Raw genomic sequence first — 137406 nt, 5'->3', positions numbered from 1 at the left:
AGCCCATTGACAAGTACTTGGCTCTGCTAATGGGCAGGCAGATGAGTTGCCCCTGCTGTGGGATGTGTTCACAGAGTGCCCTCCCTTCAGTGGCACAGGGACTTATTCCAAATTGTTTGCTCCCAAGACTTACATCTAGATGCACAGATAACTGAAGCTATGCCCTAGATATGCAATATGAAAAAGAGAGGGCAGAGAAAATGAGGAAAGGCAGAGGTTGGGGCCATCGAGTCTGGGTTGCCTCCAAGAATCCCAGCTAGATGGAAAGCTTAGGACCAAGAGCACCATGATACAGCCTCCCTTTGTCCTTCTCTCCCCAGTCCACACACAGGCACACACACACACTCTCTCTCTCACTCACTCTGCTGTAGCCCTGAGGTCAGCCAAAGGCACAGAAAAATGAGGTTCAAAGCAATTGTAATCTTCCTGTGATAATTACAGAACTGTGGTGCAGTGAAAGTCACAGTCTGGCTGCAGAAAGCAGTGGAGAGGCTGCAAGCTGGAAAACAGTTGTTTGTTTCTGTCACTAGGATGGTGCTTGGACTCACATCCCAGAAAGGAAGAGTGATGAAGATGAGCACTGCTGGAGTAACCAGGGCTGAGGGCAGCCCTGGGGAGGATTTGCAGTCTGGGATGGGAGGATCACCATGATGTGGCTGGGAAGGACCAGCAAAGCCCTCCTGTACCCCAGGGCATTGGTTCAGTGCCTACATCTAGGAGGTGCAGCATCAGCCCCAGCTCTGCTCACCTTTCATCATGCCCTGCTCCCTCTGACTCAAATCCTGCTCAGCCACCACCACTGTTAAATTAGCTGGCAATGTATGTGAATATGCAGTCCTGGCTTCCTTCATCCCGTGGCAGTCCCATTGCACTGAATTTAAAGTTACACTTCCCTTGTGCCATTTATTGTCCTGCTGTTGTGACTAGCAGGTTTCTGTGAGTATCTGACAGGGTTCTACAGCTTTTCCAGAGTGCAGCTGCAGGAATCTGAACCTGCCAAAGATGTGCTGTAAATGCATCATGTGGGGCTCCTATGCTCACTCAATTACCAGGATCCAAACTTTCCAAAAATATTTGTATTTCCAAACTGTGTACTTGTGTCTTTCCTACTACATTTCAAACAGTCCAGTATAGATATTTTTAGAATAGACTCAAACACAGTCCATCATGTCCCTTGAGCACATAATTAAGTAGTCACCAGTTTAGCTGTTGTACGCCTGCCTTTCCTTTTCCCAGGCATACCGTCCTCCTAACCCACCTTGGAATTGTCATTTTCCTGAAGTTAGCTCTGGCACACTCATGGAATGGCACCTCTTGGCTGTTTTCACCCCTTCAGAGTGTAAAGGCAATGAGATGCTCTTACTGGCCCAAAATCCTCCAGAGCCAAGGCTATGGCTGCAGCTTTTATGAATACACATTCTGAATCACATTTTCGCAGGCTTTTACAAGGATATGGCTTAGGGCCATGTTTGTTGTAACTTTGAGTTTTCTGGGAAATACTCCTGCTTTCTGTAGCTGCTGCATACCCATTGCCAGGGATGATTTTTCCTCTGCAGTGGGTGTTCCTCTGGGTGGGCAGAGAAGCCTTCTTGCCCAGCAGACTTGTTCTGTTGCAGCTCCTGGCTCTTGCACATATGCTGGTCTTTCCTGGTGTGCTATTGCCATATGCAGAATTTCACAGATCAGTCTGTGCTCAGAATTCTCGCAGATCCTCAGCTCCAAGGTTTTACTGCAGGTCTTTAATTCTGTCACATATTGATCGACTGTTTCTGCTTGCTCGAAAAGGATTGGAAATGTTAAAATGATTCATTGTTTGGTGGGATACACAGTCGCATTTTGTTATGTTTCTCTTACACGTTCCTTTCCTCCTCCCACCAGCAGCACAGAGACCAGGGCTTTCACGTTAGTGCTTCTTTCATCTGCACTAATTGCTAAGTGGATCTCAAACTGCCTGACAGTTTCCGTTCTCTACTGCATCCCAGCAGGGAAGGATTTAATGCTGGACCCTGTGATACGCTTGTTAGTTCTTCCAAGAGCTCCTGGAAACCACTAAAGTTCATATTTAAATTTTGTCAGAGCCACCTTGCAGAGAGAAGTGTATGTATGAGGAAAGATTGCCTTCATTGGGGCTGAACCAGCGCTGATAAAAGTGACTTAGCTCTGAAGAGCGAATCGCGGGGAGTTAAAAATAATTTCCCGGAGCATCTTCCTGTGGCCCCAGCTCTGAGAATGAGCAACGAGCCTGGCATTCTGAGAGCCCAGCCCAGAGCCCATGGGGGGCAGCACAGCCCTGGCTGTGGGAGGGACTCTGTGCCCAGCCCCTCTGTGGGTCAGGCAGAGCCATCCCTCCTTCTCCCCCTGCACTGGACACAGCACAGACAGCAGGCTGCTGCCCCAAGGCACCCCCAGCAGCTCCAGCAGGGCACATTGCCCCTTCCCTTCCTGTCAGGGCTGCCAGGACACAGCCTGGTTTGGCAGGGAACCCTCCTGGCACTGGGCTGGGGAGGCAGAGCATCCCTGGCACCCATGGGGATGCTGTGCTGGGGCTGGCAGCTGCCTCCTGGCACAGCAGCAGCCTGGAAGGGCAGCTGGGTGGAACTGGGCCCTTTGCTCCTCAGCTCCAGGCTGCCAGGAGCTGGATGGCCGTGCCCAAGCAGGGCAGAACATGGCTCCTTAGGGAATCCTTGGAATTGCCTTTGGAGAAACAGCAGCAGCCTGCACCGTGGCTCTGGGGCAGGCATGAGGAGCAGGCTCCACTTGCCATTTCCTTTTCTTAAACTTCAAATGTGCCATCAGACGTAAATTATTCACTTGTAATCCCTGGAGCTGGCAGCAGCTCAGAGAGGATCCAGCTCAGGTGATAAGAAGGAGGAAGGAAAAAAGAGGAACCCATTAAATTTAAAAACCTCTGAGAGCCACAAAATGTAAAAATATATTCAGGACAGGAGCCAGGCCAGGATAGGGAAGCTGAGGGTCTGGAACTCACAGCTCTCTGAGTAGTGGGGTGCCATGAATGACAGGGCATGGTGGTTTGAGTGCTCTGCTCTGTTACCTCATCTAACTCCTCATGATGCTCTGTCCTGTGTCTGTGGTGAAAATGGAAGGAGAAAAGAGCAGGAAATCCTGCTGGAGTGTCCAGCCCAGGCTGAGAGCAGAGTCCTGCTCTCCAAGGATGCATTTGGGGGATGCTCTCTCCCTCTCACAGCCAGACTCTGGCTCAGCCTCCTGAGAGAAGGTGTTGGGGATCCCCAAAGTCCAGGTGTGTCACAGCATCAGCATCACCCAGCAGCACTGTCCCCAGGGACACCACCACGATGCCCAGAGCTGCCTGGGCTCCTGCAGCATCCTTGGAAAGCTTGTTTACTTGGTCCTGATGCAGTTACCATGCTAACTGGAAACAGAGAGCAGCCCCTGGCAAGGCAGGGGCTGCAGAGAGCTGGAATGAAAAACATTTCAAATGTTTCGCTTCACCAGCCTGGCTGCCCCTTTGCCCACCAGCTTTGGTCTGCTCCTGCAGCAGGAGCTCCAGCACCTCTGAAACAAACTGCATCCATCAGGGAGGAACACTCCCACCTCCCAGGCCTGGAAAGGTGTCGTGGAACTGCTCCCCAGCAGCCAGCACCCCTCCCCATGTGCCAGGGACTGAGCAAGCTGCAGGCACTCAGGGATTGCTGCTCTCCTGAGCCCTGCAGGAGCCTCTGCAGGCAGGGGCAGGGCTGCAGCCCAGCCCAGCCCCCAGCACTGCCAGGCCCAGCCCCACAGCTCTGCAAGAGGGGCTGACAATGGGCTGGGGGACACCCACTTAGCCCTCCCCAGAAGATGGAGGGATAGCTTTGGAACCCAGCACATCCCTCTGGCTGTCCAGGAGGGCCAGGACCCCTGCCAGGGGGCTCAGAGACCCTGGCACAAAGCCCAAAATACCTCTGGGTTTGATTATGACCTGTGGAGCAAATTACCAACCTTGTATGAAGATCAGCAAGCCACAACAGTTTAGGTAGAATAATAGTGAAGTTTTCATGGGGTGAAAAAGTAGATTTTGAGCTTTCTAGAATGGGGGTCCAGGGGGCATGATGGAGGAATCTGGGCGTGTCCAGCCTTTCTCCTTCTTCTTCTTGGCCTCCATCTTCTGCTGTGATGGTGGCACTTTTAGATTGGTTTAGAGTAGAAGCTCACTGTCTAACACAGGTGATTGGTATTGGAAAGTAATTGTAAACATTGTACATGTAGTTTTTAGTATAAAGACATAACACTGCCCTGGGGGCAGGCAGAGTGCCTGGAACTGTCCTGCTGGATGGACCTCGGCAGGACAGGAGAAAATTTTTTATAGATAAACCAAATAAACAACCTTGAGACCAAGAACTGAAGAGCTCCGACTCATTCTTCAAGCACTCAGGCTGAGAAAAGAGACTTTTAACATTTCTTGGGGTCACAGTGACCAGCAAAAGATCCTGAGACTGGGAGACACAGGGGATGTGACAATGTCCTGGCCCAGCCTCAGTGGCTCTGCAGACACAGAGCTTGGCCCCACCATGGGAGGGTATTTACTCTGAGCTCCACCCAGGCTGGTGGGCAGCTCCCTGTGCTGCCAGTGGCACACTGACAGTGGCTGTGGGAGGACAAAGAGCATCAGTGCTGGCACAGCCCATGTCTGCCAGGAGATCCCTGGCAGAGCTCAGCAGGGCTGGGGTAGGACTCAGAGAGGACTGGCCCTCACAGCAGCTGAGAGAACTGGTGGTTTTAGAGTGTCCAGGATCTTGTGCATCCTTTGTCACTGCACACCAGCTCTCCATCCTCTGTGCTCTGCGCTCAGACCTGGACTCAGATCCAGACCCAGGCTGAGCTTTGTGTCTCCAGCCTTTTGCAGCACAGCTCAAGCTGCCTGAGCCACCCCAAATCTCAGGGCTCCCTGTCAGCTCCACCTCTGTAACTGAGGTGAGGAAAGGGGCTGGAGCTGCTGCAGGTACTGCACCAGCCTGGACTGGAGGAGCAGCCTGAGACCCTGCGAGCAGATCAGCTGCACCTCCTGCCTTGGCTGCCAGCACCTGCAGGGAGCCTGGATCCCTCCTCAGAAGAGCAGCCAGATGGGAAAGGTCTGTGTGAGTCTGATAACAGCGGCTGCTTGGCTTCCCTCCCTGGCAGGGCTGCACAGGACACACAAGTGCCTGTGTCTGGCACTGCAGGAACAGAGGGGCCAGGCTGGCATCTCTGCCCTTCAGAGCCCCCAGCACAGCTTCTCCTGCTGGAGCATGCCCAGGGAGTGCAGAGTGAATGCTCACCCCATGGTGAAGGGCAGGTGCATCCCTGGGTGTGCTCAGTCACTTGGCAGATGCTGAGCCAGGCTCCACAGCACAAGTTGATGGTTCAGAGTGCAAAGCCAGCAGCCCTTCCCCAGCAGGGCTCAAGGAATCCATCCCTGCCCCAAAACTCACTGAAGGACATGGAGCTGCTGGCTCTGGGCAGGACAGGAGCTAAAGGCCAGGCAGCTCTTTCTTGCACTTGGATGCCAGCAGGGAAGCTGTGGATGTGAGGGTAAAGCCAGGCAACAGAAAAGAACAAGGCAGCGCTTGTGGCAGGAGTGCTGAAATCCACTATTATTCTACGCTCTAAACTTATTTTTAAAATTCTCTTTCCTCTGCAGATGGTGCAAACAAAGTGCCAAGTGATCTGCCCCCACTTTTCTGCACAGCAAGCAAGAAGACATCACTGTATCCAACAGGTGGAGGGAGGTGGGCACCGCCACCAGCAGGCACCAGCCCCTGCTCATTTACCCTGCACCAAAAGCATCTCAGCAAGCCAAGCAGCTCCACCCTGCTTCACCCATGGGAAGAACAGAGCACCAGAGCAAGGCCAGGGTGCTGAGCAGGCTGGGGGAATGTGGGCGAGGATGGAGGATTTTTCTGTGGGTGGAAGGCAGAGGAAGGCTTGGGAAAAGTCTCCACATTCCCTGGGACTGTGGAAACCACTGGCAACAGGGCAAACATCAGGGTCACTTCTAGGTCAGCAAAACTAGAAGTTCAGTGTATGCTTCTGCATCACAGCTTGCTGGAAATTCTTGGAATTTAGGTGGAGGATGGATGTGATGGCGATGATAAAAACTGGGCTTTGCAACCCATTTTCACACTCGGGGCCTGTGAGGTGGGCTTGGCTTGTTAGGTAGGTGAAGAGATCACAGTGATGGTACCAGGAGAGGAGGCAGAAATCAAGGCAGAGAGTGATGTCTGTGATCAGTCACATGACAATCAAAACAGAAAATAAAGCCCAACACCCAGCACTTGGCTTTTGCTCCTGCAAATCTCTCTGCACCCTTGTAATCAGCAAATCCAGAATCAGCCTCCATCCCCTGCACGTGGGGAAGGTGACAGGGATCAGCAAGGCATTGTAAAATTGGTTCTATTTTTACATGCACAGAAGGAACAAGGACTGCCCATCACCTCTGTTTCCCCTGACAGCAGGACTATCACTGCCTGGGCCAGCAGTGCCCAAATCCTTGCTTTATACTGTCCTTGGCTGCAGGGGCAGCAGGGGCCTTTCCTTGGGCATCCTGGCACTTTGGGGCTGTGAATATCCCAGGGACATTCTGGAACTTGCTGGACCCTCCCCAGTGCTTCCTGGTTTTCCAGGATTTCTGGGCACAAGCCTGCAGCCCCTGGTCTGACCCCACAGCCCTTGCTGCGCTCAGCTCCTGCTCTGCAGCACCATGGAGAGCAGAGCATCGGTGCCCTCCCCGGGGCCGGGTGCAGGGTCACTCCTGCTGATGCTGATGCTGCTGCCCGGGGCTGGTGCTGCAGCAGAGCCCAGCAGAGCTGTGCAGAGCAGCTCCCCACAGACTCTGCACCCCACTCCCGCCAGCTCTGTGTGCCTGGGGCTACACGGGGCCCAGCACCCCAATGCTGCCCTGGTGCCAGGAACAAAGCCCTCTCCTGAGCAGGCTGGGCTGCCTTGCCTGCACCTAAATATTCACATGCACTGTGCTCCAGCCCTTTGATCAGCAATTTATCTCTCCATGCCACAAGTTTCCTGGAGCCTGGCGTTTCCGCCCCGTGCTCAGCCCGGGTCCCAGGAGCCCCAGAGACAGGTGTGAGGAATTAGCTACAGGGGCTAATGCTCTGACAGGAACCAGCTCCAAAAGCAGGGGACAGAGTGTAATGTTTATTACATTTGAAGCAAAGCAAACATGTGGCCTACTTATGTATCTAGAAAGAATTAATTGGGGAGCTCCACAAAGCAGCAGATTATAAATTAGAATAATTTTCACCAACTTCAGCCCATTCATCTTGTTTCACGGCAGGCCTGTCAGCTGGGGCTGACGTGGCCCAGTGCAGCCCCAGGCCCAGCTGCTGTGTGCTGGCACAGAGGGCTCTCACGGCCAAACCCATGGGCACAGCCTGCCAGAACCCACGGCAGCCCCTGGCCTTCAGCCAAGGCACTCAGCTTTAATGGAAACAAGCTCGGAGCCTTAAGAATGGCTCCAGAGCTGCTGAGGGCCAGCAGCTGCCATCTGCAGGGGTGTGCAGAGTGCTCTGCCCCAGGCACAGCAGAGATGCTGGGCACTCACCTTGTGCTCCACCTGCAGGAGCTGAGGGTCTGGCAGGGCTGTGTACACCCTCCTTACACACCCCACCTGGTTACAATTCCACAATCAGGCTCTCCTGATGGGGCATAATGGACAACCTCAGGCCAAGGTCATGTGGAGAACCCTTTGCACAGCTCAGAGCTCACCCCCAGGACATCACCCACCATGTGCAGGTCCCTGCCTGAGCTGCTGGGAATGTAATGCTCTGCATGCCCAAGGCACTGGGGGCCTTGGACTGACACCTTGAGAAGGGATAAAACCCCTTTGCAGTCAGATTCTGGTGCAAGGAGCAGCAGGAATCACAAACTGGAAAAGCAGCTCATGCCTGAGGTCCAGCCCCCCCAAAAACCAGGCCCCAGGAAGGGCTCCAAAAACCAAATCAAGAAATGACCCTGAAGTGTTTCAGGGATTCTGTCCTGGAGAAAAAAAAAAAACCACCCAGAGCAGTGACTGTATCCCAGATGGTGAAATCTCACTGGCTCCTCTGAAAGCAGAGGATGAGATAACACTGATTTGGCCTCCACTTACAGATCCCAAGGGGACAGCATGCAAAATACCATATGGATGCTGGGATCATTTTGCTCCAAAAGGTCACCTGCTGCCTTGCTGGATGAAGTGTTAAAAGAGCCAGAGGAGGTGCCTGGGCAACGCCTGTAAAGGAGGATCCATCCCTGGAGATGCAGTTCAGGTCACAGCACTGCCACCATGATCCCAACTCTCCAGCCCTTCACAGTGATCAGGGCTGGACAGAGGCAGAGGTGGGAGCAGAGCCTCAGCACCCACCTGCGCCAATGGGAGCGCTCCCAGGGCTGCAGGCTCCAAGGCACACACAGTCAGGATGGTTTCCACAGGGAGGAGCAAAATCTGCCCCAGGAGTTCTCCCAGAGTGGCCAGGAGCAACTGCCTGGAGCACATTGGTGTGATGCTCCTCCCAACACCCTTCCAGACAGTTTTCAATTCAAAGAGACACGTGCCAATTTGTACTTGGTCTTTTTGACAAAACTATCCAGAAGCAGGAGCTAGCATGCTGCCAAGGCCTTCAGAGATGTATATAACAGTCTTGTCTCAGCTGACAGGACTCGAAAAGCTTCATCCCGTGGCAGGCACTCTCATCAATCTGGTTTTAGCTGCTGAAACAACCTGCTCTGACACAGGAGCTGTCAGGCTCAGCAAGCCCGCCCTGGCAAGGGTGTGAGATCAGGATGGGCAGAGCCCTGCAGGCACCAGCCCAGGGCTTCCAGACAGGTGCCAGGTGAGGTGCACGTGCCCCAGGCAGGTCCCACTGCAGAGCGGCACCCACCCTTTCCCACTGCTCTGTCTCAGCTGCAACCCTCACTGCACACCCGGCCAGCTGATAATTTGTGTTAGCTTGTTCAAATGTCATTATTAATTAGTATAAAAACACTATTAGCAATGTTAATGTATTCCAAACAGTTCTGAGCATTGGCACTGTGTGAAAGCAGAACTGGGGCAAACACAAAGGCAGCAAAGCCAGGCCTGGGCAGGGGCTGAGCTGAGCAGTGAACCAGGATTGTCCCTCCCTCAGCTCTGCTCTCCCTGGTATGGCAGTCAGGAAAAGTTGGACTGAGACAGATTTGTGTTTGTGTGTGCTTGGGAATCATGGCCACAGAAACGACCCAGCAAGGGAATTTTAGGATTAAGAGAAAGGAGCTGAGGCAGGGGCATGGGGGTAGCAACAAAACCAAATGTAAAAGTGGATGAATTATTTACTGCAATAAACAATTGTGAAGTCACTTACCCTGGCTCTATGCATTCTAAATGGGGGCTGCAATGTTTCTCACATCTCCCTAGTGTGCTGAGTGATTTTTTTGCAATTGGATGCATGAGGCTGGGGTAATCTTATAAGAGACTCCAGAAGATCAGTTTAGTATTGATCATGTGCTGAATTTAAAGGCTTTCCACATCCATCTGCTGCTGTTCCTCAGGTGACAGCCCAGCAAAGATCTGGGTGCTCACTGGGCCCCTGCACCCCAGAGCTGCCTCATTTGGCTGTGGCTGGGCTGATGTTCAGCAGGACCTGGGGCCAGGGCATCCCACCAGAGCTCTGTTCTGGAGCTGCTCCCACCCAGCCTCTGGATCAGGTCCCCCAGAGGATCGGGCTCTGGTCAGCTGGTTGTGGACTGCAGTGTGTCACAGCTCAATCTCAAAGGGACCCGCCACAGGGTGGCTGTGGAGCAGGAGCTTGGAGGAACATCAGTCCCGGGGACACAGGGTGACAGGAACAGGCACAGAGAGAGAGAGCACAGGGAGGAGTACACGTGGAGCAGGACCTGTGTCTCCTGCTCTCTGCAGGTTTGCCAGGCACATGACTGCAAAGGGTGAGCCCAGGCTCCAGAGACAACAGCCTGGCAGCAGGACAGCTGCTGTGACATGCACACAAATGTGACAGGAAGAGGGAGTTTGGGATTATGGGACTCTTGGATATATTGTGTCATGATGAGGTTTTAGTTTTTCTTTCACTAATATGCATATTGCAACGTGCAATGGAGCCATGAAAGCTGTGAGCCACGTTTTCCAAATGACAACCTGCTCTAGGATGTTAAATATAAAGTGGTTTTTTTTGTAAAACAACAAGAGTTATATATATGAGAAATGTACTGATTTACTGAAATAGGAGATGTGCAGGGTAGGAAAACAATGACACCTCCAGGTCCATATTTACTTAACAAAGGACCTGTATTCAAGTAACCCTCACTGGTGTACTCACAGAGGTTGAGTGGCTGAAAATAAGGATACAACATGAAGAAGCCCTCTCTATCAGCAGAGAGAGCACATCAGGTGCTCCTTCAACATTCCCAGGCAAAAATAAGAGTCTAAAAATCCATTTTGCACAGCTGTCAGCTGGGGTGAATGGGGGCTGTTGTCACCTATGGGCAGCTCTGCAGAGTGCTGAGAGGCAGCACTCCAAACACAGAGCAGGACCTCAGTGCACTGTACCTGGTAGGTGCTGAGATGCAGATCTTAATTCCAGACATTGATAAGGCTTCCAGTTCCACTGCTGCTGTTGTTGTTGCTGCTGTTGCTTTGTTTTCAATAGCTGCAGTTGAACATTTAACCTTTACATTGATGGAATGACCCAAACATGTTTTTCCAGGCTGGCCAGCAACAGGGCTGCCTCACAGTGAGCAGAGGGATGATTTTCCTTTCAGCCTGGCAAAGCAGTGTGCTGGGTGCCTGGCAGACCTGCAGGTGTCCCCTGCTCAGAACACATGGAAGGGCCTCAAAGGTAAGGAACAAGCATTTCTCCACACTGCCAGCTCTAACAAAGAGGTGGCACAAGCCTCTGTCCTCTTGGCAAGCACAAGAATAGCAGCTCACAATTTGGACACCATGCAGCTGTTCCAGCTAGGAGGCTGGCTCTGGCTGGTGCTGTCCCATGCCTGTGCCTCTGCCAGCAGCTGAGGCACCTATCCGTCATCCTGGCATTTTGGATGGCACAGAAAGAGTTACAGGAAGGAGCAGCAGAGTAATGGTGAGTTAATATGGTCCCATGTTTTTTACTACTCTCAGAATATTAAATTGATGGCCCGGTACCAAAGGCCAGAAGTGTCACCTCTCAACAAGATGAAATCTATGTAGCCTGTGGATAGGGGAAAGCCACAAGATTTATAAAGGCATCCATAAAATTAACATTTGAATGAGGATGTGGGAGAAGAGACCATGAGCTGCAGCAGCAGGTCTGCAAGGTCTCCCTGCCACGCCTGCATTCAGAGCCCAGCAGGCACTGCTGACTGCACCCCCCTGTCCCAGTGCCCGACCCAGAGGTGCCCCATTGCCAGAAAGGGATTGCCAGGAAGCTTTTGGAGGTGGCAGCATGTTGGTAGTGCCATGGGGAGTAAGTGGCAAAGGGCAGGAGCCAGCCACATCCAAGATCTCCTTGGGGAGACTCTCCCTGGCACTCACAGAGGCTCAGGCCTCTCTCCCCTCAGCTTGCATGGGCACAAGCACCCTGCCAAGGCTCCATCCCACTGCCCAGGTGTCCCTTGGCACAGCAGACACAGACACCCAGCATCCCAGCAGCTTTTGGGGTGGACAGCTGCTGGCACAGGGGCTCAGTCAATATTTCTGCTACACTGCCTGTAAAGCCAGGGGCTGGGCACCTCTCTCTGGCTTCCTCTGCACAGCAAGGAAAATATCCAGTCCTGCCACAAAACTGAAGTCAGGGAGATGCTGGAGCACTCTGCTCTGGAAACAGCCTGAGAGCTGAGGTTGTTCAGCATGGACAAGAGAAGTTCCTGAGGAAGCCTTCGAGCCCCTTCCAGTGCCTAAAGGGGCTCTAAGAGAGATGAAAGCTTTGTACAAGGGTAGGAAGTGATGGAATAAAGGGCAATGGCTTCCCAGGGACAGAGGGCAGGGTTGGATAGGATATTAGGAAGAAATGTTTCCCTGTGAGGGTGGTGAGGCTCTGGCACAGGCTGTCCAGAGAAGCTGTGACTGCCCCATCCCTGGGAGTGCTCAAAGCCAGGGTGGACAGGGCTTGGAGCACCCTGGGACAGTGGAAGGTCTCCCTGCCCATGACAGGGTGTTGAAACAAGATCATCTTTAAGATCCCTTCCAACCCAAGCCATTTTAGGATTCTGTGATTCTACGACCCCATAGAGCTGCTATCATCCCATAAGACAGTGCTTGGGGCCACACACTCACTCAGACTGGCCCATCCCACATTGCACAGCTCAAATTCCTGCCCGGGGGCCCCTCGGTGTGTGTCACAGGGTGGCAGTGTCCCAGGGGTGGCAATGCCCAGGGATGGCAGTGTCACACATGTCCCAGCTGTCCCTCGGTGTGTGTCCCAGGAGTGGCAGTGTCCCAGGGATGGCAGTGTCACACGTGTCCCAGCTGTCCCTCAGTGTGTGTCACAGGTCCCAGGGGTGGCAGTGTCACAGGGGTGGCAGTGTCACACGTGTCCCAACTGTCCCTCAGTGTGTGTCACAGCTCCCAGGGGTGGCAGTGTCACACGTGTCCCAACTGTCCCTCGGTGTGTGTCACAGCTCCCAGGGGTGGCAGTGTCCCATGTGTACCAACTGTCCCTCGGTGTGTGTCACAGGTCCCAGGGTGGCAGTGTCACACGTGTCCTGGCTGTGGGCTCACACCTGGCGCTCTGCTGCTGCCGGCGGCATCACTGCCGTGCAATTAAAGGAATGAAATGTTTATACAGGAATAAATCTGTGCTAATGAGTGCATCCTGCCCTGACAGCCTCTGAAACACAGCAAGCAGCACGGGAGAAGGTTCCAGTGTGCTCTGCTCCCAGGCAGCAGCCAGGCCTGGGGATGGAGGTGGGCAGGGAAAGGGAAGCAAAGCCAGGCAGGTGCTGGTGGGGCACAGCAGCCACTGGTGCTTTGATTTCCATTTCTGACAAGGAGTCAGCAGGAATGACCAATCCCATGTGGGGCTGGCTCAGGCTCAGGAGGTATTTGTGCTGTTTCCTGCTCTGGGAAGGGAACTGCACCTTGCTCAAAGGTTTAGGAAGGACAGAAGAGATTTGGATGGTAGGGACACACTGCTTTGGGCCCTGCCACCCAGATGGTCTGTTCAAAACCTTTGCTGCAGGAGGAAATCCCCACACAGGTCATCCTTGCTCCCCTCCATCCCTCAGAAACACTGCACTAATCCCAGTCCTGCCTACATGGGAAGGCACGGAGACAGAATCCAATTAGCCCGAAATCCTGCTCTGGCTCCTGCACAGCATCTCCCTCTCTCTCTCAGAGCTGTGGAGCTGCAGAGATAAACAGTGCATTAGGATTCCAGAGGGGTCTGGCAGCAAGGATGGCTCTGGAAGTGCAGCACCAGTGAGAGACCCCTGCGCCCCTCCCAAACCCCTCCCTCCTCCTGTGCCTCCTCATCCTCACTCTGCCTGCAGCACCCGAGCAAGGTGGGAGCTGAGGGCTCAGGCCAGAGCTGGCAGTGCTCAGGCTGCTGTACCCACCCCAGGGGCTCCATCTTTGCTGTGGGAGGATGAGAGGCCTCCAGAGCCTCCTGGGGGTGGCCAGGGTGGCACCAAGGCCAGTGCAGGGGCCCCTCTCCTTCCCAGGGCATTTCTGTGCCCAGAGAGCCCTTCAGAGCCAGCAGGACACTTGTCACCCTCAGCTCCAGCAGAGAGTGGCCCTGCATGCCTGGCTCTCCAGAATGATCCAGGGGGCAAAGCAGGTCCCAGTCCCACAGAGACAGTGGGAAAAGGGACTGAAAGAGCAAATCCTCCCCTGGGGAAGCCAAGCTCAGCCTTTAGCCACCAAGCAGAGTGCAGGGGGTACCTGTCACTTACTCTGTGCCAGGCCCTGCAGGACCTGAGGCAAGGAGCCCTCTGGGCTTGGTGCTCCCACTGCTGTGCTCACACTCCTGCTAGCACCCCCTGTAAATTACCTGCTTTGCATTTTGCAGCAGCAACTTAACAGTATTAATTCATTGTGTTCTGTCTTTAACAAACACCATTATCATATCACCAGCCAGGATTATGCAAATCCTGCAAAAGGAATTATTTCTCTCCCCAAAGTCACCTTGATTTATCAGTTTTAACCCAAAATGAAATAGTAAGTTGCTTTGGACAAACTGTTAAAAACATGGCCATTCATGACACATGACCAGGAGTCTGTGATGGCCCCACAGGGCACTGTGCCCAGCTGGTGACCCTTCACATGGGCAGGTGACACAGCTCTGGGCTGGCCCACACTGAGTGGAGGTGTGTGGTGGTGGTCACAGGGGTCTGAGGATGAGGGAAGAGATGAGGATCTGACTCAGAAGGCTTGATTTATTATTTTATGATATATATTATATTAAAACTATACTAAAAGAATAGAAGAAAGGATTTAATCAGAAGGCTGGCTAATAATAGAAAAGGAAAGAATGATAACAAAGGCTTGTGACTGACCAGAGAGTCTGAGCCAGCTGACTGTGATTGGCCATTAATTACAACCATCCAACATGGGCCAATCACAGATGCCCCTGTTGCATTCCACAGCAGCAGATAACCATTGTTTACATTTTGTTCCTGAGACCTCGCAGCTTCTCAGGAGGAAAAATCCTAAGGAAAGGATTTTCCATAAAAGATGTCTGTGACAGAGGTGGATCAAGAGCTGGGGAAACAACCCCCTTGCAAAATACACCTGGGATAACTCCCTGGGTCCATTGCCCAGGGACAGGACCTGGGGCAGCATTGAGGCTCTGAAGAAGTGTCGAATCATGAAATCACTAAGGTTGGGGAAAACTTACAACATCAAGTCCAACCTTTGGCCAAAAGCCACCACATCAACTAAACCATACCCACATTGAGTCAGTTCCTGAGTGCTTCCAGGGATGGAGACTCCATCACTTCCCTGGGCAGCCCCTTCCAGTGCATGTGGGGCTGGCAGCAAGCAAACCTTGCTAAATTGCAGTAAGGGCTGTCCTGTGGCTGCCACTGCTCTGTCCCCATCCCTGTCCCTCCTTTGCAGGCCACCACTGCAGGCTGGGCCTGTGTCACACTAACAAACCAGGGTGTTCTCCCACACAGGGGTGGGTGCAGCTGGGGACCAGCAAGCAAAGCTGCATTCCCCTCCAGGAATGGGCTCTGGAACAGGGCCTCAAACTGCTTAAAGCCTTTGGCCATGATTTCCTTGCTGCAGGGATGAAGGCTCCTCACCCCTCTCATGGTGCTGGACCTGACCCCAGCTGTCCCTGTGTAGCTGCTCTGAGAAGGCCCCGACGTGGGAGGAATGATGAGGAGAACTCCATGGATATCAGAAGGCTAATTAATTACTTTATTATACTATATTATTCTATAAATCTGAAACTGAACCTGCCAAGCACTGAACTCTGCACACAACTCTCACACTGCCCAGAATCTGTGACTGTCACCCAACAGTCCTGACCCACACACACACCTGGCCCTGACAGCCCAAGGAAACAAAACATCCTAACTTTGGGTAAACAATCTCCATGTTGCATTCTGCTTTGGCACAAACACAGGCACAGCAAATGAAATAAGAATATTCTTGGGAAGAACTGTGCCTTGCTTTTCTCTGTGAAGAGAAATATGGGGCTACATCCCTCAGCACAAAGGAGGCACCTGTATGATTAAAGGTAATCTTTTTGCCATTATTTGTCAGCAGTTTGAGCCAGTCCTTCAGCAGAGGGTGAGAACAGCACCTTAGCAAGAAGAGAGGACTTCTTCTCTTTCTGAGGGCAGACAGCAAGGCTCTGCAAGCTGAGCACAGCCTTTTCTTCCAAAAGGAGCCAGGCCTGTGGTGAGTGCTTTGCCCTGACAGCCAGCACTGCTTTATGTGTTCCAGCTCAGTGCAGAGGGGCTGTTCTGAGACAGAGATCTGCTGCAGATTCCATTAACTGTGGATGGTAGCTGTGTTAGAGTATAAAAAAATTCCCCAATTAGTTCTAAATAATTTTTACTTTCAAACTCAATGTGTTCTGGCAGACAAAGCATCAAGGGCACCAACTGTGTGTTGGAGCAGCATGATTGCAGGCTGGTGAATTGAAAAGCCATAGACAGGTGGACACTCAGCAGCTCTTGTGCCTGTGGCTCACATTTAATTCTAACAGAGGATGGGAAATTCCTCAAAAAAACCCAAACATACTATGACAGAGACAAGGATGAAATTAGGCACTGCAACCTATGGTAAAATACAGCTCAGTAAGAGATAATTATTCCCAAACTAAATACTGGAAAAAGACCTTTTAATGACTCCCTGCACTGTGCTTGGAATCCCCCCTGGCACACCTGGGCACACCTGGGCTGGGGCCTGCAGTTTGCACCATGAGAAAAGGTTTGATCAGCTTTCAGCCTCAGCCATGATGGGCCAGAGGAGCACTGAGCCCCCAAAGTTTTGTGGGGACAGAGCTGGGGACAGGCTGGCTGGTGGCTGTGGTGTGCAGAGACTGTGAGGAGGAGCTGGAAGAGCCTCCTTGGCCATCCCAGAACAGAGCCTGAGTGCTGGTGGCAGAGATGCCTCCTCCTGGCATGGCACAGACCAGGGCTCAGTGCCGCAGACATCTTTTCATTAAAAATCCTTTCTTAGGATTTTTCTTCCTGAGAAGCTGAGAGGCTTCAGGAACAAAATGTAAACATTGATTATCTGCTGCTGTGGAATGCAACAGGTGCATCTGTGATTGGCCCATGTTGGATGGTTGTAATTAACGGCCAATTCCAGCCCAGTTAGCTTGGACTCTCTGTCCAAGACACAAACCTTTTTTTATTCATTCCTTTCTATTCTTAGCTTAGCTAGCCTGAGATGAAACTTTTCCTTCTATTCTTTTTAGTATAGTTTTAATGTAATGTATATCATAAAATAATAAATCAAGCCTTCTGAACATGGAGCCAACATTCTCGTCCCCTCCTTCACCGTAAGACCCCTGTGAACACCATCACAGCTCAGGCTGCCCACAGTCATAAAATCACACTCATTCCTGCTCTGATGTGCTCCACATGGTCCCTCCGGGATTTCTTACAGCTCCCTCATCTTCTCTGCCTCTCATCCATCCTGGACCCAGCTCCTCAGCACCAGCTCTTATTTCCAGCAGAGCCTGATGTCCTCTGATCATTTCACACCAAACCATGCTCAGCCAGGCCACCACTGCCCTTGCATGGTGAGAGAGAAGCTTGGAAAGAGGGACTATACTTCATCCTCCTGGCCTTGAGAATCCAAAGGGTGACTCTTCACAGTCCTGCCCGCCTTGCAGCTGGGACATCCCTCTCCACAGCCACAGAGCCCCTCAGGGCAGCCCCTGCTCTGCTGGGCATGGGGACAAGGCAGGCCAGAAGCTGGGAAGGTGGGTGCAAAGCTGGAGCACAGGAGGGATGCAATGGCACAGACCAAAACAGGAGAGGCAATTCAATTTTCAGAGGCTGTCCCACCAATTCAGCTCAGAGAGATGATAAGAAACCCATTTCCAGTGATAGGCACCCTAATCCCCAGCCATCCTGCATTTCCATTTTTGAGAGGCGCTGTTTCCAACAGGGAGGCATTTTCACATCTAGGTTTGCTAGAAGGGACAGCAATGGATTAAATACCAATTTTTCCAGCACTGATTAACTCCTTCTGTGCCTTCTCCTGCCACTTATGCAAGTGCTGGATCACAGGGCAGGGGAATGACTGCTGTGCTGTAGCCCTGGAGCAGTCGCACAGAGCTGGAGGCCTCTCCTGGGCTCTTCCCAGTGGCCTGCAGCCTGAAGAGACAGGGAAGAGGAGAAGAACATGACATGCATCAGCAGTGCAGGCAGAGCAGCTCAGATCAGGGATTTGTTATTGCTTAAGGCAGGACTCAGACTCAACTGAGGCACGAGTCATGCAGCTAACTTTACATCCAGTGTCAAAACCATTAGACAGGTCCAAAGTGCTGCAAGACTGATTTAAAGTCACATTTGGAGGAGAAGAGCCACTTAGAGAAAAAGGGAAGCAAACTATGCAGTGGTGGCCATGCCCCTCACGTGCCATTTTCACAGTGCCATTTTCATTGTGGCCCAGGTGCAGACTCCAGGTCACTGGAGAGGAGAAAGACAACAGTAGCACAGATGCTGACTTCCAGCATCAAGCAGAACCTCTTCTGTCACTGGGAAGCCACTAAGCCACAGCATTCCTGGAACGCCAGCACAGCCTTTCTCCACATGCCTGTAGCCAGACCTGCATCTGTACCAGCCATCCCAGTCCTCCTCCTTGTCCCACTGCCCTCACACTGTGCCAGGTTTCTCCATTTATCCCCATTTCCTGAGATCAGGCTCCTGCCCACTCTCTGACGTGTCCTTCAGGGAGCTGATGTCCCCAGGCTCCCAGTCCTGCTTCTACAGCACAATTTTTTACCCTGGCATCCTGCCCAGCCATGATAAAACTACCAGCACAGGGTGGGAACAAAGCCTGAATGGTCTGATTTAGCCTCTCCAAACCCCTCCCTTGGCCCCAGTGATGAACTGAGCAGCTTTGCTGGAATACCCAGACAGGCATTGCCTCATAACCCATGAGCTTTCCTGTACCGAGGCTGCAGGAGGGAGCCCTGGCTGTAGGCAGAGCTCTCCCATCACTCCCCATGGCTCCAGCACCAGCCACAGCTGTCCATTCATCAAGCACTGCACAAATGGAAATTTAAGGGCTCATGGCTCTATAACACAGAAAACAATTCCCTGTGCGTTTTCACGGCACTGTAATTTATTGGATCAGAAATGATGAATGGCAGCAGGAGGGGGCAGGGCCAGCACACAGGGGAGTGCTGATGCACTGGAAAGCAGAGACAGAGAGGAGCAGCTGAGGGCAGGGAATGGGAAAGCCCCCAGGATTGCTGCTGCATGGGGCTGGGGGAACGCCACCACCCACAAACACTGATTTCCTCCCCACCATTCAGGGCAGGATGTGCAGCAGAGGTTTCTGTAAGAAACACCCACACGAGGAAGAAGAGAGCTGGGCCCTGTGCTCCTGAGAGGAGGCACAGCCTCACTCTGCCCAGGCTGTCTTTGCAGATTCAAGGCACAAGCAAGAAACGGAAAAAAGCTCCATCCCTGGGGAAAGAGGAGCACCTGGTGGAAAAACAGAGTGTAAACGTGAGCAGGACAGCTCCTCCCCCCTGTAATCTCCCAGCTCTGGAGTTTGAGCTGCATTCAGCAGTAATTGAAACCAGGCTCTTTAACACAGGTGCCAATTACTGCCTGTTAAAGCAAGGAGCACTGATAGATACAGCAATTACACAGCTCTGCAAGGCTGGAGAGCACAAAATGAGATGGAAGGGGCTCCTTATGCCGCTGTAGGTGCTGTAGGACAGCTCTCTGCCCCAGCAAACCTCTTGCAGTGTTAGACTGCACAGGTTCTTGCACACCTGCATCTTCACCTGCGTGAAGAGCCTGCCCTTGTCACAAAGAAGGGAACAAAATCCTGGGGTGTCCCAGGTAAAGAATTGTCAAGGGAGCTGATTCCTGCCTTAGGCAGCACTGCTGAGGCCACACCTGCAGTGCTGTGCCCAGAGCTGGGCTCATCACCACAAGACACACAGACACACTGCAGAGAGACAAGCAACGGGCTATGAAGATTATGAAGGGCCTGGGAGCCCCTCACATCTGGGGAAAGGCTGACAGAGCTGGCACTGCTGAGCCTGGAGAAGGCTCAGGGGAAATCTGTCAATGTCAATAAATATCTGATGGGAGGGTGGAAAGTGGATGAAACCAGGCCCTTTTCAGTGGTGCCCAGAGACAGACACAAACTGAAACAGGAGGTTCCCCCTGGACACCAGGAACCAGTTTTTTCCCCGAGGGTGGCTGAACACTGGCACAGGGTGCTCAGAAAGGTTGTGGAGTCTCCATCCTTGGAGATATCAAAGCCATCAGGACACATTCCTGGGCAGCAGCTCTGGCTGGCTCTGCTTGAGGCAAGGGCTCAGGCAAGATGACCTCCAATGTCCCTTCCAACCTGAACCATGCTGTGATGGTGATCTCCAACCATTCATATTCTTTGTCTTCTGCCATTTCTACACTTCTGTTGCCCAGCTGCCCCACCTCTCTGCTCTTCTTTGCCTTCCTGGGGCTGATGTGGCAGTAAGGAAGGAGGCTGATGCAGATGTACTGTGCCAACGGTAGCAAGAGGACAATGGAAAGTGGAATTCCCAGAAAAATCCTGCAGAGATCCAAGGCTGTGAACATCAAAATCTGCATACCCCAGCAAGGAGGAAAACCAAGAGAGCCTCAGTGCAGCAGCAGGGGTACCAGAGTCAGAGGCAGTTATTTACCACTGCAGAGACTGCAGAAGAATGTGAGCCCTTTAAAGCCCCAGGCTGGCAGTAACCAGCATTCCTCCCATCTACACCCTGAGCTCCCCCTTCCCCACCTCACAAGGCACCAAGCACAAACCATGTAATTAATCCTACAGAGATGTTCAGCTGCAATGAGAAACGAAGCACATCCTGAGGCATCCCTACTGCTGGCACCAGGCCCCACGTTGCTGCTCTGCCTTGCCACTCCTGTGTGTTCTGGAGACAGACTTGCCTCCCCACAGCAAGCCCACTGGTGCTACAGACCCTGTTTGCTGGGCACAGGAGCAGAGGAGTGCAGGGGGCTCTGCAGGGACACTTTCTCCTCGCCCTCAGGATGTTTACGGCACTGAAATTTTAGCAGGAAGCCAAGCATCTGTTCTTCAAATAAAGAGGTCTCCCAGGGGGATGTGTGGGGAGGCAGAATCATCACACATGTAAACACCTGGTCTTGCAGGCAGGAACAGAGTTTGAGGAAGGAGTGCAGCACTTCTGAGACTCATTCAGCCTTGCTTCCGCTGCTTAATGAGTTCAAACACCATCAATATTCAGTGGCAGCCCTCCCTTGCCAGGCTGGCTGTGCTGGTGAGGGGCTGGCACAGACAGGGCAGCACAAACCCCACAGCAGGGCTCATCCTCCTGCGCTGCTGCAGCACACGTGGCCCTGGCACTGCCCTGCTCCAGAGCTCTTCCAGGACATTCAGCCTTCACACACTTCCTCTGAGGAAAGGGGCAGAGCCAAACTGTGCCACACAATGTTTGTCTGTGCTGAAAGCTGCTTCCCCTGTCCCCTAAAGTGGCCCCTGACTTGGGGGTTGTCAGAAAATGGTCTGCACAAGCAGTGAGCTGCACCACTCCTCTCAGGCAGCCACTGTGGCACCAGGAGACCTCCTAAAGGCAGGAGACAAAGCTCTGTGCCTGCACACACGGCTGGGGGCTCCCAGGTTTCCCACCCCGAGCCCACTGCCTCAATCCAAGCCTCAAACAGCTTCAGCAGCACAAAGAGGCCTTGGCTACCTCTGGCCAAGGCACTGCAAAGCCACCCAGGGCTATTTCCAGAGGCAAAGAGGATTTACTGGCACTCCCAGCTTCCAATACCATCCTGTCCATACCTCCTCCTCAGTAGACCCCAGTCTTTTCCATGCCTACAGTCTGTACTTAACACTCACTACAGGATTGTGCATTCTCATTTATTTTGTGCCATTGCTGCAGCACTCCTGGCTCCCTCCTCCAAGTCCTTCATCTTTGTATCTTTTTCCATTTCCAGCATTTTCGATGCACCGTAAGATTTTTTCCTTATATGAGAGGGTGGGCAAAGATTCTTTCTCCTTTCATTAATTATTAGTGCCCATTCAAGCAAGATGGACAGTGTTCAGCAGAGCTGTGGTGCTGTTCTAACACTGCTGCACGGCCCTACAGCAGCACAGTCCCACTCCACCCCTCCCAAGCCGGCCCACAACTCTGCCATGTTCCAGGAGCTCCCAGACAGAGCTGGAGTTCAGGGGCATCACCTCTGTCTTAAAAAGGAAACAAGGCTGGAAGCAACAGACTACATGGTCCTACAGGTCACAAGCACAATTGGATTTCATCTTCAAGCACCATATCTGGTGCAAATCCCAGCCTGAAAATGCAATTTCCTTTACCTTGGATTTACAGGGACATGAAATCTCAGTCTGGGAGTTACACAGCAGAAGGAGTCCCAAGGTTCAGCTGTAGGAGAGTGGAAAGTGAAATGAAGGAGCAGCTGTGACACTGTTGAAGCCAGTTCATGTGCAGGAAGTGCCACTGCCCCACATCAAGCACAGAGTGTCTGGGGCTATTGGCAGGGCAAACAGGGTGAATCCTGCTGGAAGCATTGGATTTTCCAGTTATTGGAAAGTACAGCTAGGGCCAGAGCAAGTCATTCTCAGCTCCAGACATTCTCCTTGATGCACAGAACCCCTTGGTCTGCCAGCCTGTGCGGACGTGCTGGTTCAGCAGCTTTACATGAGGAAGCTGCACCACCTGCTGTCTGCTGTGAAGCCAGTTACCAGAACGTGATCAAAGATGATCACTAATAACCAAAGTTTTCTTTAGAACCTGTTTTTTACAGGACATGCTCTTGATTAAAGTCATCAAGAAAGACTTAATATCTGAGAACTAAGAAGTAAGATCAACAAAAGGACTGTTTAGTCAAAATGGCTCAGGCTCTCAAACAGAATGAGAGAAGTTCACTTTAATACCCAGCTCCTGCCAGGAGAAAGACTGTACTGTTATCCCTTTGGGAAACTCTGTCAAGGTATTTCTACTCTAAAAACTACAAAAGCTACCACTGAACAAAACTTTGAAAGATGTGGAAATTCTGCCATGCAAAAAACCAGCACCTGCCCAACACCACTTGAGGCTTAGCAGCAAGGAAAATGACATCTTAAATGCTGCTATTCCCCCTTCCTGGACTGCAGCACTCCCTGATCCAATCAAATGGGGCAAAGAGAGAAGAGTCTTACAAAAAGCCACACTGCTAAAAGTTCTCTTAGGATATGGTGCATCAAGGCAGAACAGTCAGTAAGTTCTCTTGGCTGGCATAAATATGAGTGGCTGCAGAACATCTCCCTAATTCTAGAGATCAGTGATAGCTGGGCAAGTGTTTTGTGTGCCAGGCCTTATGGACATGCAGTAGCAAGGTCAGTGGAGGACTAAAAGCAAAGGAGCTGAGAAGACAAATGACCTCTGCTTGATGAAGCATAGGTACAGAATGTACAGACAAAAGCAAATGAGAAAAAGAGTTTATTTAAAAAACAAAAAATCCCCCTCTCAAAACCCCACACACTTTCTGATAAGCTTATTGCTCAAGTTAGATCTCATGTGACACTGCTCATTCTCCTCTTGGCCTGTAGCACCAGAAGTACTCCTGCATCCCTGTCTTCACTCCAACCTACATCATCTGGAAATGTTCATAATTTTCAACTGGTCCCAAATACCAGCATTCAATTCTCTCCTTACTGTGCACACAGAACATAGAGGTCCCCAGGCACAAAAGGTCCTTGCTGGGACAACTCTAGGGATTTATTCAGTGATCCCACCAGGATGGGAGTTCCTAATTTGCAGAAACATTAAAAAAAGAAAATGGAAGGTGTAGCTACCTTCTCCTTTGAAGTCAAAACCTAAACAGCAGTAAAGTCATCCCTGAATCACTCAGCCTGCAGTCCAGACATGTCCATGTTCATTCTACAGCTCATGGTCTGCATTGTCAGTAAACAGCTTTCAGGATCTCCTAATGGACTTTTCATAGCTTTTCCCTGTCTCCCCTCACCATTCTACACCCACTGAACCAGGGCTTGTCTTCCAAGTTCCTGTGAAAGGGATGTTGCCTTTTCTTGTGCAGCATCTACAGATCCACACTGCAGCAGAACAGCAGAATTCTCTCAGCGGGCCCTGGCTCTGCTCTGGGTGGTCACCGAGACTTTTGGACCTTCCTCCTGGATAGCTGTCAGGCAGGTTAGGTAAGAACAGAGCAGGTGGCTTTGTGCTTCATGTTCAGTCAGTGCTGCTGTGGGGTTTCAACAACCTCCTCCTCTTCCTCAGCCTGCTCGGGGTGGCGCAGCAGCAGCTGCAGGTCAGGGTTAGAGCTGCCCTCTTTGTGTGGCTCCAGTGCTTTGTCACCTGCATGCACACAGCCCATTCAGGGACAAACCTGCTGGATTCCCACCAAACCTAGTGCTGTCAAGCAGCTGGAACCAGACACAGCTCCTAGTGAAGCAATGAGAAAGCCTACAGAGAAAGAGAAAGGGATTTAAAACAATCACCTTTGGAATTCATGGCTTTCAGAACAACGTGGAGGGAGATTCCCAACAGGCAGACAGCAAAGCCCAGCCAGTTCAAGAGACTGAGGCGGTCTCCCAGTAAATGTGTGGCCAGGAATAAAATGCAGATTTCCTGTGGAAATAAAAAAAACATGACAAGTGGCAGGGCAGGACCTGAGGAGATATGCATGGTACATTTTCAGCTGAAGCCTAGATCAAGATGTCAGGCTGCTAAATTTCTATCAGCACATTCTTTCATGCACGCGGAGTTCTAAAAACAGTTTCTAGAAACAAACAACCTGTCAAACCAGGATGTGGGATTTTAAGTCATCTGACTGCATAGCTCAGTTACAGAGGAATCCTTCAAATTCTGGATCAAAGATATTGCATATACCACAGTTCAGCTCAAAAGTATGTGTGCTGCACTCCTCTGGGGAGGATGTGCCAAACTAGGCTACAGAGACAGCTCAAAGCAGTGGTTTGGTCATATGCAGGTCTGATGCAAGAGCTTGCCCTCCTCTCTTCCACACCATCTGCTGTTCATGAGGGCAATGTGTTTTAGTCTATCCCACATTCCAACAAACTTTGATCATTCATGGTATTTTTTATAGAACAGCCACTAGTCTCTGGCCCTTTGCTGTCAGGGACCAAGAGACTTCACTGCAGAGACTGCAAGGCAAAGCATCCAGCTCCTGTGCAAGGAGAACAAAAAGAACAAGCAAAAGTTTCTAAGGATCTAAGCAAGCTCCCAGCACATAAAGCCCAATAGGGATGACTCAGTACTTGCCTTCTAGTATTAGCACAGGAACCATGCCTTACCTTAAAAATGCCAGCAATGGAAAGGGTGAGGCTAGATGTTCTGGAAACCAAGAGGAACTCAGAAAAGCCTAGACCAAAGGCAAGAATTCCACCCAAGAACAGCTTCCCTACCAGAGAGAACAGCATTCCTGCTTCATGGAAACGGGAGAGCTTCTCTGATATGGACAAAGGAAGGCCTAGGAAGAAGACAATGAGTAGCAGAATACCATTCCCAGCTCCCAGGATTCCCCTTAGTAAGACTGAGTGGGTGGGCTGCTCACATTCCAGTATGAGGAGGATGTGGAGCCAGTTCTTCACAGCCCTTACTTCCACAAGTGTGGCAGGCTACTACTTCTATGCACTCTTAAATGTTCTGCCAGCACAAGATAAATCCTGGTCTCTAATTACTTTGCAGAGTTGATAGCTGTTTGCTTATCTAAGTGAATTATCTCCAACAAACTGCTAAGCAATCTCCCAACCACTCTAAAAAGCTCTCCCTGCTTTCTCTAATGAACTCACGCACCCTCAAACACCGCAAAGAGTGGGAGGAGCCCCAGGAACATGAGCGGCTGCAGGTGAAACATGATATCAATGGGATTCTGGAGCCCTGAAAGAGGAGAATCAATAACAGAGCAGGCAGCAACAAGCCAGGGAATAACACAGGTCCCAGAGCCTTCATTAGCACCATTCCTAGACAAACACCTTATTTGTGATGCCCACACCTGTGCTGCTGCAGACACCCAGCCACCTTCATTACCCACCAACAGATACACCATGCCCAAGGTTTCAAACATCTTCCAAGAGATGTTTTGTTTCTGCAGCAAGGGCAATCACCTCTAATTATTCCCCTCCCTGCCACCAGCACCACCACCCCCTCCTGGCACCCCACATACCCAGTTCAGCCTTCTGCATCAGGATCTGTGTGAGAGTCCAGCGAATGCCCCCCAGGAAGGAGGCACAGAGCACCAGCACAAAGCCCTGAGCGTTGAACTGTGTGGACTTGTAGGTGAACATGAAGAGTCCCCCAGCAATGAGCAGAACCACCAGCAGCAACGTCACCCTCTGCAGGAGAGCAAACACAACAGGGACAGACACCTCCTTCCTTCCAGATTCACCCACATAACTGCAGCTTTCCTCTACTCACATGTTTTTGTACATGCACTGCCTGTTTCCCTGGCTCTGACCTCCTCCCTAAAGCTTTGTGTGGGACTCTTACCATCTCCTCCAGCTTGAAGAGCAGTGAAAAAAGCAGGATGAAGAGAATGGCAGAGGATTTGGTCATCGTGTAGCTGTAAGGACCAAAATACACTGTCAGACTCCTTCAATGTAGCTCTTCCCATCACAGTACTATTAGGAACCATCACCCATTTCTACACTACTACCAGCAAGCTACCACAGACCCTGCATGCTGACCCCACTAATCAAACACCTCTCCAAGGAACAGACCCTGGCAAAGCACTCTCCAAACCCCACCAGAGGCTCCCAGGGAATGTGTGTTTGTACTCACAGGGAGACAGTGACATACAGGAAGCTCCAGTTACTCAGCCCAATATCCAAGGAAGTTGACAGAGCTAAAGAATTAATGAAAAAGTCCTGAAATTAACCAAACTCTGTGACATGAAACAAACCCACCACCAAACCCTGCTTCATGGCCACAGATAGCAGAGCAGACCCAGGGGAAAAAATAAACTTTCCTCAAGTTAGTTCTTCAGAACCCCCATAACTCAGATATTCTCAGCTCTTCATGTTTCTGTCCTGTTCCCTGTGACTCAAGTTGGGCTCAGCATTGCACTTGCTCAACATGCATTACAAAAAAGCCAGAAATAACTCTTGCCCTCCCTGTGACTGAAAGTGATTGCAGATTTGCATAAAGTCTTTCTTGACTGTATCAGAACATGATAACTTGTAAGTCTGATGGCTACTGCAGGAAGCCTGAAAAAGCAAGAATTATCTGCACACAGCCTTAACCCTGGTGCAGCTTTTGGTACAGTCTATTCTCCCTTCTATCTAAGTTTCCTACCACAGGAAACAGTGTTACTGATCCAAGGGCAGGCCATGCTGAAAGGTCAAATTGCTGCAGATGTGGAGAAAGCTTTTTTCAAGAAACCATGGGGCTATTTATGTAAGGTACTGCAAACCTTGCCAGAGATCACAGACCAGATGCTGTTCTGTGGGAGCCAATACAACACCCAGCCAAATAACTGCAGAAGTAGTTACAGTTCTGTGCTCCAAGTAGGAGCTTCACTTCTTGGTCTCAGATAGTTCTGTGTGCCATGAATGACGAATTCTCTACCAAGCTCCACCCTGAGAAAGATGCAACACATGGCTTGATACCAGCGTTAAAGAGAAAATGTTACTTGCAGACACAACTCATCAGGGCACTGCAGAAGGTTCTCTGTGCCAGTGACTCCTTCAGAAAGATTTATTCTGTGTGGCCTCTCCCTATCCTTACACATCTCTGTAATGAGCAACGAAGGTGGCATGTCTCAGGCTGAACCTTTAGGTTGCATCTACACCTGCCCTACACCTGGCAGGGAAACACAGGGGCTGGAGCAATGGCTGGACCCCACAGCTCACCCTGTGCCAGGGGATTGGCCCTGACCACACCACCGGGCAAAGGGCTCTGGAAGCAGCCAGAGCGCCACAGGCAGCCCTGAGCATTCAGAGTCACAGAATATGCTGAGTTGGGAGGGACCCACCAGGATCATTGAGTCCAACTCCTGGCCCTCCACAGACAGCCCAAGAATCCCACCCTGTGCCTGAGAGTGTTGTCCAAATACTTCTTGGACTCATTCAGTCTTGGTGCCATGACCACCCTGATTCACCTTCATATGTCTTCTTGGATCCTGTCACTGGTTACGAGAGTGAAGAGATCAGTGCCTGCCCCTCTGCTTCCTCTCGTGAGGATGCTGAAGACCACAATAAGCTCTCCCCTAAGCCTCCACTTCTCCATACTGAACACGCCAAGTGACCTTAGCCGCTCCTCACAGGGCTTCCCCTCCACTCCATCACCATCCTCGTGGCTCTCCTGGATCTTTCACACATTGCCGTGCCCCAAAGCTGTGTCCCGCTCCCGCTCCGCCGCCCTCTCCCGTGCCCGGCCGTACCTGCGGGGGCGGCCCGGCGGAGGCAGTCGGCCCAGGACAGCGCTGCCCGCGGCCGCCCGGAGCGGCAGCGCTCCAGGGCGCGGGCGAGCGCCGCCAGAGCGAAGATGAGCAGCAGGTGCAGCAGCGTGACCAGCAGCGGGAACGGGAAGCTCTGCGGGACCGACAGCCGCTGTCACCGCCGCCGCCCTCCCGCCGCCGCCGCCCCGCACCGCCCCGCCACCCCGCACCTTCATCAGCCACTTGTTGTAGAAGGTGATGCCGATGGAGAAGCCGTAGTAGAGCAGCACCAGCGGCGCCGCCAGCGCCGCCCGCCCCAGGGCCGCGCCGCCCGCCCCCGCCCCCATGCGCCCGGCAGCGCCAGGAGCAGGAGGGAGCGGGGATGGGCACGGGGCCGCGGGTACGGGGCCGCGGCAGGGCAGGGCAGGGCAGGGCAGGGCAGGGGCCGCGATGCTGAGCGGGCCGGGGCGGCGGGGGGAGAAGCGGGCCCGGCGGTGACGTTGCCGGCGGGGCGGGGGAACGAGCGGCGGTGGCGGAGCGGGGCGGGCGCGCAGCGGTGACGCTCCGCGCAGGGCGGAAAGAGGCGGAGGCGGCGGCGGCCAGGAGCGCTACTGGTTATTATTGGAACCGATACAAAAGGCGGGCGGCGCCGGGACCCCCGGGCCGAGCCCGCGGCACGGCAGCGAGCGGCGGCACCGGCCGCACGGGCCCGCGGCCCTCAGCCGTAGTGGTACACGAAGTCGTAGCTGCTCGGCTCCTTGGGAATCGGCGGCGGCGCTTCGGGGATCTGGATGTTCTCCAAGTCCAGGAGCCTCAGCTTCATTTCCATGCTCAGCAGCGTGTCCAGGTCGCTCTTGGTCAGCTCACTGGACATGTCCTTCCCCAACAGGGCGTTAAGCCCATCAATCCAGATACAGTACTGTGGGAAAGAAGGGGTCATTCACGACTCCGGGCATAAACGATACCTTATGTCCAATCTTTCTGTCCATGCAAAAATTAGAGAACTTTAAGACAGGAAACACTGGAGGGAGTTAATATGTAGGGAAAAATCCCAGTGGGATTTTTTGGAATCCCAAGTGGGGTGCCCACTTCCATTTTCACTGGAAGTTAAAAGCCTACAGGAAAGTGTGAGCCCATGGTTGTACTAGAAGGACAAGAGTTTCTACTGTGGGACAACAAATGAAAAAAGTAAACATATTCTAGGCATCATAGGAGGGAAAAAGTAGCAGTCCAGACTAGGAGGAATTAGTGTGGGATTTTTTTTTTCTTTTTAAAGAATTTTTTCATTCCTTTGTTTTCCCTATAACTAAGAGAAAATAAAGATGGTCCATATAAAGCATCAGCAACATATTCTAGGAATGAACCTGGTGAGACACAGCCTGCTCACAGCCTGTAATGAGAAGCAACTGATCCTTCTTAATCTCTGAATTAAATTGCTATATATTCTACTGCTTAACCACTACATTTCTTACCTCATATTTATTAGGTGCAATGAAGTTCAAGGTCTCATCGGGATCGTATAATATGGAGAAGGCCAATTCTAACACTTCCTAAATGGAAAAGAATCTTTCACTCACCAGCTGAACAGGACATTACAGCACCTTCTGCCTGCCACTCTGAGAGAGCTGCCTTGCTGCAGCTCAGTTCACTTTCTCACACTGGTATTGGGAGTAATTCTGAGGAGACTACAGCACAATCATGCTTACAGCCCCTTGCAGTCACAAAGGAACACCAGGAAAGGGCTCAGACAGGAGATGTACACTACACACTTGCAGTGGGGGAGATCATTCATTCCTCTTGCTTGCTTTCAATCTCAAACACAACAGCATTAGATATTAATGACAGTGAAAAGGGAGCACTTGCCTTATTCTGTTTCAGTGCACTTTTCTCCTTCATGTGTGGACAATCCTTCCCTGTGACAATGGCTTTGATGTCTGCAACTGGAACTAACAGTGAAAAAGTAAAACTCCCAAACAAGCAATTCTACCCAGGAAAATACAGAACTTTGTTTTGTCTTTGCAACTGAGCACTGTTTGGTTTTTTAGCTCGTTAGTGCAGTTTTTCCAAAACACATTACCAGTAAGACATCCCTGCAGCTGGCTTTTAAAAATGAACTATCAAGTAATTCCAAGATTTGAAGAATTTGGGCAAGGACCAAAAGTTGGTATCTCCTTCGTCAGGAATTCAGCTTTGTGTCTTTCATCTTTATCTAGTATTATATTCAGCCTCTAGACAGCAGAGCACAGAAGAGTGCACACCCTGTAGTCAGGACTTACTTTTTTCCTGTAAAGATTCAAAGGTCACTTCCCCCTGGGCATTATCTTCCAGGTCTCCATAGTGTAGCACCTTGTGATTCAGAGCCAGCCGACAATACCAGAACCTTTCTGGAACACACACCAAGGGTAAACTGAGCAAGATCATTCACATAAGGTCTCACAGCCACTATGTTACAGCCTCTCCACCCAGTCCATCTGCTTGCCCAGCTCCTCAGCACAGCTTCTTATTCATGAGGGGATGGCTGTATTCTTAGAAATGCACATTTGTGCCATCCCAAACTACTGGCTGATATGGACAGCCAAATAACCAGCTTTTCTTTCTGGCAACATGCCTGCTGACATATTAATTAATTAGATCTTTTTTGCTACAGTTCTTCACATGACAAAATACATGAGACACTGTCCCCTTACCTTGTCTTCTGCGATTTCCAATTTTCCTAAAGCTACTTCCCTCACAAAGCCTGTTCAGGCGCTGCTGCTTTATCAGCTCCAAGATCTCAGGTTGGATTTTCTCTCTCAGCTCCCTGGCAATGAAATATGGAAGAGTAAGCAGAAAATGGAGATAATGGCAGGGATAGAAGGTAACTGTTATTGTTAGGCACGTACACAATAGGTGGGGACTGGAAGTCATCTTGGCTCATTCTCTCAGACTGGCGTAGCCGCAGAATCTCAGAATAGCTCAGGCTGCGCAGTTTGCTCTTGAACTGGTCCAAGGAATTTGGTTTAGAGGGCAGAGCCCTTGTGATCTGTTCCCTAACAACCTGCATAACCTAAAGAGGTGGGACAGGAAGAAAAACAAGTCACGTTCTGGTTGGCAGCAGAGAATCAGGGCACAGCTCAGTGGCAGCAAAGAACTGACATGGGATAACCAGGGCCAGGAGTATCAGGATACTCGTGACTTTGAAGATCCAGAAGAACCAAGAAGGACCTCAGGGCATTCCAAATAAAAGTTGAGTCATCCTCCCTTACAGCCCATACCAATGCCCTGTCACATCTTCTGTGCCCTACTCCTTAACCAAATATACAGACTGAGTGAATATGTGCTGATCTGCAAAAGATTTTACAAAAATATCTCTTCTCCACCCTGACCTTATTAAAATCTTCTGCTGTCGCCCTCATTTCTTTCCAGGTCTTGTTCAACAGCTGGATACAGATGGCAAACAATTCCTCAAATGCACGGTCATGGGTGAAAAACATGGGGTGATAGTCATTCCTGCCTTCATTGGCTTCAGAAAGAAACAAACCACAGCCATGTGAGCATATTGGACACAAGGTACTAGGAGTAACTAAAGTCCACTACAGTGACAGACAACTGATGGTGTGCAATAGTACTTACTCCAAGAGATTAAGACAGCTCAATACTTTGTCACTCCATATAGATAGTTTATTGACAACAGCAATTCTCCCCACACTTAACCATGCAAACCTCTGTGACTCATGCCCTTTTCATCCTGGTCCCCCAAAATAACTGCCTGCAGTGTTTCCCATCTTCCTCTGGTGGAATTTCTTACCGTGGTTAATTTTCTCAGAATGCTGTTTTGAAACTGTCAGAGCTAACAAACTTTTCCCAAATTCATGGTGGTTTCAAGACTATTTTTTTATACAGCACCCTACTGAAGCTCTGAGAAGTTGAAGCTTTCTGCATGTATCAGTTTTTCAGGAGAACCACAGTGCACACACCAAAATTTCTTACTTTATTTTGATAATGATATTATCACTCAGACATCAACTGTGCTAATTCCAAGCTTGTCCTTTCCTTACATGGCAGAAGTGAGATCAAGGTACAAATGCTTGTGAATATTCTAGAAGCATCAGCCCAGCAGCCTGTGAAGCTGGGTAGTGAATGAATGGTACTTACGGAGCTCCCCAACTTGCAGGATCTCACAAAGCATCCTGGTGAGCTCAATGGCACTGCGCCCAAAGGGACACTCATGTTTATCTTCTCGGCTGCTGTTCTCCAAAACAATCTACAAGAACAGGATGCCAAATACACTAAGAAGAGCTGCTGAGGTGTTGGCATCTGTAAAAATCAGCAGCTTCACATACCCTGATATAGGTGTCCTGATGAAATTTGGCCAAGTAAAGCATGTTGTCCAATGCCAGCATCCCAGGAGGAGTCTGTGTAAAATCCATGGCTGGATTGATGTGATTCTGAGAAAAGAGTGTGTAGAAAGAATCCAGACAAATTAGCTCAAAGAAATTGTGTGAGAACCTTTCCTGAATGAATTATAAACCACCTGTCCATCAAGCACTGCCTCACATCTATCCAAGAGGTAACCCAGAACACCTCCTGATAATGCTATCTGAACTTTCTAGAGAGGCTGGTTCCAAGTTCTTCATAGCATATATGTTAAGGAAATACCTCCAGAGAATGCCTAATGAACCCTTGCATTTAACCCATCAGCAAATTCATAATGATCTTCCCCAGGAGTGTGAGTGAAACTGAATCTCTAAACTCAGATACCAAAGTAAGGTAAAAGAAACAGATATTTTTGTTCCTTATTTCCCCACTCCTATGGAGATTGCTCAGACTGCCTTGACAAGATTTACAGTCAGATGCATACAGTGAATCCCAGCATCTTGTAGTCCTTGGTGTACATGGCTTTGCGTTTCTCTGTTCCGCTGCCAGGGACGGTGTTGCTGTCAGACTCTGCATCAAATGCAATTCTTCTCAACTCAAATATGATGTCTCTCTGTGCCTGAAGGACAGAAGGCAGGGAAATGGTGACGTGATCAATCACTGCAGCAGGATTTTCACATATTGCACACTCCTGCATCTCTTCTCAGAGCTCACACAATGAACACAGAGAGATGCCAAGGGTCATTAGCACTATGCACACAAAGAGGCAATCCATTTAAAAATGGCAAGTTTCAGTACAGTAGGTAAAGCAAAATATTTGTTTGCACTTTTCTTTAACTGCAAGTTTAGTTACAGGCAATTTCTAGTCATTCAGATAATGCTATGGCATTTCTCCTTAAAAACTGTAATACAGCTGAGTAACAGACACCTGAAAAATGACCAGTTTTCCTCCTAGACTGCAAGCAAATGGATAAAATTATGTGCCTGCCATAGAGGTTAAGTAGCCAGTTTGACAGCTGGTGAAGAAAGGAGTATATGGCTTTCAGTGCCCACTTACATCTCGAAGCCCCACAGAATGCAGCAGGATGGTCATGAGCATACCCTAATCTCAAGGTTGACAATATGAAGGGCGAGTTTGAAACCTTATGTACCATGCACTGCAAATTCCATAGTGCTAGGGAGCCCAGGAATGAGGCTCTTTAGACATCTTATTCTATCAGACCTTACTCAGCTCTAATAGTGACCTGGTCATTGGGATCCATCTTGGTCATCATTCTCTCTTCCAGGAGATTAAAGGTCAGGACCTGCAGGACGTAGAGCTGATGGGCCATTTCTGTTTTAATGGGGCGGTTTCCTCTGATCACATGCTGCAAAATAAAGGAGAGGGTAGAAATTAAGAGAATGCAAATAAAAGCTGAAGTATTAACCCTAGGCATATGCCAGACTGCATGTGCATCTCTCTATATGAACATTCAGTTGTTTAACCTCCATATCCCACCAGAAGCATAATTATAATGCTGTGTAAGAGCAGAAAGCAGCATCCTGGTAACCCCCTTTTGAATAAGCTTTACCTTTGAAAGAGTCACTTTTCTGCAAGTGCCCTGAGGGCAGTAGAATTTACACTATACACAAGTGAAACCTCCATTGAGAGGGCATTAGGAAGCATTTGTCATTCCAGACATACTTACATTTAGGATTATAGACCTCAGGTGCTTCTGGGCAAATGCATTAGCCATTTCCTGTTGTGGAATTTAAAGATGAAATAACATGAGTGAAATATAAACAAAAAGCCCACACTGTGCAGAAAGGAGAAAATGGAAGAAGCCTATGAATTGGAGATAGCATTGGCACACAACAAAGTGCTTTTCTACAGACTGTCAATTTAGCATAGCATCTCACCACAACTCATAGATGGCTCCCCTACAGAACATCACTAGTGTGGAGAAAGCTACTAGCAGAATCAAAGCACAGAAGCAAATTTAGCTTAATGTTGGACATCAAATGGTACTTCACTATTAGGAGATATGGCAGCAGGGAGCACATTGTGCATTGCCCAGGAAAATCTGCAATGTATAAGAGCTTCCTCCAATCAACATTTCACAGCTTCTTATACCAAGGTAAACACCCAAGATAACAAGAGCTATGGGATGAAGGTTTCAGGTCTCCTCCCTCTGAAATTTATTTCCTTTGTCCACTTTATAAAGAGATGATCAGAAGTCAGCTTGTGATCAGAAGTCAAATTGTGAGGACAATTTGCAGAAGCATTTGAATTTACAAAAATACAGGCTAGTAATTTTCATGCTCAGAGGAAAGCTTCCAGTTTCCCTCTTGACTGCATGGCTTCCTTCCCTAGATGAGAAAGGTTTCCCAAACATCAAGTCATGATGACAAACAGTCACAGCAGATGCAAGATGCCTTCAGTTCCAGCAACAGTTACACATTCATCTGCAAAAACCTAACCTGTGCTTTCTTTGGAAATTGTGAAGATGCACTTTCTAACATAGCAGTGACCTCATCACCCCTGCCAGGAGAATGCTAATGTCAAGGTGAATATCATGAGTTTGCTGCTACAAGCAACATCTTTTGGGTAAGAAAAATCTGTTGGGCATTTTATCATCTGGAAGAAGTCCAAAAGAACTGACAGTCTGAGATCTCTCTTCACATTCCTGCGCGGTGCAGATTGAGAACTGGGAGCAGATGTGGAGTCTCAAACAATTGCACTCAATCAGCTGTACATCCTGAGCAATCCAAGACTTTCCAACTGCTCCTATCAACATCACTCTTGACAGAGCAAGATGTCTGCTAAAATGTATGCATTAACCTTGTTCAGAATTCCTATTACCACTTTTGATCCAGACAGAAACCTCCTGAACCAAGACAGTGACTGACAGCCAAGCTGTAATGGCTGCAAGTTCAGCAGGGCTCATCTTACAACCAAAGTGAGTCAGTGCTTGAGTGGAAGGTATCTAAGGAGCATCTAGATGAAGTAGGAGGTGCTTTCAGAGAGAACACATTGCCCTCTGAGTCATTATTTTCTACTACTATTTGTGAGATGTAGTACTGAGAATAGGGCAAGGCTCTGTTGTTAGGATTTGCTCAAGCATGCCACACAAAGAATCCTTTCTCTGAAGGAACTGGTTTGTATGTGGGATGGAGTTAACAGGTGACTGAAGCAGATAAGAAGTGGGAAGGACAAAGACAATTAAACAATTCTAAACAGCATAGAAAGAAGCATCAACACACATACAGTCTAACCACTGCTAAGGGATCTATGCTCTGCTGAGAGTCCAGTGAGGCTCACTTGGCTACTTGACGGTCACAGAAACACAGAATGATTTATGCTGAAAGGGATGTCTTGAGATCACCTAGTCCAACTCTGCTGTTTCAAGCAACATCAGACAGATTTGGCAGCCCAGGACTGTGTCCAGTCAGGTTTTTAATATCTCCACTGATGGAGACTACAAAATCTCTCTGGATAACCTGTTCCAGTGTTTGACCCCTATCATATTAATGTTGTGTGGGTGTGCACACTTCATGTGGAATTTCCTGGGTTTTAAGCTGTGCCCACTGCCTCTTGTGCTGTCAGTAGGCACAACTGAGAGGAACCAGGCTTCCTCTTTTTTATTCCCTTCCATCAGATATTTAAACACAATAAAGCCTCCCTGAGTCTTCTCTCATTAAGGCTAAGGAATCCTAAACCTCTCAGGCTCTATTCATATGGAATATACTCCAAGTCCCTTAGACAACTCTATGGCCCTTTGTGGTCATTTGGATTGTATTCAAGGGAAAAAAGCGAAAAATCCCTTTGAATTTTGTTTGCTATGAAGTCTACTATCTTTGCTCAATTACCAGCAGAGGAGTATGATTTTTCTTATTTTCATGCATTAAGCATATCCATTAATTTTAGAAATTATGTAACATTTGTTGAGATGACAATTTCTACTGTGAAGGTGCTGCATCCTTGAAAAAAGTGGAACATTCTCTGTGCCATGCAGAAAACCAAAAAACCTACCAGTATCTCAACAGAGAAGGTTCCAAATCAACCTATTAACAAGAATGGTGATTTCCCTGGAGTGATCAGAGGGCAAAAAACATTCTTACACTACAATTACCATAAGGGAGAAGTCACAAATTAGGCAGAATTTATGCTCTAGTCCCCAGTCAGCATCAAGTTTCGTGACTGCTCTTCACAGACAAACAGCTCTATCTTTAGAAGGATGCAGCTGGATATGAAACTGTCATTAGCACAAGTGAGATTTGGGCTATAAGCTCATGCTGCAGTAAGTTTAAGGAGATTCAGATTCTAAAGGACTTTTTCCAGTTTTACAATTAGTTCACCTGGTCATTCTTGCAGAATTCCTTTTATGACCATCTGTATGACCTTGTGTGCACAGAAAGCCATTCAGGGTTTCTTCTACTACTGGTTCTTCTCCCCTGCACAGTCTGAGTGCATCCCCAGGAGTCCTCCCACCCTTCTCCCTAGGTTTATCCACTCCCTGAGGCTGTGGGCATCATCCCTGGGATACAAGGAGGCACAGCTAGAGAAGAGCTACCATGCCTACAGTCCCCTACATGACCAGCCCCCAGGCTGCAGTTACTTACAGTGATGGGCAGGTCTAGTGGGTTAAGCAGCTTGTCCTGCTGGCAGAAAGCAAAAAAAGGCACAAAGAGAAGCAGACAGGATTTAGCTTGGAGTCCAGGAATAAGGCACAAACAGGGCACTAGAGAAGAAAGGCTTAACACAGCAAAGCTACACAATACACACATATGCACATCTTGCAGGTAGCTGAGATCTTGGGAGCTTCCTCAGAGCAGGGCAGTGTTTCACTTCTCGTGTTTGTCAGCACGGATATCCCTCTATGACTTAAGAAAGGTCCCTTTTTGGGGGAGAGGGAGGTGAGTGTTTCTTTATTAAGTACATACAGCCCCAAGGAGTTTACTCAGCCTACCTCTCCCATACATAATTAACTTAAAAAACTTCCCATGCTGTCTGCAGGATTACTTTCTATTTCTGAAGGTCTTTCAGAATCCTCTCTGAGCATGTCCTAAATATAGATGTGTGTGCTCCAGGACACATTATTAATGGGATGGTACTTTTTCTCCTCTGTTGCCATATTGAAACAGGCACTTAAGTTCTTGGCAAGGTCTGAGGTCTACCTTGCCCAGACAATGTGATTTCTGAGGCATAAAAAGCCAGGCAGCCACCATCACTCAGGTTTAAAGTCAAAAGGCAAGAACAAACCTGTCTCTTGTCCTCAGGTGCCTTCAGGAAGAGGGCATTGATCAAGGCAATGGCATATGTCTGAATCTCTTGGTTTGAGCTGCAGAAACAAAAAAGGGAGGCTTGTAAGGCAACAGGCAGTACAGAACATTACAGCTTTACCTGCACCATGAGAACACTGACTACAGCAGTTGTGCATTTTCAACAGACAAGCAGGACTCATGTAACTCATGCTTATGATGTCCAACTCTTCAAAAGGCTTGCAAAAAATTGTCAGAGATTTCTGACTGACAGGTCCATTATCCAGGAGGCAGAACAAACTGCAGCCCAACACCACCACAGTTTGTCTCCAATGATGAAACTATCTCTGTAAAACCTGGTTATGGTAGAGTCTGCCACATGGATACAGCTTGGAACTTGCATGGAGCAAGTTATTTTTCTCCCCTATGCCAGTGGAAGCCACTAATGTCAAATGGAACTAAGGGGAAAGAATGCTTCACTGCAGAACTTCCTCAGGTGCTCACCCCCTTCCTAGGTCACACAGAGCATGTGGTTATACTTGTCATGTTCCAAACAGCACAAAACTAAGCTTCTAAATGCCAATGACATGCTTCTGTCCTCCTCCTGTGTCAAATGCAGGTCTGTTTCCTGCAATACTCTAACTCTTCCTGGGGGGTGGACCTTGGCTGTCAAGTCACTCTATCCCTCGGCCTGACCCACTGCACTCCTGCATCAAGCTCTTCTGATGAACACAAGTCCAGTGTACCACCTAAAAGAGTATGTGTGCTTGAATATACTTATTTTTTAAATATTTTTTCATTTATTTAACTATACATGTAGAAATAAAAGATCTTTTCATAAAAGATCTGAAGCCAATACTTATTTTAGCTTAAATACCTATGTTCCTCACTTTGACATATCTCTGGATAACAACCATATTCTTTCTTCTATTGCTCCCTTCCAAATCTTTTTCATTTTGGTCAATCTGCTGTACTTCAAACATGCAAATCTCCATGCACCATCCTAGGTTCTCCTTGGGCCTCCAAGCTGCACAGGTCTCTGAAGTCTGCCATTCACTTTTGCTCTCCTTCTCAGGGTTTGTTGCTCTTTTGACAAAGCAAAACAATTTTTTAGGTTAGTTTCTCCTCTTCTAACTCATCTCCTTTGGACTTGTTTCCATGGTCATGTTCTTCCAGAACATATCCTCTGTTATGAACTGTTCCCTCCTGATGGCCTTGCCAAGAAAACCACCAGCAAATCCTGACTCACCCTCTCCCTCCCCTTCCAAAATATTCCCTGCATGGATGCTTTCTTAAGTGACCATTTGTGTTCTGGAAGCACTTAGGCACACAAGTTTACGTCTTGAACAAAGAAAATTTGCTTAAAAAACCTGCACAGGTGCGGTCAATATAAGGACCAAATCTGTGTTTGAGTAAACCAGAAATCATAAAGCTGAAAGAACATATACTCTTTGCATAACAAAGCTGCTGGGGTGTTCAGGAGAACTTGTTTAGCTTTTCTGTTAATCAAATTCAAATGTATAAACATTCCAAGCACGCAGTGACATTGATGCAACACTTTGTTTGCACTATAATTTGGTTAAACTACTGATCACTGATTAAAGAGCATCAATCACATTCAGAAATAGTTCTTTTCCATACATTCAGAATTAAAAGGCTTGAGAAAAAACCCAACCTGTTCAAAGCTCTAACAGCTACATGCAGCTTTTTTATAATGAAGAGTAGAACTGACCTAGACAAACAGCCCTAAGAGACAGAAATTAATTTGCCATTTTGTTTGGAAAGGGAGGAAGAAAATGAAGGGAATTTTTAATCCTTTCAAGCAAGAAAAGCAATTGTTTTCTTCTTTAGCATGCAGAACAAAACCCAGAAGATGATGAGCTCTTAGATTCTAATGGAGATAATTTAAAGAGGGGTAAAAGTAACAGACAGCTGGATGCAAAACCTTTGGGAAGTTATTCTAGTGAAATGCAGGTTTGGTCCTGGCACTGAACACACTTGGCAGTTATTTAAAGCTAAATATCTTTGTTCAACATTCATGTCCCCAAGTTCTTCCAGAACATATTTTTCTAGGATCTCACTTTTTAAAAAAATCCATTAGAAATCTTAAACTTCCAGTAAGTTTTCATATTGGTAATGCAATCGTTAAGTGTTCCAAATGTAAGAGGATGTATTTTTAAATAAAACAAATAGTCATAAAATTGGTATAAATCCCCCCATTGCTGGGTGGACACTCACACTTGCAGGTGGGAAATGAGCTGCCCCACAGTGATCTCCTCTGCAATCTTCTGGTACAGAGTCTGGCTGTTGAGCACCATGCTCTCCAGGATGGCCAGGGAGCGCTGCAGGATGGACACGTCCACCATGGGCTGGCTCACGTACCCTGCAATCTGAGCACACAGCAGGTCAGCTGCTGCCAGCCAGACACTTGTGGGGAGTGAGGGCTCACAAATGGGGTGCACTGTGCTCTCAGACAGCACTCAGCTTCTCAGAGTCTTGTGCTCTTCCTGGGAGATGCATTAAAGCATGGAAAGAAATAATATCCGCCCTCCCCTCCGCCCAAACTCACCTGTTTGATGAAGGTTATTGAGACCATGTCCCAGGAGACAATACCGTGGTCCATGAGCTCCAAGAAGGCAGTCAGGGTGAAAGCCAACATCTCACTATAACTGAGAAATTGAAGAATTCAGTTACGAGAGATCTGCTGGCAAGAAAAAAAGCCTGCCCAAGCTGGATAAGAGAAAAATGTCACCACTTTCTCCTAATAACATAGTTTGGCACCTGGGGGAGCAATAAAGTGTATGCACTCATGCAGATAATTTTACTGTTTTGTGGAAAGATATTTTATTTTTCCTGGTTACAAGCACAAATTAAAATTAGCAGCAGTAAGTCCCTAGTACTGCCACCAGAGACTCACAATCACCAGGATCAGTACTTGGCTACTCAAAGGAGCAAACATGTTTCCACATCAGAAAAGAAAATAAGGGAAGTTAATTGTCCTCTAAATATTGGGACCTGACTTGAAATAAAATGAAGGCACAGCGTGAAATGTGGAAAATTTAATACATAACCACAAGACAGAAAGATAAAAGAGACTGAAGGGAAGATTGCAAAAAATGCCAAAAATGTATTAGTTGTTAATATATAAGAAGAGCTATAAATGTTATTACAGTAAGTTATCAAGACTTTAAAAGTACTTCCCAATGAAATATAACAACTGCAACAGAAAATCCAACTGAATTCTTTGTACCATAGCTCACTGTGATTGTGCTTGAGGAAACTTCCAGAGCAAATCATGACTGTCTTTTCTTCTGCCTTGTGAGGTTTAGCAAATGACTGGAAAGATTTTGTCTCCACAGATCAGCATTTGCTCTAAGGCTGTGAAATTGCTTAATGCCACTTCAGCAAGCAAAATGAGCCCCTTATTTAAGGCTTTCTCCCAGAGTCCTGGAATAAAGGAAACTTACTGGGATAGAAGCTTTGTCCCACTCTCCACCAGCCGTGTCAGCACTGTAATCCCTTCCATGTTGATGAACTCTGTGGCAAAGGTGACGTCTGCTGAAAGTTTGGCCAGTTCCTTCATGGCATCCAGCCTGGCTTCCATGCTGTGGGACTGGATCCTCTCCATCAGCTGGCGAGCTGCCCTGGACTGGCAGGAAAGAGGGATGGTGCCAGTTACAGAGCAGGCACCTGCAGGCTGAGTCCTGCCAGCATCAGCATTCTGTCAGAAGCCCACGGGTGGGCAGGGAGAGCAGAGCCAGGCTAGAGATAGCAGCAAAGTCACATTCAGTAGCTGCAGTCAGCAAGTCTAAGACAGACTAAAAAAAGGCTTCTCTCAGCAACAGTTGCAGCCAAGCAGGAGGTAAAATGCTGGTTTGCATGTTAGAGCAAATGCCTGTTTTCTCCTCACTGAGGTGAGTGGAGGTGGGTATAGAAATATGGAGCAACACCATTAAAGAAATACAATATTGATAAAAAGTCTCACAGATTCAAAGAGAAGCATGATCTCATTTTGTGTATCCACAAGACATTCTGTAAGATTTCTCAGACACAGATCATTATATCCTCTTAATTCCCTTTTGCCCAAGTACCTTCTCCCAGTCCCACTCACCCTCTGCTCTATGCCAAGAATTTGCACAGAAAATGGTTTAAGAATTTAAATAAAAAGAAAGCTGAAAAAGATTACTATTGAAGGCACAATAGCAATAATTCAGCAAAAACAACCTCCTCTTCATCAAATTTGTCTCTATTTTAATTTTTTGCATTCAGTTGCTGGAACTGTTGCTTTCTAACTGACCATGCTAAATGCATTCACATTGAGAATACATTTGTCAGTGTTTCACTGCATCCTAATCTAGGAGATGCACTAAAACTGTAGACTGGATTTATTGACAGGAAGTCCTATAAAAGGGCAGAGCATCCAAAGGAAAGACACACACCACAGGCAGGAGGGAAAACAAAAAGTGTGTGTCTCACTGCGTGGAAGGGCCCACAACAAAGGTACCCACCCTGAAATTTGGGGAGAAGGAGAAAGAAAAGCCAAGAGGTAAGAAACAGCCTGCCACCCATGGAGAGTTACTGAGAAAAAGGGAGGTGAGGAAGCATTTACCGGGGACACTGCCAGCTGGAGGATGGTTCCATTCTTGATGTCACAGCGAGTCTGGAAAGAAAACCCAAACTTAAGCTGTGGAAAAGTGGGAGAAAATAACCCAGCTGGATCTACAGTGCACATCTGTATGCACAGTAAAGGGGCTTCTATGCCACACAACCCCACTGAGGGTACTGAATTTGAGTGCCTGAGTCCCCACACCCTGGCATGCAAAGGAAGCAGTGCAAAGCTCCTCTGCTGAATGGCACCATTTGAGTCTGAATCTCCCTGAGAGCAGAGATGCTGCTCCTCGAGGATTAGTGCAGTATTGTTCCATGACTTGTAGTCCAAGACATTTTGGACTCTCCCCCAGGGTTATCACAAACTGCTGCCTCTCACACTGACCTGCTCTGTGATGTACAGCTGAGGACCATCAGCATAACGCAGCGTGTAGTACTCAGGGTTTGGCAGTGACCACCTGGCAGAGGAAGAAGGGTACATTAAGCATCTTTGTCCTCTTTCTTCTAGCTGTCCATTAGGAAATGGAGCTTGATCCCAGAAAGTTGCAAAAAGAACTTTCAAGCAAAGCTTTAGCAGGGGAAATTAGGTCTCCCAAAGAGGAGGGAAAATTCCTCTAGAGGACAATGTGGGACTTCAGCCTACTCTAAATCAACTCTGAGGAACACCTGAACAGGCCTACACTTCAAGAACAGCAGGATGGGCCAATCCTCAGAGAAACTGACCCTAAGGCATACAAATGCACACACTAAGAATTGGAATAAAAATGGAAGGCCCTCATTTGCCAGGAGATCCTTTTCTTCACAATTCAAACCCCAGCCCTTTCTGTGGCCAAAACCAGCAGCAGGCAGCATGGACTGTGCTAGCAGCACATTAACAAGCAGCAGACTTCCACAGTAACCCAGCAAGATTTGTCAGCAGGACAGACTTTCTCCACAAGGATTCCCAGAGAACTACTCACCCATCACAGACCTCCTTGATGATGGATGCAAGAGGCCTTTTCTAGAACAGAAAGACAGTCCTCAGAAGCCGTGTTCCTCTCAACCAGAAAGGAATACTGCCCATTTCTATGCTTCCCACATTCCAGTATCAACGCTGCGGCGCCTTTCCTCCCCCATCTGGTTACCAGGTCTCACCTGATCTATTTCCAGCAGCTGGGCATTGGCACCTGGCCACTCAACAGCCACTTTCACAATGTCTGAAGGTGGTGGCATTGCTCCAGACTCCTTCAGGTGCCCTTACAACAGCATACACCTCCACACCTGTTAAGAGAAAGGACAGTGAGCATCTTCTCTGAAAACTATTTCACTTGCTACACTGGATCTAACACCAAGCTTTGAAACAACTAAGCTCAGCCTTATAGTTTCCTGGGCCTGACAGGGACAAAGCACCCAGTATTAGCAGAGATCAAGGCCTCACACAAACAGCATGTTGTGAAATTGCATGCTCAGCTTCATCACATGAGAAATACTTCTGAGAGCTTGTTGGGGCACTCCCAAGAAGGAGGGTCACTGATCAGCAAAGCCCCATCTGCCACCCACTGTCTGTACTGGCAGCTCAGGGTGCAGGATTACTGAAGCAGCAGCTCCCTAGGCTCAGCTGTAGGTGAGAGCAGGAACAGACTGCCCAGGTAGCCTCCCTCCCATGGGCTCATGTTTACTCATGCCCCATACAAATTTCTCAGACAACTTGATCCACTCAGGATGCCCAAACAGGCTCTTTGGCAAAGCTAGCTTTATCCTATTCCCTTCCTGTAACATCATAAATCCAAAACATGAGCATCCATCACAGAAAATAAGGTAACCCAGCATTTGCTCCAGAGGTGTACCTTTCACTCCTTTATCTGCCTTTCAGAGCATAAACTTGATGTGTTCAGGGTTTGGTCCCAGTCAGCTGTCAGACACAGTGGTTTGTGCCCAAAAAATTGGACTATGTGACCTCCTGCACTCCTATGACAGCCAGACTTGGTTCACTCTACCACCCCCCACCAATTGGGAAGTATCTGGCAAGCCAGATTCAGAATTTCATGATATTCTGGAAAGCCAACCTCAATTCACAGAGATGGCTACAAGTCAGTATTCCTAGCCTTCTCTTTCTGTTTGAGCACCAATCCCAAGAGTGGCTTGTTTTTTCTTAAAACTCATTAAATGACTGTAAGACTAAACACATCTCATTCAGAAAAGTGCCAGTCAAGTTAGGTTCAAAATAACATCTCCATCCTTCCAGATAAGCAGCACACATTGGCTGACCTTGGAAAAGCAGCAGACTCAGGGCACCAAATCAGGGCAATTTCCAGTATGCAACCAGTACTCCCCAAAGAGCCCAATTTGTATGACACCCCTAGACCTGCAGGGTTTCCATGTATTACATCTAGAAACAGGAAGTTCCCAAAGGCTGTGTGATTTCCACTCACTGTTCTCCAGCAATTAAAGGCTATGATGACCTAAACTGAAAGCCTGAGAAACATCAGTCCTGTGCAGAAATCACACACTCAACATCCCCAGTACCCATCTGTAATAACTGAACAGGTAATTATCTCTCCCACGAGCGAGCCAGTCACAACCAAAAAAACATCTAAATCTATTCAATGTTCAAGACACAACAAATACACAGTGTAGAGACAAGGCTCAAAGATTAGTCCCTGAGTATTAAGAACTGAATTTGTAACTTTTTAAACTAATTTACCCACGAGTAATTATGCATGAGTAATTAGCATCTAATTACCACTTTTCCCTTCAGTCTCTTGCAGTACAGTCACAGTCTTTCATCTGGATTGCAAGTGACAAGTTGCTACTGAAAAGTACAAGGAAATACAGCAATTTATATGCCAAAACAAAAATGTCCAGATTACTAGAGGTAGAAGCCTTCACAAATCTCTAACTTGTCTTTTCCCACTCAAAGAACATGCCTCATTCAGATAGGGAAGTGCCCAATAAAACAGAAATGCTGATACAAGGGGAAATCCTGCAGAAATTATAGAACATTTAGGTTGGAAAATACCCTTTAGGTCATGAAGTCCAACCAGAAACATAACATTGCCAAGTCCACCACTAAATCACGTTCTTAATAACCATATAAATGTCCTGTTTCATGCCAAAAAAGTACTGCAGAGGCACACAGCACCTAGAGGTCATGCACTCTACCTGCAGCTCCCCTGATATCCTCACCACCAAAACCAGGGACCAACCAAGTTGTATGGCACTACCTTGGTATCTCCAAAAAAAAAGCTCTCAGCTTCATACAAATTCAAAGTAACTCACTATGATATTTAACACTTATTTCTGCCCCAAATTCCTTCCATAAATGAGCACCCACTCATGACTGGCAACCGTGCTCCCTATTCCAATCAGTATTCAAGGCACAGCAAACACACAGTGAAAGAAACAGAGCTTCAAGACTCTGAGAAATATCTTCAAGGTATTTTTTTTTGCACAGCACCACCACAGAGCAGACACCACAGGTATCTCTACCAAGGCAGAGATTTGAACACCAAGGTGACTTGGCTAAGGAGAACCCAGAGAAGCAGGAATTAAAAATTTAAAAAAGCAGGAAACTTTTTAGAACAGTCTTGGTCAAACAATGCTTTGAAAGACCAACACAGATCAATAGTTCAGCAGGAGCAGCTTTCCAGAAGAGCATGACTGGATCATGAATACAAAGGGTACCTCAGGTCAGCCTCTTAACGTGAGGCTGCCTGCCAAAAGCATGCTTTGAAAAGATCTCACTGTGCACCTGCAGACAAGAGGGGTGTCAAGACGTTTGGTTTTACAATGGATATTTTGCAGTGCAACAGTGATAGAGCTGATAAAATTCTTGAGAAGCTCTTGTGAAGAGGTACAGACCACGATGTTGCGTCATTGTGTTTACCATCACTTTTGTGCATGCTCTCACAGCACATTCTTCTCAACAGCATGTAAACAATTCCTCACAGTTTGTACAGAGACAGAAGCCAAGCTGAAATCCATCAAAAATTAATTCAGTCTGCTTCTGCAGAGTGAGATCTGTCATGTAAAGCAGTGGTGCAGGGGTAGCTGCAGGGCAAGGAAAAATCAGCAGAGCCACTAAAAACACACTATTCAAAAGACTTCTGAGAAGCTGCAAGCTAAAACAACTACAGTATTTTAAGCAGAATTTCCCTATTCACAAACTCAATCTTCTTTTCATTACAGATAGAGAACAAAGTGTGCTGCACACAGAATGAAAATGAGGAGGATGAAAGAACATTCCCTGAAAAAGAAAAGCTGCCTGGTAGAATCCCCCAGTCAACAAGCAAATTGCTGCAGCTTCTGAAACCTGTAGATGCAACAAAACACCCTCGGCAGTCCTCAGCAAGCCCCCAGATGGTACCAACCGGCCAAGCTAAAGTGGGAAGTGATGTTGGCACAGGGACTAATGGGACAGGTGGGCAGAGAAGCCATTCCTTGGCCAAGCAGCATAAAAGGGTAGGAGATAGCAGAGTCCAGCCTGAAGGCTATGCAGTTTCCTATGCTACCTCACACACTAAGCAATGAGAAACATCCCTGTCTAGATAAACCAGAGAAGCAAATGGCTCAGATTCCCTGCCTCTGGAATCCCACATTGCTCCAAATGCCTTCCGTGGCTGCACTTCGGCGGTAAATCACTACGCCTATGGGCCCTGGAAATGCACATTTCAACACAGCACGGCAGAGACCGGCTCTTGGCAAAGACAGAAACTGATAGCAACGAGCAAAAAGAGAACTGCTTTATTATTTTCAATCAGTCAAGTGACTTCAAAGCCGCCAGCTAGGCGTCAACCCCTGAAGCTTGGCCCAAAACCCAGTTAAAGGAATTAAACAAGAATTTTTCTGCTAAGTCCTGTCCGCGCTGTGCCTCGGCTCCGGAGGGAGCACTGGCCTGGCCCCTCTCGGTGTCTCCGGGGGCAGCGCGCCGGGCACAACGGGACCTACGGGAGCTGCTGCGGCGGCCGTGCCGTGCCGTGCCGCGCCGTGCCGGGCCGGGCGGAGGAGCCAGGCCGGAGTGAGGGCCGCGGGCAGGGTGGGCGCGGCGCCGCAGCGCGCCCGGGGAGGCGGCAGACCCGAGGCGCTCCGCCGACGGCTGCGCTCCCTGTTCCTGTCCCTATCCCTGTCCCTATCCCTACCCACGCCCTGGCCCGCCCGCGCTCCCCCGGCCCCACCGCGGCCGCCCCGCGTTCCCGCGGCCCCGCCGAGGCGCTGCCGGCGCTGGCACCGCCCCTGGGCGCGTCATGCGCCCGCCGCGCTGCCATGGAGACCGCGGGGACCATGGAGACCCGGCCCGACCCGACCCGCCGCCCCAGCGCACCGCCTGCGCAGCCGGGTCAATGCCGCTAACCGAGCGTCCCTCGTCCCCGCGCCCCTCCTCGCCTCCGGGGCCGCCGCGGCGGGGCTCACGTCAGTTCCCCGTGCCCACGGTGCCCCGCCTCCGGGAGCGGCTGCGAGCGCCAGGGGCCGGGCGTGCGGGAGCTCATGCAGGGCAGCCGCTCGGGCTGGCGCGGGGCTCTGCGGCGGCCGCGCTCGGCTCCCTCCGCCCCGGCAGCGAGCGCGGGGCCGCGGAGCTCTGCGCAGCCCCCGCCCCCGGGCGCGCCCTGCCCCGGGAAGCGCGGCCGCGGCGCGCCGGAACGGGCGGGGCCCGCGCAGCGCGGGCGGAAGTCGCGGCGGCCTCCCGTAGGAGCTTCCGCCGGGGCGGGCGGGGAGCGCGCAGCGAGGGAGCGCGGCGGGAGCGGCAGGAGCAGCGGCGGCGGGGGGAGCACGGAAAGCTGCAACCATGGTGAGCCGGGCGGGCCCGCGGGGCGGGGGGCCGCCGGTGCAGCGAGCTAGCGGTGCAGCGAGCTCCGGGCCGGGCCGGGCCGCAGGTGACGCGGCGCTCTCTTGCAGACGGTGGGGAAGAGCAGCAAGATGCTGCAGCACATCGACTACCGCATGCGGTGCATCCTGCAGGACGGGCGCGTCTTCATCGGCACGTTCAAGGCCTTCGATAAGCACATGAACCTCATTCTCTGCGACTGCGACGAGTTCCGCAAGATCAAGTGAGCGCTGGGGGCGCCCCCAGCCCGGCCCTCATCGGGGGGGCCTCGGGGCGAGAGCCGGGACAGCGCTGGGGCAGCGAGTGCTGCCGGATCCCGCAAAAACACTCATGGGTTTAGTCTCTTTTGTCAAATCCCCAAACTGCCAAAGCTTATCGGACCCTTTGTTTCGGTTCTCTCCTAATAACTAACATATATGATGCCGTTTGTAGCAGTTAAGATTTCTCTTTGTACTTAGTTTGTGGCATAAAAAAATATGCTCATCTCTGGAGAAGCAGCCTAGTCATATATTCTGTTGAAACCTCAAAGAGCAGCATTCATTCATTCTGTTTTTTCTTCTGTTTTGCAATTTTTTTTTCTCCCCAGACCTAAAAATTCAAAACAGCCAGAGCGGGAAGAGAAACGGGTCCTTGGCCTTGTGTTGCTGCGAGGAGAAAACCTGGTGTCCATGACGGTTGAAGGACCACCTCCAAAAGATGTAAGAATGAGCAGAGAACTAAAGAAAAAACAAGGGAAATCTGATGAATTTGCTTCTTTGCAAGGGAGTGATGCTATTGTATTGTTACAGATCTTACAGATGCTGTTGTAACTAGGTTCAACAAACTTCTCTGCGGGAAGCTCTAATTCCTTTGTGGGCTTGGACATTTCATTGGACAAAGGAAGGCTGTGGGCATCTGTAGGCTCTGAGGATTTTTGATAAATCTTTCTTTTTGGGGGCTGTGTTTTCAGACTGGAATTGCCCGGGTGCCCCTCGCTGGAGCTGCTGGAGGACCTGGTGTTGGCAGAGCAGCAGGGAGGGGAGTTCCAGCTGGTACTCCCATGCCACAAGCTCCAGCAGGATTAGCTGGCCCTGTCAGAGGAGTGGGAGGACCGTCCCAACAGGTGAGATACTATGACCCATGTGGCTTTTATTTTTTGGTGCCAGTGTGATGCAAGAAATTGGTGTAGTGGAAGAACTGTAATCCTAGTTTATTACCACAAAGTTTGAGCCTAGTGAGGCTTTTTTTGGTACTAGATCTCCCTAGGTATTGTCCTGTATGACAAAAGAGGGTTGAAAAGTGTAGCTTTTCACATGTAATTCAAGTGGTATCCATTAAATTGTATTACAGTTTGTAGTGTTCTTTGGTAAGTTAAGAGAAGACTGGTGTAATTTCTGAAGGGGAATTTCAATATGATTTTTTAGTTATTATGATAAAGCAGGTGCTATTTTTTCTGAGTCTGTTTGTTTTGTCTATAGGTGATGACACCCCAGGGTCGTGGAACAGTTGCAGCTGCTGCTGCAGCAGCCACTGCCAGCATAGCAGGAGCCCCAACTCAGTACACACCAGGGCGTGGGGGTCCTCCCCCACCCATGAGCAGAGGAGCCCCTCCTCCAGGTAGGAATTACTCTGTAGAGCTCATGTTTTGTTGCAAAATTGGTAATAACATTTTTCTGATGAAAATCTGGTATTGTAGAATGTCCTGATACCCAGCCAGTGCCTTGAATATTCATGCTTGTTTTTTCTCTGGCTTAAGGAATGATGGGGCCTCCTCCAGGCATGAGACCACCAATGGGCCCCCCCATGGGAATGCCACCTGGCCGAGGGGCTCCCATGGGAATGCCCCCCCCAGGCATGAGACCACCACCCCCAGGGATGAGAGGTGAGCACAGACTATCCCAACTGCCATGGGGCTCTGAGGAGCTGTAATAAAATGTTTGAAGGGTGATGCATTCCAGTGTCTCCTTAGCTCTGCTAGATGTCAAAATGCTTTGGTGCCAGAAGGGGTTCTGTGGCTACTTTGAGCATGGGGAAATGTTGGTTTGGTTTTTTTTTTTTTGTTTAGTGTTGCTGCTTCTTTTCTCTTCAACTCTTTCCTTTATTCCCAGGACCCCCTCCACCTGGCATGCGTCCCCCAAGGCCGTGAGAGTTCTGTGATGTACCTCTGAAATGGGAGAAGACCAAGGAAGGGGATACACTGAGCAGTACCACCTGTCATACCTTTCCTATGTATATTTTATATCTGCTGTTAGTGATGTTTGACCTTTTTAATAAAGATGGAAAACCTAGTACTAGGAGTCACTGTTGTGCTGGTCTGTTTGTGTGTGTCAGGAGTGTGAAGAAAAAATGCTTAATTTGTGTAGACAGAAATTAACAGGTGGTCTGTGTTCCTTACAGGAATTAAAGTATAGCAATGAAGTTTAACGTGGCTGATGGAAAAAGAACAGATTTGGAGAGTGGAGATGGTAAAAAATTAAAGAAACATCTTTGTGACAGGTAGTTTGAAAAACTTTTCTTCCTATTATAGAAATGGGTTCTAAACCAAAAGAATATTTTTCCAGCTCTTAATTATTTGACATCTCAGAAGTGTATGAGCAAAACTTTGTTCAGTTTTTGCCTTAAAGTTATTATGTACATGAAATATGTAGCATATTCCAGCTCTCAGTTGTTCTAGCCATCCATAAAAACGTCAACATTTTACAAGAAAAATAATCCTTTATTTCATGGGTTGCTACAGATGATTTCACAGTCTTCAACCAGGTAATTGACAAACATCCCACAGTTATTCTACTTGAAGAAAAACTTCCATTTTACTGAGGTTGTCTCCTTGCAGTACTACAAAATTGAGGGCCTGTACAGTGTGTCTGAAATTACCCATTTGGTAACAGTTCTTACTTTACTTTCTTTTATACCTGCAAGAGAAGACAATAGAAATTATATTACTCCATCAGTCAAACTCTCAATGACAGATGAGGAGCAGCACTGAGCATTTTCTAGGCATAATGGTCTCCCAAGTAGAAGCCTAGGAAATGTATTATTAAAGGCCCTATCCTTGATTACCCTCAGCATCAGACCTGCAATTAGAGGGTACTGCAGAACCAACACACCTTTTAGCAATGACAACAAGAAGAAGAAGAAAGCAAGGAAAAAGCCCCAAGACTTGAACAAGAAAGTAAAGGGAACTATACCTGGACTTGGATTTGAAGGTCCCTCCTTTCCTGCGCTGGGCAATACCCAAGCGTTTTCGATCTTCAAATGATGGGCTTCAGAGAGAGAGGGGAGGGAGGAGAGGTCAGCCATGTCACAGAATTATATCAGCAGGACAGGTACTTCCCGAAAGAAGCCTGCCCCAAATTTCAGAACCTCTTCCCCCAATACCAGAGTATCCCTGAGGAAGTACAGAGATGCAAACAAATTCTCATTACTGCAGCTACACTAATGTAGACCTAAGACCTTACCCAGCACGGTACTGCTTCAGAGCCTTCCTGCTTGTGTTGGTCAGCTCTTCATCAAATACAGACACTTTTTTCTTCTTCTTGGGACCTAACAAATAACAATCAGAACACTGCATCATCACAGTACTCTTGAACACAACAATTAGCCTAAGCAGGAGGCAAATGACTGCAAACATGGACCCTGGGCCAGCACTTGTGGCCATACCTTCAAAGATCAGTGCCTTTCTCTATACAAACTAGATTAATTTACCTATTTCTAGAAAAGTGACATAAAAATGAAGTTAGCTGTAACACAAAAGTCTCTACCTGCTGGTGCTGCTGCTGGTTCCTCTTCTGGCAAGGCTCTGGCTCTCTTTGCTCGGCGATTCCTCTTTGCCAGCCGCTCAGCATACATTTGAGATTTCAAGATCTCAAACTGCGACCTTTCCTCTGGCTGAAAGGTGTTAAAACACAAGTTTTGGTGATGTGAAGCTTTGCTAAGAGAGAACTATGATAGTCTAGCCAGGGTCCCACTTGTTGACAAATAAACTCACTGTCATTTGGCCTTTTTTCTGTGTGTCCTGAACAAATTTCTTCCTTTTCTTTTTCCCTCGTAATGCTAGGTCAAATTCCTGCAGGGCTTTAGCCACTGGAAAGAGAAAGAAAACCAGAATAAAGAACCTCTTAAAGCAGAAAGCAGAGGCCAGCTGTGGCTATAGAATTTAAAAAGGTCACAGTGTCATGACTCACATTTCTCTTTCTTCCTCTCCTCACGGGTCTGGAACCAGCTCCGCTCCAAACTCTCACTCCCAGTCTCTTTTTTTCCTGTCTCCAGCTGCTTCTTTGCCTTGTTGATCTGTGATAATTCATGCAAGATGTGAGCTCATGATAGCTAAAAATTACTCCTCTCTTCCCTTTCTAAAATAGGCAGTTTAAGTACACTTAGGGTAACCTCATAATGGACTATATCACACCAGATATTAAAAAAATTGCTTACCTGGGCTTCTGACTGCTGCATCTCACGTTCCTCACGCTCCAAGCAGAGAACTGCATAGATATCTTTCTCTAGATTCTCAATCTTCTCCCGAAATTTCAGTATGACATCTGAAAACAATATCATATGAACACTAGAGGCAGCTCATGTGAAGTCCAGTTTGTTTTTCAGCACCTCCTTCAGTGTCCCTGTGTACTACGATATTCCCTGTGTACTCTCTCCAGCTTTTTACCTCAGTAAAAGTACCACTTACCTTGGGGGAGGATTCTGGCTTTCACTGGTGTTTTAGCAGTTTTGACAATTTCCTTCAGCATCTTGCGCTCTTCCTCGCCCACCAGTGAAACTGAACGACCAGCCTTGCCTGCCCTGGCTGTCCGACCCACACGGTGCACATAGTGTTTGATGGTGTTGGGCATGGTGAAATTGATTACCTGTAACAGAAACGGTGTTAGTAGGAAATCAACATGAAATGCCTCATTAAAAAGCTCCGCCTTTCATATACTCACTGTTTTAACACCTTCAATATCGAGTCCACGTGCAGCCACATCTGTAGCTACCAGGATGTCAATCTGCTCATCCTTAAAGCGCCTGAGCAGAGAAAGCAAATACATTAGCAATGAATGTATCTGTCACAGACATTTCTTCACAGAAATCCTTTCTTTTGGATTTCTGCGTCTTCTGGAGGGCAAAAGGCCTCAGAAGACAAGGTAAACAATTATTATCAGATGCTGTGGAATGTAACAGGGGTTTTCTTGATTGGCTCATTTTCTATGTTTATAATTAAGGGCCAATCACCAGTGCAAGCCAGGGGACTGAGTCCTTGGGCACAACTTTGTTGTGGGATTCTTGCTATCGATTCCTAGCTAGCCTAGCAGCTCTGCAAACCTCCCTCCTTATTCTATTAGCATAGTCATAATGTATTATATATGATATATAAATAAATCAAGCCTTCTGATTCAAGAAACAAGATTCACCGTCTCTCTCTCACCACCAGCGACCCACTCAGGCGCAGTAATATGTACCCATCTACTTCCACCCTAAAACTTCCAACTTGGAACTTCTTTTTAGCCTAGGCTTGCTAACTAAGCCTGCTAATACCTGAGTGATTCCAGCCGCTGTGTCTGAGAGAGGTTCCCATGCAGCTCCCCAACGCGCAGCCCCATCAGTCCCAGCAGGATGTGCATGCGGTGAGCTTGCTTCTTGGTCTGGGTGAAAAGCATCACGTGGTCCTGGAACGTTCGTGTCAGCAGAGCTAAAAGAAAGTCCTCTCAGAAGGCTGCTCCACAGTCACTCACTGATTCCAGCCTGCCTTGGCTCATCACTGACCTGTTACAATGGCCTCCCGGTCCCCCTCCCGGTTGGGTCTGATCCGGATAAATTCCTGCCGCAGGAAAGGCGCAACATCTGTGTTGCTGTTCACGAAAATTCGGACGGGATTTTTCAGGGAAACAGAAGCCAAATCTTTCACCTACAAAAACAGGTTAAGAATAAAAAGTCCACATGATTTCTGGTAAAAGACCTGAAAAATTCCCATTCAACTTCCTGCCTGGGTATGTTTCTCGGCAGCTTGTCTTACCTCCTCCGTCATTGTGGCAGAGAAAAGCATTGTCTGACGGTGGTGGGAACACAACCTGATTATTTCCTTCATCTGTTCCTCAAAGTATTCATCCAGCATCCTACACAGGAGAAAAAGAGCAAGATAAGGCAGCTTCACTTGGGCCTGGCCAAGAAACATTACATAAGGCAGGACAAGAAGGACAGCCTGATAACCTGGAGAAATGAAAGCAAAAACCTGCCATGTTTTTCATTGCTGTCCTGCTTACCCTACCTGTCTGCTTCATCCAAAATCAGCACCTCAACACTGCTCAGGTGGAAAGAAGGACAGTTGTGGAGATGATCAATCAGTCGCCCAGGAGTGGCAATAAGAATGTCTGGCCCTGAGCGCAGAGCAGCTTCCTGAGTCTTCACATCCAGGCCACCTGAAAGAGAGGGAATAGAGACTGCTGACCCCCAGAGCAGAATGCAGCAAAGTACAGGGATGCAAACTGCCTGAGAAGAGGAAGCACCTCAGATAAAACCACATTCAAAAATAGAAATGACCCCGTATTTTCTTTCTCAGAAACAGCTAAACAAGTACATCACAACCTTGGAAAGCAAGACTTTAAACTGCAATGTATCTACTAGAAGCATAATAACCACACAGCCTCCAGTTTTACACACAGAATTCCCAGTTCTGCATAGTGGTTTACAATGAGCTTTTTTCTGTATAGTGGTTTACAGTTCACATAAATGACTGAACTCACCTACTGCCAGGCAAGTTGTGACACTGCTGAACTGTGCCAGCTGTTTTGTGACAGAGTGCACCTGAATACCCAGCTCTCGTGTGGGCACCAGAACCAGCACACGTGTTATGGGAGCCTGACGAGGTTTGTAAATCAGGCGCTCAAGGACAGGCAAGATGAAGGCAGCTGTTTTACCTGAAAAACAAAAAAATATTAAGAAGGGTTACCAATTATTGTGAATAGCTGATTCTCTGTTTCTAGTGCCCTGCTCAACCCCCTACCTGTCCCAGTGGCAGCACAAGCACAAATATCCTTTCCCAGAAGACCCACTGGGATACAAGCCTTCTGAATTGGGGTTGGTTGCTTGAAGCCAAGAGCTGTGATTGCCTAGAAAGGAGGGAGAGCAATTAAACTCTGTCTCTGGTATGGCCACACCTGGAGTGCCGTGCCCAGAGCTGGGCTCATCACTACAAGACACACAGACACACTGCAGAGAGACAAGCAACGGGCTATGAAGATTATGAAGGGCTTGGGAGCACCTCACATCTGGGGAAAGGCTGACAGAGCTGTGACTCCTCAGCCTGGAGAAGGCTCAGGGGAAATCTGTCAATGTCAATAAATATCTGATGGGAGGGTGGAAAGTGGATGGAGCCAGGTTCTGCTCAGTGGTGCCCAGAGACAGATGCAATGGGCACAGACTGAAACATGGTGATATATGTGTTTAGTTCCCTCTAAACACCACGAACCACTTTTTCACCTCAAGGGTGACCAAGCAGCAGCACAAGGGGCCCACAGAGGTTGCAGGCTCCAGCCCTGGAGATATTCAAAGCCATCTGGACACATTCCTAGGCAAGAACTCTAGGTGGCCCTTCTGAGTAGGGGTTGGACAAGACGACCTTCAACCATGCTGTGACAAGTCTTGCTCAAGATGGTGTTAACACATTCAATCTTTGATTGACACCATCAAAGAACAGTTCCATTAATGTATAATAACAGCTTCTAAAGGACTATCACACTATCTCCCAAATTATTTCCTTGTCAGAGAGGTAGCAAAGTAATGAGAAATTTTACAGTTCTAATTGGTGGCAGGGAGGCTGTACAACATTCTTCAGAGTAACATGTAATAAACCAGCTAGGTAAATACCTTCAGCAAAGGTCGTGAAAGATTCATGTCCTGGAATGACAAGTTATCATCATATTGAGAGGCATCTTCAAAAAAGCTCTCTGCTTCCTAGAAACAGGAACAACAACAAAACTGGAACAACACATGCAGCAACACAACATGTTATCAAAGGGCTCTGGGCTGGTTTCTGAGCTATGATTTGTAAACCAAAGCAAATTCCTCAGTAAGAAATACTGGAGGAATTAAACTAGTTTTTAACACTTACCACTTCTCCCTTTTTTGATCTCTTCTTTTCCTTCACTTTGACCTTATCTGCAGAGAAAGATAAGTGTGACAGGAATTAGGAAGCACAGCTAAACCCATAACAAGATGAACTAGCTTCACCTTGTAACCTCATACTTTTTGCTCTCAATTCAGCTATTGAGGGAGAAGCCTCAGAAACCAGTAGAGGCATGTAATGGAGTAAACTTGCCCAATAAACATCCTTGCTCGGGGATTAGTTCAATTATGGCTACCATTCAAAATAAACTTGATTAAAATCAGAAGGAATGTTGCAGAAGGCAAAAAAAAAAATAAAAAATAAAAGGTGCTCCTTGCCCACTCCCAGCAAGGCTTCACTTCACACTTTTCTCCAGTGAGCCAACTGTGTGTCAGACTCTTGGCCATCTCAGTGTGTACTGCTGATACCTGCTGTTGTGAAGATACTTTCATCATCTAGTGAATATTCAGACTCCACATCTTCCTCATCCCTACTGCAATCCTCATGCTCCTTTTTGATTTGATCATCTTCAGCCTCTGCATCCTCAACCTTTACTTTGGCTTGTTTAGCTTCCCTTTCCTAAAAAAAAAAATAAAAATGACAAAAATGTTTTAAAAAGAAAGGATGAAAAATAAACTTCAATCCTTTGTGAGTCTGTGTTTGTTATCATGACCCCATTCACAAATCCACGGTTTTGCTTAACTTTAATCACTAATAATTCTGCAAAACCATCCATTCAGCAGCACATCACATGTGGCAGCAAACCGAGCCGATGAGCAACAGCCAGAGCACCATGGCTCAGGGAATGGCCACACACATACCAATATTTCAGCAATGAGAAAGATCCTGACCTGGAGCTTCCTTTTCTGTCTCACTTTCTCAATCTTCTCATCCAGCGTCGTAGCTGCTTTCTAGGAAGAAAATCACAACAGGAGAGCTGTAAGAGGAGCCCAGGAGAGCAGTGGGAGCTGTTGCCTCTGGTACCGCAGCTCCATCCCGGCCTCAGGCCTCACCTTGCCGCGGAGCTGCCGCAGCGCCGCCGTCCAGGCATCCTCCCCGCCGGCCTCCGCCTCCCCGAACACGAAGTCGGCGCTGAAGTCTCCGCGGGAGGGTCCCCGCCGCCTGGGGCCCGGCGCCCGGGGCAGCTCCTGCGGGAACAGCCGTGAGCACGGACCGCGGCCCGGCCCCGCCGCACCGGCCCGGCCCGCGCCTCCCGCCCGCCCGGCCCCACCTCCTCATCCTCGGAGTCGCCGGATTCGGAGTCCACGGGCACCACGTCCCCCTCGGCGATGGTGCCCACCAGGCCCAGGCTCTCCAGCGTGGCCATGGCTGCGAACCGGAACCCCGCGGGCCACGCGTGCGCTGGGCCGGGCCGGGGGCCGGGCCGGGCCGGGTGGGCAGAGCCTCGGCTGCCTCCGCCCCGCAGTGCCGGGAAAGGAAACCGAAAGCAGTCCTGCCGGGGCTGGAGAGGTGGCCGTGCGGTGTTTTCCCATACTTTGCAATTTCACTGTGCTTCGCTTCCCCTTCTCTTCGCTTCCCCTTGCCGCGGGAGCCGGAGAGAGAAGGAGAAGCTTCGTTTCGGGCGCGCTGACCGCCGCTGACAGGAGTGGGGGCTCTGCCCACCGGGCGGGACTTGCGGGGAACTGGAAAGCGAAACTTTGGGGGGAATTGGAAAGGGAAGTTCTGCTGGGTCTCGGGGCAGACGCGGCGCAGCATCGCCCGTGTTCGGCCGCAGGAGCGCCGCGGTCCCAGCGCCCAGCGCTGCCCTCGCCCCGGAGAGCTGGAACAGAGCCGGAGCGGATCCCGGCCGGGCCATGGAGGGTCCTGGGCAGGAGCCCCGCTCCCTACAATTCCGAGGTGGAGCGAGAGGTGAGGGTCCCCCGGGGAATGCAGGGCAGGAGGGCTGGGTGTGGTGCTGGTACAGGGGGATCCGCTACTCCCCTACCTGTGTACAGCGAAGTTTTCTCTCAAGGCTGGGTTTCAGCACTTCCTTATTTGCCCTTGGAGTCTGTTTGGGGCCATGATGCGGCGATGTGTCGCAGCAGGCTCTTCCTGTTTGTTCCTGCTAACAGTCAATTTTTCCCTAAACGTTCTGTGGGGAGTCTGATAAAAGCCCCGTGGGCTGCTCTTCCTTGTTCTCCGAAAGGCTGGACTTTCAGTAAACACTCCATGTTTTGTGCGTGCTATGTACAGTTCAAGTCAGTTGTGGCGTCCTCTATCATTATTTCACTGATGATTAACTCCCCAGGAAACGCTGTCCTGTGCAGAAAACTTAAACTTTCACCTTCTTACTTCTGCTTTCAGTTCTGTGGAAAGAGGTTTTCTTTTTTGGTGCCTTCGTAGCTCAAGTGAACTCTAAGCACAGCACTCTCTTTAGCAGTTGGATAGAAGGGTACAAATGAGACACTAATTTGAAAATCTATGTGCAAATGTAATAATTTTTAATTTGATGTCAAATGTTCAAAATATGCTGACTGTCAGGTCAATATACTCATTTGTCTTTGTTGGGAAGCATGTTAATTTGGTTGATTTATAATTAAGGAGTGTCATTTTTCCTGCTTTTTTAAAGGACGTGTGCTTCGTTTGGACACTGGCTTTACAGGAAGAGGCAGAAACAGAACAAATAATGTGCCAGGCCAGGCACCTAAGTTAGGGGAAAATTTCCAAGACAATAATTATACCCTTCCACATCGGCAAAGAGAAGAGGGGTTTGGTGGTTGGACTTCAAAGGTTCCTCAATCAAGTAAGAATCCAAGAATCCAAGGTGACCAGCCCAACAGTGAAGCCACAGGATTCTGGAGAAAACAGGAGAATGAGGGAAGGAGAATGAGGTGTCAAGGTGGACAAACACATGAGAGGGGCAGAGGACCCTGGAATGAGCAAGAAAATGCATTTAGAGGAAGAAGGTGTCAGCTTGGACAAGCCCATGAGAAGACCAGAGGACCCCAGAATGAGCAAGAAAATGGAGGCAGGGGAAGGAGGTATCAAGGTGGACAAGCTCAGGGAGGAGCTAGAGGGAGAGGGCTGAGGAGTGCTACCCCAGATGGTGCCCACCGCAGTGAGCAGCCTCGGCAAGCCAGAAGGATTGGCTATAAATTTCTTGAAATTCTCCTCGAGAAAAACCCCTCAGAAGTTGTGAACACACTTGCTTCCAGTTCAGGGTTGAAGGAACTTCTTTCCCAAACAACCATGAACCGCAATTTCATTCAGCTCATTTGCCAGGTGCTTCGGAAAGCGTGCAGTTCCCAATTGGATAGACAGAGGGTCCAACACATTCTTGGGGTTGTGAAGGAGTCCAACTTTCTCAGGGTCTGTCTGCCACAGTATGTGTCTGACATGGTAACAGAAGTAGTTCCTGCTGTACGCCATGAGTACCCTGAGCATATCAGCAACATCATTTTACTTCTTCAGCACCTGATAAGTACTTTCCCAGCCAGCTCTGTGCAGAAAGTCTCCCTCCTCTTGACAGTCTTGACAGCATCCATCGATGCCCTGAGAGGTTTTGGTGTGGACATCACAGAAGAGACAGAGAAGAATCTCAATCAAGTCCAGATGCTCATGCAGCATCTGCAGGAGAAGAGACGTGAAGGCACCCTGAGGGCTGATAATTGTACATTTATGCAGCCTCAAGATGGGCAAGCAGGAAGCTATCGTTTCATGAGCATTTGTCCAACATACGATGAGATCCACGGTAATGAGAAACCTTTTCTACGTCCCAATTTTGTTTCTGGAAAATATGAAAGCACCAGTATTTATCTTGACACCCACTTCCGACTTTTGAGAGAAGACTTTGTAAGGCCTTTAAGGGAAGGTATCATGGAGGTTTTGCAGAACCTCCAGGACAGAAATTTAAGAAGGAGAAAATTTGATGACGTCAGGATCTACTTTGATGCACGGATTATTGCCCCATCTTGTACACCAACTGGAATTGCTTACAAGGTCCAGTTTGACACAAAACCACTGAGGTTTGTACAATGGCAGAATTCTAAACGATTGCTGTATGGATCCCTTGTCTGCATGTCCCAAGATCGCTTTGAAACATTCCTTTTTGCCACCGTTTCTAATCGTAATGCTGCAGAACTTGCCAATGGGATTGTGGAACTGTCTTTTGATGCAGACAGCCAACCACTGGTGGGACAGTTTGAACCCTCAGACTCTTTCCTCATGGTAGAGACAACTGCCTATTTTGAGGCCTACAGGCATGTGCTAGAAGGGTTGCAGAAAATGCGGGAAGAAGACATCCCATTCCAGAGGTACATTGTGGAATGTGATGCACAGGTGAAGGTGCCAGCATACCTGACATGGGATACTGCCTACAACCTTGCACCCTTGGTGAAGACTTCACCTAAAGACAAGTGCCCTGATAGCTTGAAAATTGTCAAAATTCTAGATCCCAGTCAATGGCTTTCAATGGAAGATTTGAAATTAGATGAGTCTCAGATGCAGGCATTGAATCTTGCACTCACCAAGGAGCTGGCTATCATCCAAGGACCTCCTGGCACTGGTGAGACATATTTGCTTAAAGGCTCTGTAACTTAAGAAGTTCTTGTTGATTTCCTCATCTAGGGAGATTAAAGTCAGAGAAAGCCAGCTGTACTGTCTCCAAAGCTTTAGTCCTGTGCATAATTGATGCTTGAGTCACCCAGTTAGTGTGAGCTGTGGAGACAGTTAATATCCTCAAATAGCCACATCTGATCTTTGCCCACCTACATGCAAACAGACACCAACTGCACCAATATTGGGGTGAAGAAATTTACAGTGGCTTTTGAGAACTTGGTCCTTCTTGCTGTGCAGCACTCTCCTACTTGTCTTCACAGCATGTTAGGGCTTTGGGAACATTCAGCCGTGAACCATTGTGTGAATAAAGTATTACAAGATGGACTGCAATTGTTTTAAATGGTACCTGAATTTAACAAGCACCAGTGCTTGTATTTCAGTAGTATATGGATGTTTCATGTGCAGCTAAATGTCATCTATGATGCCAGTATCAGAGTAGGCTGGAGGATGCAGTGGGAGAGAAAACCCTGTGTCCAGTGTATTATCCAAAAAATAACATTCTTGCAGACCGTGGCCTTGGAATGTTCATGCTGCTTTGTGTACATTTTGTAAGTTAGTTACCCCTGGAGTCAGTTCTCTTGGCACAGACCAGATTGGCAGCCTGGAAAGAAATCTTTTATCTGTTTTGATGATTTCTGTGTTTCAAGGCACTTATAGAGCGTGGATTACCCTTTTCTGATTCTGAGTTTGTCTTGCAGGGAAGACTTATGTGGGTTTGAAGATTGTTCAGGCTCTCTTGACTAATGATCACGTGTGGCAAAGCACTTACAGGAAGCGTCCCATCCTTATAGTCTGCTACACCAACCATGCACTGGATCAGTTCTTAGAAGGTAAGAGTGCCTGCAAGCAGGATGGTGGTATAATCATAGAATGGTTTGGGTTGGAAAGACCTTAAAGATCATCTAGTTCCAACCCACCTGCCACGGACAGGGATACCTTCCATGCACTAGATGCACTAGACCAGGTTGTTCCAAGCTCAGTCCAGCCTGGCCTTGAACACTTCAAGTGATAGTGCATCCAGTTCTCTGGTCAGCCTGTTGTTAGAACCTGTAATTAGAAACTACACTATAACCCTTACTCTGCTCATTGTACGGCATGATAACCTGCATTTTGGTTTGATTCTTTTTAGTGACTCTAGCCCCATTGACATAGATTAAAAAAACTTCTCTCAGAGCAAACCACTGTAGGATTTGCAGTCAACGGGTATTTTTCCTACCTCTTGTCCTACTGCTGAAAACTGAGCTTGGCCATTTAGTTCTAATATTTTTTATTCACAGGAATATACTCATTTGAAGAAGCCGGGATAGTGCGTATTGGGGGCAGGAGTAGCAGTGCAGCCCTGCACAGATTCACCTTGAGGGAGCTGAGGAAGCATGCCTACAGATTTGGTTTCCCAGACTACCACTTCATAGACTCTGACCATGTATGTACAGACCTCCTGGGAGATGCTGGGACTGGGTTGCCTGTGCATTGGAGGAGATAATAAACCTCCCCCACACCTGGCCTTTCACCTTGTTTTACGCTGAATTTGGTCTCTTAATTCTTCTGTCAGATTTTTGTCGTGCTGTTAGTGAGCTTTGTTTCTCTGAGTGTGACACTGCCTCCCTTGTGTTTGTTGTGAGTAGATAACGAGGGAGATGAAGGAGGCTGAGGGGGGTCTCCTTGAAGGAGCAAAGCGGTTGGAGTGCACGGCCTACGGAGTTCTGCACGAGCACTACTTGAAACCACACATGGCACCCCAGCACTGGGCCAGTCTGAGAAGGGCTCTGGTAAGAGAGGTCCCTTTCTTCTGAGTCAAGCAGTCCCAGTGCATGCTTACCATCCTTTCTGCTAATGGGCCTGAGGTTCCAGCAGCACACATCTTTTTAGCACCGTTTGGTTACTGGGAAAGTAAAGGAGTGAACAGCAAGCTGTGCCAAATGACAGTAGTTTAAACAAGCAGGGCAAGAGGGGCTTTGAACTTTGCTCCTTCAAACTGCAGAGATTGTAAGTGATCTTTAGTGGCATAAAAATGCAAGTACCCAAAGGGAAGCCTCTTAAACTGAAGGGAGGAGGGGTACCCAGGAAAGTCTCTTAAACTGAAGGGAGGAGGGGTACCCTTTCTGAAGATCTGGGGCTGCTGGGACTTTCTAGTTCTGGAGGGTGTCTTGGGGGGCTTCTCCTAGTTGCCACTGCTGTAAGGTGCTGCTTTGGCATCATGCTAAGACTCTGAAATGCAATAGGCCTGGCTGATTTGACTTTCTCTATATTAGCAGGACACTGAGTTTTACTACATTGCTTCACAAAGCTCACTGATTCTGGAGTGGCTGGGACTTGGTGTATCTGCCTTCACTCAGAATGCTGCAGACAATATATCAGTTGAAAATCCAGGTAAAACAAACAAAACAAAACAAAACAAAAAAAAAAAAAAAAAAAAAACAAACACCAAAAAGGCACCCACCCCACACACATTTTCTACAAGTGTGTTTGCCTAAGCAGTGGATGTGTGCCAGAAAAGAGACACTACTTCTTAACAGGCACTGAATGATGTGTGATACTGTGAGGGAATTAAGATTAACCCCCATTTCAATGTAGTGATCTGACTGCTGCACTGATAGAGTGGCTGTGGCTTACTTCATGTGACTGGTGACTCCCACAGGTGGTGATCAGGAGGGAGAGGAGGAGAGTGAAGATGAAGCAGAAGAGGAGCTTTTGGAGATCCCAGAGATGGCTGACCTGATTGAAGATGAGAGAGTGATTGAGGATGAAAAGATAGCAGACTATTGGAGGAGGGAGAAGGAAGATGACAGTGTTCAGGAAATAGCCCATTCCATGCTGGCTATGAAGCTGGATCAGGAAGAAGGAACAGCTCAACCACAGCAGGAGAACATGCAGTGGGAGGTACCTGCATGCATTGGCATGACTGTGTAAAGAAAAACACGGGGATACTAACACAAAAGAATCTCTGTGCTGTAACTGCTTATTGGGGTGCTTTTTTTTTTTCTTTTTGCAGGTAACTCGTGGCCAGAGGAGAAAAATTATGCGGAAGATGAAGGTTGAGCTCCGTAAAGTGAATGCAATGACAGAGTTAGAGGCCAATGCTGTTCAGGATGTGTGGCAACTTGACCTGGACTCCCGCTGGAGGCTTTACAGGTGACAAAGCTATTGTGCAGGGCTTGTCAGGCAGGTGTTTCCTAAGATCATTCCAGTGTGCAAACTATGTCAAGCCATGATGTTTCTGTTTGTACTTGTTCGTTTCCTTGTTTGAACATGCTCATTCTTACCTTCCTTGTACTGCATGGGAAGCAATATCATGCCCTGCATTTGTACATGTTCAGGACTAAGTACGGATGGTAATAATCTGTTTCCCAAAAGGCATGGCAGAAGTTTTGCGCTGAATCCATTCAGAACCTGTGGATCACCATCCTGTTTTCCTTGCAGTGTGTGATAATGGTGCTTTCTTCCCAGGCTTTGGCTGCAGACTTACCAGGGTTCTATTCGAGAGAACATTCGGGAGCATGAAGGGCGGTATCAGGAAGCAGCCAGAAAGCTGAAAGAACTGAAGCTGGAGCAAGATCTCTGCATTCTCAGTAGAGCCAGAGTTGTGGGGATGACAACTACAGGTGCAGAGCAGTTGGGAAACAAACCAGTATTGTATTGCTTACAATCATGTTTAAAGAACCTTTTTGCTGAAAGATTAGAATGTGTTGCTTCACAGACTGGGACAGGCTCTGCCTTTTTAATCTTTGACTCCCTTTGCAAATGGGGCTGTTGTGAGAGTTAAGTAGTGGCATGAGCAGCTTCTGCTGTTTTGCACTCCCCCCTCTTGAGTAGCATTCTTCTAAGGGAACTGCACCACTTGTGCCTTAGTAAGGCACAGCCAATACCTGTGTTGCTATTCCCACAGCACCTTCTGGAGATGGTAGTGTCACAGTTGTTGTAGTATGTCCCTTTGGAGAGACAATTTAGCCTTATTTATGTGTGTAGAACACATAAATAAGTATAAAGTATAAGTATAAAGTTATCATATTGACCATTTCTTTTGTCTGAAGAGAGCATTGGAAAAACGACCAAGGCAGGCATAGGAGTAATCCCCACCTGCCTTCCTTAACTCATCATATAGAAGCCATCCTTGGTATTGTGCTGTTTTAAAATTAAAAAAGCCAAGTGTTGAAGTGGGGAATCTTGAGAAGAACCCCAGTTTTTCTGAGACAGAGCCTACTCCCCTCTGTGAAAAGTCTTGCCTTACAGCTTGAATGAAGTTATATCCTAAGGTTTATCTTCTGTCCTTGCTCAGGTGCTGCAAAATACCGACGGATCTTGCAGTACATAGAGCCACAGATTGTCATTGTAGAAGAGGCAGCAGAGGTGCTTGAGGCTCACACCATTACTACTCTGAGTAGAGAATGCCAGCACCTCATCCTCATTGGAGATCACCAGCAGGTAACTTTCATGGCTAACATCTCTGTCTGCTGGGTTAATGAACAAGAACCATCTAACCAAATGCTGTGTGGGAAAATTGCCAAGGCTTTTTGCTCCCCAGCTCCCACAGATACCACAGGTCCTCTCTCCTGTAATTTTAGAGTACAGCTCCTGTGGGACTGATGTTTTAGTTGAACTAATACAATTTTAGATGTGCTTTGATTGTGACTGTATCTAGCTTTGATGTTTAGCACTTCTGTAAGAATACAGTCTCTGGCCTTTCAGTTGGAGACCAGTCACAAAAAAATGAGAGTGAAAAATCCTACTTAGACATAGGAAAAGTGCCAAAACATGGACCTCCTATCCCTTCTCTTTCAGTTGCAGCCAAGTGCAAATGTATATGACCTGGCCAAGAACTTCAACCTCGAAGTCTCTCTCTTTGAACGTCTGATCAAAGTGGATTTCCCTTTTGTCTGTCTGAAGTACCAAGTAAGAAAGAGCTATAAAAAACTTCATGGCATTTGTATTTAGGTTGTTTTAAGTTTGTAATACAGTTAAGTTTATATTTCTACTGTAAGAGCAGCCTAAAAGAAGAGCGTGTTCTATCTAACTTCTGAAAAGAGTGGTAGGAGCTGTCAAACTGATACAGAGTTCCAGAATATTTTCAGTTATTTAGCTATATTGTCCACAGCACTGTGGTTCACATGTTTTTCTGTGAAGGACACGGTTTATTGTGGCAACTGAAACTTCCACAGCTTTGCAGAGTGAGACAGCACAATTCTTCTCAGGATGCTTCCTGCTAAATTGCTATAATAATCTATCTTGGTGCCTGGGGAAGTTAATTCTACCACCACCAGTCCTGTGTTAAAGGTACTTGAAAGAGCTCATTTAGTAGTTAGGGTGATGTGCTGGCTTTTGTTATCTATAAGTGTGCCTAGATTTGCACTGAAGCCAGCATTACTGTGCAACAACCTTATCAAGAGATTTTCTTGAAGATGCTCTGCTACTCTCACTCCTGCAGTTGTTGGTGGTGTCAGCAATGGGGTGAGGGAGAGCAGGGATTGGGAAGTGCTCCCTTCTTGTCTCTTATTGAAAAGTCATCCTTGTCTTATATTCAGTCACTGTCTGTACAGTGGAGCAAAAGAATATTGACAGGGAAATATTGTTCTCCTTTCACAAGACTGATAAAATTGTTTTGTGTTTCAGCACCGCATGCGCCCTGAAATTGCCCAGCTTATCAGTCCTCATATATACCAGAATCTGGAGAACCATCCCTCTGTCCTGGAATATGAGAATATAAAAGTGAGTTTTCAGCAGTCCAGGGGGTTGCTTTTGTCCCCTGTTACTGGCTAAATGAGTTTCTGTAAACTGCAGTGTTCAAGGATTTCAAATTCTTAGGTCAAATTCACTTATTGAAATTTATACCTGAATCAAGGAATTGTGCAATATAGAATTACATAAGTAATTTGTAGTTCTTCTGGCATTAGTAATGGTGGACGGTGGAAATAGATCCAATACCAATGACTTTAAAAGAACAGTAAAAATGGAAGGGGGAACAAACAAATTGTAGGAGTTTGAAAGTTAGGAAGAAATCTTAAATGAAAGATTTAGAGGATAATATTGAAATTCCAACATAAAATAGGTGACAGGATTACTGGAATTCTTTCCTTAGTCTCTCCATTTGGGCATTCTGCCAATGCACAACATTGCAAAGAAGATCTATGCAGCTTACAAGTATAAAGTCATCATTTATTATCTAACATGCTCAATAAACAGCCAGAATTTAGTAAGTTATTAGAATGCTTGCCTTGGGTATCAGTCAGAAGTGTCAGTCTTTGCTTCTTCCTTAATGACACTGAGCATCCATCTTAACACTCACTCCCCATTTTCTGAGTTAAATTTCCTTAATGAAATGAGGAAATACAAATGAGGAAGCCCTAACCAGGGCTTCATGTATTTCTAGGTTGGTGCTTTTCTTGCATCTTTGAACTATTAACAGTCATCTCTCTGTAATCTTACCTTGGACAACCAGAGATCTGTGTTGGACCTACAAAAGCTGTTCTTTCCTGTTAAAATCACTCTCTGGGTTTTGGCAGGCAGAGCAATAATTTCTTACGGGTAGAATAATTCCAGTTAATAGGTAAAAAAGTAAAAGCACCTGCTAACTCAAGGCAAATAGAGTTTTTGAACAGGTGAGCAGTCCACTCTGCACACCATGAGATGGTAAGTGACTACTGGAGTCCTAGCACTGTTGAAGAAGAAATCTTCCTTACTGCTTTGTTTTTATTGCAACAACAGAGGAAGTGTGTTTTAGGCAAGTGCTCAGCCCTGTGCACTGGTAACTTAGTATCTTTCTCCTACAGGGCCAAAACAAGACATTGTTCACACCATGAGTATGCTTTGAGAAGTTACTAACACTTCATGTTTTCTTTGGTATAACCTAGAAACGTACAGTAAAAACATCTCTGGAAAGATAGAGAATAAAATCAGAAACTGATTTCATATTAGGATACTAAAATATTACCAGTAAGCTGAAATGGGAATTTGATTAATAGCCTATGCAAATCTAAGAGGAAATCACCTAAGTACACAGTAACTGCATACTGTAGTCAACTCCTTAAAAGTCCTCCTGGATGTGGATAATCAGGAGCATGGAAACACTCTGGGGTGACAGAAACTAGAATTCTCTCTCTGACATCCTTCCTTTTGTTTCAGGGTGTCTCAACTAATATCTTCTTTGTGGAACATGAGGTTCCTGAACAAGAGATCCAGGAAGGGAAAAGCCACCAGAACCCATATGAGGCCCACTTTGTAGTGGAACTGTGCAAATATTTCTTGTGTCAGGGCTATGAACCTTCTCAGATCACCATTCTCACTACTTACACTGGACAGCTCTTCTGTCTGCGTAGGCTCATGCCAGCAAAGATCTTTGAAGGTGTGAAGGTTCATGTGGTGGATAAGTACCAGGGAGAGGAGAATGATATTATTCTGCTGTCATTGGTGAGGAGCAACAAAGAGGGGAGACCTGGGTTCTTGCAGATCCCTAATCGGATATGTGTGGCATTATCCAGAGCTAAGAAAGGCCTCTATTGTATTGGAAACATGAGAATGCTTGGCAAGGTTCCTCTCTGGAACAAGATCATTGTAACCCTTAGGAAGAATGGTCACATTGGCCAGTCATTGGAGCTTTGCTGTCAAAACCACCCTGGAACCAAGACAAAGGTATCTACAGGTGAAGACTTCAGTAGTGTCCCAGAGGGAGGCTGTACTCGTCCCTGTGAGTTTAGGTTGAATTGTGGCCATGCTTGCACAAGGGCATGTCACCCATATGACCCTGAGCACAAAGAGTACCAGTGCCTGAAGCCTTGTCAAAAGGTACTTTGTGAAGATGGGCACCGCTGCCCAAAGTCATGTTATGAGCCCTGTGGAAAATGTATGGTGAAGGTAAAGAAAAGTATTTCTAAGTGTGGCCACGTACAGATGGTGCCATGCCATATTCCAGAATGGAAATTTGAGTGCCTAGAACCTTGCCGGAAGAAGTTAAACTGTGGCCACACATGCATGCGTACCTGTGGGCAGCAATGCACGATGAAGTGTCCTCAACGAGTTATAGCCACACTGAAATGTGGCCACGAGCAGAAAGTTGCTTGCTGGATGACCAGGATGAGGCATGAGGAACCTGTGAAATGTGAGAGTAAGTGTTCTGTCACACTGGCATGTGGTCATGTATGTTCAGGTTCCTGTCATACTTGCTTTGAAGGAAGATTTCATAAGGCATGTGGCAGGCCATGCGAGCGTGTCTTGATCTGTTCCCACAAGTGTAAAGAGCCTTGTACTACAGAATGTCCTCCTTGTCAGAAGGAATGTGAGAACTACTGTATTCACAGTAAGTGCAAAAAGAAATGTTGGGAAAGCTGTGTTCCTTGTGCTGAGCCGTGTGAGTGGCAGTGCCAGCACTACCAGTGTACCAAGCTTTGCTCTGAGCCATGCAACAGGCGTCGCTGCAATGTTCCCTGTGCTAAGATGCTGCCCTGTGGTCATCCCTGTGTTGGATTGTGTGGAGAGCCCTGCCCAAAGAAGTGCCTTGTTTGTGACCGTGAGGAACTCACTCAGATCTTCTTTGGCTCTGAGGATGACCCAGATGCTCGATTTGTACAGCTTGAAGACTGCGGCCATGTCTTTGAGTCGCAAGGCCTTGACCGCTATATGGATGAAGATGATGATGCCGTCAAGCTGAAGGTATGCCCTCTGTGTCAGACACCCATCAGAAAGAATCTGAGATATGGCAGCAGTGTGAAAAGGCAGGTGGAGGAGATAGAACGGGTGAAACAGAAAATCCGAGGCCCGGCAGAGGAAATTGAGTCTAACAGACAGAGGCTGCAGGCTCAGGCTGCGCTGATGCAGAATCTTTTTCTGAGACCTAATCTATACTCTAAGTATGCCATGCTGGAAAATAAACTAAAAGCTTCACCTCTCTCCACAAAGAGTATCGGACTAATTGAGAACTTGCTTAATTTTTACAAACGTGTAGCAGACCTAACTAATTCTCTGAACAAAATCGATGAGAATGAAAAGACAGGGCTGATAAAGAGGCTGGATGAAGTGCAGAAGTGGTTGGATAAGCCACGCATCAGTTTTACAGACCAGGAGCTCACTGACCTGCAGTCTGAGATCCAGAGGCTCACTTACTTGCTGAGCCTCTTGGAAAGGTGCAAAGCAACAAGTAGGGTGATGCCCGCAGACATCGCAGCAGAGATTAACAGTACCCGGGAGATCCTGGAAGGGACAAAGAAATTCACAGAGGAAGATGAGGCTGCAGTGAAGGCTCACCTGAAGAAGATCAATGCTAGCTTGCCTATGTCAGGGCTGGGGATTTCTGAAGCTGAGCGGGTGCAGATTGTCAGTGCAATTGGCTGTCCCCGTGGCCACTGGTTCAAGTGCAAAAATGGGCACATCTACGTAATTGGGGAGTGTGGGGGGGCAATGGAGACGAGTAGGTGCCCTGAGTGCCACGAAGTCATCGGTGGCACCAACCACACCCTGGAGAGCAGCAATCGCCTGGCCCCGGAGATGGACGGGGCAACCCACGCGGCCTGGTCCGACGTGGCCAACAACATGCTCAACTTCGAGGAGCTGCGCCGGCTGATGTAGAGTGCGAGCTTCGCTCTTTCCCGCAGACACACACACACACAGGGGCACAGCCCCACTGCTTTCCCCCTTTGCTTGTTCTTAACTAATAAAGTGTGTCACTAATAAAGTGAACCCGGCTGGGCAGTCTCTGTGGGGTGGGGCTGTCTCTATGGGGCTGTCTCTATAGGGTAGGGCTGTCTCTATGGGGTGGGGGTGTCTCTGTGGGGTAGGGCTGTCTCTATGGGGTTGTCTCTAAAGGGTAGGGCTGTCTCTAAGGGCTGTCTCTAAGGGTTGTCTGTGGGGCGAGGCTGTCTCTATGGGGTGGGGCTGTCTTTATGGGGTTGTCTATGGGGCGGGTCTGTCTCTATGGGGCGGGGCTGTCTCTATGGGGTTGTCTCTAAAGGGTAGGGCTGTCTCTAAGGGCTGTCTCTATGGGTTGTCTGTGGGGCGGGGCTGTCTCTATGGGGCTGTCTCTATAGGGTGGGGCTGTCTCTATGGGGTTGTCTATGGGGCGGGGCTGTCTCTATGGGGTTGGGCTATCTCTATGGGGTTGTCTATGGGGTTGGGCTATCTCTATGGGGCTGTCTATGGGGCGGGGCTGTCTCTATGGGGCGGGGCTGTCTCTATGGGGTTGGGCTATCTCTATGGGGCTGTCTATGGGGCGGGGCTGTCTCTATGGGGCGGGGCTATCTCTATGGGGTTGTCTATGGGGCGGGGCTGTCTCTATGGGGTTGTCTATGGGACGGGGCTGTCTCTATGGGGCGGGGCTATCTCTATGGGGTTGTCTATGGGGCGGGTCTGTCTCTATGGGGCGGGGCTGTCTCTATGGGGTTTTGGCTATCTCTATGGGGCTGTCTCTATGGGGCGGGGCTGTCTCTATGGGGCGGGGTTTTCTCTATGGGGTTGTCTATGGGGCGGGGCTGTCTCTATGGGGCGGGGTTTTCTCTATGGGGTTGTCTATGGGGCGGGGCTGCTCCCGTAGCGGACGTGACGCGCCTCTGTGGCGCTCCGGGGCCGCCCCGCAGCGATGGAGGCGCGGGAGCCGCTGCGGGACGTGCGCGGGGCGCTGCGGGCGGTGCTGGCGCGGCTGCGAGGTGCGGGCCGGGAGCGGGGCCGGGCGGGGGTCGGGCCCAGCCGGGTTGAGCCGCTCCCCGCGGGCTGAGCTGTGTCTGTACCGTTGCAGAGGGAGAGCCGAGCGAGGGCCGAGAGCCGTTCGAGCTGCCGCGCTTCTGGGACGCGCTAGGTACGGCCGGGCCGGGCCGGGCCGGGGTTCGGGGGTGCCGGGTACCCGCGGGGCCGGTCCGGGGCAGGGCTGCCCTCCCCGCGGGTCTCCAGCTGTGGGGTGTGCCCTCCACTCACGGAGTCGCGGAATGGGCAGGGTTGGAAGAGAGGGATCTTTAAGATCATCAAGTCCAGCCGCTAACCGGCTGTAAACCATAAACCACGTCAGTGCCAGATCCAGCCTCCTGGATCATCCTAAACATCCCCAATTACTGACTCCTCCACCGCCCAGGCCAGCCCGTTCCAGTGCCTGACCACCCTAACTCTGGTCACCAAACGCTCCAAGGTGTGGCAGAGCAAAGGCAGATATTGAACCGTTCACACAAGGTTTCTGAAGGTCTCTGTTAAAGCCTCCTGGCACATCCTGCTGAACAGGTCATGGACCAGCATGCAGACTGGGGTTCACTACCAGCCAAGTGAAAAAAAGCAGACAGGACACAAGCAATGCATGGCACAAATGCAGCAGGGAGTTTTTCTTCGTAATGGGGTTTAGTTTATATGTTAGTATTGCTTGGGTGAAATGGTAAACAAGCAGTAGAATCAGAGCTGCTGCTATGTTCTTTTATCTTTTACCTGAGTTACTTTGTCTTCTTTTGCTCCTGTTGGATTTTTTTTTTAGGTCAGACATTCCAAGTAACATCACAGGAAGCTACAAAGCTGAGTCTGGCATTCTCAAGGCCTCCACTACCTTCTGCAGAGGTGAGAGAAAGCCTTGACAGACTATGAAATTGCAGTGTGTTTGCAAGCTTGAGGTATTTCTTGGTTCATTTGACTAAATGGGCTGTGTACTGTGGAGTGTATTAATATAATCCAAGAACTGCCCAGAGAACAAATTTCTCTAAGGTAGGGAGATATACTAAATAAAAATGTTCTTATATTCTTTCACAGCCACAGCTCATTGCTGATAGAAACAGATTATTGGAGAATACAGACCTTAAATTTAACAAAGAATATGCAATATTTTTGCTATCACTTGAGAGAAGTTTATCATACAGGTGTTGAGAGGAGAGGCAAAAAAAGACCTTAAGTTCAGAATAATGATCTAAGTTACTAATTCTTTTCTGATGCATGACTACCACACCAGGGAGTGTTTTCTTACTAAATCATGAGGCAGGCTAAGATGCATACAGTTGGCTTATGGTGCCTTTTTCTCGTGCTGTATTTGTTTGCTCAGAGCAGTCTGAAAGCCAGTGATTGCTTGTGAGGATGCCTACATGTGCTGCAGCTGGGTGTTACTCTGGGTGATCCTTTTGCCTCTCTGCTTTCAGAACTGCCGGAAGCTGAGTGAGGATGTCCAAAATGCCATTCTTGCAGTTGCCACAGTGTACTACTGGCTACCCAAGGGCCAAGGTGAGCTGGTGACAGCAAGGCAGTCACCACTGTATGGGATGTGGGTTCTTTCACCACCACTATATAGAGAAACCCAGTGTTTCAGAGCCTAATGAGGTCTGGTATCAGCAAGTTTTTATTACCATGGTATCCCATTATCAGCTGTTCTGTAGACTTTGAACGTGTTTATGAGTGAGGTACTTGTCTGTCTGCTGCTGCAGTTTTCCATCTGTGGGAGAGTGATGATGTAGGAAGTTGTGTAGTTGATTGAGCATTGAAAAGAATGAAATCCTTGTCCAGAGTTCTTTTGGACCTGGGAAGCATTTCCCTTTCTTCAAAATACATGTAACTTCATTTAAACAGTGTATCCACACAAACAGAGCAGTCTGTGTGTTCATCTTCAGCACTTGCTCTCTGTCAGTGCTGACTTTGTGCCAACTTTCTTGCTCTTTCTCTGTCTCACCCAGGTACTACCCTTCGGAAGATGGTTCGAGATGCCACCACTGAAGTAGTGGAAGGGATGATCCAGCTCACAGACACAATTCTCAATGCCCCAGTGGAGAGGTTGTCATTTTCAATTGCATAGTTCTGTGATTTTGTGATAATTTTGTGATAATTGTGATTAAAAGGCAAGAACAAGTTACAAGTATACTTGTTAGGAGGCAGTAAGGGCTTTACACAGACTTGGCATCCTAGAGACAAGCTGGTTGGTGACATCTTTGCAGCAGAACTTTTGCTAGTGTTTATCATCTTTGTTGCAGAAAATGAAACAAACCACAGTCTAGCACAGTGCTGTTATTGACTCTGACCTTGAGGGTTTTGTTTTGTTTCAGCTTGTCTCAGGAACAGCTGATATCAACTGGAGGTGTGTGGGAGGCCTGTGAGCAAGTGTCTAACCTGCCACGAGGTGAGTGTTTTAAATGCAGAGTAACAGCTCCAGGATGGATCTTGGAATATCAATAGCTTTTGCAAGGGCATTCCAGCTGGTACAATAAAAGCTGAATGGAGAATAACTCAAAAACTTGACTGGTTTTGAAATGTATAAGCTTGGAAATCAGGTCAGATTCTTTGTCTGACAACAGTGCAGCTCTGAGCTCTGCAGGAAGTTTGATCCTACAGTGATTGCAAGCCTAGATGGAGGTTGTTGGAGACTGATTTGAAACAGTGGGGTGCCACAGTTTTCATGCTTTTGCAGATAACCAGGCAGCAGTTGTGTCGGCTCTGGCTGCATCTCTAGGTGTGGTCAAGGATGCTGTGGAGGAGATGGAACAGGTAAGGAAGCCCCTAAGCCTTAGAGGGACATGCAGTGGTGGATTCATAGACTCAGAATATTCTCAGTTGGAAGGGATGCACAAGGATCATCAAGTCCAGCTCCTGGTCCTGCTCAGGACAACCCAGACAATCCCACCATGTGCCTGAGGGTTGTCCAAATGCTCCTTGAACTCTGGCAGGTTTGGGGCTGTGACCACTTCTCTGGGGAGCCTGTTCCACTGCCCAGCCACCCTCTAGGCTGGTTCAGTGATGAAACTCAGGAATTATTTTACATCCAGACTTTACTATAGATTTGCTCCTACATGACATAGATTATTTTTTTATCATGGATTTTAATGAGTTTTTATTCTCAAGCCTGGTTTACTTTGTATAAGATTTTCATAAAGCCATGAATTGGGAATGGGGGAGGCAATTTAGGATCGTGTAAGAATTCACCAAGTTCTTGCTGTTTGCACTGTTAGAGTGGTGTTTTTTCTTAATCCAGTTATTTTAGCATTAACCAACTGTGATTTCTCCATTAATCAATTATATGATGTCTAGATTGTTAGTTTTTTATATGATGTCTAGATTATGCTTTCCCTTTGCTCCTGGGTGTTACTGGAATTGATGCCAGGCTCTGGGTTTTCAGTGCCTCTGTGTTCTCAGGCACTGGTGGAAGGGCAGGATCCCTTTGGGGACATCATGGAAGATGAGGAGCTGGGCTTTCGGGGCAACAGGGACACGTACTGGTCAGAGGCTGACAGGCAGCTGCTCAGCTCCTGCATGGGACTGATGAAGGCTTCTAAAGCTTGCCTGAAGAAGGTTTTGGCTGCAGTGAAGGCCCATGGCAAAGCTGATTCTCCAGAGCACATTGCACAGCTGGATGACCTAGCAGACATTGCTAATGAGATCAGCCCAAGGTAAGCAGGGTTCTCCCCATGCTGCTTTCCCTCCAGAGCACTCCTGGTCTATGATGGTGTTCACAGGGGTCTTAGGATGAGGGAAGAGATGAGGATCTGACTCCATGTTTCAGAAGGCTTGATTTATTATTTTATGATATATATATTATATTAAAGCTATACTAAAAGAATAGAAGAAAGGATTTAATCAGAAGGCTGGCTAATAATAGAAAAAGAAGGAAATGATAACAAAGGCTTGGGGCTTGGGCTCTTTGTCCGAGCCAGCTGGGCTGTGATTGGCCATTAATTAGAAACAACCAACATGGGCCAATCACAGATACACCTGCTGCATTCCACAGCAGCAGATAATCAATGTTTACATTTTGTTCCGAGGCTTCTCAGCTTCTCAGGAGGAAAAAGCCTAAGGAAAGGATTTTTCATAAAAGATGTCTGTGACACTGGTCTTTCTTTGAGGTCTTGAGTGAGAAGTTGAAAGAACCTCTGTGATACTGAAGCTGTGAGCAGGTGGTGGACACAGATGTAGTGGGAAGGCTGTTAAGCTGTTGAGGGTTGTGTAGGTCAGGAGAGAAGCACAGGGGATGGAGCTGTGACCACATCTCACTCCCTGGTGACAGGGACACACAGCATCCCATAGGTACAACTGACATCTCTCTGTTGTTCCTGACCTGCATTCAGGACTGGGGCAGACTTTGACCAGAATCTGTGAGTTGTGCTATCAGAACATTCCTTCCTTGCTCCCCTCTTTTCTGTTCCAGTGTTGATGAGCTGGCACTGAGCATGTACCCACCTGTGAACCCACTGGCTGTGCGATTTAACGTGAGTATCTGCCGTCCTGATAGCTCAGTGCCTGAGTATCTGCACAGGGAATGGGAAGAAATCAGATTGGAAGGCTTAGGTGACTTCAGGGAGAGATGGGTGCTAGTAAGTGCCTCAGTAATAATTTCTTAAGGATGAAGAGTGCCCTTTGTTCTTGCACACTTAACTTCAGGTGGACACACATACTACATCTGCACCTCTTAAGGGTACTTAAAACTTCAGCTCTGAGCTATAATCCACAGAGATTTGCAGTGATAGAACCTCAGGAAGTGATGTCTAAGGCTGCCTAGGTACTGCACATGTACTTCTTTCCTTGGATAGTGCAGTCTTGCTCAAATAAAGCTTTCTATGAAATGAAAAGCTCTTACAGTGAGTGTATTTAAGCACTGAACCAAGCTGCTTGGAGAAGCAGTGGAGTCTGCATCTTTGGCAACACTGAAAACTTGACTAGGCAACACTGGCAACCTGACTGAGCTTTGAAACATCCCTTGCATCATAAATCAAGTACAAATCTCCTTGTATCTGGGATTTGTTTTATTCTTAATCTTGGTTTCATGCCTTTGGCCAGTGGCTTGATTTTTTTTTTTAAATAAAAAAGTAATTACTTTGTATCAAATTGTATTAAAGTCAATCACTTGCAGCTTTGTATTTTAATATCAGTTACTAATTTCTAATAGGCTTATTTAAAAAAAAACATTTTAATGTATGTTTTAAAAAACAGACAGGTTTTTTTTTTTACCTGTCACAGCCAGGGGTAGGTTGGAAGGCACTTGCAGCATGGCAGTGATGGGTAACTTCATTCTGCATCAGGATCCATGGCAGTTTTATTCATAACAGGCTTTTGTGCATCCCTGTAGTCCTCTTTATTTTCCAGTACTGTTCAGACCCTCCTTTTCCTCTCACTTGGCTCACCTTATTTCCCTTTTGTTTCTTTCTAGGCTGCTAAGCTGGCCTCAGTATTAACGAAAGTCTTAGAGATTGCCAAGTGAGTATGAGCTACAGTTTTGTAAGTGTGTGTTCCCTGCTATGGAGGTTGATACCTTTGTGCCTCATGTCAAAGATGACTCATTTCTGGACAGTAGATGCTGGCATTTCAGAGCAATGATGTTGTTATCTAGTCACAAAGGGATGGGAGTGAGAAAAAGGTGCTAGGGATGATAGCGGTTCCTTGTTTTGGGTTTGGGACTGCAGACATGAGTGTGGGTTCTTGCTCAAAGCCCTCTGGGGCTAGAGCAGCCCTGTTTTACTGCTGGTTATTCAGAGCTTCACAGTACCCCTGTGCTGTCTGGATGCATAACAGACCAGGAGGCTTCCCTAATGAATTTCCTCCCTTTTGCAGGACAAGCCACGTGTGTCCACCATCAGAGGAAGGCTGGGTGCAGTTTCTAACTGGTGCAGTAGATCACAACATGAACAAAGTCAAGAGCTTCACACAGGGTCAGCTTTAACTTTTCTGTGCCTGTGTGTGCTGCTGCCACTGGCTCTGGCATCTGCATTTCCAGTGAACTTTGCTGTTCTTCGGCTGTTTGGAAAATAATGAGAACAATGGAGGAGAGAACTTCACTGCTACTTGGAAGAACCTCTCCAGGAAGTTGCCCTTTGCCATGGCAAAGGTGTCATTTTGCTTGGATGCTTGGGATGATGCAGTGCTGCTTCTGAATGTGCCCCATTCTTTGGACATTACAGCTACTGTGGGGTTCAGAGAAAAATAAAATATTGCTAGATTTACATTAGTTGCTTTATCTGTCTTCAGAGGACGAAGGATATATGCAGAATGAGAGGGTCTTGCTTCTTTTTAAGCAGCCCAGTGAATAATTATAAAATGTTCTGCACTGCTGCTATTTCCTGTCTATTTCCTGTTCACTGTCTTAGAGAGCAGTGAATGAGCTTTCTCTTATTTTCTCAGAAAGCAGCAGAAGATATTATTTACTACCTTACCAATGTCAAGGATCTACAGGGAGAGATATCCCTCTATATATATATATATATCCCTTGAGACATCCTACATCTATCATCACTTTAAAGTTCCAGGATACCCTTTACTTGTCACAGGTAGGGCAGAAGACTTAAGCACTGGTGGGCTCAGCACAGGTGTGGTGAGAACTGCAATGTGTGCTTCAGCATTCAGCCCATCTTTGTCGCAGTGAGGCTCGCTTCTAAAACTGCAGAGTAGACATAGTGGCAGATGGGAGAGAGTTGAGTTTGTGCAAATAATCAAAATCAGACATGGTTTTAAATATAGCTTTTATTATAAAAACTGTTAACATCTGTGCTTGCCCGTGACCAGGGCACAGATCACAGCCACTCTTTGGTGAGGACCTGTTCTGAGCTGGCCTCAGGCAGCTGCAATGTTGGTTGTTCTGTAGCTCTTCAGGTTGTGGAGCTGGAGGCAGGTAAGACGTGCAGTGAGTCTCCTGGGCCCTGCTCGGGTGGGGGTGAATGGGATTTCCAGCTCTTGAGTGCTTTTAGCTTGCACAGAGCCCAGCCTGAAAGGAGAGAAGGGATTATACAGGAATCGCCCTCTTTGTGGTTTTAGTTTCCTGTGTCTGGGATATGCATTAGCTGGACAGGAATGTGGTGCCAAAAAGAAGGAAAGGAAAAACAAATAGAAGAAAGCTGGCAGTGACTCAAACAACTACAGTGAAATTGTCATCTAACAGTGGTTTGGGAGGGAGATAGGACAGGAGAATTGAAACCCTCCATGGAGACATCTAAGGGGACTTTGTCCTAATGCAGCTTCTTGGGACAAATGTGGGGCATGCTCCCCTTTGGTGGCTCTTGGCTAAGTAACATCTGCCTGGTTCTTCAGTAGAGAAGGGAAAAATACCGCTGTTCATTGTTTATAGTGGGTAATGGATGGAAAACTGTCATAAACAATACAGTTTTACTCCACTTAGGGATGTTCAAGTTGCTCACTAGAAAGTAATTGATTTCTCAACAACAAATAGTTTCTAAATTTCTTAGCTCATTTCAGTGACCTCTAACTTTGCCTTATTTCATGTGTTTTTCTCACTAAGTCTTGGGGCATTTCTCTGTTATCCTTTTTGTTGGCAGGAGGTTTTCCTTTTGCTGTCTATGCCTTTGATGTTGAAGCTTTCACAAATGGCATATTGGCTTCAACTTGGGTATTACACGTCTGTTGAAAATTCTCTTAGCTGGCTTTTCTCCTTTTCAGTGTGAAAATCATCTGTATTATCTGTAAATAAAGGATGGGATGCTTGGGCCTTTTATGCCATAGTGATATTTTCCTTCCATGTTGTTGCTTGGTTATTTTTGAGGACAGCTTTTCCTTTGCTTGTATTGTGTCTCTTTTTCCATTTGCTGTTCTTGGATCAGCACTTTGCACTTACCTGTAATTCCTGTGTCTGTAAATGAGCCCTCGCCCTGTGACTGCTATCACACACTGCTCCAGGGGCTCCATGAGGGGGTTCTGGAGGCTGATCCTTGCTGTGCTTGGCTCATACTGCACCATGTTTTCTAGGAACTGTTGAAAGAAGGAAATGAGCTGAAATTGAGAGAAGAAAATATATTCTTCTATGATTAAAGGGAGATGAGTGATTTTTTTCTTTTTTTTGGTGCCTGAGGTGCCATTTGCCAGAAGAGGCAAAGTCCAGCTTATTTAATTTATTATAATTTCTTCTGCTCTGCTTTCTCAGAGAGCCCCTGAACCCAGCAGAATTGTTTTGCTGCTTATGACTACAAAAGCTGTTTTTTCCCCACTGCAGAGGCAGGATGACAGCCCAACCGTACCTCAATGGTGAGAGGGGAATCAGAAATGCTGATTTCTTCCTGTGCCAGGTACATGAAGGAGGAGTCCTCATCTCTAAGCACAGCAGTCAGCCTGAGCAGGTGGTTCTCTCCCAGCTCTTTTCCAAACCATGTGTAAGGCACAGACACCTTCAAGTTATTGACTGGAACAGAGGGGTGAAGCAACAGGTGATGAGTGCAGCCTGGTCTGTCCCTGCATGACACCTGGGAGTGTTCAGTGCCCAACATTGTACTAAAAGCTGCAGCATTTAAATGCGACCTCAAGCGGATTTGCAGATTGGAAATCTCTAAGGTGATGTTGCCAAAGTGTTTTATTTCACAGGGTGGGTGAGGTTGGAATGGACAATAGTGGATTATCTGGTGCAGCCTCCCTGCCCAAGCAGGGTCACCCCAGGGCACAGGATTGTGTCCAGTCAATTCTGGAATATCTCCCATTAGGGAGACTCCACCGTCTCTCTGGGTAATCACCTAGAATCAACTATTCAGCCAACCTTTTGTAAACCTAGGGCTGGGGGAACTTTTCTGAAATGAGAGCACTAGAGGACTTTTCTAGCCATGCACCCAGGGGAGTCCTTACCTGAATTGCTGTGGAGGTTAAAATGAAACTCTTCCTTCCAAAGCTGGGCAATGGGCACACCATTATAATGCAGAGCCTGGATCCCAGCTACCAGATGAGTAGCCTTTTCTCTATCAGTGTGGTTGAACACTTCAATGGAAAGTGTCATATCTTGTCCCAGTTGCAAAGAACTTGACTGGAAATGGATGAAAATGTTGACTGGCTCTTCCAGAGCAGTAGGAAAGAAGATAAACTGTGTGCTGCTCATGCCGCTGGTTGTCTCAAGTTCCTTCATGTTTCTATAGGCTTTGTCAAGGACTTTTTTTTCCTGGAGAGAACCTGTCACAAAAAAAGGAAGCACATACTTTGGTTCTCTTTCCTGTTTACTAGTGAGAAGCAGCAGGAGAATGGCATTGATTTCTCCTGGTAGTACTGGAGATACTTTTCCTAAGAGCATAGAGAGATATCCTTTTGTGCTTCTGGGTGGGTCAGTTTGAAAGCTTCAGCTGTCAGGATATTCACTGGATGTGCCTGACAGATTCTACTTGGCAATAGCTGTCACAGTTTTTAAAACACCTTGGTGCTAGCATCTCTCAGAGTAGAGGAGGCAGCTGCTTTTTTCTGCTGTAGCTAAGGCACAGTTCCATGCTCTCATGTGTTGAGAAGTTGCAGTTGCCTCCTGCAGCCATGGAGAAACAAGCCACAGGTGAAGATGGGGTGTTATGGTTGAGCCAGGGAAACCACTCAGATTCTGGAGGGGAGCTGCTTGTTGAGGGAGAGATTCAGGCAGTGTCTGAGAGCACAACAGCCCTTTTCAGAAAGCTGGAGTCTGAAATACATCTATCCATATTTATATTACAGAGAAAATGGGAGGTGGATGTACAGAGTGTAGAGATAACAGAAATCAGAAAAGGTATTCCGGACATGAAAGTGCCTGGTGTACAAACACTTGGTCTTCCACAGACCTTAATGCCATTAAGCAGGGTGAAGTTTGGGTGATGGCCTCTGCTTTGGCTCTGTAGACAGAGAGAATGAGATATTCTAGTGCCACTGAAGAAGGGGAAGTAGTGAGAAGTGGCTGACCCTGGTGCTCTGGTTTGGTTCTGCTCTGGTCTTTTACTCCTGATTTGTGACAGTGACAGGGAATGTGCTCAGCCTGTGCCTGCCCATACCTTCAGGATATTTGTAGTTTTGTGTGATGTCCTCATAGCGCTCACTGCCCACACTCTTGGTGCTGATGTTGTTTCCAGTGTATTTTGTGCCACCAAAAGCTGGCTTGAGGGTGTCATCTGCTTTGTGTATCCACACATGACACTTGGCATTGATGGCAGCAAAGAAGTAGCAGACATCATAATCAACTTGTGTGTCACCTTCCTTGATGGCACGAACAGGGGCTGGCCCACAGAAGGATTCACCTGAAGACAAAATGTGGTCCAGATAAGATTCAGATGTTTTCCCAACTAAACCCATCCCTAGTTTTGACCTATACTGGTGAAATATCTAGTTTAGGAGGCCATTAGGAAGCAGTGATAGAGCTACATGAGCTGCACAAACCAAACACATAAATGATAGTAAATGATAGTTTCATGCCTAAAGTCAAGAGGGTGAGTGAGTTCCTGTCTTTTTGCATCTTTCCACTGAAAGGAGGAATATTGAATGGCTTTATTTACCCCTGCTTCACTTCCCCCTGCTCTTGCTCAAGCCCATCTCTGATATCTTACCCTTGCTCTGATATCTTACCCTTGCTTTTTTCCTGGCAGGTGGCATCCAGTGCCTGCCACCCACTGTACTCTGGCAGCAAGTCTGAACGAGCCATCCAGCATTCATTCCAAACGTGGAAGGTCCTGCAAGAGGCAACAGCATGAGCTTACATCCAGGGACTGAGCCCTGAGGTACAGGGTAAAGTTTTTGAGTAAAGCTTTTGCCAAACCACAGCTGGTCATGCTCCCTTGAAGGAGTTCAGTTCATATTGAGAAGAGCAGAGTTGTGTGTGGAGAAACAAGTGGAGTTTCTGCAGCTAGACTGGGCTATCATTCTTCCTTTGTGGGCTCTAGAAATAGAGCACTCTTGAGTTTATCAAGAACAGGTCCTGTAGACAGGATCTCAGCTGAGCTGTCTCCTGTCACCTCCTTGCAGCTGTTTTACCTCTTTCCCCTGGGTTTCATTTCCCACATCCAAGTATTGTCTCAAATCCTTGCTGGGGCCCTGCCATGTGTTCTTACCAGACACGAGCACTCTTGTCCTGTGTCAGCAGTGTCCCATCCTCATCATAGTACTCATCCACACTCAGGCTGCTCTTGGTGTTGTGAGCCCAGGTAAAGCCAGTGACCACCCTGGTGGGAATTCCCAGGCACCTCAGAACTGTGTAAAGAGAGAGCTGGGAATCAGTTGTGCACCCTGCCTTAAGAGTGTCTCTGGTGATACATGTAGAGCCTCTTCTGGTGCTAGGCCTGTTAGGAATGGCACAAAATCTGCTGTTTGGACTTTGCAAGAGGCATTCCTCCCTCAGGAAATAAAATTTCACATGTGCATTCAGTGAATGGATGTACTGATACTCTTGTCTTGAAGGCAGTGATGCTGGGTGTTGATGACACTAAAGACGTGCCACTGCCCTGAGGATAAAAGGCTGTAGGAGCACTGTACCTGAGCACAGGAGTGCCCCAAACACCCAGCACCTCCCTGTACCTGAGCACAGGAGTGCAGCAAACACCCAGCACCTCCCTGTACCTGAGCACAGGACTGCAGCAAACACCCAGCACCCTGTACCTGAGCACAGGACTGCAGCAGACACCCAGCACCTCCCGGAGTGCACGGGCTGGAATTTGGATGCAATCCACTGCCGGAGGATGGGGATGCTTCCCAGCCACTTGGAAGGGGGTGTCCCATTATGGTGTTGCCCAGGCTCGTATTCTGTCAGGCTTCTAAACTCACTGCAGTTCAGCTGCAGAGAAGGAGGAGAGAAAAGATGTATTAAGGAATTGCCTCTCTTCGATAGGTCCACCTGATCCTGTTTGTGGGAGGTGTTCCCAAAGCAGAAGAAACCAAGAAGACTTTTTTGTGCCAAGCATGATGGTCATGGCTGAGCAGAACAGGGATGTCACAGACATCTTTTATGAAAAATCCTTTCCTTAGGATTTTTCCTCCTGAGAAGCTGAGAAGCCTCAGGAACAAAATGTAAACATTGATTATCTGCTGCTGTGGATCTGTGATTGGCCCATGTTGGTTGTTTCTAATTAATGGCCAATCACAGCCCAGCTGGCTCAGACACAGAGCCCGAGCCACAAGCTTTTGTTATCATTTCCTTCTTATTCTATTCTTAGCTAGCCTTCCGATGAAATCCTTTCTTCTATTCTTTTAGTATAGTTTTAATGTAATATATATCATAAAATAATAAGTCAGCCTTCTGAAACATGGAGTCAGATCCTCGTCTCTTCCCTCAACATGAGACCCCTGTGAACACCGTCACACAGGGGCAGCAGTCTCCTCTGAGATTTGTTCAGTAAATGCATTTTTACTGCTAAGAACCTCCTGCAGCCCTACGTGTCTGCTGAAGGAATATCAGGACAGGCTGGAGATGGGCAGGAGGTGTTGTTTGGAACAGGTTTCCTCTGAGGCCAGTGGTTTAGCCTGCCCTGGGGGTGAGAAGGTGCCCCCTGCTCGGGCCAGGGCTGCTCTGTGCCCTCCTCACCATGGCAGCAGCTGCTCTGCAGACGGGGACGGGGCTTCGGCGCTGGGCAGGATCCTTTTCTCTTTGGGAGTGCTCCCCCAGAGCCAGCAGGATGAAGCAGATGTCAACCATGTCCTCCTCAAACTGAAACAAAAACACATCACTTCAGGAAACTCCCCGTGAATTTTTGTTCTCTTGAGTCCCTACGAGGGTTTGTGACTGTGCAGATTGTTTCTCCCTTTCTGCTGATGGTTTTGGGTAAGTGGGCTGTGAAGGAGGGCAGAGATTTGCAGGGGGAGCTGAGGACAGACCTCCAACTTTATTGAAGGTGGGAAATGCATCAGCATGATACTGCGTTCCCTGATTGAGGGAAATTGATGCTTTTCTGTAGGGAGATAGAATATAAGAAAATAAAGATAGTGTAGAAAGTAATCTTACCCCTAAGGAGTTGCAGCTGGGCCAATTATCAAAGATGAGGAACAGGCCTGGCTTTAACAGGCCACAGCTGTGACCAATGAGAAGAAGATGCTATAAAAGAGTGGGGCGGCTGGGTGAGAAGGGAATTGGAGTCAGTTGGCTGCTTTGTGAAGAGCAAAGAGTCAGTGCTGGGAGGAGCAGCCCACAGAAACACCAAGGAGGTATGAAACTTTTGTGATAAGGAGACAACAGTATGGAACCCCTGCAAAAAGGTGAAACGCTTTTCTGGAGCACTCTCTAGGTTGGCACAGAGATGCTTGTAAGATCTGCTGGTACAAAAGTGAAATAATCACTGGCTATATCAGATGGCTTTAGACAAACAGAAAGATCTTCTTGCCCTCACTTTACCTGATAGATAGAGACAGTATTATTGAGCTCTGTTAAATGCTTTTATACCTGTTGATGAAAGGAAGGCACACAAAGCTCAGATACAGAACAATGCATTCCTTTATAGAGGACAGCATGAGAAGGAAGCTAAAATTACAGGTGCTGGGTTATAGGACTTCATCCACAGGTCCCTGCTCTCCTGCACAGGAGGTAGTGGGTGCAGAGAACACAGAGATGAGTAGAATTCTTTCATCAGAGCGTCCTGTACACACCAGATTTATGCACCTTTCCTCTGCTGGTGGTTGGAAGAGAGCACAGACATACTAGACCTCTTGCTTACCTGGCTGAAGTCCCAGGGTTGGGCTAGGATTGCATTTTCAGTCCCCTGGTAGATGATGCCATCTTGGTTTAGGATATACTCCTGCCGCTGTGCCTCATTAGCCAAGAACACCTCATCATCTAGATTAGGGGAAAAAAGCACCAGGAAGAAAGCATGGCTGGTCTCAGGTGCACTTGCATCTCTCATGCATCAGCAGGTTCCACTGGGCTTTGGCAGCCCCCAGCATTCTGCCCTGAGAAATACCTCAGACTGTAAATCAGACAGGAAAGAAGAATTTCATGGTCATCTCCATTGCCTTGTCCAAAAAGTTCTCTGGACCCAGGCTGTTGCCCTTGCTGGCCCTTCTACTCTCCTGGCTGATAAGTTCTGATACTAAGAAAGATACAGTGGCCTTAACCAGACCAATTACAATCTTGACTCATCCTAAAATCTCTATTATAGAAAACACTTAATCAAACGCTTTCCCCTTAGCAGAAGGACAGGGCTTTTCCAGTGGAGTACTCCAGGGAGAGGCAAAAGTGCTGAGGCAGGAAAATTTGGGCTTTATGAGCCCCTAGCTCTCTCCTGAGGTGCTGTGGGGAGCAGGGCAGGAGTGGAAGGAGCACTGGGTGAGTCAGCCTCAGCCTCCCTCCATGGAGGCACTGCCACAGCTCCAAAGTTGTTTTTTTTTTGTGAAGTGGCTGATCCCAGCCTGCCTTTCTCTTTCTGACCACCTACCTCTGCACCAGGGATTAAAGAGGAGGGTGAAGTCGCCCAGGAGCTGAGGGGATTTGGAGGCACGGAAAAGCAGATTGTACTGGCCAATGGGGGCATTGGCAGGTGTGCTCACACGCAGGGTCCAGAAGTTTGGGTCCTGTTCCTCCACTGCTGCACTCCACTGCTTCTGGTCTGCCAGGCTGGAGATAGGAAATTCAGCCTGGATTTCGTCTGCTTTGGCTGAATGTGGTCCTGCAGACAAAGAAATCTGGTTGTGTTTATTCCAAACATTGTTTATTGCTCACCTGTGCAGACAGCAGGGACCTTGTCTCTCTCTGGAGCCACAGCTCTCCTTGTGGAAGGGCCGTGACCCTTTAGCAGCTCAATGCCCACTGAACACTGCTAAGGCCAGGAATGCACTCAGGCCTCCCTGCTTCAAAGTGAAATGTGCTTTCCATACATTTGTAGAAACCAGGAATGGCCAGAATGGTGCAGCCCTGCTGTGCCTATGGAATTTAGTGTCTTGTAACAGCCCAGTGCTCACAATATGGTGAAACAAGCTGGGGCTGAAAGCTGCTGCCCTTCTCAGAGGTCTCATAGAAAACACTCTAACAGAAAAACCTGTGACAGGCCAGCTAGGTTTGAGCACTCCTAACCCCAAAAGCCAGCAGAGATCCCATGAGCATTTTGTAACCATGGAATGGTGAAGCCGTGTTGGTTATTGCGTGCAGCGTCCCTTCTGGAAGGGATCTGGTTGTGATCCTGCAGGAGACTGCTTTGCCTCACATAAACAGTTTACTGGCCTCACATCTAAATTTGGCACCCCTGCCCAGCTCTGGAGATGGCTTTTGCCCCCAGCTGTGGTGGAGGAGCAAAGCTCTGATAGGTTTGTTATGGCATTACCTGTCTGTACGATGAGGAAGGTCCTCTTCATCTGCTTCAGGTAGTTGTGTACTGGAGCTGAGAATCTCACAGTGATGGTGAATGGCTGTCCTCTCCTCACTATGAGCCTTTTAGTGCTGATCTCTTCTGTGTGGTGGTTTTTGTTATTCTCTGGTATCATGAAATCACATTTTTGGATGCTCAGACCTGTAGTGTGAGAAGATAGAGAATGAGTTTGGGGCTGTGAGCTGGCTGCAGTCGGGCCCTGAGCCACATTCTGGGGCACAAAACCAGCTGATTGTGCGTGGAGAAACACCCATTCTCCCCTGCCTTAGAGACTTTTATCCAGTAATGGTAGGGACTGCACTCTGAGCTTGGCTGTTCTGGTGTTGAGTGACTGTTGAGCTGCCTTTGCTTATACCTGACATCATTAAGTGCAACCTTCACTGCCGGTTCAAATGCACAGCTGGATCAAACTCCAGTTTTCCTACTTTGTACCACATCAGTTGGCAATGCCATGCAGGAGACAGGAAAGATCCTCCTCCTCCTCCTCCTGTCTCCTACACAGGCTTCATACACATCCTATGTGCTTCTGTCCAGCACCAGAAGACAGAAAAAAACTTGTCACAATTTCAAGCAGCCAGTTACTCCCTCTTTTATCTCAGCCTTGGGATCATCCTGACCTTATTTACCTCTTTGGGTTGTAGCCCATCACTAAGATCCTTGGCCCTGTGGGTTGCAGCTGCTGCCCCTTATGTGACACATAACCCACCTCCCCTTGCTGACCCATTCTGTTTTCTTCTCTGTGATGGAAATGTCTGTTCTGTGTCTTGTAGAACAGTGAGTGATGTGGAGTCTGGCTTCCTCTCCATCATATGACTTTTCATGGATCTTACTGTCACTTTCTTCAAGGTTTCCTGGAGCCTTGTTTCCCTGCTCCAGAGGCTCAAACACTTGCTCATCTCTCTGTTTCAGTTGTGTTGTCTCCTTAATCCCTCCCACCCCCCATTCCCTGCGATGAGGATTCACTTAGCTCTGCTTCCAAGCCCTCACCTGTCTGCCTTAGCTGCTCCTTGCTGCTTCTCAGTCTCCTCTCAGGGATCAATACCAGGTTCTGATTGCTGAGCCTTTTGTGCAGTCTGCCCTGCAGACTGAGCTCCCTAAGCCTTTAGAGCGCTTGGCTCCTGCCCTGCAAGCTCAGCTCTCCCCAAGCCTCACGAACTCTGTCTTGGAGCAGGAGCAGTTGTCTCTTCCTGACACATGGCTGGCAAATGCTTGGAAGTAACAAAAATGATTTTTGCTTACCTTGGCCCATGGCTGGTTCTGGCTACCATGAAAATATTCAGCTTCTGCTTGCTCTGGTGGGCAGTGACTCCTTCCTGCAGCTGTGCTAAAAGCTGTCCTCTTGCAAAGTTGTTTGCTTGGTTTCTTTGTACAGGGTGGGACGTGGTGCTGCCACCTTTCCAGCTTATCTGGTGTGCAGATGTTGAGGGCTCTTTTATCTCTCAGACCACACTGGAGGAGGCTACAGATGAGGTGAAGCATTTAGAGACAGCCAGTGACAATTCCTTCAAGGAGCTGTGCACCAAGGAGCCCAGAGTAGGAAATGCAAATCTAAATATGGCTCTGAACAATGCACAGAGTGCACTTCCAATGTAACTGTCGGACAGCTGCTCTCCAACATTGACCCCAAGTTGTTTAGATCCTAAACCCTTCAGGGAGTTAAAAAATATACTCAGTACATCCATTGCTCTTGTGCCTAATTCAGAAAAGTGCAACCACTTAAAAATGAGAAAATGTGTTGAAAGAAACTACTGAATTTGTGTAGCTTAATGGGGGTTATTTAAAAATATTGAGCTGGAGACTTGGACTAAATATGTTCCTAAAGTTGCTGTAATATAAAAAGAATGCCGCTGGATTGATAATAATTGGTCAAAAGACAAGAAATAAGGTATCAGAAATGAACAGCTTTCACTCTGGAGTGAGTAATTAATAGTTTTGCAGAAACCTATGATCTCCAAAAACTCAAAAATAATTTGAGAAATTGATTACATAATATAGTCCAGGGAGTTCCGTGGGTTTCTAGTATTTCTTTATTAAATTTTACAATTATTTGCTTATCTGTGTCATTTAAGCTAGAAACAAACTCTCTTGAGTTTTAGGTTTTTTGTATAGATTCACTTCCACAGAATAACTGCAGAGTGTTTGAGGCTGGAAGGGACCTCAGAGGTCATCTTGTCCCAGCTCCTGCCCCAGCAGGGTCACCAGGAGCTGCTGGTCACCTCTTGTGGCGACGAGTCCAGCCCTGGGCACAGCACTGCAGGTGTGGCCTCAGCAGCGCTGCCCAAGGCAGGAATCAGCTCCCCTGACCCTCTGGCAATTCTTTACCTGGCGCAGCCCGGGATATTGTTCCCTTCCTTGTGACAAGGGCACGCTCCTGCCTTGCGTGAGCTTTGACTGCTCTGACTTTATTGCAAAGCCTGGAGGTCACAAAGCCAGATTTGCAGAAGTTGGGAATGCTAAGAAGAATATTGGGAAAATCTTCCAGAAAATTCTGTATTTATTGTATACATCGCTCAATGTCAATTATGTGTGATTTTTGTATATGTCTTGAACTTTTTTCTTACATAAGGAGCTAAACACAGTATGTGATGGCTGATTTGTGCTCTTTCAGTCTAAGCAAATTTTAAACTGACTGTGCTCAAACTTCTGACTTTCCTTGCATGATCAATGAAGTGCACTGAAATGCACGTTTGCAGTAAATGTGTGAGTTTTGAACCTCTAAATCGGGGTGGTTTAGATACAGAGAGGTATTTATCCCATCATCACTGGCTTGTGACGACTGTGCATACACACAGTACCATCTCTTGGTCAAACTGGCAACTGCAAGTAACATTTCCTGCACAGGATATCCTGCACTTCAACTCTGAAAAGAGACCTACTTATTGTCCCTTTAAGTTTTTCTTGGGCTAAAAAAGCCCATGGAGAAGGTTAACATGCAAAAGAGAGTTCTGCATGTAGTATTCAAGTGTTTGTACTGGCATTCCATCTGGTGAGAATGAGCCCCCTAGGACCAGGCTGTCCCTACATCCAGGGCTGCCCCATCCCAGGTGCAGAATCCAGCACTTGCCTTTGTTAAACTTAGATGGTTTTGTCACTTCTCTATCCACTACATCCCTGACATGGTCCTAGAAATCTCAAGAAAAAGTAATCCATAAGATAGATCCTTGAAAGTGTCCATCCTGCCTGGATATTACTTTATTATCTTATGGTGTGTAGGAATACTTGTTTTACAGGTCCAAACATAAATCCATAAAAACTTTATTACCTTTAAAAATAGAAGCTTAAACTGAGTGAGCATCTTTTTATAACTGGATCTCTCTCTGAATACGGTGATCAAAAATTACATACACCCTTTTATTGTGTCTACACTTCCAGCTTTGATGTGGCATACCCATGAATTAGATAGGAATTTTTATTTTGAGGGAGACTTTTTGTTGCTTTAAAGCAACCAGAAATTCTTACACTGTGCCTTTGGTTTTATCTTTTACAGTGAGCAGAGCCCTCTACACGCAGTACAGGAGAGGGACAGACCAAGACGTAAAGCAGTGAGGCTTTGGTGGCAGAACAATGTCATTTGAAACCAGAAACTTCAGCTATTTCTGGTTGATTTTTTATTTTTTAATCTGAATCTAGAAACTTAGAAGAACATAATGATGGGGAGAAACATTCACTACCCTGGAGGCTGATTTCAGTGTGTTCCAGGACCAATTCATGGTTGTGAAGGTGTCATATCAGTGAGTGCTCATTGGATATTTTTTGGAGTGGTCAGACTGGAATGGGGGCTGGCTGGGTCAGCCTCTTGGGCATGCCCTTATTTAAACTGCATATTTATAAAGAAAAATACTGACAATTAGCCATTGCACTCCCCCGACTCCCACTGACTTCTGACAAAGAGCTGTGTAAAGATTGCAGGTTTAACAAAAGCAATTTAAATCCTTCCTCGGGCACTTAGATGTTTTTCTCTGTAATAATCATTAGTATAATTGAACAGTTGTCGGATGTCTCATGCAGGGAGAATGTGTTTCTCCTGCATGGCACTGGCCAGATCTGCATTTTCACACTCAAAGTGAGCTGGGTGTGGTTGCTGAGGGCAGATGGAAATGCTGACGCTGTGAAAACCCAGCGAGTGTTGCAAAGCCTGGGACTTGGCCCAGGCTCTCCAGCCTGGCTTCCCTTTGAACTACAGCCTTCCTTTGCAGGTAGTTAATTAGGATGAGGTCATTGCAAGCTCTGCGACAAACACCATCTGAAATAATTGCCTGGATTGTGTTTAAGAAGGAATACTGAAGGAATTTGGGTGTTTTGGCCGTACTGTGTGTAAAATGTAATGTCAGTCTGCATTCTTGTAAGATTTAATGAGATTCTCTGAAATGCCATCACTACCTCAAGGCCTTCTCTGAGGCCAGTGGAGGATTGTCTGCCCTGACTCTCCAAGATCCTGCAAGACTTAATTGATAGGTGCAAAGCTGCCTATTCCCCTCTCCTTTGCCTGGAGAAATCTGAATTCCTGTGTGTGTGTGTGTGTGTCCTTTTCAACCTTCATTCCAGTCTCTCTGGGCTGACTAGTTTTACCAAGCTTCCACATCCATTATAAGTATATGTGTGGGTGGCAAAATATTGTAATTGATGTAGTAAAATGGGACTTTACATGTTTTGAAGATTTTGCTGGCTTTAAATCAAAGAAATATTTAAATGAGTTCTCAGATTAGGCTGTGTCCCAAAGTCAGTTTGTGAGCATGGGACATTCTGGGGGAAGCTGGTCCTGCATTGCTGGGCAGTTCTGACTGTCAGGAGCAATAAGTCAATTTGTCTCTTAGGAGCATTCAGAGCTTTGCTGGATTGGCTTGTTAACTTTGCAAGGAGTGAATGGACACATTAGGGATTTAGATATGGGTGGCACAATGCCTCCCTCATGAATGATGATCTGCTTTAAGCAGCTTTGTGGCGTGAGGAAGAGTGACTGTTAATTGTGAATTTTCGTACACCTTTCTGATGTCCTCCTTTTTCTGCTTTGCTACTTTCTCATTTTTCCAGTCATAAGAAGAGAGTTCTGTTGTATCACTGCCATATCTTATTGCTGTATTTTCTTTCTAGCAATAAGATTCAATGAGAAATTTAATCCTGGAATTTAATTATGTCAGCTACTTGGATAGTACTTTGGCTAGTACTGAATAAAACATATTTAGTGGATATAAGCATGGAGAAGTGAAGGTTTCAGGGACACCTTATAGTTCCTTCCAGTGTCTAAAAGGGGCTCACAAGGAGGCTGGAGAGGGACTTTTCACAAGGATATAGGGAGATTGGACATGAGGGACTGGCCTTAAGCTGGAGGAGGGCAGGTTTAGATTGGATATTAGGAAGAAATTCTTCCCTGTGAGGGTGCTGAGGCCCTGGTAGAGGTGCCCAGAGCAGCTGTGGCTGCCCCATGATCCCTGGAAGTGTCCAAGGCCAGGTTAGATGGGGCTCTGAGCAGCCTGGGGTGGTGGAAGGTGTCCCTGCCCATGAAACAAGATGAGCACTAAGACTCCTTCCAACTCAAATAAATTTATTATTCTGTGATAATTAAATTGCATTCCATGAAGCTTATAGAACCAGTGATTTTAAATGATGTTCCTAGGAAATCCAGCTGCTATTATTGCTACAGGCTCTAATGCTGCAAACCATCACACTTGATCCTCTCCTTCAAGTTTAATTATATAATGGCTCCCACTAGTAATTGTATGTGTGAAGGCCCATAAAACAGGCTAGAGAATGAGAAAGGTGACACTGTCTTTACAGTACAGTCCCTGGTACCTTTTTATTGGTTTCCGTTCATATTACATCACTTTATTTTGGCTGAGTAATCTGCATTTCTGTGCTTCCAGTCACAAGAATGCAGGAACACTGCACCAGCCTCATAAACAGGCAAAACTGAACTGCTGTGCAGGTTATATCACTGAGTAGGGGCCACATGAAGCATCACAAATCCCTTAATGTCTGAAAAGTGGGTGCAAACCAAGTCCACCTGGAGCTGCCTGGTGCCACTCCTGTAGGGAATGATCTCAAACTCCACTGTTGAAGTCTCCATGGGGGCCATTCTTTCCACACTAAAAGAGAGAATGCATTTGTAAGTTAAAGCAGCTGAAAAATTCTTGCTATGTATTCTTCTGAGCACCCAAATTTAAGACTATATGCCACCTCTCCACTCCCTGAGCATTCTGTAATTCAAATTGTGGCAAAAGCGGTGCAAAAACTCCATCTGCTGTATGGAGAGTACTGACATCGTGACATTTTGTCCAAGGCTGGTGCAGATGAAAGCCATGAGGTTGACAGAATAATCTTTTTAAAAACCCCACCGGTACTCCAGATTTTCTCCAGATTTCCCACCAAAGTGAACAATGACCAGTCAGAAGTGTTTACATACCAGATTCGGAGTTGCTCTTTGAGCAGGCCGCTGCCCTCCGCTCTCAGGACACAGTCTGTCACCTCCTCACACAGGGGGTTGGTGAATGTGACCTCCACATTGACAGGCTTGTGTACCATAGCTGGACCAAGGACCTACAGAGAGAAAACATTCTGCATCAGTCTCGTGTCTTCATAATGCTTTTCTCCCTTCATTCCCATTGCAAACCACTCACCCTTAGGGTCACCTGGGTAGGAAGGAGCCAGGAATTAGCTCATGTGCGTGGTTTTGGGGAACAGAGTGTGAATGAGTGTGGCTAAGAATCAGCAAGCTGCTGTAGAATCAACCATTTAGTCCCTTTTTTAACTAGGTCAGTGCATGGTTTCATGTATAACATGATACTCATCAGAGTGAGAACACAAGTATTGGTATACATGGCTAACTACTGGAGGCACCTTAAATTAGCTTTAACTGGGCTAAATGAAAGGTTTGGGATTGGAGAACATGGGGGTGTGAGACAGGTGAATTGTGGTGTCTCAGGGAAAAGAATGCAAATTAGCAAATAAACATATTCATTACCTTATTTTGGCTGAGATAATGTGGAATTGGGATATCTGGTATATAGTTGTAAATAATGTAATATAAGGTAACATCATTGAGAGGTCCCAATTGCATTTCTCTATTACTGTCTCCATGTTTATAGGGAAGTTTCAATCAACAGAAACATAAATGCTTCTTAACACTTAATCACTGAATTGGAGTAATTTAATCCAGATGCCTGCCCTACATAAACTGGCTTTGTTATTTGCATGACACAGCACAGAGACTTTGTAAAAAGTCTCACTAGAACCTGGCATTCAGAAATTGCCAGACCTGCAAAAAACCACAATTTTTTACTCCTGTGTGTGACCTTGCTTTTCTTGTATGCTACTGACAGAGTGGTTTGGGACAACTAATCCAGTCTGGAGGCCCTGAAGGGCTCTGCACATTACCATATTCCCTCTGTGTTATTTACAGTAAGATGAGCAGATAGCATTTGATCCCATGAGTTATGCAGCATTTAAATCTGCTGTCCAAAACCAGTTCAGCTCGTTTATGTGGATGTGATGGGCCATGCAAAGCCAGGACTGTCCCTGGGCAAACATAGTGCAGGATCTTTCCTGCAGGCTAAGAACTGCTTTTTATTCATTGTACTACATGTGTCAAAAGTCAGTTAAAAGTGGAAAAAAGACAAAGCCTCCAGATCTAATTAATCACTTGGGAAGTGTTGCAGAAGGTGAAAAGTGACATTTATCATGATACAGTTAAAGAGCTTTCTTTGAATATTGGTAATAGAGAGACTCACAGCCCCAGGTGTTATCAGCTGGTCACTGAAGGTGTCTTTGTTAAAAATCAGTCTTCCTAAATAAACTGGAAGATATTGATCAGAGTTTTCTAACAGAAGGGGAGGTCTAAATATGGATGAGATTTCTTTCTCTGTATTCTGCCTGTCCATTCTTAGGTAGACTTACCTTGTAACTGTTGTAACAGTGAGAACTTGATCAGTGCCACATAACAAGCACTGACAAGAATATCCCAGCACAGCTATGCCATGGAAAGATTTTTCTTTTTTTTAAATGCATTTAATTTCATTTGTATCATATAGCCTGTTACTACAGCAACAAGATCCAAGATCAGGCATGATTTCATTTCCCATACTCCTTCCCATGAGGAAAGGGATGGAGTAGGAAGATGTAGGAGATAGTAGGAAGATAGTAGGAGATGGAGTAGGAATTCCAGTCGCTGCTTCTCAGCACATCTCTCAAGGGTCACAGAGGGGACTAGCTTTTACCTTGATGGTGAGAAAAGGATCCTGGAGCACAATATCCTTCTCAACCAGAAGTGAGGCTCCCCGTTTCATCTGGCACACAGCAGTCACGAGGATCTTCCTATCATCCACCAGAGAGTTTTTGTACTGGGAGTAGGAGATCTTGAAAGAAATCTCTTTCACTGTAATGAAACAGAAATAAAATTTCCCTCTCTTCTTCATTTTTTTTTCTGAGTATCAGCTATCTGTAAGATACCTGTGTTTTAAAGAGTAATTCTCTTATCACCCTGGGGCTACACATTTGTAAGTGTTGACACCAACAGGCAGGAATGATGCTCATGGGTGACTTCTACTCACATTTACATAAAGCACTAAATGATCAGGTACAGTTTGGTATCTGGGCAGTCTGAGGATGGATGGATGGATGGATGGATGGATGGATGGATGGATGGATGGATGGATGGATGGATGTGGCAATACCTGCTGGTGTTTTTGTCATTAATCTGAAGCTGGGGTTTATTGCTCCTTCCTTGCAAAGAGGGCAGAGGTCAGAAGGTCAGAAGGTGGGTTGGTTGAAATGCCCTTGCAGATGCAGCTGTTCAGCCTCTGCCCTGCACAATCAGAGTTGCTGTGCCAGTGAGGAAGGCAATGGAACTCAGTATAGTGAGAAAAAGAATTCTGCTGGAACTCTGTAATGAATTCTAACGTGTTATATATTAGCTTGAGAGGGTAGTTCTGTCCATCTCTGCTGCCTCTCATTTTTCAGCACTGTCCCTCTGAAAGCAGGGCAGAGACCCCTCTCTGCAGGTGGCACAGCTCTTCCTGCAGTTGGTGGTTTCTGTTGTGCTGCTGTGAAAGTTGCAGGACTGTTTTCCTCCCTTTAATTTGTCTTTTTGTTTTGCTTAGGGAGAGCCAGCATCTCACTGTTCTCCAGTCTATCTCTCTTAGTTGTTCTTGCTTAGCAAAAAGGGTCATAATGTAGCACCAACAGTGGCTGTGCTGGGTCAGACAAAAGGTCACCCTGCTCAGTCTCCTTTTTGTCAGTGCCTGAAAGCAAATGCTTAAGACAGGGAAAATATGTGTGTTTCTTTTCCCCTGAATAGCCTTGACCTACAACTGTTTGCACGTCATACACTTCATGAGCCATTCTTTATTTTCATGTGATCTGACCACAACCCAAAACTATATCTTGTCCAGTAATAAAAGCTGTAATAAATCAAAATTACCTTCTTCAGATCCAAGTTTAACAGACCTATGCAACTGCAAAATCTCTGCCTTGGGTTTTCTGGTGTAGAGGATGGCTGAAGCCTTCAGTTTAACCTTTATGGTCTTAAAATCTGAGACCAAGTTTTTGAGTGTCAAGGTAAGGAGGATGTCCTGGCCAACCACGGGAGATGCATCAAGGAGCAGCTTCCCTGAGATGCTGGGGGTTTGTGCAGGCTGTGCCCTTGAAAATCCTCTTCTGGACCTTGGAATTCTGCTTCTTTTCCCAGGTCTTTTCACACCCAGCAGCTTCAGTGCTTTCTTGTACACCTGCCTTTCTTTCAGGGATCCTGCATTGAAAGGTGCCACGGTCAGAGATCTCGTGCATGTACATGCTATGGTGCCATGAGTGATCTCAGACATTTAGGGAAGCTGAGAAGGGCAAAGACAATCAAGAGCAGAAAGTGAGGTCTGACCCTAATGTGAATTTTGGCACAAAAGCAAATGAATGTGCGTGGCCATGAAGGCTGGAAAGTAAAACCTGCCCAGGTGCCCAGGTGGCTGCTCATGGGCACCCCTTAGAAGCTGTGGGCAGTAGGAAGGTAATTCTGGGGGAGATCAGTTCTGCATAAGGTGGAGCAGTTACCATCTCCTCTGAAACTGAGAAGGATGAAATAATCCTTTTGCAGAAATTCTCCCCAATCAGCTCTCCAGAATGGCTGTTGTTTCAATTGAATCAATATCAGCAAGTAAGGAGCCCTAAGACTTTGAAAATTCACAATTGCTTGGCTCTAGAAGTAAAGAAATTTACTCAGTGCTCAGTCCAACAAAGGCCTTAATTCTTTTCACACCTGATCATCAGTGGCAAAACTATTGCAATAAAGAATTTACCTTCTGGATATTTGTAATTATCAGTGACATCCACACGGGCGTTAGTGCCCACTGCTTTGGTGCTGATAAATTTCCCAATCTTCCTGGTGTCAGAATAAATTCTCTCTTTTCTTTTCTTGCTGTAGCGAATCCAAGTAACACAGTCAGCATTCACTGCTGCAAACACAAATGGGCTGTCGTAATCCAGGTCCACATCCCCTTCCTTAATGGCTCTGGTGGAGGCAGGACCACACTGATAGATGCCTGCATTACAGAGGGGGAAGTTGAACAACATAAATCCTCATGCTGACAGCAAGAGGGAGAGGCAGCCACTCCAAAGACACATTTGGGTCAAGTAGAGTGTTTTAATGTCTGTGTGATGTGGTAACAGCGTGCCCCGAGATTCCAGGTGCACTTTGGATCAAAAGGTGGGGCTGCACAGGAGGCTGGTGGTGATGGGTGCCGTGAGAAATGGTCTCACCCACCAAAGGCTGCATGCAAAACTGTCAGATGGAAGGAGAAGTACAGTCAGAATGAGAGATGGGCATCAACAGTGCTGGGTGTGCATTGAGAAGAGCCAGGAAACTGAATTTGTTCAACCTGGTAGTAAGGAATGGGATTGTGTGATGTGAGCAGCTAAGACAAGCAGGGGTGAGATAAGTGAACTTAAGATGTGCTGGCTTTTGTGGAGGCGGAGAATTGAAATGAAAAAAGAAAAAATTGTTATGCTGCTCAGCAATCCAGAGGCTGACAGAAAAGCTCCTTACTGGAGATTGATGTGGGTGTTGCTTTTCTTGTGCACCCAAATGAATGCTACATCTACAGGGGATATATAGAAGAGAATTGTCCTGAAATTTTTGGTAATTTCAAATTTCAGTTTTTTACTCCTGGCAATCCTTAGGAGTAACATTATCTACAGGTTTTTATATTTACAACAGTGTTACCTTTGCTTCTTTCCTGGGGTGTTGCATCCAGAACCTGCCATCCATCATAAAAAGAGCCGAGGTCTCTTCTAACAAACCAACTTTCATTCCAGACATGGAAATTCCTACAAGGGAGGTAGAATGCATAATATCAGATTTGTACAATGCAAGAAATAATTCTAATTCAGTGAAGGAAAGCTCCACTGTGGAGAGAGCAGCTGCTGTACTCCTTACATGAGCACCTCCTTCCCCTTTTTGCCAGCTTTTTGTGTTATACCTCTGAGAAAGGTCGGGATGTTATGAAAAAGAAATATTAAAAGGAAAATACTTCATTTCAGAGTCAATAATTCAATATTGGACATTCCTGAACAAAAAGCCAAAGGTCTGGAGTGGAGTTTTATATCACTGGGATCATGAGGTCAGGGTGGTTTCTCAGGAGCATGATTCTAGATATTTTAATTAGTGGGGAATATAATGGAAGAAATATAAAAGAAATATGTATATTTACCACACACTGTCTTCACTTAAGTGCAGGTTGTTTCCAGACACATCAATGTACTTATCAATACTCAGATTTAGGTTCTTGTCATGGGCAGAGTTGAAGTTTGTAATAACACGAGTAGGTATTCCCAAGCACCTCAGTACTGCAATATAGAATACCATAAAAGCTCTGTAAACCTATTTTGCAGACATATAGAAAGTTTTTCTCTTGGTCACACAGTTTAGTGCATGTTTTCAGTGGTGAAACAAGCCCTCAGAAATTTCCCTCCAGCCATGATGCAAGCCACACTCATTGTGCAAAATTGCTTAAAAGACACTTTGACTGACATGACATTCTTAGCTGTCATGTCCTTTTTAATAAGATTTTGGTTCATCCATTTATTTTAATTTTTGATTCCTTATCCTGTTCTCTCTCCCATTTTCCCTCTGTTTGTTCCTTGTTTCTTTTTCTGCTTATGGAGATACACCTCTCAATTTTCCTTTGTATTTTCCTCACAGAGGTTTTGGTGTCTCAGAGCAGCTCTGACTGGACACTGCTAGAATTAAATTATTTTCCTGACTTGCAGCTCCCTTTACAGGTCCTCAGTATTGTGACTTGCTCTTGTCATCAGCTGGTAAGATACAGCAGTAGAAAACTGGCAGTGTGAGAAAATGGACTTAAAAGAATACTGGTTTTCTTTGAATCCTTGCTTTGAAACAGGAAACCTTGCTCTTTTCATCAGCCCAGCCTGGAAAACCCTTTTGGTTTTTGCTTACTCACAAAGTTTTGTGTTTGCTCACAGAGCTGGCATGCGTTATTACAACTTGTAACCTGAAGGATTAACCCTTCACACATGGAGAGAAGAGGTTCCTCACTCTTCCCTGCCAGAGCTGAAACAGCCTGAACAGAATTGTCTCAAAGTTCAGTTCGTAGTGAGCTGCTGTCAGAACCCAGGACATCCCTCTGGCTGCCCTGGGTGACTCGAGACCCTGGCAAGGGGCTCTCAGACCTTGGCACAGAGTCAAAAACACCTGTGCCTTCAATTTTAGCCCATGGAAACAATTACCAACTTTATATGAGGATTTACAAGCCACAAGAGTTTGGGCAGAATGATAGTTAATTTGTCACAGGGTGAAAATGTAGAATTTTGGGGATTTAGAATGGGGGTTCAAGAAGTAAGATGGAGGAATCTGGGCGTGTCCTGTCCTCCTCCTTCTTCTTCTTCTTCTTCTTCTTCTTCTTCTTCTTGTCCTCCATCTTCTGCTGGGATGGTGATGGTTCGGGATTGGTTTAGAGTAGAGACAAACTGTCTAACATAGGTGGTAGGTATTGGAAAATTATTGTAAATAAAGTACACGTAGTTCTTAGTATAAAAAGCTAACACCACCCCAAGGATGGTCAGTGTGCCACAAACCAACCTGCCAGAGAGATCTCAGCAGGTGAAAGAATGGAATAGATAAGAGAAAATAAACAACCTTGAAAAGCAGAATCAAGGAATCTCAACTTCTTCGGTCACGGGGCTGGGAAAAAGGTATTTCTAATACCTCAGGAGCCATTTCAAGCACAGAAAATGCGAGAAGCTGCATGTGTGGTGCCATTTCCAGCAGTGCCAGCGTACCTGTGCAGGTGACTCCTGCGAAGACCCAGCACTGCCCGTAGCGCACGGGGCGGTAGCGGGCGCGGTGCCAGCGGCGCAGGATGGTCACGCTGCCGCTCCAGCGCAGCGGGTTCGTCCCCGAGCGGAACCTCCCGCTCCACTTCCCTTCCACCACCCCCTTGTCGTCGTTGCTGTTCACCTGAAAGAGTCCTTCTCGTGAGAGAATTAAGGTTTTTACAGGAAAAGAGAGAGGGAAGTAGTTAGAGGTGACCCTGTGTGGGTAGCACTGTTCTTGTTGACTGGGTGATGGGACAGAATATTTGAATTTTAGACAGAATTTTGTCTGCTCAAAGGCCACACACAACTGGACCAAACCCAGACTAGATTGTAGAATCTGGTGATTCAAAACTGACTTGTTTTCAGTACAAGTGATCCCAAATGTACTGACTGACACGTATTTACATTTTCTCTGTTTCATCCATTGATTTCACCTCCTTCTATGTCATTACTCTGCTAGAATCTGCATTCATGCTGCTTCACATTCTCAAGTGATTTATGGGAGCCTTGAGAAATCCATCTTTTCTCTGAATGTGCATTTGTTGCAAATGTGCAGATAGTACAGCTTGCCCGAACTTGTTAAATGTGGTTGCATAAATTTGTGCACAACCATTGTAGAGCCTTGTTTAAGTATCAAGTGTGGTGGTACAGGATGCAGCAAGTTATTTTTAATATTTTTTCCTTAATTATTTGTAGTTATAGTAATTTTGTACATCTGAGTAGAGTTATTTACTTTATATTGAGGCTAAGAATGCCTAAAGTGAGTGCTTAAGATTCAGCAAAAGGCTGAAAAATATCAGTTATAAAGGAAGAATTTGCTAAGAGTTGTGGTGAGGCATGTATTATTTATATAATAGAAAACTTTTCAGCTGCCTAGTTGTGCATTTATGTGTTTGTGAGGAGGAGTTGTAACTATTTGTTGCAGGAAATGGTAAAAACCTCACTGAACAAATATCCCTTAAGTAAAGAATGCTAAATTCAGACATTAAATGCAGCTGAACCAGCACTGGTTTTCCAAAATATTTTGTGCTTCTCTTGGGTGTTTGAAAAACTTAGCAAGTGATTTCAGAATAGTCAAAGGCTTTCCAAATTAGTGAAAAGATCTAATGGACTGAGAATCTGTCAGGAAAACACATGTGAGGTTTGATGTTTCTCAGAAGTTCTTGGAAACATTCCTTCAGTTGTGAGCAAACTTTTGGGAAGGAGAATAAATCTCCATTTTACCTATTTTGTAGCTATTTTTTGCTTGGCTACACCTATGAAACATTGAGGATTTCATGCTGAATGGTGAGTGTGGGTTGGGGTTTTGTTGGTAGGTGTAAGTACAGGATGACTTTACCGTGGCACTGATAACCCTGCTCACGTAGACAGGGCTGTTCCTCCTGGACACATCCAGAGCTGGGTCCTCACGGTGGTTCAGGCTCCGGTCCAGAACAGCCAGAGAGATATCCAGGATGTCCTCTTCAAACTGGAATCAAAACAAGCAATATATCAAAGTTCATTTCATAAGAAAACCCAAGGATAAACTCCCCACCTGGTTTCCTTCTCTGAGCTTGGGAGGAAGATGGGAATAGAAGAGTTTTCTGTACTGTTAAAGAAAACTGGGGCAAGAGGAAAATATAATCATTAAGCTGCCAACTCTCCATAGTATTTTAAAGATGTCTGAGCACAGTGTGGGTCCATGGCCACTGGCATTCACAAGGACATTATGTGCCTGGTGGCACAGACAAGATCACTGTGGGTTTGGCTCAGCAGGGCTCACACCCTCCCACATCCTGCCCTGCCCCTTCAGGCACCTGTCTGTTATGAAAGCTTTAGCCTCATGGGCTGCCCCCACCTCATATCAGGTGATCTGATCTGAAAGAAACCCACAAAAATAATTATTGTGGATTAGGGTCACCAAGACACTGCTTGGGCCCAGAGAATGCCCCAGTGCTTGGCTGGATGGATGTGGCCAGGCAAGGATGGCCCTTGGCCTCTGAGACAGAAAGGAACCCTGGCCTTGTTTCATTTATCAATGTAAAAGCAACCATGGGGTCAGGAGGATAAATAGAAATGCTGTCTGCAAATGCTGGTGCAGTTGGAGGGCATGAAGGGGCCGGGGGTGGTCCTGGCTGGCCTGGGCAGTGGCAGGAGGGCTGTGTGCCTGGAGATGGGCTGTAGTTCTGTCTTTGCAGTGGTTACACTGGGAGGGCCAAACTGCTTTTCAAAAATTCCAACAGGACTTGTTTCAGTTGAGTACATTTGGGGTATCCTTTTAGGGTCTTCTGCCCCATTATTGAACACATTGCATAATATAGTTTTACCAGTTTTTCTAACAGGCAAAAGAAAACTTTTGCCTAAAATTATGCTTTGTTTCTTTTATTTCTGTATGAGCACATGCCACACAGAGGAAATGATTCTGATGCTGCTGTCTGTAATGTAATGAAAAATGAGATACATATCTGCAAGAAGATCTGAAGTGAGGAATATTGAACTCTTATACTATGAGAGAATGACTTTTTTCTCCTCAAGACTCTATTTACCCACTACTCTTATTTTTACAGTTCTGGAGGAGGTGATGCTATTTACCTGTCCATAGTTCCAAGCTTCTTCTTGAATATCTTTCTCCACTCCCTGAAAGATGATTCCACTGTCATTCAGGACATACTCCTGCCTCTCCTTTTCATTAGCCATGTAGACATCATCATCTGCAAGCAGAGTGAGACATGATGGCTGGAAGGAAATGGTTTTGCTCTAACTGAAAATCTCAAATAGAGAGCAGTTCTAGGGATCAGATGAGATTGCCCATGCATTCAGCCTTAGGACTCTCTGCTACACCTCTGTAACCATTTAGAAAGTAAAATAAGCATGAAATTCCTTTCGGGGAACTGACTGTGTTCCTGTCCCTGCGGTAAGCACAGTATGTATCTTACAGGCACTTGTTACTTGTTTTACAAATGAATGCAAGAACCAGAGGAAAAATCAGAGGAAAAAAATTCTAGAATGAATATTTGTAATATTTACTCCCTTTGATTTCTTATCCTACAAGCGAGAGTCTGGGTCTTTGATGCCTCTCAACACTGAAGAAGGGACAAAAACTTGATCCTTGATGTTAAGCAAAAAACCAACTTTCTGTAGCTGTGACCACCAGGCACAGACTTCACTGTGACACCCAGATTTCCTGGCTGAGACAATGAGTTATTTGGAGGTTCGGAGCATACCTGGACACCAGGGATTGAAGAGTAGCACAAACTGGCCCAGGACTTTGGAGGAGAGCTTGTTCCCAGCGAGGACCTGGAGCTGGAGTTTGTATCGCCCGATGACGGCGTCGGCTGGGCTGAGGATGCTGAGGCTCAGGCAGCGAGGCTCACTCGACTCCTGGGTTGCACTCCAGCCATTGGAACCCTCCTCAGAAAGGCTAAATACGGCCTTGGTCTGCTGGGATTCTTCTGGAGATGGTCCTGCCAGAGGGAATGGTGGTTTGTGGGAGGTAGAGGTGAATTATGTTATGGAGATAACACGCAGCGCTGCAGGGATGTCCTTAGGAGCAGAGATACAGCCTTGGTGTGGAAATGAGGATGGCTCCTGCCTTCCTTTGAATTATTTACTGTCTCTTGCCTTAAGGTGTAGGTCAAACTTTAAAATGGGAACTCCTGAGCCTAAAAGGGCAAGGAATCCTGAGGGGAACAGGGCAAACTTTAATGTTTCAAGAATGGGCTGTGTACACCTGTAAGGCACAAGTATTTTGGAGCTGGAATAAGCTGGATATGAGATGACTGCCATGGGGAGATTACCTGTGCTTGCAATAAAGGTGAAGCTGTCCCAAGATTGTGCTGTTGTTTTGAGGTTCAGAGAGATGTTGAAGGGCTGCCCTCTCCTCAAGATGAGTTCTGTGCTGCTGTAATCAGAGGTATGGTGTGCAGCTTTATTTAGTTTGGATTGCCAGTTGACTTTTCCTATTTTTAGGGCTGAGAAGACACAAGACATGTTAATTAAAAACATTTTCCTTCAGACTTGCACACCTTTTCATTGTGTCTAATGTACTAATTTTATTATATTTTTGTATAGCTGGCATTATGTGCTATAGGAACAAAGAAAAATCCATTGTTATTAAAAATTGAAAAAAAGCCAGGGAGTTAGACAAACAGCTAAAATATGAACTCTTTTCTGTAGGGTTCTTTCAGAAAAGATAAAAACATTCCAAAATTCAGAGAATTCATCTTTAATTTAAACAAAAAGTCAAAATCTTTTGTGTTTAGATAAGATTTTGTTAAAGTCTGAAGAGACTTCTATTCCTCATGTTCCTGCCCTGTTTCTGTGGTGATAGCTAGTTCTCATAATGTTTTACAGATTTACAGAAAGAAAAATTAAAACTATTCAAGTATTAAAACTCTCATCAGGAAATGCCAGGCTGGTTCTGGAAACACTGCCTGACAATAATGTCTAGGAGGTTGGTATCTTCAGCGTGGAACTTGCTTGTTATCTTCTCACGTATCTTGTATCTAAATTAATTTACAGCCTGTAGCTTGAAGCTGGGTGTTATTTCACACTCTGTTGGAGAAAGATTACAAGCAGAGGAGTGGCATATCTCGAGGCAGTGCTATGGGTTGCTCTATTGTATCATGATAGGTTGCCCAATGTTGAAAATGAGGCACTGAAGCTTAGATTATAAAAGCTTCAAGCTTTCTCTTTCCTTGATAAATTAAAAAATTCCCACAACAACAAACAAGAACAAAGCAGAAAAATGCAGGTTTCCCTATGAAAACAGGTGTTTGGAAAGCGCCCTTTTCCAGTATGATATTCCAGAGGAGTTTCAGGTGAATAAAACCTCCTGCTCTGAGTAGAGCCTGTTAACCCTGTGCAGAATAATGCTGCTGTAAGCATTTCCATAATTTCACTCAACCAAGAAAGGGGCTCATGTCTGAGAGAATCTATAGGCTTCTACTATAATAATAGGGTGAGATTTCAGTTTTCTGCTGCGTTTGCAGCACGGAGTTTTATTCTGTGAAGGCTTGATAAAGGCTCAATTGTACGAATTTTTCAGCTTTTTGGAAGAATTGTGCATTTCTGAGGCATTCTCCAGGCAGTAAAGGCCTGGAGCAAGTGACTTTCCTGTAGACTGTGTGCATAAGCATGTGTGAGTGTTTTCAGTTAGGGGTCTTGCTTCAGATGTATCACCTGGAGACAAAAATTCCATTGGCAGGAGTCTGAGTTTGAGTCACATGGTGTGAAATGCCTGGAAAGCATGTTGCTTGCATCATCACTTCATTTTCCTGCCTTAAACATGTTTAATTGAACAGGACCATGGAAAGCATCATTCCTAATACCAAGTCTTCTAATTTAAGGGTGACTTAGAAGGTGTTTCTGAAGGGCACTTGGAGTCAGGGTTTGAAAAGGAGTCAGTTTGCCTTGCTGCATTTTATCCATGTGTATCCTGAGTGCCCAGGCTCTGCAGGGCAGGGATGCAGGAAACTGAGAGCATTTTGCACATTTGTAAATAAAAATGTCATGCACAGAGGATTTAATTATCTGAGTGAGGCTCTGATGTTAAAGGACCTAACAGTGCTATTAAACACTGTCAGAGTGTCACAGGCAAGGTCAATATGGAAGAGGGGAAGTGAGCAGAAGCAGGAAAGATAAAGAAGGCAGTGGCTAGCACTGGTTTCCTCTAACAATTTACTGCATCAATAGTTTGATTTGCCTTGTGAAGTTCATGGCTACACAGGCATTTCCAGAGAACATGTGCAAGAGATCAGGAAGAAAAGTTCCATAGACGTGGCAAGAGCACAGTAAAGCTTGATGCCAGTCTTTTCTCCACGTGAATCTCAAATTTATCCTTGATTTGATCTTCACAGTTTCAATTTCAATCCTATAATTTCTTTTTCTTCTTTCAGGGCCTGTGAGGATTATTTTCTGTAAGTCAGTCAGTGTAAAATTGACCAAAAATGTGTTTGGGTGTCCATGCTGTAATCGACAGACCTTGGGAGCGTACTCAGGAGAAAAAGCCTGGTGGTCACTGCTGAAGATGCTGACCATGGTGCACAAAGGTTTCTCTTTGACTGAAAGATGAAACTCTAAAAGTAAAACATTTTTAAGCTAAACTTTGGAGTCTGTGTGTGAGTATTCCATGGTGCACGTGTCTAAATCGAGATCTTTACAGTCAGCATGGGAGTGAGCACAGAGAGTGCCATCCCAGACAGACAAACAGCACTCAGCTGGCAGAGCCCCTCTGGGGAGCCCAGAGACCACCAAGGGACCTGACTGAGGCCAGACTCCATCTGATCTTAGAGCCTGGAATTTCCATGTAGCAGTTTGATGCCCCAATCACCAGCCAATAGTTAATTAGGTGGCTGCAAAAGCACTGAATAGAGCAGTTAATTGATACGATAGAAAAATATTTTCTTACTCTACTTTTTGTGTTACTGGAAAAAAAAAGGTTCAAGACTCATAATAAAAGAAAAAAGAAAATCAGTTCTAGTAGAAAAACCAATAAATACACTTAACCTAAAAAAGCAGAGTTCCTGAGAGAGCGGCAAAATGTAATTTATCTCGTTTCCTCAGCAAATATTGCTCAACTGGATTGGAAGAGGATGTGTGGAGCCATCAGGCTGGATGAACTTACCTGCCATAAGGATTCCTTCTTCCTTTCCACCCTCGTGCGTAGCTCAGGGTACAGTTACAAAGGTGTGCAAGAACATTCTAAATCCTCTTCCAGCAGCACCAGTAATGAAAGGCTCAGGACTGGACTTGGCTACCTAGGCTGGAGTTTATACAAGCTGGGTGTGACCTGTGGTTGGTAGCTACTGTTTTTGTAGTGATATCCTACGTGAGCATCCACTGATGACTGCTTTAATTGCACAATCTTGAATCCAATTATCCTTATGTAAAACTGGTGAAGGACTGAGGAAAGATGAGAATCAGTATTCTGGCATTTTAGAGAGGAAAGCATCCAAAATTGGGTCTAATGAAGGAAATACTATCTTAAGTAGACAGAAGCAACTTAATTTTAAATGGTTTGGTTTGTGTCATTTTTGGGTTTTGGGGACTGTGTGTACAGAGGGCAAGTGTAGACTAATGTACCTATGGTACAGCACACTGTGTGGGAGAAGGAAATTTATAACAATTAGTGTTACTGCCAGTAGCTTTTTTCCCCCACCTTTTTTTAAAAAAGACATTTATCTGAAGATCTTCCATATTACTGCATATAATTCATTTTGTCTTTGCCACATTATTGTAATAATGCTTCCTTCTCATTACCTGTTTCTGACATGATTATAATCTGCGTAATATAATCTGCATTTCTTCTCTAAGGAGAAACACTTCCCAGGGAAGGGGCATTGTTGTGCAGTCAGCTCTGACCGGAGACTTGGTTAAGTAAAGAGAAGTCTTTAATGGCTGCCTCTGCTTCTAATAATTTTTCTTTGTAGTTTGGGGCTCATCACACATGCACATAGCTTCTCTGTAGCTGTTTGGCATGGCAGGGTTGGTTGGGCCCTGGAGGAAGCTGCAGAGCTGCTCTTCTGGTGTGAGCCCTGCCCTCTGTAATTACAGCACTCTGCTCCTGCCCTCTCCTCCCTCATCCTGTGCAACAGCTTATCTGAAACATGCCCTGGCCATTTGTCCCAAGAGTAGGCTGCACACTGCTCTGGATTTCCAGTGAACTGCAGTGAGGAGTAAGGGATGTCAGGAGAAGGGGTGATCTCTTATTTTCCTCACCTCTACATCCTGCCCTGTGTCTTTCTTTCAGTTCTGTTTTCTGTTTTGTTTCCACTTTCATATCAAGATTGCCAGGAACCAAAAAGGCAAATTAAATGCCTGCAGTTAAAATACATTTTTTAAAAAGGGAATCCAAAGGGGATTTTTATGGTTTCTTGTGTGGTTTTTTTTTTCTGTAAAAATCTGTGATTATATCTTGATCCTTCAGACTCTGAAACCTCAAACTCTGAACTGTCAGACAAAAATGCCCATGCTCATAACTCCCAACAGCTCTCTTCCAGCTTGTTAATTCTGATTTAAACTTTTTGTAAGTCACACAGCAAATACAACTCTTCAGGCTTGGCAGAGCTGTTTGCACACCACCAGTGCCCCACATCCTGCTCTCAGGGTGAGCTGGCAGCTCCTGTACCTGCTCAGTCATCACCTGGAGAGGCTGCAGGAGCAGGGAATCCTCACAGCCACTTAAAGGGTGGCTTTTGGGACAGACCTGGAGATGCTGGGATTGGGAACCCACAAAAGAGGTTTCTCTCTGCGGACACTGACAGGTGTGGGGTCAGGGCTGCCCTGAGGGAGCCACAGGGAAGGTTTGAAGCCAGATGTGTTCCTTGTCCTCATGACCTTACACTGGTGGGCAAGAGGAGTAATTCACCCTGTGCTGCTGGGCTGCCACACTATTGCAAAACCTTATTGCTTTGTGGAGCCTGGGACTCTGTCAGCTGCATGGGAATTAAGTTACTGTTTTGAATATGTACATGAGTCCTCCACTCTGTGACAGGCCTGTGCCCACAGGCTACACAAATACTGCCAAGCATCACTTTTACCATCCTCCCTAGGCTTTTTTCCTCCCCATTCATGGAACTGTAGGTGTCAAAAATACAGATTAGATATTAGGTGAACAATGGAGGAAATGTTCCATTATTCTAGGTTAGTGGCTTGTGAAATGAAGAAAAAAAAATCCCTTTTCCTCAGACTTGTGATTTCTTGTAATACCCGATAGAATGTATAAATCATTACAAAACAATACAGTTGAGAATGATTTTTATTTATTGCTGACAATTAGAATTTGGTCAAAGGGAGATTGTATTAATTATTTGAGGGAAGAGTCAAAACTGGGAGCTTAACAGAATGAGATTTGAAAATAGTGAAACTATTTCTATAAAGAAGGGGCTGAATTTTTTTCTTTTGTCAGGGGGTGGGAGGGAAGAGAAATACAATTGGAGACTAAATAGTTAAGCACCATGAAAGCAGACTTGATTCTATTGCAATGTAAGAGGTCATCAATTTTTGTGCAAAGTTCCTTTCTGTCACCCCTGTCCCTATACAGAGGAGAGTGTCTTGCTGTGTTAATGCTGAAATGGAAGGCTGATTCCATCACATTATGCAGGGGCTACTGCAATTGTTACAAATCCCTTAACATGTGAAAATTTGTCACAAGAGAAGTCTACTTGCAGCTGTAAGGGCCCAACCCTCCGAGGTGTGAACTCAAAAAATATTTTTGATCTCTCCCTCGGTGCCAGTCGTGCCAAACTGAAAAAAAAAAGAATAGAAAAAGAAAAAAAGAAATTTAGTTCAGGCTTGCATTGTCTTTTATGAGATTCCCAAGAAACAGAACTGCATTTACTTGAGACCCAGCCTTGTGTTTTGAGAATTACTTAGGGTTTGAGGCTTTGTGTAGACTAAGAAATGAGAAAGGACTTGAGGCTTCGTGTAGACTAAGAAATGAGAAAGGACAGAACCATCTTCCTTTATTCTTAAATGGAATTATGGAAAAGAGAGGTGCAATGTCACAGCTTCATCTTAGGGCTGGATGCAAATTTGGATAGTCAGCACAAACTCAGAATAGAAAATCTTTGATGTCAAAGGTCAGTGCTCTGTCCAAGTCATATCCATTTTGGCAATAATGATTTTTCTAATGGCCATTGTGCTTTGGCTTGTATCTACTTTTGGCCTAAATTGGTTTAGTCTTTTACTGGAACAATGTTTTCCTTTTTTTTATGGATTATTAAGTCCAAATAGTTCCACAGCCAAAGCAAGTCAGGCTGTTTTACCATAGAAGCAGCTTTAGGAAATGCAAACTATTACTCAACACTGAGCTGATCCATAAAGCAGCAGAGTGCAGAGGAAAAGAAAATAATAAAAATAACAAATTGCTTTTAGGTTTTGAAAAGGCAAGTTTTTTCTTGCTTTAAAGGAGAACAGAGCAACTTTCTGTTTGGGCTGAACCAAGGGGAGTGTCTGACTTGTTTGCTTTAGCCTAATTATCTTTGTAGTATCAGGGTATTGTATATGTAAATAAAACCAGAATGCCAAACTGTAGAATAAGCTGCAGAGAGACAAAAGAATTTGACAGGTGCATTTGCTTTCCCAGGAAAAAAGAATGTTAGCAGGTTTGAGTTGTTAAAGAATCTCTATGTGGAAGAAACACCACACGATTAAGGAATCACCACACGATGAAGGAATCGTATGGTGTCACTTTTGTTTTCAGAAGTAGAAAATATAAAAAAGACAAGCCAAGTGTGTTTTTTTCCTTCTGTGTGAGAAGTCAGATGTGCTGTTGGTGGTGCTGGAGGCAGTGAGGGATTGCTGCAGGTTGCACTTACTTGATCTTGACCTGCTGGTTCATGAGGGTGACGAACAGCACGCAGCGGCTGACGGGCTCCGGGAGGGGGTTGGCGTAGGAGATCTCCAGGGACACAGCTCTGTTCACCACAACCCTCCGGGGCACCTGAGGCACAAAACACCTTTCTGGTCACTCCCTGGCTTATGTTTCTGCTCCCTGGAGTCAGGATTCAGAGGAGCTGCAAGTGGCATTTAGCTGGCAAACATTAGCTTTCCTCAAGTTTGAAGCTGGATGTGACAAACATTAGCTTTCCTCATGTTTGAAGCTGGATGTGGCTCAGCTCCATAAGGCTGTCCAGCTGTCTGCAATATTTTGTGCATCATTTCAGTGAAATAGAGCTCTGGCTCTACACTAACATGTCCCATGAAACCTGTCTGATATTTTGGTTGCTGAATGGCTTTTTTTCTTTTTTGGCACATCATTGATTAGGATTGAAGTGCTAAAACAATATGAACTGGCTCTAGCACTGGTTAGAACTAAGGGTTTAAATTTGAATTTTGGCAGTGTTCTTCAAGGGCAACACAAGCACTTGCCAATACATGGATTGAAAACAAGGACTGTGGAACATAAGGCAGTGGCTTGTGACTGGGAAAAAAGAAGGTAACAGAGCTGTTCTGAAAAACAGGGCAGATTCAGGCCAAGGTTCAGAACTGGCCTCTTACATCCTTCCATTCTCAATTCAAGCAGGCAGAATTTTGGAACAACATCTGAAATGGCAGCCTAAATGTAATAAATTTATCTCCAGATTCTCATCTTAAGATCTGAGCTCCAGAAAGATCTTTTAGCTTCTGTTCAGAACATCAGGGAGAAAATTGTTCACCTTAATGATGATGTTTGTGTCCTCCAAAATGATTGTCTTCTCCACCAGCAGCTTCAGCCCCTGCGAGCGCATGACTTCACACAAAGCAGTCACTTGGATCCTTTTGTCAGTGGTCAGATATTTTCCATAATGAGTATAAGGGATCTTTACCCGGATATGCTTCCCTAGAATTCAGAGATATATTTAGGAACCATTACATTTCCAAAGCAAGCTAAAGAGAAAATAGTTACAGTGAGGGGTTTTGTTCATTACTGAAGAGAAAAAAGATGGCAGTGGAGTTTGTTTATATTTCCTTCTTGTGAGACTGATTGTGTATTTCCCTCTTCTGGTGATCCTTGCCTACTTTAACTCATTTGACCCTTACACTTTTGAATAGAAGACATTGGCCTGAAACTGAGGGAGTCTGCTTATCTGCATTTCACTGGATTCCTGACCTTTGTATTTCTTTTTATTAGAGGTATAACTATTTTAATCTATTCCCTCCTTATAACCTTTTTATTTTACCTCAGTCGAGAAGAAAGTTTGGGTCAAGTTTCACAGAGATCCTTTTCAAGTGACCTGGTCAGCTGCTCATTGTAGTCCTACAACTTTTCTGCTGTGTATGGGAAAAATGTTTATCTTTGTAGCTCCTGGGGATGAAAAAGATCTCTATAATAATTCCAATAGTCTTCACTCTTCAAAAGAGAGACAGAGTTTCACTGTAACTTTTAAGCTTTTTCCTAGTTGATTTCTTTTCATGTGTTGCCTGTTGGGTGCCAGAAGGCACACATCAGACTTTTTTTACTTGTTAAGAGTAAGATGTGTGCCTATGTAATAATCAGCACACACACACACACATGCACATATATATACATATAGAAACCATGATATACACACATAGTGCTGCTTCTGGAGCTGCAACATAAGTGTAGCCTCCTATGGAACATTTCATGAGACATCTACTTAATGCTTTAAGTAGTGCAAAATTTTCAGAAGAAAAAAAATAATGTAAAAAGTACTCATAAACAATGAGTAGCTGCACCAAAAGCTGATACAGGTATGATATGGATGCTTCTTCTTTCCAGTTGCCTTCCTGTGGCTGGGACCAGAGCTGTATTGGCTCCTTAAGGACATTAAAAGTTACCTTGTTTAGGACCAAGCTCCACAGCAGTGGCTGCCTTCAGGATCTCTGCCACTGCTCTCCTCGTGTACAGGATGGTGGAGGCACTCATGTCCACCCTGATGCTCTTGCGGTCCGAGGAGAGGTTGTTGAGGACCAGGACCAGGTTAATGTCCTTGCCAAAAACTGGAGGTTCAGCCAGCTTGAATTTCCCAGCAATGCCAGGGTTTCTCATTGTCTCTGAAGGTCTTCCCCCAGGAGAGTCTGTGTGTCCTTCTGTGACATTTACTCCCAATATCTTACTCAAGGCCTTTCTATAGACTCGTCTTTCCTCAGAAGAACCTGGTGGAAGCAGAGGACCAAGTAAAATTCTACTTTTGTTGCAAATGCACTTCCTCTCTGTAAAGGTTTTCAGACCAATACAGGCTATCAGCATCACTCAGAAATATGCAATACCTAAAAGCTCCCTGTATCTTCATTAAACTCCATTCAGGTTTTTCACAGGGGATATACCATGACAAGGTGAATAAATCACTAAAATGAAATATGATGCATTTGTATTTGTTTAGAAGGGAGATTTCTTTTTCTCTGGTCAGAACATGCAGTAATGTGCTAAGTGATACTCCGCTGATCTGATGGCAGCCAGCCTCTGTATTAAACATGGTTGCAGTAAAACACTGAGGAGTGAAACCCTGAGGGTTTGTTTGCCTTGGGTAGTAAAATGTATTTTATAGCCCTGTTTTGTGTATGCATTAAATTTTACACTTCTGTGGAAGGGACAAAAATATATTTTGTGTTGTCCCTTAATGAGGAAGCTACTGAATGCACAAACCCAGAAATATAGGACCCATTGTATTAAAAAAGTAATCTGAACACAATGGCAAAAATATTTTCTGAAGGCAGCGTAGAGATGTTTAAAGCAAGCAGGTTATCCATTCCCCAGCACCAAGGATTCAGTAGGCAATAAAAGGAGATAATTTGTGCTAATTCCTCTACCTTCTGGATATTTGTAGTTAGCAGTGACATCCACACGGCCATTGCTGCCCACAGCTTTGGTGCTGATGGACCTGCCAATGATTTCAGTATCACAATAAACTCTCTTCTTGCTTCCATCATTGTACACAATCCATCTGTTGCAGTCAGCGTTCACCTCTGAGTACACAAACAAGGTGTCGTAATCCAGGTTGACTTCACCCTCTTTGATGGCTAAGACAGATGCAGGGCCACACTGAAAAATTCCTAAAATGTAAAAAAAAAAATAGGTTAAACTTTTATTAGTTGTGCTCAGTTTGGAGAAGGACTCTTAGGTCAGACTGAGAGCTCAGGCTGTTACCTCTGCTTTGTTCTTGTGGAGTTGCATCTAAAACCTGCCACCCATTGTATGCCCTTCCCAGGTCTGGGCGAACGAACCAGCTTTCATTCCAGACATGATAATCCCTGGAGACAAAGAACAATGTCTAAAAAGAACAATAATATAGAGTAGTCATGCAAACTTCCAATTGGAGACGAGTAGTGAATTTAAAAAAAAATAAATTCTAAACTCTAAACTGAGGCACAAAATATCAAGTTACAGTACCTCTTTCAAAGGACAGATTTACTGTCTGCTTTTGAGGTATAGAGACCTCAGGGCAGGGAGGGAGAAAATAATGAAGCATGTTGTTTGTTTGTTTTCCAAATGGATGTCTGCAGTATTAATTTAGATGGTTGTATTACATTTTGCCCACTCAGTTGCTTTTGAACTACTGGTGTTTTTAGGTCTAGATTCTCTCTATTGTTGTTGATGAGATGGAAGAAATTATATTTACCATGTGGAATCCTTGCTGATATTAAGACTCCTTCCAGAGCTGTCATAGTACTTATCGATACTCAGGTTTCTATCCACGTCATGGGCAGAGTTAAAATTTGAAACCAAACGAGTTGGAATCCCCAAGCACCTCAAAACTGAAATACATTTTATAAAAAAAACAAACGAGCAAGAAATGCAACAGAACCCACGCAGCTTTGTGATTACAAATTACAAATTACAAGCTTCAATGGTTACAAATATCTGAGAAACGAAGTGTCTAAATAATTTGTGATTCTTCAGCATTAATGGTCTTCACAGTGTTGTTCCTTTTGTAGAAATGATTGTACAATTGCTTTGTAGTTTTGATAAAAGCAGAGGTCCCAACATTTCAGCCCAGCCCTGTATCCTGACAGCTTACCTGTGCACATGACACCCGCAAAAACCCAGCACTGTCCGTACTGGACAGGTCTGTAATTGTCCTGGCGCCATTTCTTGAGGATCACCACGCTGCCATCCCACCTGGAGGGGTTCTCATGCGAGTGGAAGCTCCCTTGCCACTTCCCCAGGAGCACTCCATTGTCGTTGTCATTTCCATTGATCTATCAGTGGGCAGAATGCACAAAGTGAATTGTCTGCACTGCACTGTATCTAGCTCATTTACTGCTCATGGCTGAGCCTCAGAGGTGCTTTCTGCTCACTCCTGTGGGGCTGGGGTTAAGTTTTCCATTCCTTACCATAGAACTGATGACTCTGCCCAAGTATTTGGGGTCTCCTCTTCGGGACACGTCCATGGCTGGGTCCTGACGGTAGTACAGGCTCAGATCAAGCATGGTGAGACAGATGTTTAGGAGGTCTTGAAACTGTCATCAGATAAAATACATTTTTAAGAAAATAGATGGTTTCACAAGCAGAATGAAAGGAGATTTTATTGCAGTTCCTCCCTTCTGAGACATCCCACCCCAAAGTTGAGAGCCACACTGTGAGCAAACCACAAGTAAGGCTACCCAGGTTGGTGCAGTTATTAAATAAACAGCAAATAATGATAAGATAAATGCTGTTGGAGACAAAATGAGAGTTCAAACAAATTCCTTGTGACTTACCTGTCCATAATACCACCCTCTTGCTTCAATGTACCTTGCATTGCCCACAAAGATTATTCCATTTTCATTTAGAACATATTCTTGTCTCTCGTTTTCATTGGACATGTAGACATCATCACCTGTAAACCAAGTTGGGAGGCTTAAAGCTGAGAATACCAGCAACCTTTCAGAAACATTTTTGTCCTGATTTAGCAAGGAGAAAACTTCTATTTGAAAAATAGAATTGTTACAGCTCCATGAAGAGGTGCAGTTCAGTGATAATGTCTGTTATTACATATGGCCAGGGAAGGTGTGGGAGGTGACAGAAGGATCCATAACATATTACTTAACTTTTTTCCCCTACTTTTAGTGTAGCCTTGTGTATTATCTAAATGTCCCCTGTCTGCACATTGTGTTTTTGTGAGGAAGATAGACAAAAGTCCAGGCTAGCTCATCACATTTTTCTGTCTTCTCAGGGTAGTTAGAAGTGGAACAGATTGAAAAAGATTTGGAAAGAATGACACAGATGACATTTTTCTCTTTTTTCCAGATGCATTTGTCTTATTTTAAGATTCCTAAATGAAGCAAATTCCTTTGCTTGCCTGATCCAAAGTCCTATGAGAAATATTATTAGGATAATCTGCTCAGCCATTCACTTGGAGTTCACTGTTTTTCCGAGTTTATGGCACAGTATTTAGCTGCTGTGAAAGTATTGGTTCCCACAGAGGTTTAGGTTGTTTTGGTTGCTCTTTAGGTAGCAATATCTGCTTAGCTCTGCTTTTAATTCCATAATATTTAAAGATACTTTCTGAAAGGTTCAGGATTGCAGGAAATACGTACAAAAAGATCAGCTTTTCTATTTTATTGAATCAACTTCTTTACTTTCCTATAGGAACTTCCCATCCTTCCCTTCCTGCAAATAAAGAAATTGCAGTTTATTTTAAAAATTGTATAATGTGATAGAAATCTATTTCTCTGGTTGCTGTCCACACTTTTTAAAAATAATATCATCACTGTTGATTCCTGAAGTTTTGGGGTAGCATGGACATGGAGACCTGTGTCCAGTTTCAGGTGCTGCACCTCAAGGTGTGGACCAGTTGGGAAAAGTGGGAGGAGCACTAAGAATGCTCAGCATTCCTGAAAATCTGAAGTATGAATTAACTCAGAATTATTTAAGGTAGGAAATAAATGGGGGCAAGGAATGGGGCAAACATTGTAATTAATTCCAGAAATTCTTGGGAAGAGGATGGGGCAGGGGGAAATAAAATCCTCTTCTTGGTGTCTATCACATGTAGGATGAGAAATTATATACTGAAGTCAAAGCAAGAAAGATTTGGTTAGTTAATAGGATAAAGATCTAATAGAAAGGCTTGTGCTTTATTGGAGGGAATTGCCAGGGGAGGTGCTGGAGCTTCCCTAATGGCTGGTCATTGAGAAGGAATTCAAGACCTCTCAGGAATGACCTAAGTGCTGAACTGAACCTCTCTTATAACCCTGGTGTGGGACTAGATGACTTTCTAAGATCCTTCTAGCTCTGTGATTTAATTATTCTGAGCAATCTAAATGTCCTTGTATAATCACTTGAAGAACATTTTTTTTCCTAAGGTTTATGTGCTCTCAATAAACCTTTATAGCTTACTAAACTAGATTTTTTTTTTGGTCCAGAATTTTTTTCTTGTATTAATTTATCCTGGTTACCCTTCACTGAACATGGTTTAATTCTTGTCATCTCATCCAATGGCATTAACATTTAAATCTGTATAACTATTTTCTCTTATACAGCTGAAGATTGCATTTTCCTTTTTCAGGGCCATTTCACTTTGTTGAAATGTGTTCACTGTGTTCACTTTTTTGTTCTCTGATTAACAAGGGCTTTCACATTCTTCATGATTTCCAGGTGATAAGTCTGTCACTGAAATCATTGTTATTTCTCCCTAGAGGTGTGGTCTTTTATTTCCTAATATAATATCTTATTTCTTCTCACCTTCTCCTCTCACTAAGGTCAGCCAGTTATTTCTGTGTGTTGTCCCAGCCCATCTGATCATGGAAAATGCTGTTTTGTGCCAAAGTCAGCGACAAACTATTTCATCTGAGTATTTTTTTCAGATTATACTTAAGGATCCACTCTGTAGTAGCTCTGCTCCAATCCAGTATTTTTTCTGTCATCTCTATAATGAATTAATTTCTGTATTCATCAGCTCAAGGATTAATCTCCCACCTGGAACCATATCTACAGACCAGATTTGCCATTTATCCTTTGCCAAGAAAATAAATTTCCCTTTCCCTTCTGCTATGACACTTACAATAGTGGTAACATACCCTCAAACTGAATCTGTTCCTGTTTTTCAGGACCAGGCAGCTATTGCACTCAGCAGAACTTATTCAGCAGCATCCTTCATTCAGCATTAAGGATACTCCCTTTTATCTGTCAGTAGCCAATGCATCATCTGGTAGATCTGGAGGACTCTTCCACAAAATCATTAGTTTGAAATTGCAATGGGCACAGCTTAATTTGTCTGTTTTCATCTGAGAAGAGTTTGGTCTCTTGTGTACCACAGCCACGCTGGTGTTCCAGCTCAGGAGCTGTCACATATTGCTGTCCCTGCAGTGTGGTTTTCGTCAATTACAACTCACACGCAAATTATTTTTCAGAGGTTTCTGGGGAAGTTTTTTCCCCTCAGGACTGTGCAGAGATGGTCTGAATTTCCTGAACATATTTGTGTAATTATTTCTGTCTTCCAGGACTTGCTGAGCTAATTAGCAGCTTTTTTCATCTTGGCTATTGACGCATTTCTTAGTGGCTCTTGACTAACATATGGTCATGGAAAAAAAATAGTGGATGATTATGGCTACTTTTCTCCCATAGCTCTTTACTCACTGGGATGGCTAGGAGTTCTCTTAGCACCAGGGTGTCACGTTTTCAGGCTAATCCAGGTTTCTAGACTATTGCATAGTTGCAAAATATGAGGTTAGAAATTTGCAGCCTCAACATATTGCAGGAGAAGTGCGGAAAAGAAAAGTTGGAGCAACAAGAGATGTCCATTTTCAACCCAAGAGAAGAGCATGGGAATTGGACAGGAGCCAGCTGTGTGTGCTTGTGGCCCAGAATGCCAACCACATCCTGGGCTGCACCAGCAGGGGTGGGCTGCAGGGTGAGGGAGGGGATTCTCCCCCTTGACTTTGTGAGACACCACCTGGGACAGTGCATCCAGTTCTGGGCTTCTCTGCACAAGGGAGATGTGGAGCTGTTGGAGCCTCCAGAGGAGGCCACAGAGCTGCTCTGAGCTCTGGAGCCAGGCTGGGAGAGCTGGGGATGTTCATTCTGGGGAAGGCAAGGCTCCAGGGAAAGCTCATTGTGGCCTTCCAGTGCCTAAAGGGCTTATAAAAAGTCCATGCTTTACATGGACTGAGAGTGCTAGGACAAGGGGGAGCTGTTATAACGTAAAAAGGGGGAGATTCAGATTAGCAGTTAGGAAGAAATTCTTTAGCAGAGGGCAGTGATGCACTGGAAGAATTCGCCCAGAGAAGGCCTTGTCTCCAGAAAAAGTGATCTGCTCAGTTCTGAAGAGCCTGTAATACAACCCCATATAGCACATTGTGTTGGGGTACCAAGGGGGTGGCAGCAGTAAAACAGCCTGTGATACAGCCCCATATAGCACATTGTGTTGGGGTACCAAGGGGGTGGCAGCAGATTTTTAATGCAGTGAAACCAGGCCTCTGAGCACAGGGCTGAGATTGCAGCCTCTGGTGACCCAAAGAGAGACAGCCTGAGGGAGCAGCTCTGTGCAGGCAGGAAAGCAACAAGGTCAGCTGTGCCCAAGAGCAAAGGCATTGGCACCTACCTGGGCACCAGGGGTTGAAGAGTAGCACAAACTGGCCCAGGTATCTGGAGAAGATCTTGTTGCCTGCGGTGACGCGGAGGGTGAGGTTGTAGCGCCCGATGACGGCGTTGGGCGGGCTGGAAATGGTGAAGTTCATGGCTGCAGAGTCACTGGGTCCCTGGGCAGCACTCCAGCCGCTGCCCCCCGCCTCAGAGAGGCCAAATGCTGCCCTGGTGCGATGGGACTCCGAGGGGGATGGCCCTGCCAGAGAGAAAGAGTCACTGGTTTCCATCCCAGAGCGTGGTTTCACCATTTGTGGTGGTGTTTGCAGGGGTGCCAGGATGAGGGAAGAGATGAGAATCTTGACTCCATGTTTCAGAAGGCTGATTTATTATTTTATTATATATATTATATTAAAAGAAAATGATATATTAAAACTATACTAATAGAATAGAAGAAAGGATTTCATCAGTAGGCTAGCAAAGAATGGAATAATAATAAAATCTGGTGACTGCTCACAGCCTTGACACAGTTGGCTGTAATTGGTCATCAAGTAAAAACAATTTCACATGCTGGGTGAACAATTCCAAAGCAGCAAAACATGAAGAAGCTGAAGCTTCCCAGCTTCTCAGGAGAAAAGATCCTAATGAAAGGATTTTTCATAAAATAAACATATTTTCGTAAAATAAACGAACATTAACCTCACACTTGAAATTGAGCACATTGGGGTGCGGGAAGCACTAAAAATACAGGCAGAAAAATCATATGTCTAAATAAAATAAGGAGAGAACTACAAGGAGTAAAGATTAGAGCTCTCTGAGGACATGGATCAGCTATGGGAGTGTTACCTATTTCAGTGACAAACCCCAGGCTCTCCCCATTCTGCTTCGGCCTGTTGAAGTACAGGGTGATATTGAAGGGCTGTCCTCGCCTCACGGTCAGCTCGGTGTTGGCATATCTGTCAGTGTGGTGGTTGGCTGCATTCACTGATGGTTGCCAGCTGATGTGTGTTGGGGTCAGGTCTATAAAACACAAGAAAACTCATGAAGAAGCAGCTGGCATGAGGTCATTTGCTGTTTAGTGGCAGGGTGAGGTTACTAAGAGCAATTACCTTTTGTGGGAGGAAGTACAACTAAAAAGCAGATGCCCCATTAAATTAAGTCTATTGGTCAATAATGGAAATAGTTCCTTGGGTATTGTTAAAGAGCCCTCATACAGAGCACTTATGTACTTCCTTTACAGGGTTGGATGCTCTCTTACCACTTGACTTAAAAAGAAATTTACAGGATCAAATTGGTGTCATTTCACAATCAGCACCAAAGAAAGCATCCTGTAGCCCCTCTCTGTTTTCAAAATACGTATTTTTAGGGTCACAGGAATGGCGATTAGAACATCTTACTTTTCCTGCTTAGATTCTGATGCCATTTGGCCTAGATGCAAGGAGAAATGCATAGTGAGAGATCATCTGTCTTATATAGATGAACAAGAGGTATTTGAGGACATGCTGAGCTTTTGACAAATCAATCCATCTGTCTGAATCCAGCTCTGTTCAAACTCCAGCTGGACCACTGGAGTTCCTGTTCTAGCAGGCAGTAATTTCATGTCATAGAAGAATTTCTTGCAGTGTGCTTGGAGTTCTCTGATATTGTGTCCTCCTGCACATATGCTGTTATTATGGTCTGTGGTTTAAAACCCATAAAGTGGTTCCTGACACCTCAAATGCTGAACTGCCTTGCTGGTAAGCAAATATGAATATGATATTCCTTGCAAGATTGTTTTTCCTTCCCTGTTTTCTTGCCAGGCTCAAACCTGAGCAGCTATGCTGTCTTTGGGAATGCTGAGAAGCACATTCTGTGTTTATATCTGCCCTGTGTTTATATCTGCCCTGGGAGACTCTACAAAATACACCTGGAGCATTGTGTTCCAAGTTTTGGCAAATGCTCAGGGCAAGTACCTTGGTGAAGGCTCTTCCAAGTAATTTTTATTAAAATATCATAAGTGCAATGAGGGTGAGGGTGGGGGAGTGGGGACAGGATGGGGACACAAGACCACCACGATTTTAAAGGGAAATCAGAGGAAAACAATAATAACAACAAAAAGAATAGAATGGAAAGGAGGGATTAATGCCTATGCAATATTATTGTAGGGATCTTCAAACAAGCTTCTAGGTCTATACCACAGAGCTTATCAGTGAAATACTAAGTCAGATCTGAAACAATATATCTGCATATTAAACTACAATTTAATTCTTGAAGATGAGGTAAAACTAATTTTGCAAAAAAGTGTTCTAATGAAATTCAAGGAAGATTTTTTTTCTGGTAGTTTAGGACCACAAAAAGGTAATGTGAGAAAGTACTGATAGGCTAAAAAGGAAAATTTTTACCATGAATGTATGGGTCAACAGCAAACTGCAGTTAGCTGCTGCTTGCCCTGCAAAGCTGATTTGGAAATGTTTTTTCCACCATTAAATGAGAAAGAACCCTGCTTTGCAATTGCCCACCTCAATAATCATCTTCATTTAAAACTTGAAAAAAGCAGAGATGCTCTCAGTTGCTATTTTCCTTTGTTAGGATTTTAATGTATTTTTCAATTCCCATCTATAGGTTCCATGCTCACAGCTTCATTAGAATGGATTACACAAATTTTGTCAATACCAAGCATAACACATATCTTACAAAGCATTTAAAAAATGGTGCCTTTTCAAGTAATTAAAATTTCTTTACTCCTCCATGTCCCAATATCCTCTGTTTAACTCAAAAATTATTCTCAACCAAGTCTTAATAATAACAACATTAAAACTTTGAAAACGAAGTGCAAGACCAAATGACAATATAAAATTACTTTCAGATAAGAAATCTGAGCAGATACCTACAGGGCATGAATCCTGAGGAAACAGCCCTGAGTAAATATCTGCTGAAGGGAAGCAAATGACTTGCAGAACTCACCTGCCATTCCCTCAGCTTATTTGAATTGCATACAACTTCTACTTTGCTCTTCAAGGATGTCCAAGTCACATCAATCATAAAAAGGAAAAACCCAGCAATCTTTTCGTGCTGTCAGCTGAAATTTGAGAGAAGGGAGAGGTACTTAGCAGTTGTTATTAATACCTGTAAAGTTGTCAAATGAATTAACTGGTTCCTATAATATATGTCTGTCTAATGCCAGAGTTCCTACTCAACGTGGGTGTAATTATGGGAGGAGATACCAAAATTATTTACTCAGAGGAAATGCATGCTCTTGAATCCCAAGAGAAGAAGAACTTCCTACAGAGATAATAGGTGTGCCATGAATAAGTTATCTTTAAGGATGAGGAAATGGGGAGCGTGGTGGGACGTAAAAGCTGTCTGAAGGAAAAAGAAGCATTTCCTGATGACTTAACTTCCAAGTTGGTTAATGTCACTTCTGGGTTTATCCAATACCTGTGGGTTGGTTTCAGAGGGGTTTTTTTTGGTCTAATATTATCTCCAATACCCTCTGACAAATAAAATTATAAGCTCCCACTAGAAACAAGTATCTGTTTACCTGTTAAGTTAGCTCCATATATCAGTATTTCCCAAAAGTTTTATTTCAAAAAGAACTCACAAACTGATAACCTTGAGTACTTTTTGTCAGCATAAACTTTAAGCCTGTCTACTTTAACAACCATGACTTTTTGGATTTATGAATACATTTATTTTTGGTGTTGTACCATCACTTTGTAAAAGAGTATGAATAATAAAACTATGTAGTTTTGAAGAGGATTACCTGCTTAAGATTCTGCAGCCTCACTGATCATGTTTTATCACTCAGTATAGACTTAAAAATAAATTAATCTGAATTCTGAGTTACAGAGAAAGAAAACCCAGCTGAAATAGCGAAAGTTAAGCTCCAGCAGCTGTTTCTAAGGTTGTTTTTACAAGACAGGCTTTTGTACCTTTTTGAGAAATGTTGCTTTCCTATTACAAAGACCAAAATATGACAGCCATGCCAGCCCTATCCCAGAGCCTTTCCCAGCAGGCAGCAGCACACCTGGCACAGCACATCCCCACTTACATTATAATTCAGCGGTTCTTCCTTCCCTTGGAAGTTTCCAGGATGTTCAGGCTGCCAAAGCTTCTTCCGGGAATCACCTCAAATGGGGTTTGATTGCTGTCCAGAGCTACTTCAGTTGGTCTTTTTCTCTTTTCCTTAATTCATATTCCTTGGAAACCATAAGAGCCACAAGCCTCTGATGTTGCCCGGTCTTCACACAGGGCCCCAGTGACAAACCGCATCGACCAGTTCCTAAGTTCAGGCGCTGGGTACTTACAGTGATTGCCTCAGATGTTACACATTGCTCCCACTGGCATTTGGCTGTTTCCTTTCTTCTTCCTCGCTGCTCACACACACGTAATTAAGTCTCAGAGCACTTTTTCTGTCCTGGCTGTAACCACCTCCTTGGCCTCTGCAGGCACGCCCACAGTGGTGCTGCCGAGCCACCAGAGCCTCTCTAAGCCTGGCCTACATCCCAAACTGGCACCTGCCAGTCTCACCTTCACCACAGCAAAGCAGCAGCAGCTGCTGTTGCAATCCCTTTGGAATGCAGCAGTCATGGTTCCTAAGTGACTAATAGCTGAACATTGTCACAGGTGTTTTTCCTAGCTCAATTCCACCCACCTGCCATCCAAAATGGTTCAAAATACTTTGTCCTTCTTTTCCCGCTGTATCTGAGTCTTGGATTTGCAGTTCAGTTTGCTAACTTTCAGAGAAAAACTTTTCAATTTTATTTATCTCCTTTATAATTTTGTCTACTGTTCATATCCCCAGAGTAACTAAATCCACCTTACAATTGTCTTGTTGGTACTTTTTTGCTACAAAGAAGAAAGCAATTTAAATTCCACAAAAAACTCCCATTGCAGAATCTCCTCCTTAAGTCTCTATTGAAGTTGTCTTCTACTCACACTCATTAACTTCATGTGCAGGGAGTGTTGCTGAGGAGGGTCTGATTTAAAGGTTTCTCTCATTTCTGCTTGTGCAATTCACTTGACTTTAGCACAATTTGAGTGTTTCAAACACAGAAGAGATGGAAAAAGAATTAATTTAGTGTATATCTGCATTCTAAACTCAAGGCTGTGCTTGAGCTTGAACTTCTACTGTGGTTTACTGCTGCCCAGAGGAGGCCATCAAGATGATCAGAGGGATGGAGCTCCTCTCCTGTGAGGAAATCTGATGGAATTGGGTTTCTTCATCCTGGAAAAGAGAATTTGGGTGATCTAATTGTGGCCTGCCAGTACCTGAAGGGAGCCTACCAGGAAGATGGAGAGAGTCTTGTTAAAAGGGCGTGGAGTGACAGGATAAGGGGGAATGGCTTCGAACTGACACAGACTAGGTTTAGATTGGATATTAGGGAAAAAAAATCTTCCCTGTGAGGGTGCTGAGGCCCTGGCACAGGTTGCCCAGAGGAGCTGAGGCTGCCTCATCCCTGGAATTGTTCAAGGCCAGGTTGAATGGGGCTCTGAGAAACCTGGTCTGGTGAAATTGTCCCTGCCCACAACAGGGGGATTGGAACCAGATTATCTTTGGGGTCCCTTAGAAGCCAAGCTGTTCTGTGAATCTGTGATTTGCACAATGAGAGCTCTTGACTCGCCTTGAGGAACACCAGGAGAAAAGAGGAGGAACCACTGTGGGCTCCTTGCACAGCCTGTCTGTAGCTCACCCCATCTAAAATCCAGTGTGGTCTCACACTGGCATCCTGTGATGGCAGCAGGAAACAGGGGGGCTGCAGGTGCCCTGCTCCAGCAATTCTGCTGGCTACAAGGACAAAAGGACTTTATAACCAGTCTGCTCTTGTGTTCCTGAACAATGAGAAGCCCTTGTGACGGGTCACAGTACCCTGTTCAGTGTGGTGGAGGCTGGGGCACAGAATTAAGGTTTTATTGCTTCCTGGCCCAACAGTGCCAAAGCAGCAGCTTGTCTTTCCATCCACTTTACCTACACAGTCATTTTTAGTCAGAGCTTGAGTTACTGTTCCACAGTTATTGCCCATAAACCAAGCCACTCACTGGGCTACACCTACTTCACTGGAACCCATCATTTAGCCTCTACCAGTCCCCCATAAAAGGTTGAAGTTTGCTTTATTGACTCAAATCTAAGAGATGACTTCCTGACACATAATCTATAGTGAAGAATTCATAACTCTTCTCAAGTAAAAATACCCTCAGACTTATATTGCCCTGCCTTTTATTCCCAAAGAAGGCTTTCAGCAAATAAAAAACATCAGCATTCTAAACTATGCACAAAATATGTACCCTGAGCTGGGCAATTACCCCCATGTGTTTGTTGAATGCCTCTCAAATTGGACACCACCCAAATTCCTGATGAACATCTCCTGTGCCTCATTTGGTCACTGTGATTTGCCAAAAAAAAAAATAAAAAGGGAAACTGTCAGGACAGTTTGTAGCAAAGAAGACAAAGCTAAATGATATAAATTGTGCAAGTCATCCTCACTATGTTGAAGTATCACAGTTTCAGTAAGGAGAAACACTTTGGAAGTGTTTGCAAGTCCATTGGATAAGGCTTTCACTAAGTAACAATGAGTTTATGAATGTGTGTGCAGAGGCATCTGGAGCCAGGAGGAATTAATTCCAAAGAAAGCTAGACATAAATCAAAGACTCTCCAAGTGGAAGGTAAAATATTCTTTTTAATATGGATATTCACAACAGTAAATGAACAATCAGCCATTCCTCAGTTTATCTAAAATTACAGTGTAAAATTGCAATGATATGGTGCTGGTGACCCTTTATCAGAGGAAGCAAAGATTTGTTTTGCTGATTATCTCATTGCTTTCTATACAAGATTTCTTATCACATTTTGTTCAGTTTATACACACACAGACCACTCCTTGTACATCTTCATATTAGTTAATCACATTTACCATCTTAAAGGTCTTGATATCTGCAAATTTATCACAGAAGAAATTAACAAGTAGATGTTTGGGTCCCGCCTCAGAAGGGATAAGTTTAAACTTGGTACTGGATTTCTCACTGGCTTTCAGTGGTGGTATACTAAAATAAAAGGAAACAGAGGGAAAATACAAGTCAAAAACAGGCTTATGCAACATGCTTCAGTTTCTTCACTAATCATCTTCCACCTGGAGTAAGAACTCTTATCACTTCAAAGTAAGACGGCCATGAAAAGATCACACATGGCTTGATCACACAATACTTATCAGATAAGTATATGATAAGTACTTAAAGACTCAAATCCATACATTAAAGGCTCTCACAAATTCATTATGCATTAACCCAGATAAGCCCACAAAGGGGGACACAATAATATGTGAGATAAGATTTCATGCAGAACAGAGGGTGTAAAACACAACACTGAATCATTGCAAAAGAATAAACAGAGACCTTGCAGAATGTTAATATCAACTCTTGAATTAGAAAAGAGTATAGCACCAAGGAAACCTCAGTGTTTACAGAGCAGGAAATTCTGAATGGAAATGAAAATGTCTTACACCGAATGTTTTGTAACTCCTGGAAACTTGTTAATGTTTTTCTCTTACTTTGACATATAGTCTTGTCTTGCCTGAGGATAAAATTGTGTGGGATAGACAACAGGAGGTTGGTAAATTCCCTCAGGAGAGCTTATAAATGATGGGATGAACCATTCCTAATTGCTCAAGTGCAAATGGCAATGTCAAGTTGCTGTGTTTGTTTGTTTGTGTTTGTCTGTGTATTCAGCTAAAGAGCATGTTTTTATATCCCAGGTATTTTCCAGAAATAACTGCATTTGTGAGGATACACTGAAATTTTTATGCAATTTCTCATCTGTACAAAATGAAGGATAGTCTGAAAATTTAATCTTTCTGTTTCAATTATGAAATACTGAAGGGAAAAGGGCAGAAAAAGTTACAAAATCACCCAAGCAGATAATAGGCAAGTGGGATCTATAGTTAAAAAAAAAAAAGTGTTTTATTCCAGTCTTCTCAATCTCAACATCATCAAATAGTTTCTTGACTCTGTTTATTAATCCCCTAAGATAATTATTTGGTAGAGTTCTGAAAGCAGAGAGTGTGCCTGGAGCTCTCATTTTGGAAAAAGCTGCTTGCCATGGTTTAGTCTGTTCTGCAAATACTATCCTCCTCAAATTGTGATCTGCTGTGTCTGGAAAAGCTGAGCATGGAGCAGACCCGGCTTTGTGCTTTTCAGAGGTCCCATCCTTTGAGATCACAACTTGTGTCTAAGCAGTAATAATTTTTGTTCCCAAAGCTGAGACACTGCTGTATCTGCTTTTTACATGTATTTCTGTATGTTGGATATAAATACAATTTGTTTACAATGCTGTGCACTCAGATTGGCACCTGCAGTCCATATACTAAAGTGAAAAAAATATCCTGGTATGTTGTAATTTGGACAGAAATAGTTGTGTATCCTATTGTTGGCCTTTGATCTCAAGAAGGTGCAACCTGTCCGGCCTATAGCAGGATAGACAGCCTCAGCAACATTTACAGCTTGGGTAAGCATGAATTTTTTCTCTGGAAGTGTGTGGTCCTGCTAGATAGGCAGGAAAACAAGTTCTGTCCAATTAGGACAGCAATTATTTGACCTCCCAAACCATGGAGCCAAAGCCCAGCCTAGATGAAGGGCTGGTTCATCACTGTGTGCTCATAACCTGTGCCTCCCAGCTGACAGCTAGAAAAAGGTGATGTCTCATCCCACAGTTCAGTTCCAGCTCATCCATGCCCACATTCCTGTGTGTTTGATAGCAGGAGATGGTTCAGGTACCCACCGTAGCTCCAGGATCCCTTGGAGCAGGTCACTGCCCTCCACCTGCAGCACACAGTCCTTCACCTCCTCATTGATGGGATTGGTGAATGCCACCTCCACAACCACCTCTTTATTCACTTTTGCTTCACCAAGTACCTGTGCAAAGAAAACATTTGTGAGGCCAGGTTCTGTGTTCTTTTCTAGCTGAGCCTTTCCAGGAGTCAGAAGGGGAGATATTATGAGAGGCTGTGATGAACCATGGCAGAATTTTTGAATGTGAGCAGAGCATTTCTTTCAGGGAATAAAGTACTCTCAAAGAACTCCCTTTCCCTTTTCTCTGCCACTGCAGTTATAACAAAGGGAATTTACCTGTATGTCAATGGCAGGATTGTCCAGGGTGATGTTTCTTTTCACAAGCACTTGAATCCCATCCTTTACATGACATAAAGCTGTGACCTGTATTGTTTTGTCTGTAGTTAACTGCTGCTGGTATTCAGGATACTTTATCTTAATGGGGAATTGTTTTTCTAGAAGGAAAAATTAAAAAAGGAATTGGTATGTGCTTTTATAAGCATATCTAACATTAGTATTTTCCTTTTATGCTGGGACTAGGAATAGGAGGGTCTTCAGCCATCATGCCAAAATTAATTAATGCAAATCTATCTGTTTGCTTTAGGTAGATAGTGATTTCTTTAATGTTATCCCTTCTCCATTAAATACTACTGTATTGCCTGGCTTCTTTCCCCCCCTATTGCTCTGAAAGATGCAACAGCTGGAGTTTAAGGAGTTTGCTGGTGCCTCTCCAGAAGTTAAATTACATATTAAAGAAATGAATTATTTTTTCTGTTTCTCACTAATGACTTTGAAGTCTAAGATTAATACAAGACAGTATCATTTGTGATCCAATGATCTCTCACCTCACGTTGGAGATGCTGACACATCTCTTATCCCAGGCTCCTAATGATAATATTTTCCAAAATGTGAAAAGCACTTGGGGACATGAGAATGTGAAGCATGCCTTGTTAATGTACGTGTAATCAATATTTTTCTCAGCCTCTTCTACCCAGGGATTTAGGATTACAGTTTGTTAAGAGCTTTTCCTCCCAAGCTGAGCAGCCTCCAATGCCCCTTTACAGATAAAACCATTATGTTTAAAAGGTATTTGAAAAATTACCTTCCTTTGGAGCCAGAGTGACAGACAGAGAGTCCTTCCAGATCTGATTAACTCGTCTTCTAGTATACAGAGTACTCCATGCAGTCATATTTACATTTACAGTCTTAGCATCAGACTGCAAATTTTCAAGAACCAGAAGTAGGTTGAGATCTTTGCCAACTTCTAAAGAGCCAGCCACCTTGAATTTTCCTGAGATGTCAGGCTTCTGTTCAACTTCCTCCTGTTTTGGTGCTGTAGGATCAAATTTATCCTCAAGTCCTAGCTTCTTACGGGCTTTTTTGAAAATCTCTCTTTCTTTTGCAGAGCCTGTCAGGGAGAACCATGAAAATCATCCTCAACAGTTAACATGCATCTCTTATTTTACATGGCTGCTAGAGAGCAGCTAGCCAGGACATAGTGTCTGTGCTTAGAGATAAACAAGCTCTCTGTTTTCCACAGCCATACCTCATTTTCTGCAACTGCAGTCAGTAATGTCACTGTCCTTCTAATAACATTTTTTTAAAACATAAAGTCTAAAGTTTCTCTTTCCCCATTTCTATCCCTTTTTATGGCTATAACATTTAGAAATGTGAATTCTTATTTGCTAGCACAGAGGGAGGCCCAAATGTTGGGGAAGGCTGATGGCACAGTGTGGTGGGTTGAGCCTGGCTGGCAGCCAAGCATCCACCCAGCCCCTCACTCCCCTTTTCCATAGGAGGGGAGAAGGCTCGTGGATTGAGGTAATGGCAGTTTAACAGGAGAAGCAGAAACTGCTCATGAGCCAAGGAAAAAGATAAATATAACATGGGGATGATGAGACCTGAAGGACTGAGAAGGTGCTGTGCTCTTGCACCCTTTGAAAGAGTTGCTTTTCCTGGGTCTAAGTGCTGATTTAGCTCAGGTTTCTGCAACAGGTCTTTTATTCTGCAGATAAATGCTTGGGCTGTAGCCTAATTCTCACTAAGCAGAGGCAGACAGTGCATGTCAGCAACATGCAGATGGAACAGGGAACACTTTATTTGGAGATACTTGGACTTGACTTATTTAGCTCCCACAAAGCAGCTCCATATCAGAAAGGGCAAGGCAGTTTTTGTTTTTGTTTTTACTCAGTACCTTTTCTCCCCTTTTGTGTAGGAATTGAATAAATTCTGCTCCTACTTTATAAATACATTCCTAACTGAAAATTTATATCCTTTTGGGAATGAAGCAGCTGTGATCAGAAGAACCAGAGGTTTTACTTACCTTCCTCATATTTATAATCCCTGGTGACATCTACACGAGCATCTCTACCAACTGCCTTGGTACTGATGGAGGCACCAATTTCTGTAGATTTAGAGAATATCAAAGTTTTCTTTCCAGTTGCAGAGTCAAAATTCCAGTACATACAGTCTGCATTCACTTCTGCAAACACAAAGGGGCCGTCGTAGTCCAGCTCTACTTCTCCTTCTTTGATGGCGTGCCGTGAGGCAGGACCACACTGATAAATTCCTACAGCATCAAGGAAAAGGAATTTAGGCATAATCTTTGACAGCAAGCAGATTATTAGACAGATATTTATCACTGACTCCTGAATTGCTCTGTGCTGCTGTCCCATTCAAGCCCTTTCATTCACATAAACCCTCATACAAGGTCACTCATTAATGTATCTTGTGTTTATTCTGAAAGTACACTTGATTTATTCTATATTATCCCTTAATTTTCAATAGCACTTGATACCTACATTGGAAGTATAGGAATTGCTGTAAAAACTGCTCCTGGAATTCTAGTTTCTTTCTTGGCATCCACAGATTATCTGGAGCTTTTCTAATGCAACCAATGAAGTATTTCCTTCTGCAACTATTTCTGAGCAGATTGACAAATTGCTTTTACAATGATTTCTCTTTTTCCTTCTCTCTAAAAGTGACTGACTTTATTAATTTTCAGCATTAATCCTGAAATAAAATTTGTGTACCTCCACTTTCTTCCTGGGGAGTTGCATCCAGAACTTGCCATCCACTGTAAGAGGGGCCCAAGTCGCTGCGTGTAAACCAGCTTTCATTCCAGACATGGAAATTCCTGGGTGCAAGAATTAACCAAGTAAGCTACTAGTATGTGTTCATGGATTCCTGTTCACCTCCTTTAATCAGCCATCTTAGTTGCCTGGATTAAATGCCTTTATTTGCACAGTTCTTATCTGAGATTCACCACTTCTACCCTGACCCTCACTACATTAACTAGAAAAGTGCTGAAAATTGCTTTGTGGAAAAAATATAAATGTTCAAGGGCCGAAAACAAATTTGTGAAGTTGTAAAAAATGCCTTGAGCCTGTTCTTCTCCAAAATCTCCATACACTTCCTTAGTTTTAGCTTTAGGTTTCCTTCTGGCACAACACTACAGTTCTACATGTCACATGTAGATAGAAACAGTCCAGAATAAGAAGGGGAATAAACAAGACAGAAACTGAGGGACTACTTCTGCTCTTTGCTGAGTGCAAGCTTGTTTGATCTGCATCTGATGCTTAATAGAGGCAGTAGTTAAATTACTTTCACTCCAAATGATGCCACTGCAAGAAAGCTGGTTCTGATGAACTTTTACTGGTTTTGAAAATAGTTTCAAACTAGATTAAGTCACCATTGTTTGATACATCCAATGCAATATTGCAAATTTTCAGCCATCTGTGGTATCATAACTATAATTTTGCCTGCCCTGGCTTCAACTAGCTGTTGTAATTAGTGTCACAATTCTTTGTTTAACTGAGAAAGAGTGAAAACACCAAGTCCTGTAGTATTATTCTGTAGTATTTTTTATTGATCCTCTGTGTGTGTGTAGTAGTTTTTAAGGCAATTCTTAATAAGATATAGCATTTGTCAGCAGAATCTATGCTCTGTAGACATTAATAAGCTCTACTATTAAATATTGAGGCTTACCACACGCTGTCAGCTCCCTTCTCCAAATGATTTCCTTCTGCATCATAAAACTCATCCACACGCAGATTTCCATCTGCATCATGGGCAGAACTGAAGTTTGTAATGGTGCGGGTGGGAATCCCCAGACATCTAAGCACTAAAGAGTGAAGAGAAAGCCACAGACAGAAAGCAATATTTCTGCAGGTTTCATATAGCATAGTAATTTCTTCAAAAGCTTCTATTTAGGGAGTATTAGCAATGCTTCTTTTAATAGAATCTGTGCAATGTCAGTCATGTGTGTGACATAAAACATACCTGTAGTCAGTACTGCTGCAAAAACCCAACATTGTCCATATTTAACAGGTTTGAATCCTGATTTCTTCCAGCTTTGCAGGATTTCACCACTTCCTGTCCAGCTGGTGGGATTTTTGCCACCCTCATACTTTCCACTCCAGTTTCCTAGCACCACCCCTTGGTCATCATTGGCGTTGACCTGAGAAGATATTCACTAAATTTATGATGAGGTAAATTAAGAGTTTACAGCCTGTCTGAAAGGGGCCTGGGAGTTAGAGTAAATGCTATATTGAATTTGAGCCAACAGTGCTCTCTCATCAGAAAGGAAAGCTCACAGTAGGCTGCACTGGGGAAGGTGTGACTAACCTTTCTCTTTCATATACCAACAGGCAACAGCAGAAAGCTGTAGCTTGGGAAAATCACATTTGACATAAGAGAAAAATTCCTCTTTAGGAGGGTAGGGCTGCTCTGAACTGGTCACCCACAGAGACCACAAACCCTCCTTCCTTGGAGAGTTTCAAACCAGCCTGGCAAATCCATGGCTGAGCTGATCCAGTACCCAGTAGCTCCACTTCAAATGGGTGGCTGGACTAAAGACCTCCAAGGAACTGTTCCCTCAACCATCCCAATCTTATTTTTTCAGTGTGACTGAAAAATCATTTTTGATATAAGAGACAAATTCCTCATTAGGAGGATATCTGAACTGGTCATCCACAGAGGCCAGAAACCTTCCTTCCTTGGAGAGTTTCAAAGCAGCCTGTAAGTCCATGGCTGAACTGATCCAGTACCCAGTAATTCCTCTTCAAATGAGTGACTGGACTAAAGACCTTCAAAGAACTGGTCCCTCAACCACCCAATCTTATTTTTGCAGTGTGAATACTGGATATCAAAGTGATAATTATCAAAACTATCCCAGAGGAGATAAAACAACTGGCAGGCTCAGAGCAGTTGACCATGTAGGCCCATACTTCACCATACAGCCAGTGGCCTAAAATTCTCTATGAAGTGGCTTCATATTTACTTTCCCTGACTACTTTTACAGGACACTTAGTAGCTGAGTTTGCACTTTGTGAAGCTGTTGCTTACCATGGCACTGAGAACACGGCCCAGGTACCTGGGGTCGTGTCTGTGAGACACATCAGTGATGGGATCCTGGCGGTAGTACAGGCTCCGATCCATTATGGCCAGGCAAATATTGAGGATGTCTCCTTGAAACTGTGGTACAGAAAGGAATCAGTGCTTTGAAAACAGAGATTACTAAAAATCAGGATGCAGACAGCCACATTAGTGTTGAATGGAGTTTTTAAATCACTGATTGAAGCGCTGCAGAGCTCAGCCAGGAATTACCATGTAAAAATGTGGCCACAACAAACACTGAAAATCAGAATTCACAGGGCTTTTAAAAACTTGGAATCTGTGGACTTGAGGCCTCTCAGCATTGCTACAGTACTTTACTAAGTTAAGGCTATGTAGTCTTAGTAAAGATATTAATGTTTGTGCTGGCTGGTCTTCCAAGGCAGAATAGGGAATAGTAAATTACAAATTCTCATATTGATCAGTGAAACAGGGCTTGGCACAAGGGTTCATTGCAACAGCAGAGTCCTGCTCTTCAGAGATGTATGCAATGAACTGGAAAAAGCAAATGACCCAGTTGATGCAAAAACAATGTCTGGTGCTTCAGTGCTACATTTACCTGGCCAAAGTTCCATCCAAAGCTGCTGATATGATTTTTATTGCCTGCAAAAATGATGCCAAACTCTTCTAGCACATATTCCTCACACTCAGCCGCGTTAGGCATGAACACATCATCACCTGAAAAACCAAAACAGAGAGATGTACAAACACGACAGGCAAAATAAAACAAAACCTCAGGAGTCTTGCTCTATAAGGCAAGAGCTCTCTTGGTCTACAAGGGTGCTTGCAGATATCCACCCTTTGCTGTTCTTGGTGCTATAAACAGATTGTGAAACTCAGGATCTACAATTAGAGAAAGGGGTGGGAGGTGTCTGAGTGAAGACGGAGGTGTGACACTGCCAAATCTCTGAGAAAATGGTAAATATGACTCTTTTCTTGTTTCTACAGAGGCCAGACACTCTCTTCTAAACTTGTGCAGAAATAGGGAAGCTTTGTCAAAAGCAGAACCTTTTCTTTTAGGACAATGAGCTCTCTAGTATGTACATGCTACAGAGCTGATTCTATGTACCAGAAGGTCCTAAGAAACTGTTAGACACTTTTTTTTTGGTCACTGCTCCCTCATGTTGTCAATTTTCAGCTGCTATATTAAAGTATAGATCAAACAGAGAAGCTGCAAATATTAATGAAGCTAAAAGCAACATAGGTCTTTAGAGGAAATCCGACACATTCATACCTGAAGCCCAAGGGTTAAAAAGCAAAACAAAAGTGCCAAGACTTTGTGGAGAGGAGCTGCCACTTTGAACACTCAGCCTGTAACGTCCAATGACAGCATTGTGCGGGCTGGAAATGGAGATGCTCACAGAGCTGGTGCTGCTGGACTGCACCACTGCACCCCAGCCCTCCTTGCTCGCTGTGCTGGAAATATCAAACGTGGCCAAGGTCTTGGTTGCCTTTGAGGGTTTTGGACCTTTCAAGAGAAACAATTAACATTTTTTTTTATCCATGCCATGCTGAAATAGAGATTTAGTCATCAACGAACTCAGCAGGGATGTAACCCTCCCAACCCTCCCCTCAGGTGAATTTGTGCCAAATATTGGCAACTGAAGGAAGCTGTGGCTGCTGGCTGGGGTGGCAGCAGTACAACAAACACCTCACACACTTCCATGGCTGTGAATGAGCACGTTGGCTCTGAGGTTTTCTCTCACTGCTCTGTAGTGCAGATTGGGCCAGAAGAATGTCCTGAGGCAGCATTGCTATCCCTGTGGAAGAAGTTGGGGGCCATACCTGTTTCTGCAATGAATATCAAGTTCTGCTCAGGCCGTTCTGCTCCATTGAAGGTGATAGTGAAGGCCTGTCCTCTCCTCACAATCAGTTCTTCGCTAGAAAATTTACTTGTGTGGTGTTCTCTTGCATTTTCTTTCAGATGCCAGTCGGTACTTGGCTGCGTTGCAGCTATGAAAAAATGAGATGAGCAAAAAAGCTTGAGAGGAAGAAGGAGCACAAACACACTCTGAAGAATTGCTTGTTACTTTCTACAGGTAACTGGTACCCATGTGAGGCTTCTGCTAAAATTAGAAATAATTTTTATGTGAGCATTTTTTTTAAGAGGCTTCATCTTGCATAGGCTGTTAGAGGTTATCTGCATAATTAAATATAGAAGCACTAGTATACATGGTACTAAAGATATACTCTGTACTAAATTAAAATCAGAAAGGCATGTAAGAGGAGAGAAACCTGAGAAAATTGAATATTTATGAGTTACTTAGATAAAAATCTCTCTGAACTCTATTAATTCTCCCATTCTGTGATGGTGTCACCCTAAGAGAGGCACAGCCTTGCTGCCTCTGAATGAGAAATAAAGAAACCTGACTGAGCTGAGAAACCCTGTGAATTTTAAGCCATGATGTGGTCTCTAGCCCCATTATGTGTCACACAGCTGCCACTGTTGGAAGCACCTAACAGGAACGTGCTGATGGACACTGGGATGTTGTTTGGCAGTGGGAGAGATGGCAGAACTGGAGAGAGAGTACTCTTAAAATATATTTTGGGATGCTCTTGCATGAGAACTGTGGCTTCAGTCAGAGGCCAGAGAACAAAGATCCAAGATTGGCTTGGATCTGCCATCATCAGAGCCTATGGAGGGATTTCTAGTAGGAGATGGCTTGATGGTTTAACTGAAGTGCAGACGTATAGATGAAAAAGTTTTTCTCTTCCCCTGTGAAGAGGGAGATAGGAAAGAGTAGGAATATGAGGCTTAGGAGTGGAAAATTGTTACCCTGTGCCATTATTGAGTAAAAAAAAAAAAGCATCCTATGTTCAAAGAGATTTCTTAATGTAAAGATTTTTTTACAGCATGATCTTAAATTTATCAAGTTCAGAAAAGCCTTGAAATAACTACACTGGTAGTTTTAGCAATGCAGTCACTGTCCAAATGTAGAGGAACGTGGGTTTTTTACAGTATTGAGGTGAGAAGTACAGATGATTCTTGAAGAACATATCTACTATTAAATAAAATCCTCAGAAACTTAGCAGTGAAGCACATCTATTGTAGAATGAGCTGAGGGCTCAGGGAGTTTTGCCTTTAGAAAGGCAGGAGCTGGAAAAGCAACATGAAACACTTTATAATCATTATTAAACTGGTCTGTTTGCATATCTATAAATATTAGCAGGTGAACAAAAAACCCACCACAGTGACAAAGAAACTGCCAAAAAACCCCCAACACTCCCATTTTTTGTATCCTCTCTGCCTCAGCTTCAGATTTCAGCCTTCTCTGCTCAGTGTAGCCTTCCTCAGCCTTTGCAGTGATACATTCCCAAAGTTCTGCTTTGCTTCTTTCTCCTATGTCAAGTCTGTCAGTCTGTCATTTGCCCTTTTCTGAAAACTCCAAATAGCTGCAGGTTTTCCCTTCTTATTTGCAAAATATAACATTTTTATGTCAGTTAAATGCCTGTGCTGCCAAACCTCTTTCTGACAAGCTTGCTTTTCCCATGCACACAATAAATGAAAAAATGCAATTCCTCTGAAAATCCTTCTCCTGACTTTCAATGGAAGAATTTCCTGCTACTTCTTTTTTTATTGGATCAAATCTCCTTAGAGAAGTAGTGACCTCTCAGTGTCCATGACAGAGCTGAACATGAAGTATGGATGTAACAAAGAGCATCACAGGATGGGCTTTCCCCTTGCTCACCTTGGCCCATTTCTGATCAATGTGTCCTCTGGAGCTTCCTCTGGAAGGCCTCCTGTAATTCTGCTGGCTCAAGGAATGAGTTCCACTGGTGCCTTCACTTCTTTAAACTCTGCAATATTTCCTCTGGGGGTGGAGCTCGAGCCGCTGTCTTTGCCCCCAGCCTTGATCTGACCAGTGGGGCTTGAGGATTCATTTTTCATTCATTTTCTTTCCTCTCTCAGTTCTTACGTCCTCATCTTAATTCCTTGCAAGTTAACATCTGAAGCTTGGACAATATTTATTCCTAACAGTCTGGCCATTTCTTAAGAGTTTCTTAATGTGTTTAAAACTATAAGAACTTCAGCAATTAGCTGCTTTTCTTTCTGTTGTAGGGCTAAAGTTCTAGGAACAGCATAACTCCTTCTTGCAAAAAACTATTTTTAATTTAAAATACTCCATCAGAAATATTTACATGGACTTTTTGTTTAAATTAAGTCCCTAAATCTGTTGTTTTGGAGCTACTTTTTTCCCCCTCCCTGCATTGTAGTAATTGCAAAACAATGACCAAGCTACTGTCTCTGCCCCAGGACCAGTCAGGGCCAAATTTAAAGAACCAATTTTTTATTTATCACATAATTTCTGTTTAACCCTGTTCAATAGAGAAGCACTCCATGTCATATTTGCATGACACACTACAGTGATACCAAATAAGTATATTTGTGACTAGTGATAAAATATTTCCTTTCAGCTGGTGCTCTACTATTTTTTCATAAGA

General features: G+C 45.7%; 10 protein-coding genes across 14 annotated transcripts; 3 read left to right on the top strand and 7 right to left on the bottom strand.

Annotated features, from left to right (window-relative positions):
* Positions 1–23056: 23056 nt before the first annotated feature.
* SLC35C2 (solute carrier family 35 member C2) lies at positions 23057–28334 on the bottom strand. The gene is made up of 9 exons (XM_063172291.1): positions 28218–28334; positions 27991–28141; positions 26391–26454; positions 26100–26172; positions 25777–25945; positions 25407–25490; positions 24905–25080; positions 24089–24218; positions 23057–23945 (listed from the first exon to the last, which is right to left on the bottom strand). Exons 1-9 carry the CDS (start codon positions 28332–28334, stop codon positions 23824–23826), a joined length of 1086 nt encoding a protein of 361 aa, XP_063028361.1. The 3' UTR covers positions 23057–23823.
* A 346-nt stretch (positions 28335–28680) lies between these two features.
* ELMO2 (engulfment and cell motility 2) lies at positions 28681–47618 on the bottom strand. Of its 4 annotated transcripts, none has more exons than XM_063172288.1 (22): positions 47522–47618; positions 43327–43452; positions 43152–43192; positions 42578–42650; positions 42194–42244; positions 41052–41233; positions 40154–40253; positions 39823–39974; positions 37586–37664; positions 36946–36981; positions 34032–34082; positions 33588–33710; positions 32828–32962; positions 32310–32414; positions 32122–32230; positions 31353–31489; positions 30870–31033; positions 30675–30787; positions 30264–30371; positions 29847–29933; positions 29460–29533; positions 28681–28906 (listed from the first exon to the last, which is right to left on the bottom strand). In XM_063172288.1, the coding sequence occupies exons 2-22, from the start codon at positions 43402–43404 to the stop codon at positions 28706–28708; spliced, it is 2199 nt and encodes a 732-aa protein (XP_063028358.1). In that variant the 5' UTR covers positions 43405–43452; positions 47522–47618; the 3' UTR covers positions 28681–28705. The 4 variants fall into 4 exon arrangements, with proteins under 4 accessions (XP_063028358.1, XP_063028357.1, XP_063028359.1 ...); XM_063172287.1 differs by having other exon boundaries at positions 47492–47574; XM_063172289.1 differs by having other exon boundaries at positions 47554–47574.
* Positions 47619–47858: 240 nt separating this feature from the next.
* SNRPB (small nuclear ribonucleoprotein polypeptides B and B1) lies at positions 47859–50268 on the top strand. Its single transcript, XM_063171991.1, has 7 exons — positions 47859–47956; positions 48064–48215; positions 48579–48690; positions 48942–49094; positions 49450–49588; positions 49728–49853; positions 50080–50268. Exons 1-7 carry the CDS (start codon positions 47954–47956, stop codon positions 50115–50117), a joined length of 723 nt encoding a protein of 240 aa, XP_063028061.1. The 5' UTR covers positions 47859–47953; the 3' UTR covers positions 50118–50268.
* A 398-nt stretch (positions 50269–50666) lies between these two features.
* On the bottom strand, positions 50667–57429 carry DDX27 (DEAD-box helicase 27). The gene is made up of 21 exons (XM_063172286.1): positions 57295–57429; positions 57077–57211; positions 56915–56974; positions 56492–56642; positions 56070–56116; positions 55826–55912; positions 54963–55068; positions 54703–54876; positions 54228–54378; positions 53976–54075; positions 53726–53867; positions 53498–53651; positions 52906–52987; positions 52653–52830; positions 52403–52509; positions 52156–52261; positions 51960–52054; positions 51733–51859; positions 51430–51514; positions 51160–51234; positions 50667–50883 (listed from the first exon to the last, which is right to left on the bottom strand). Exons 1-21 carry the CDS (start codon positions 57388–57390, stop codon positions 50868–50870), a joined length of 2274 nt encoding a protein of 757 aa, XP_063028356.1. The 5' UTR covers positions 57391–57429; the 3' UTR covers positions 50667–50867.
* A 65-nt stretch (positions 57430–57494) lies between these two features.
* Positions 57495–70283, top strand: ZNFX1 (zinc finger NFX1-type containing 1). Of its 2 annotated transcripts, none has more exons than XM_063172284.1 (13): positions 57495–57932; positions 58633–60567; positions 61319–61450; positions 61898–62043; positions 62246–62389; positions 62876–62990; positions 63259–63500; positions 63613–63752; positions 64068–64222; positions 64897–65042; positions 65400–65510; positions 66228–66323; positions 67737–70283. In XM_063172284.1, the coding sequence occupies exons 1-13, from the start codon at positions 57878–57880 to the stop codon at positions 70170–70172; spliced, it is 5853 nt and encodes a 1950-aa protein (XP_063028354.1). In that variant the 5' UTR covers positions 57495–57877; the 3' UTR covers positions 70173–70283. The 2 variants fall into 2 exon arrangements, with proteins under 2 accessions (XP_063028354.1, XP_063028353.1); XM_063172283.1 differs by having other exon boundaries at positions 62873–62990.
* Positions 70284–71163: 880 nt separating this feature from the next.
* CCNDBP1 (cyclin D1 binding protein 1) lies at positions 71164–78978 on the top strand. The gene is made up of 11 exons (XM_063172282.1): positions 71164–71245; positions 71335–71394; positions 72052–72131; positions 72701–72782; positions 73229–73325; positions 73595–73668; positions 73957–74033; positions 74679–74932; positions 75688–75748; positions 76687–76733; positions 77088–78978. Exons 1-11 carry the CDS (start codon positions 71179–71181, stop codon positions 77194–77196), a joined length of 1008 nt encoding a protein of 335 aa, XP_063028352.1. The 5' UTR covers positions 71164–71178; the 3' UTR covers positions 77197–78978.
* Positions 77976–87908, bottom strand: EPB42 (erythrocyte membrane protein band 4.2). The gene is made up of 13 exons (XM_063172281.1): positions 87767–87908; positions 86483–86668; positions 85601–85831; positions 84884–85002; positions 83761–83883; positions 82839–83013; positions 82295–82433; positions 81813–81916; positions 81245–81487; positions 80094–80411; positions 79499–79659; positions 79099–79232; positions 77976–78234 (listed from the first exon to the last, which is right to left on the bottom strand). Exons 1-13 carry the CDS (start codon positions 87774–87776, stop codon positions 78084–78086), a joined length of 2094 nt encoding a protein of 697 aa, XP_063028351.1. The 5' UTR covers positions 87777–87908; the 3' UTR covers positions 77976–78083.
* A 4548-nt stretch (positions 87909–92456) lies between these two features.
* Positions 92457–103813, bottom strand: LOC134426752 (protein-glutamine gamma-glutamyltransferase 6-like). The gene is made up of 12 exons (XM_063171990.1): positions 103621–103813; positions 103048–103287; positions 102416–102534; positions 101184–101312; positions 99809–99986; positions 98218–98353; positions 97731–97834; positions 96808–97050; positions 95940–96266; positions 94738–94895; positions 92928–93061; positions 92457–92610 (listed from the first exon to the last, which is right to left on the bottom strand). The coding sequence occupies exons 1-12, from the start codon at positions 103811–103813 to the stop codon at positions 92457–92459; spliced, it is 2115 nt and encodes a 704-aa protein (XP_063028060.1).
* A 4755-nt stretch (positions 103814–108568) lies between these two features.
* Positions 108569–123170, bottom strand: LOC134426751 (protein-glutamine gamma-glutamyltransferase 6-like). The gene is made up of 14 exons (XM_063171989.1): positions 122800–123170; positions 121713–121827; positions 119616–119789; positions 118789–119028; positions 114968–115086; positions 114602–114727; positions 114286–114466; positions 113887–114022; positions 113415–113518; positions 113078–113320; positions 112106–112423; positions 110983–111146; positions 110143–110267; positions 108569–109069 (listed from the first exon to the last, which is right to left on the bottom strand). Exons 2-14 carry the CDS (start codon positions 121717–121719, stop codon positions 108919–108921), a joined length of 2088 nt encoding a protein of 695 aa, XP_063028059.1. The 5' UTR covers positions 121720–121827; positions 122800–123170; the 3' UTR covers positions 108569–108918.
* Positions 123171–125409: 2239 nt separating this feature from the next.
* LOC134426750 (protein-glutamine gamma-glutamyltransferase E-like) lies at positions 125410–136733 on the bottom strand. Its single transcript, XM_063171988.1, has 13 exons — positions 136653–136733; positions 134749–134916; positions 134198–134431; positions 133523–133641; positions 132916–133044; positions 131851–132028; positions 131557–131692; positions 130602–130705; positions 129893–130138; positions 128672–128977; positions 127867–128024; positions 127520–127653; positions 125410–125790 (listed from the first exon to the last, which is right to left on the bottom strand). The coding sequence occupies exons 1-13, from the start codon at positions 136660–136662 to the stop codon at positions 125643–125645; spliced, it is 2070 nt and encodes a 689-aa protein (XP_063028058.1). The 5' UTR covers positions 136663–136733; the 3' UTR covers positions 125410–125642.
* Between the last annotated feature and the right edge of the window lie 673 nt (positions 136734–137406).

This window comes from Melospiza melodia, chromosome 19 (genome assembly GCF_035770615.1).
Source record: "Melospiza melodia melodia isolate bMelMel2 chromosome 19, bMelMel2.pri, whole genome shotgun sequence".
Classification (NCBI taxonomy): Eukaryota; Metazoa; Chordata; class Aves; order Passeriformes; family Passerellidae; genus Melospiza; species Melospiza melodia.
Note: the sequence above shows the minus strand (reverse complement) of the source record. Positions and strands in the feature narration are given on the sequence as shown.

Excerpts from the sequence above, each read along its gene's own strand:
- SLC35C2 (XM_063172291.1), bottom strand. The coding sequence starts at position 28,334 with ATGGGGGCGGGGGCGGGCGGCGCGGCCCTGGGGCGGGCGGCGCTGGCG. Across the intron at positions 25,946-26,099 it reads TCTTCAAGCTGGAGGAGATG|AGGGTGACGTTGCTGCTGGT; the intron begins GTAAGAGTCCCA and ends GCTCTCCTGCAG. Across the intron at positions 23,946-24,088 it reads GAAAGCCATGAATTCCAAAG|GTGACAAAGCACTGGAGCCA; the intron begins GTGATTGTTTTA and ends GTGTGCATGCAG.
- ELMO2 (XM_063172288.1), bottom strand. The coding sequence starts at position 43,404 with ATGCCACCACCTTCAGACATTGTGAAAGTGGCTGTTGAGTGGCCAGGT. Across the intron at positions 34,083-36,945 it reads CACTAGACCTGCCCATCACT|GAAATGGCTAATGCATTTGC; the intron begins GTAAGTAACTGC and ends ATTCCACAACAG. Across the intron at positions 33,711-34,031 it reads TGAGGTCTATAATCCTAAAT|CATGTGATCAGAGGAAACCG; the intron begins GTAAGTATGTCT and ends TTTATTTTGCAG.
- SNRPB (XM_063171991.1), top strand. Across the intron at positions 49,095-49,449 it reads TGGGAGGACCGTCCCAACAG|GTGATGACACCCCAGGGTCG; the intron begins GTGAGATACTAT and ends TTTTGTCTATAG. Across the intron at positions 49,589-49,727 it reads CAGAGGAGCCCCTCCTCCAG|GAATGATGGGGCCTCCTCCA; the intron begins GTAGGAATTACT and ends CTCTGGCTTAAG.
- DDX27 (XM_063172286.1), bottom strand. The coding sequence starts at position 57,390 with ATGGCCACGCTGGAGAGCCTGGGCCTGGTGGGCACCATCGCCGAGGGG. Across the intron at positions 54,076-54,227 it reads ATTTTGGATGAAGCAGACAG|GATGCTGGATGAATACTTTG; the intron begins GTAGGGTAAGCA and ends TCTCCTGTGTAG. Across the intron at positions 52,988-53,497 it reads CAGCGGCTGGAATCACTCAG|GCGCTTTAAGGATGAGCAGA; the intron begins GTATTAGCAGGC and ends TTCTCTGCTCAG.
- ZNFX1 (XM_063172283.1), top strand. The coding sequence starts at position 57,878 with ATGGAGGGTCCTGGGCAGGAGCCCCGCTCCCTACAATTCCGAGGTGGA. Across the intron at positions 60,568-61,318 it reads CCAAGGACCTCCTGGCACTG|GGAAGACTTATGTGGGTTTG; the intron begins GTGAGACATATT and ends TTTGTCTTGCAG. Across the intron at positions 64,223-64,896 it reads TGTGGGGATGACAACTACAG|GTGCTGCAAAATACCGACGG; the intron begins GTGCAGAGCAGT and ends GTCCTTGCTCAG.
- CCNDBP1 (XM_063172282.1), top strand. The coding sequence starts at position 71,179 with ATGGAGGCGCGGGAGCCGCTGCGGGACGTGCGCGGGGCGCTGCGGGCG. Across the intron at positions 71,395-72,051 it reads GCGCTTCTGGGACGCGCTAG|GTCAGACATTCCAAGTAACA; the intron begins GTACGGCCGGGC and ends TTTTTTTTTTAG. Across the intron at positions 73,326-73,594 it reads CTCAATGCCCCAGTGGAGAG|CTTGTCTCAGGAACAGCTGA; the intron begins GTTGTCATTTTC and ends GTTTTGTTTCAG.
- EPB42 (XM_063172281.1), bottom strand. Across the intron at positions 85,003-85,600 it reads CTTTAATCCCTGGTGCAGAG|ATGATGAGGTGTTCTTGGCT; the intron begins GTAGGTGGTCAG and ends CCCCTAATCTAG. Across the intron at positions 78,235-79,098 it reads TACAGACACAGGAATTACAG|GCTGGGCTCTGTGCAAGCTA; the intron begins GTAAGTGCAAAG and ends CTCTCCTTTCAG.
- LOC134426752 (XM_063171990.1), bottom strand. The coding sequence starts at position 103,813 with ATGTCTTGTGTCTTCTCAGCCCTAAAAATAGGAAAAGTCAACTGGCAA. Across the intron at positions 97,835-98,217 it reads TTAAGTGAAGACAGTGTGTG|GAATTTCCATGTCTGGAATG; the intron begins GTAAATATACAT and ends CCTCCCTTGTAG. Across the intron at positions 97,051-97,730 it reads ACCCCAGGAAAGAAGCAAAG|GCATCTATCAGTGTGGTCCT; the intron begins GTAACACTGTTG and ends TCTGTAATGCAG.
- LOC134426751 (XM_063171989.1), bottom strand. Across the intron at positions 112,424-113,077 it reads TAACTACAAATATCCAGAAG|GTTCTTCTGAGGAAAGACGA; the intron begins GTAGAGGAATTA and ends TGCTTCCACCAG. Across the intron at positions 109,070-110,142 it reads AACCAGCAGGTCAAGATCAA|TTTGGCACGACTGGCACCGA; the intron begins GTAAGTGCAACC and ends TTTTTTTTTCAG.
- LOC134426750 (XM_063171988.1), bottom strand. Across the intron at positions 128,978-129,892 it reads GGATTATAAATATGAGGAAG|GCTCTGCAAAAGAAAGAGAG; the intron begins GTAAGTAAAACC and ends TCTCCCTGACAG. Across the intron at positions 128,025-128,671 it reads CACTCTGGCTCCAAAGGAAG|AAAAACAATTCCCCATTAAG; the intron begins GTAATTTTTCAA and ends TTTTCCTTCTAG.